The sequence below is a fragment of the Saccostrea cucullata genome, unplaced genomic scaffold, assembly GCF_032062105.1.
Source record: "Saccostrea cucullata isolate Sc308-1 unplaced genomic scaffold, CSIRO_AGI_Scuc_v1 ctg234, whole genome shotgun sequence".
Classification (NCBI taxonomy): Eukaryota; Metazoa; Mollusca; class Bivalvia; order Ostreida; family Ostreidae; genus Saccostrea; species Saccostrea cuccullata.
The window spans coordinates 1-144,179 of NW_026931351.1; the positions used below are offsets into that span (position 1 = coordinate 1).

Consider the following 144,179-nt stretch of genomic DNA (forward strand, 5'->3'; position numbering starts at 1 on the left):
ACACCTGATGGTAGAGGACCAGTATTGCTCTCGGAATGCTGGTTCTCATATGCCAAATTGTGTTCAGCAATAAAATTATTCTACTCAATGGCAAGTCAAGAAGAAATGGTGAAAATACTTCCTTATTTTAATAAACTGAAGAAAAAAAATTAGAAACCCAGATCTTTTAATTCTATACAAATAACAATACATGCCAACAAGACGGAAAACAAGAAAAATAAAGACACTGGTACAAAAATACAAAAAGAACATAATTTATGTTACTGTCACAACCCAAGATTCTTAGTTCATATTGTTACAGGAATGTTTTCAGTAAATATATATAAGAAAATATTTATGAAGAATAAACTAGCAATTAATGTTGACTTTTTGAATTTTTTAAAATTTGTACTTTACAAGATATACTGTCATTTCTAAGTATTCTAAGTGGATTATAAAACCTAGTGCACATATACATCTAACTGTCCTAACATCTAAAAAAAAAAAAATGTCATCATATTATATATATTTTTTAACCTTTTACAAATGGGTTGTCAGAGAGAGAAAAAAAAATCTTAATCAGAAAATACAGTTATTCATGTATTGCACACACTACCTGAATAAATTAATTTAATCAATACATTTCACTTTCTATCAGGATAAACATGAAAATTTTCTTAAAAGAAGAAAAACTTTTTTTTTTGGAATGCAAATTCACAGAAAACACATGTACATGTAAAAAATAAGAAAAGAATGGACTTCACTAACTTAAGGATTTCATATTCAAAATCACAGTCTGACAAAAAACTTAATTTATATCTTAAAATTTATAACAAAAACCAAATTCTCATTGCACTGGTACAAATATTGCATCACATGACATGACAAGTAATTCACAAAGGATTTCTCAGATCACAAAATTTTATTTCTCACGAAAAAATTCAATTTTAATATCTGTTTGTTCTTTTATGATTTCATAAAAAATACATGTAATATTACTTTAAAGTAAGAGGAGTATTTGAGATTCAGTTAAAAAAAATAGTAAATTTGTGCATATTCAATCATCTTTGGTGGGGTAGATCTATGAGCAAGTGGATTTATTGCCAACTTGAAAAGTAAAAATTAAGTTCAGTTACATCCAACTGTAAATGGGAACCATAATAAAGGGAACATTTATTTAAAATTTCATAATACAAAATTGTACTTGTTTTCAATAATACAATTGATTTTGATTGATTCCCATTTGAAACTGAATAGTAGTTATAAACCTTTTTGAACAAATAATTATAACGTAATTTACCAATTCCCAAAGTAATGCCATCTTTTATAGGTACATTCCATTAATTAAATAATCTGCTTCATTGGAATGAAGAGCCCTTCCTTTCCTAATGCGTCTTTTAACGTTCCTCAGCCGACAGCCCACGAAGAATAGGAGTATAACAGTGATGCCGAGCCCCAGGGCCAGGGCCACGATAGGCCCCTGGTGACTGTCTGTAGGGCTCTCCACCACCACGTGGGTCTGAACGGCCTCCTCCAACAATCCCCCACTGTCAGGGGCTTTGGAATCTGTGGAATTTTTCTTGGATGTTTGTATTTTCTCTGTCTTGGTGCCGGATATCTGAGGCTTTTTGTCAGTAGTGCTAGCAGAGTTAGATCCTACATCTGGATTTTTCTTTCCCTTTGTTGGGTCTATGTGTTTTATTTCTGTCATGTCGGGAGCTTCTGTTGATTTCGTTTTCTGTGTTGGTCTTGGTGTGGGTATTGGCGGTGCCTTTGGAGTGGGCGGCAGTTTTTTTCCTAGTATAAAACACATAAAGGTAATTGGTAAAAATATATTTAGAGAAACAGAGAAGGATCATAGTGACATTTCATAGGAGAAAAAGTTTTAGGATGTACATGTATTATTTAAATGCAAAAATCTTTTGAAAATTTGAGAGTGAAACACAGTGCCTCTAATTTTGGCAAATTTCTTTGCATCTTAGGCAACTTTTGGTCCCTGACAAGATACATTGGTTCATTAGTATGCAAGTCCTTGACTCTGAACAACACAATTTTATTTCAAACTTGAAGTTAAAATTCAATTGCCAATTATCAATTTATTATCAATAAAATAACTAACAAAACAAAAATTATATTCTTATCATAAATCCTGGGCCCATCATGCTATAAAATGAAAAGCCATTACCTTTATCATCGTCATTGTCATCAACATCATCCACGTCAGGATTTGATTTGTGGAACCAATCTCTGTCATTATCTACAAGCAGTCCAGAACAGAAAGAATATTAAAAGAATGGTATCGTTTTTTTGTTATGTTTGTAATAATTTTAAAGATCACATTACACTGTAATTTTCTTTGAGCTTAACAATTTGCTGCAATTATATGTAGAACCTTTTACCTTTTCCATCATAATCTTTTTTAAGATGTTATTCAATTACATTTACTATGTAATGAATTCAATAATATATACTGTATAGCAGATTTTTTAGCGAGGATTTAATTTTGGCATTATTAGCAAGGGGGCCAGGATCGCTAAAATTGAATATCGCTAAAAATTAATTGTGTTTTATTTGTAATAGCTTCTTTAGTGAGCATTTTAAAATCACTAAAATTACATTTCGCTAAAAATAAAATACCAGTTTTTAAGACAAATTACTAAATTTGCATCTCCCTAAAATTTCCACTTATACGGTATGTTGAATATTTCAAAATACATTGTAAATGCTATCTGCCTACAAAAAAGACAACAACTATACACATGCACAATATATAAAATGAATGCAAATTTATGTAACAATAATGTTCTACCTCTATGACAAAATGAAAAAGTCACAACAAATACACATAAACTAATGTATAAAATGCCGATATAGAAAGTAGATGTACACCAATTAAAAACAAGAGGCCCATGGGCCACATTGCTCACCTGAGTAACTTGGGTGATGCAGATCTTTACCAGATTCCCCTTCTTGCTATACCTATCATGCCCAACTACCCCCTTCCCTTCTTTATTTTAAAATTTTAGAATCTACACTACCCAAGGATGCTTCCATATAAATTTCAGCTTTCCTGGCCCGGTGGTTCTTGAGAAGAAGATTTTTAAAGATTTGTTCTATATAATTCTATGTAAAACTTGGATTCCCTATTGTGGACCCGCCCTACCCCCCGGGGTCATGATTTTAACAATTTAATATCTACACTACCCAAGGATGTTTCCACATAAGTTTCAGCGTTCCTGGCCCAGTGGTTCTTGAGAAGAAGATTTTTAAAGATTTGTTCTATATATTTCTATGTAAAACTTGGATTCCCTATTGTTACCCCCTGGGGTCATGATTTTAACAATTTAATATCTACACTACCCAAATGCTTCCACATAAGTTTCAGCTTTCCTGGTTCAGTGGTTCTTGAGAAGAAGATTTTTAAAGATTTGTTCTATATATTTCTATGTAAAACTTGGATTCCCTATTGTGGTCCCGCCCTACCCCCGGGGGTCATCATTTTAACAATTTAATATCTACACTACCCAAGGATGCTTACACATAAGTTTCAGCATTCCTGGCCCAGTGGTTCTTGAGAAGAAGATTTTTAAAGATTTGTTCTATATATTTCTATGTAAAACTTGGATTCCCTATTGTGGCCCTGCCCTACCCCCAGGGGTCTTGATTTTAACAATTTAATATCTACACTACCCAAGGATGCTTCCACATAAGTTTCAGCTTTTCTGGCCCAATGGTTCTTGAGAAGAAGATTTTTAAAGATTTGTTCTATATATTTCTATGTAAAACTTGGATTCCCTATTGTGGCCCCGCCCTACCCCCGGGGGTCATCATTTTAACAATTTAATATCTATACTACCCAAGGATGCTTCCACATAAGTTTCAGCTTTCCTGGTTCAGTGGTTCTTGAGAAGAAGATTTTTAAAGATTTGTTCTATATATTTCTATGTAAAACTTGGAATTGTGGTCCCGCCCTACCCCCGGGGGTCATGATTTTAACAATTTAATATCTACACTACCCAAGGATGCTTCCACATAAGTTTCAGCTTTCCTGGTTCAGTGGTTCTTGAGAAGAAGATTTTTTAGTGACCCCACCCTATTTTTGTTTTTTCTTGATTATCTCCCCTTGTAAGGGGATTCGGCCCTTCATTTTTACAATTTAAACTCCCCTTTACCCAAGGATGCTTTGTACCAAGTTTGGTTAAAATTGGCCCATTGGTTCTTGAGAAGAAGTTGAAAATGTGAAAAGTTTACAGACGGACGGACGGACAGACAGACAGCTAGACAGACGGACGGACGACGGACAAAATGTGATCAGAAAAGCTCACTTGAGCCTTCGGCTCAGGTGAGCTAAAAATAATAAAAATAGGTAACAACTAAGACCAATAAAATAAAAAAAATACAAGAATTAAAGAATTAATCATGACACATTTCAGAGAGTTCACTACAAAAATCTTGACAACATCTAGAGACAACAACTCATTTTCTACAATACTCTTGACAAGAAATGGACAGATTGGGCCCCTACAACAGTCTTGACAACATCTAGAGAACACCTACTACCTGAGTCTGTCTGGTCATAAGGAGGGGGGTACTTCTTGTCGGGGTGATCATTGTAGTTGTAATAGTCATAATTCCAGTAGGGGTCTGGACGATACCCATCATAGTACTGATAGCTGTGGGGCTTCTGGCTTTTGTAAGCTGGTTTTCTGTATCCATGCTTTTTGGGTCCAGCAACATTTTGTCCATTTTGTGAAGTCTCTTGAAAATAATTGTCATAGTCTGTGTTCTGTGGCTTGACTTGTTGCTTTGATGTGAAATCTTTGCTGGAATTGTCAGTCAATCTATCTGAAGCATTGTCATTACTTTGTTTTCTGTGGTACCCACCACCCTTCCTTCCCTTTGATCCTCCCCTGGTTCTCCCCTGTTGATGGCTCCCCCCATTTCTAATATCCTGACCCTTATGTCTATTATTTGTTTGACCCATGTCTTTATTCCTTCCAGTCGCCCACTCCTGTTGCTGATGCCACCTATCTGATTTTCCTTGAAATCCACCACTAGTTTTATCCTTGGATCCACCACTTTCTGATTTTCCTTCACTCACCCTTCCTTGGCTCCCACCCCCTTGACTTCCCTTTACCTCTGTCTCAATGCCTGTATTGCCATGGCTATTGTTATCCATATTAGATTCTGTGTGCTGATTCCAGTTCCTTTGCGCACCAGAACCACTTTGTGACACAGGAACATCCTGTTTTTCTGTTTGTATTTTATCAGCAGAACTTCCATCTGTTTGTTGCTTATCATGAGAGGACTTTTGCCAATCCGTCTTATCAGAAGGGGTCTGTTGTTTTAGTGGACCTTTTCCTAAACTGTGGTCTGCATTATCCATGACCTGGTCATATTTAGTACTCTGAGATGAATCCATCACATTTTGCCATTTGTTCTGACTTTCTTGAGCAGATTTCTGTGTTCCTTCATTACTTTTCCAACTTGGAATATCATGATTAATTTGTGTCTTAGAATTCTCAAAATTTCCTCTCCAACCAGTGTTATCTTTGTTTGTCTTGTCCCAATTCGTCTGCTGATTTGAAATCTTCCATGTGTTAAAGCTCCCCCTGGTGGTGACTTGCCTTGTGGTTGGATTTACTGTTGTTGGCATTTGCGTTGTCTTGACTTGGACCTCCTTCTGAAAGTCTGATCCTTTTTTACCACTTCTATTTATATCTAGTGCTCCATCTCTGCCTTGAGAGAGGGGAATAAGCTTTTCATTGGAATGATCCGTTTTTGGACTTCCTGCCCTTCCATTACCTGATCCAGTCTGGGAACTGACACTCTTACTATCAGGAACTGACTTATCATAATATCCTCTGACTGGATCTATGTAACCATTCCCATATTGTCTTCCACTGCTGTCATAGGAGTTGTAAAATCGAGGATCATATGGATACTGAGCTCCAGGCTGGAATCTACCGTACGGATAACTCTGGGATCCATACATCCGGCCGTATCCAGATGGCCAGTAGTAGCCGTTACCATTATATAAATCAGATCCAGTTGGTAACTTGTTCAGATTACCTGGGAAGTACTGGGGTAGTATCTGGTCGTTCACTCCCAGACTGTTAACATTCTGCTGGGAGGGTTTAGTTGTCACCGGTTTAGGAGTTGTTGTTGTTGTCGTTGTTGTTGATGTTGTTTTTGTTGTCAAGGCTAATCATTGTTAGTAAGAAAACATTATCACAAAAAGTGAAAATTAAAGAAATGCAATTTAACATAGAGAATACATGACTTTATATCAAATGTAACGAAATTTCAAAATATTGCACATGTTAAAACCTGTATCTTTACCAAGTACATGTACATGTATGTAATGTATATTGCATGTTAGAGCAGTTGTATCTCCAGATCATTTCATCATATTATATACACAAATTCTACATAAAATTTAATCTGTATTGAAAGTTAATAACATAAAATCTCATGTAATTTTAAAACAATTTCTTCAAACTACCGGTAAAATTTACTTTTACCTGTACTTGGACATTTTTCTTCATCAGAACCATCGGCACACTGGGGTTGGCCATCACATACATGTTCCTTTGAAATGCATTCTGGGACATTAACCCTTTGACCTTTGTTCTCACATTCAAACTCAGAGTCTGGACAATTAGCCCCTATAAGTGAAAGAGAATTCATTTAAAAATTATATATTTTTGACCTGTAATATATATATTTCGTCGGGTCACACCCGATTTTTCAACCCGTAACCCGATTATTTTTTATGACCCGGCGGGTCATGCTTATCACCCGATTTTTGCCGATCAACCCGAAAATCTCCCGATTTTCCGGATTTTGCTCGTAAATTAGGTTGCACTTTTAACTTCCAGTTACAACCCAAGCTTAGATCTACGTAAACAATGCCGATGGATTAATTATCAGTGCAGGTGTAAACAATTATAACTGGGTGTTGTTTTGACAAACAATGTTTGAAGTCAATTAAAATGGCTTCTGATAGAATCAGATCGTTATCAGGACCAACAGGAACAAGTTGAACTAAACACATGTCTCTGATTGAACCAAGAAAAAGAGAAACGATATTTATGTACATATCAAGGAATCTTGGAAAAAAAACTTTCATTCTAGATAAAATAAAGTGATCGATAACAGTATAGGCCTAACTTCACATTTAAAACATATTGCAGTAATTAATTAATTAAGAGAGAGGAAAAATAACTTCAAAACTGAAATTGGTATACTTTCAAATTTAGCAGAAACTGAAAAGGTTTTTTAAAAAATGCACGCTTACTTCAGGTCAATACAAATACATGAAACCTTCAATTTTCATTTTTTTTTTAACATGAAAATTTAAATCAAATTATCCATGGATTTTTTTGTCGTAGTAAATTAAATCCTTTTTCAATAAAAGAATTCTCAATACACACATACTTTGTATATATATGTATAAAATTTAATCATGGTAAATATGTCGTGAATGTCGTTACGCTTTATGACCAGATTTTTTACTTTCCAAATCTGGTCATGACCAGATTTTTACATGCTGGAGGTTGGCAAGTATGCCTGTAATATATATCATTAAAATATATACCTATACCTAGGGGTTCACAAATAGCAGGTTTGCAAATAACCACTCACCCACTTGCAAATGCAAGTTGTTTTGTCCATAGTTGACTAACTTTTGAAGATGTTTTCACCCACATGGCAAAATAGAATTTTATCTGAACTTTTATGTAATCTATGGTTTGAGTCTTCTCAAATATTCAATGCACTTTTTTCATTGTTCCCTAGCTTCTAAACATTTTCTTGACCCTATACATGTATTGTGTCAATTTTATGACTTAGTGATGTCTCAAACATGGAATTTCAAACAATTATTGGTATAAAAAGCAAGACATTGCATGCATGAACAGCAAAGTATATTTTTCGGAAATCTGAGATAATGCTATGAAAAGACAAAGAAATATATTTAAGAAGTGGACAAAAAAATCACAGACCCAATATCAATACATGAGCAGAACTTTTCTTTTTTATTTTTAGGATGAAAGGTATATTTGTTTAAAACCTTTGAACACTCAGGCCCCTGCTTTTTTTTCTTGAATGTATATGTAATGAAGGATTCAAGCAAAATGGCACATATAGTATTGTAGTAACATATATTGTCATACTTACTACAAATTCCATATTTAGCATGAAATCCATATGAACATTTGCATTCCCTGTCTCTACATTCTGCATTTCTATCACTGCATTCATCATTCCAATCAATGTCACATTTTCCATACAGAGGAACTGTAAAGTAAAGAAAAATTAATATTTAAAGCTGGTACACATGTATTCCAGATTTCCAGTACGTTATTTACACCAGTCAGTGGAAATTTTAACAGTAAAGAAACCAACATAATTAGAATTTTTTTTAAAACATAAAACTACCACATGTAATATTATTCCATCAGTTTCAGGTGATGATCATATTTTAGTCTACCTCTTTGATCATCTTGGTAAAATAGTTGCAAATAAAACTCTTTCTAATATATTACATAGAACAATCTTATTGAGTGCCGGAATTCTTATTCTTGAAATCTTTTAAATCCTCAGAATGAAAAGATAATTTTGTTTGTAGCTATTTTTATTGACTTAATAAAGAGAATATACTCACCCTTTCTTTTTGGGACCTGTGTTGTTGGTTTGAGAGTCACCTTAGAATTTAACCCCTCCAATTCATTTTCATGTTGTTGTTGATGTCCATTGAGTGATGTACTTGGTGCAGCATGATTAGGAAAAAACAGTGATGTGTAATTTGCATGTTCAGCAAATAAACATTTACTGGGTGATCCACAGTTAAAAAGATAACAGCTGTGCTCATCCTACAAAAAGAAACAAAATTTAAATACAAGGTTTTGAACAAACTGACTTCCTTAAATCATTTGGTACATCAACTTTCAAAGAACTTTTACTTTTATAAATGTCTGTCAATGAAGAAAAAAATATAAAATAATTTATCATTTGTAATTGAGATTTGACTAATCCTATTATATGAATTTATTGCTGAAAAAAAATCATTGACGAGGGTTGGTCTGGTCTATCTACACAATCAATTAACTAGTCCATAGGACAATATCATTTTAGTACAATTCTCAGTCAACCTTGGACTTTCAGTAGGGCATGACTTTCTCGACACTACATAATTAGCATCTCCCAAATGGCAAATAGATTCTCACTGGTTAAGAAATTAATAACATCTACAACTTTAAATTGCTGTTGACAATGATTTGCTATACGAAATGCTATCATTGGGTCACTGCTACACTTGTTGACATTCGCTCAAATGTATATTTCAACAGTAAATAAAAGGCTCAGGTTTTAAACTTAACTGAAATTTCCACTAGCCATGTGGGGTCTTAACATTTCAAATTTAGGAGCCCACTGCTAAACTTGTTAGCCCACAGTCTCTGTGATTTTTTTAAAAAAAAAAAAAACCTTTTGTAGACACTGGGACAAAAATAGCTAGAAATAAAATACATGTACAAATACATTTGTTTAAGACTGGAGTTCTTACTTTACAAAAATCAAATGCCATATAAATATTTCATCAAAGGAAATAAAATTGAATTCAATCAACACTTTTACTATTCTTTTTTTAACATGGTAATATACATGGCCCCCTTTATACATGTATATACATGTATTTGCTCCTTCAGCAGTCAACTGATGAAGTGACAATGACACATAAATAAGATTTTTTTGGTTAATCATGTGGTACTGTCAAATGGAAAAGAGGAAGGATATTTATGAACAATAGGACCATGCTGCTGTAATTTATTTCATTGGTTGGGAGTTTTAAATCAGGCCTAGAAAAAAATATGTTTGTTTCCGCTTTCAGGCTGAAAAAATATAGGGTAGGTAGGCAATTTTTTTTTTTTTGAAAAATTTTTTTTGCTTCTTTAATCAAAACGTGTATAGAAGTAACATTAATGACAAAAGAAATGGTGTTTTCAAGCGTTACTGTGAATTAACTTATAATAGAAAGGTGACCCAAACTTCTTTCTGTTTTGAGAAGCTTGCAAAGTTGGAGGCTATAATTCCCTGGTTGAAATCTTGCACATCATGGGACAAAAGCATTAAAAAAATATTTAGGGTCGGCACTATAAATTAGGGTCAGTCAGGAAAGCGGAAACAAACATATTTTTTTTCTAGGCCTCAAAAACCTGCGGAAATATCTAGTTTTCAGAAGGGGACTGGGAATGAATTTAGTTCCCTAGAGAATTTGATTTGCCACGTGGGCGAGCAAGTTATAAATTTTATGAGCCCACACCAAATTTTACTCGCAATTTGCCAGTGGCCGAGTGTCAAGTTTAGACCCTGAGGCTGTGTAAATTTCAGATGCTAAAAAGGTATCATGAAGAATACCATGCCTTACTGAAAGTCCAAGGTTTACTGAGAACTGTACTAATGATAAAATGTTCTGTCTAAAATGAGTAAAATGAATTTTGCAACACTTGTCTCATGTAAATGACCAATACATGTATATAATCAAATATTGATACACATAATCATTGCACACCTTGTTTTCATACACAACTAAATTACAGCTTTGTGTATAACAACAAGCATTAACACATTCTTTCTGTGTTCTTCTGTTAAATGACTTCAAGAAGAAAGCACCATTGTTGATTGAAGCTTTGGAACGAATAATCAAGCTTGCATTCGGCCTGTATTGACAGAGGTTTCCTAGCGTGTCTTCCATTAAATCATCCTGCTGTTTTGGTTTCTGGTCATTCTTTGCAACCGAAGTGTCTTCATCAGATTGATCCCTAAATGGATCATACTGATCATTCACTTTCGGCGGAGATTCAGTGACAGGCACTGGGGCCTTCTGTTCTACGTCATTCTTTGAGCCCAGGCGTTTTTCCACAAATTGCCAGAAACTGGGATCTTGAAGATACTGATCTAATCCACTAATGTCCTCTTTTGTAAGCACTAAAACTAATAAAGAGGCGAAATAGAACAGTATTTTCATTGTTTACGTCTACACATTGACAAATGTCCACAGAAAACGGAAATACTTAATACGCAGGTGCAATCATTTTTCCGATTTATATTCTACAGCACGAAAAGAAATTCGCGACCGCGAATATTCCAAATTCTAAATTCTAATTTTATCGCTTCTGTAACAGTAGCAGATACGATAATGGAAAAAAAACGTGCAAGGACGTAACTAGAACAAAACTGATAAAACTGATAAAGGAGTCATGTGACTGTTTAGGGATCCTCAGCCAAAGAAGGGGGGAGTTCTCCTGTTTTATTTTTAATCGGCTTTTTAGATTGCTTATAATCCGATGTAAAAAAAAAAAAAAAAAGATTGGAGATTTAAAAAATCACGGTATGGAACTTCTCTCAAAGGGAACCGAATTTTGTCCTTGATATATAAGTTTTTTTTAAAGAAAATATTATACTACCGGTATTTTATATAAATTTATAATATTAAATTAGATGTATTACATATAAAAATCTAAATATTATACTAGTTCTATATTTTGAAATTACTACAGTCTCGTGTTCAAAATAATAATGATAATGATGATAATAAAAACAACAACAACAACAAATAAAAATAAATGCTTAAAAAAACAACTAGCAATTTACTGTCAAAATAGTGAAATTTGCAGTGCCATATCTTATAAATACAGTAACAAAAAGGGGGCAGCATCTGGAGGAAAATTTTCTTTGGAAAAATACTATTATACCTCTGCAGACCTGTAAAGAACATAATCAATGAAATATGGAAATAACAACCTGTAATCAAGCTCAAATGCCCTTTGAAATAATTCAAATTTAGAGCTGAGCAATTATAACCCTCTAAAATGATCAGAGGTGGAATTAAGTGCCATGGAGGAGACCGGACATCCCCACCGAGTATTCCCCTGACCTCGGTCAATCAACTCAGTGTCCTACTGAAAGATTCACATTCACTCAGAAACTGATTAAAAGTTGATATATGTTTGATTTTGGCACATTTGAATTAGGACGCCGTTTTCAGATCTTCAATTGTGAGATCATGGAGATTGAGATTTGATGGACGGATTTTAACAATTTTGAGAAACTTAATATTTTACTGGTTTAAGTGGTCAGTGTAAGACTTATTCATTCTGTCTATCTGTAAGAATTTTTCTGAAACAAGCGTGTTGCAGTGGTTAGAGTATATGTATTATAATAGTTGATTTTTCCGCCGAGAGTTCGAACCCCACTATAGGACGTCGAGACCGGTCGTTCGGATGAGACCGCGAAAAAACCGAGGCCCCGAGTCGCAGTAGACCTTTGCTGGCACTAAAAAGATCCCTCACTGTTCAATACCCCCCCCCCTTTTTAATTTTACACATGAACGAAAATTGAGTTTCAAATCACATCTTTCCCACAACTTACTATTAATCTGTTTATTGAGGGAAAAATCGTTGCAAATGTATTTGATGTTCGTTTCCATCTATTGCTCATTGGTGTTTTAGTATTTTCGTTTTGGAAAATATAGTCTGAAATATAGAGTGACCTTAAACGTAAACAAAAGAGCACCTGTGGCACATAATATAGTCCATTGTAAATATTTAATTTGCGTCATTATATCTGTATTCTTGGTTTTGGTTTTGATTATTTATCTATAATACATGTATAGAAACCAAACCTATTTAAGAAAAATGTCTGTCATTTCCTCCTTATGATAGCGCGCATGAATATCTTTATTTCAGTTAATGAATGGAGATAGAAGTAAGTGTTAGATATGGCGACGTACACGGAATATAATCAAGCAAGTTCCGTGGATTCTTACAGAAATACTCCGAAACAGAATATTTCTTCTGGACGACCAAACTCTTCAGAGACTCATGTTAGTTTTAATCATAAAAATAAAGAAGAGGAAAAAGACAAGCGTCAGAAATATTTGACAGCTAAGTATGGACAACACCAAATGATGTTGATTCGCAAAAGATTAGCAGTGGAGGACTGGCTTTATGATAAGTTGAGAGAGCTCCACAACTGCCAGGTATGGATAGAACTATTCAAGGCTTTTGATTGAGATAACCCTACGTTTTTTGACTGAACTTTTCCTTATATGATTAGGACAATATGCAAAATTTTAATATGTTACTGTTAATAGTTTCAAAATCGACAAATTCCAAGTATGATACAAGTTTTCATGAGAAAAAAAAGATGCAGCTTTGAAAATTTAACTTAAAAAAAATGGGTACCGGTAAAACATTTATTTATCCAAGGAGAATTTACAGAAAGTTTAAATAATGATTACTTGCAAATATACAGTTTCTAAAGTAAAAGCTAGTATATTTAAACAGGGACTTATATACTTAGTATATAAGTCCCTGATTTAAAAGAGCTAAATAAAATAGGTTTTTCTTAACTAAATCAAAGAAATTTTTAATTGTCATAGAATGGTGCACAAGCATGATAAAAAGCACTTTAAATTTATACTGCAGTGTTACTTAAACAAAAAAGTTTATATAAACATGATAAATATGTATACACAGTGTAACTTGATGCAGCATAATTTCGTTATTCTGTTGATGATACAAAGTGCGTAGTTTTATCCATCTATAATTTTCTGTAGTCATTGAAAACTTATCAGCTTATATTTAAATATCATGAGTTTTTCAGTTATAAAACATCCAAAAAAAAAAAAAACCCACATCACTGCATTCTTTAATCTTAAAGCATGACTAAAGTCTTGCAGCATGACATGTTAAAGAAAAGGTGTGTGCAAACTGAACATATTAAAAGTAAATATTGATTTAATGCATATCTCTACTTATATCATGACCTTGGAGTCAAAATTTTATTTATTTAACACTAATCTGACCCCATTCACAGCTTGTTTACTGATTTTGATATACCAAATAAACTGTTAATTGCTCAATTAGCAGTCAGTTAATATACATGTTTATTTCCTATCGATAAGGGAACACTTGCATTTGACTTTCTTCTCTCATTTCAGATAAATTACAGTAAGTTCTGTGTAAATGTTTCATGTATTTGAATTCAAAAATTAAAAAAAATCAAGTGTTATTATAATCTACAGATAATAAAATGATAAAAGTATCAGATTATCTTTGTATATCTATGAGAGGAAATCTGCCCCATTGTTTGATATTCACACAGCCATTTTCAGAATACTTTTAGTACATACAGACACTATTAACTGAGCAATAATTTTCTTCTCCTGGGAAATTTCCTAAGCCATATGGTAGGGCTATTGATGTGTTTTATGCATGGTGGTGTTTAGGGCAGTTGACTTTATGGCCAGAAGGAATGCATACAAATTTGAACACAATGCTGTGTGCTACTGATTTCACTCCGACCACTGTTTTAACAGATGCCTATTTGGTTATTCATGGCAGGGGAACACACGCAGACCATAAGCATCTATCCAACGGGCTTTTGTTTTTTGGATGCTCAAGTTTGTGGGTCATTCTTCTTAAGTGGTTTTGTAACTAACAAAAGGGTAATAAAAAAAAAGAAAGAAAAAAAAAACCCTTTTTGTTTATGGGTCCATTAACAGGTGTTTGTATATATATGTCACTCTACAGTGAGGGAGGAAAATATTAATTCAGATAATGGATGATAAGTGAAACAAGTATCTTCCTAGTAATACAGACATGTTCTGGGGTGCCACCCAGTTATAGGGGCTGACTTCAATATTCCAGAGTCAAGTACTACAGGGGGTTTGTCCCATAAAGTAGAGCCTCTTGTTTGCCTGATCTTCACTTGTTACAATCCAGGTGTTATTTCTTAATTTTTAGTTTTCTGTATACAAATGCATACCTTTCCTGTTATTTGTTTTCATTCAGATGAATGAAGATGGATTTTTTTTTTGCGGGCTGACGCTGTTGTATGTGTGGGTATTGTTTTACAACATGGCAGAGAATTGTTTTGCGGGATGTGAATTATGCATGGGCTCCAGTGATAAATGTGATGTAATGTGGGAGGTGGTCTCCGATTCAACTGGATAATATTGATTTAGAATGAAAAAAAAGCCACAAACTTAATTTTACTTACATATATATAGATACATACACCTAAATATTTTTTTTAGGTGAAATATCAAAATACAACATGCAAAGGAAATTGTTGAGTCATTCCAAATATGATTTATGCATGTACATGTACATTCATATATGCACATAGCCTCTGATTATCTCTCTATGAGTAACCTTTGGAATACAATAAAATTTACAATGCCCTCTAGAGTTTTTCCTAGGAAGACGTGTTACAACATAGCTACCTGGCATATCTTCCTGATATAGATAAATTACTATTAGTCCAGCATATGTGTTTCGAAATTCTTAATATGACTCTTATTGGATTGTTCAATCAAAGTTAAAAGTCTGGATCTCATAGAATTAATCCGTGAGAGAAGTCACATTAAAATTAATGACAGATTACTGTAAAGAAATATTGTGATTATAGGATTTGAAGTCTATATAATACCACACAATCAATGCGTCTCTAATGCCTTATTTTGTCTGACAATACCAATTTGCTTTCCAACCCCTCCTAAATCCGTAAATGACCATGTGGGTTGTTTGGTTTATATATTTTTGTAACTAACAGCTTTTGTCATTTTCGTACTCTGTTGTCGGGTAGTCCAGCCTTTTGATAAGGTTTGATCTCCTACCCAACCGTTGGTCAAAGTATTGACGGAATTAAAGCCACTCTGAATGCAGTCCTATTGTCCCAGTGCTTTGCCAATCAATAGGGAGGCTTTTTACTTTGATTTGAATTGATCAATGTATTCAGTTTTTAAATCGGTACAGGGCTGCATGTTTACCCTTGATATCTGTGGCAGATGGTCCTGTTTATGGAATGGGTGTCACCTTTGGTGATGAAAGGGGGGAACACAGTCTCTGTAGCCTTTGTACCTTGACCTTGTATAAAGGGTAGAATGCAGCCTAAACAGCTTGTATGCCAAATTAATGGTTTTTTTTTTTCATCAGCAGATTTTACTTTGTGGAGTAAGATTATGCAATTACAAACATGAGGAGAAAAATACCATCTGCTGAATCTAATGGATGAGTGTTGATATATAGGAGTATTGAGCATCTCTGTTATAACTTTGAATGGATTATTGAAAAAGTATAAGAAAACGTATAAGAAACGTACAAATAGCAGAAGCGTGTTTTTCTGCTAAAAAGCTCTAGTCTCATGTCGTGTCAAAAGTTTCATAATGAAACTCGAAGTAAACATTTTCCAGATCAGTTGAGAAACTCTTTCTGTGTAGGTTTTTGTAAAATGTTTATCGGAGAAGAAGTTAGTGCATGAAATTGATGATTAATCCATGTGGTTATGGGCCCAGGAGCAAAAAATGAACTAACTTAGCATAAGGTCTTGGATATGGAGTGACGTTTAGTTAGCTAGAGAATTTTCAGAGGTTACATACAAGACAAATGAGCCAGAGGGAGTGTATATGTTTGTCAAATTGATTAATGCAATTAAAAAAAATAAACAAAGACATTTTCGTCATGGTAAAGGGATTGTAATAAAGTCAGATTAATTAATGCAAAAGCATGTGAAAAATAAAGACACTCGTCATATGACTCAAAAAATGATGACAAAGAATTATCTGATCAAAGAAACGCACACAGCTATTTGACAAGATGTTTGTACACACAAGGACAAACAGATAAATTCTGAAATACTTATATAGATAGATTTTTTTTTATAGATCGAGATATGGGATTGAATTACTTCCATTCTTTCAAATCAAATAATCTCAAGTGTGAGCTTAGGTAAACAGAAAGGTATCAACTGATAAGGGTAGTAATAGCCCAGAAGGAAATAAGGCCCCCCTAATTCATGTCGCCACAGTCTATGACCTAGTCACCTCTACAAGGGAATGCTATGGTCTTCCTGCCCCTAGTAATAGCCAGGGAGGAAATAAGCCCCCCCCCCCCAATTCATGTTACCGAGGAGGAAATAAGGTCCCCCTTAAGTCAAGTCACCACAGTCTGTGGCCTAGTCACCTGTACAAGGGAATGCTATGGTCTTCGTGCCCCTGAGTCAGAGCTGTACAGGTGATAAAAATAGAAAGTATAAGGAGTGGGTCAGTCTTAGCGTACAGCATGTCCAGTAGTGGACGTTTATCTGTAGAGCATATTGGTCCCAGTTTACCTGTCCCCTTAGTGGACATTAATCTCGCCTGTTACATTACAGTTGTCAGGGGTTCATTTAAGAGAGGACAGACACTACATATAATAACAAATAGATAAAAAGAAGTTGTTTGTCTTTATAGTATGGAAAAATCTGTAACATTGCTTTATTCGAAATAAGATAGCTATGATAAACTTGTAATAAATGTGATGATGCCCACAAGGCTCCGCAATGTAAAGGAAAGAGAATATTAATAATATTCATTCAAATGAATACTAGTAATCTGTGCTGTAGGTATGATCATCAATTCATGCACCGCAAGGCATTCAGCAGCAATCTAGAATTGAAGTAATTATTTTATTGCTTTTCATAAGTAGATATGCACGATGTTGCGAAGGATTACATGTCATATCAAATGTCTTCAAATTCTACATGACCAATTGCATGAACATCCTAGCTAGTATTGATTCTATTTAGCTAAAGAAAGTATGGGAATGTGAATTTATGGAATAGCAAAATTATGATATCAACAAAGTGAACACAATACAGACATTGAGCCAATGGTTGGGTGGGTACATGTATATATCACTAACCGCAGTAAGGTCACCGAAGACAAGAGATAATAGAAAACAAACAACTCTTTCAAAAACAGTTTTATCAAGCTTGTAATTGAATTTACATAAAACATTACACCAATAAATTTGTTTACGGAAGAACTAAGGCCCCTATAAAATCCGTTCCTATCAGCTTATACAGGCTGAATAGGGGGAGAAAAAAGGTTTATAATTTTTAAAATCTCTTTCTGAGTGTAATATAAGAGCAATGTTATGCAATTCATATATTTTTATTTCTAAGACATTTTTTTACCCTTGAGATGAAGTGTTTTGATAAAGTGTCTCATAATGACATTTCTTAAGATTTTGAGTGATACAACGGGGGATATAAAGCATGACATGAATAATAATATTTACGTATTTTTCACAGGAGGACAATGAAGACCATGACTGCAACTTAGATCTTGAGGACGTTTTAAATCTTGACACAGACGTAGAAAGAAGGGAATATGCACAGGTATAAAATTACAAAGCACACAGAGAACAATTTTGCACATAAAATACTGAACAAATTCTATTTAAGGCCTATACATGTGCATGTATATGGTGTTTGGGTTTTAAAGTTGAAAGAAAATAACTGGTAGGTTGGCCCTCTTCCTGTTTCTCTTGTTAGCAATGTTCATTAAAATTTTTGTAACAAGTGAAAAAATACCACAGACTTTGAATTTTTACTGATCAGTATAGATATAGATACAGCATATATTTTTTCTTAGAACATAACACATCCATGACCATGATAGCTAGGCTTCAGCTCTCAAAAGTGCAGTTATGTTGCTTTCTTCTTCATAGACAAAGAATTATTGCCTTAATCATTTTAGAATATGATAAGTTCTTCAAAATGTTAAAATTTGCGATAGAGTTTACCAGAAAAGTTCCTTAGAACTCCACGTAAAATTTATACTTGTATATATGTGTGTGTGCCAGTTCCTTATATTGAGTGCAATTCTTTTCTTTTATAGAAAGAGCTGGTCACTGCACGGGTACCCAGGGAGGAAGTAGAGGTAACATTTTACGTAAAAAAAAATTGCGCACTAATATTTCGCTTGATTGACAGAAGGCACATGAAGATTGGTCTTATTGCTTTGTCAATAGTTCCTCGATTTTCTTCAATGCTGCAGACTCAGTCATGTGTAAAGTACAAGTCATCTCTGGCTGTCAAATTTCCGTGTAATGTTCTTTTTTGCGTAAAAAATTTTAAGAAGTCTGGCAGATTAATCAGGCTTTGCCGTAAAGTGGGATTGCTGTTTATCGCAGAGGAAAATTTTGTTCTTTAGCCTACAGCTCTGTACTATTGTCAGCCCTAGCTTCTTAAATATCAACCTGCAGGCTTGAGTAGCATGTTTGATATTTGATTATTTGATGCAGAAATAGGATATTTTATCACAGAAGCATGTATGATATCTGATATGCAGGCTTTTTACTGATACATGTATCGGTGTTTGTGAAAATAATGCATTCAATAGAGTGTGATAATATACTGTGAATAGATACTTAATAAATGGCAGCTAGATTAGTAGTAATGATAAGTTTTCTGAAACATATTATTTTTAAACCCATAAACACAAGGATATACTGGGGGTATGCTTGTACTAAACAGCTGCTAAACAAAACAAAATCTGAAATTCAATACATTTACATGTATATGTATATTTCATGGCTTTTGATAACCAGTAGAAGTTGTACGAATGTATACCATCTCAAACCTGGACCCCCTTCCTTTGCGATCGCTATCAGAAAAACATATGTGGAGAGATAATATCTATCCCAGATTGTGTGTGCATTTGAAATTAATGTCTTTGGAATTTTATATTTTTCAGAGATTTATAGATGAGCTGATAAAGAAGTCAAAAACATTGTAAAGAACTGTACATCTGGTCTCAGTGTGTTAGTGAGTGAATGCAAGGCAGTGGATTTAGTACATGTATCAGGGACTTCATCAAACTTTTTTGCAACAGGGATTTTTTAAGCTGTCCAACTTCTGACAGACACTGTACACAATGTTTTACTTTCAGAAAGAGCCAGCTGATGTCTGACTTTTGACAGACACTGTACACAATTTTTACTCTATTCAGCATGCTTCTAGATGTAGTGTACTGAACTTTTGAATTTAAAAAAAGGTTTTTTATTTATTTTCTGAAGAATTAAGATAAGCCATGTAATGTTTGTTAGTAATTTTTGAAGTAGATACTAAAGCCATCCACAAATAAATGATATCAGTATTAATTAATTGTTACATCATTAATAGACAGTTTAATACTTGAAAAATATACAATCATTTAGATGAATTTGCTTCCCAATGATATAAATTACATTTAAGGTGTTTGTAGAAGATAAGGTACAGAAATTTATTTTTGTGACTTAAATGGAGTTTTCATGAAATTTTCAAAAGGATGCTAGGTACGTGCTACAGCTTTGATGCTTTTTGAATACAAGTTGTTGAGTTAAAAAAAAAATGGGTGTTTAAAAATTAAAATACGTGTGGAAACAGATAAAGGGTTCAGGCCTATAAGTCATGTAATAATTGTTTGCATGTCTGTTGTAGTGACAGAATAATAAGAACAGTGCTGCAGAATAAGGAAGAGATTGTTTACTAGATTGTGTGTGTCAACTAAATTTTAGATTTTTATTTCCTCTAATTATGATGTACATTTTAATTTTTTTTTTCATTGGCATTTAAGATCACTTGTCATGTATATATACCTCAAATTTCATTTGAAATCCCTCCAACTTTTGGACTGATATAAAGCTCTTTCTGTAATTTTTTTGAACACTTATGTTTTGTTCTATGTTTTTAGCTATTGTAAAATGTATGAATTTTTAAGCGTACTTGTACACTTTTATGAATACAATGAGTCCTTTGATTAATGTCCATTTTAATTCATCTCCTCACAAAAAAATTGTCCCTCCCCTTCCCCCATACCCTTTGATTTTATTATCATTTGTATCCGTATGATTTATTAAATAGGGCACGTTTATATTATCCTGTGAACAACCCTGTGATGGTTTATCTTATGTTGATAAAAAGGAATCACCATACATGCACAACACTTTAAAAAAATTAATGATTACTGTGAAAGGGGGGGTAAAATTTGTTAAGTCACATCAGCTTTTTTATTTGTGAACAAATTCCCTTTACAATTCTAATGTAAATGAACCCATAAGTTTGATGTGTAGATTTTGTTTTATTTCATAGACATTTTTAGATTTACTCAACATTTGATGAAATGATGGTGATTCTTGGTATTAACCTAGTTTCTGTGTCCTTGACATAGTTTCTGTAGGTGTCCTTGACCTAGTTTTTGTAGGCATCACCAATGGGTTGTGATTTTTACATGTTGTTACGTAGGACCTTTTTAGTTCATTCCACATTGTTTCCCACCCCTCCCCATTTTGAAATGTGTAGAATTGTATTGTAGGGATTTTGTTTTGTTTTCACTATAGATCAGTGTATCCAGACGTTACATTTTCCGGCCAAATATTTTTGTGACATTATTCTTAGTGAATCTGACAGTGATGTGTTAATTATAATAGCTTGTTTGTACATTTGTTTGTTGTAAATTCGCAAATTTATTGGCCTTTTAACACATAATTACAGCAATAATAATTTTGTGTTTTTGTTATCAGCTATGTGCCAATATACTCATTGTGTACAAAAATGTATTCACTATCTTGCTGTAAATTGGCATGTCATTTTTGGATTTGTATTTGAGATTGATGATTTCAGTATAGTACCACACTAAGTAATTGAATTTTTATTTTTCATGAAAAAAATCTCATTGATTTTGTAAAAAAAATCTTCTCATTGATTTTGTTCACAGATGTATTGTCAATCATGATTTTTTTTTTCCAATCTTCTCTGTAAGAAAGCTTATGTACCAGCTAGGGCTGACATATAAAAAGAAAAAATTGTCGAGGAAATCAGTTGCAGAGAGGCAAGATATTCACTATTTTTCACATTTAACAGTATGATACAAAAGATAAATGCATTTTAAGTTACAGTGCATGTTCTGATGTTTTGAGATGAAAACCTTCATTGCAGTAAATTAGAGATAATGTTAGATCAGGTAATTCTGAAAAATGTATTATATTTAAAGAAAAATATTTTGTTTTCAACACATTTCAAGTCGTTTGGTTTCATTGACTATAAACTGATGATTTCACATGTGGTAGATCAAGTTCCGATTGTTCAAACTTTTGCAAAAGACAGTTATAAAATACTTGGTGTGACAAAAAATAAAATAATCATATTAAAGAAATGCACATCTAGTACCAATTAACATGATGTACTAACACTGAACATATATAAAGGCTAAATAAGTTGTGTTGTTATGATAACATTATCATGTGACCACCATGTCTCCATGTCTAACAGGAAGTGTACACACTGACAGGAAGTGCATACCCTGACAGGAAGTGTACACCCTGACAGGAAGTGCATACTCTGACAGGAAGTGTACACCCTGTTCACAACTAGTCACAGACACATTGTATATTTTCTATACTGCTGAATGGATACTTTTTTTTGCATGTTAATAGGTGATTTTATTACAGCAATAATTTGTTTAAGGTTTAATTGTGTAGAAATTTTGATTTTACAATAAAGAATTTTTTTGAACTCGTAATTTTTTTTTTATGTGTTAATACTTTTGTGGGATCTTTCAAAGGTAAACTTCAATCACTTATTCAAACTTTTGGATCTTGATCAATAGAGCTTATATATTACAAAACAAAAGAGGAGAAAAGGGGTGACACTTGGTCAGCAAGTTTTAGGCTTGGGAAGGCATAATTATATAATATATGTATAGGTCTATAAAATTGTTTGCACCCATTATTACTTGGTTGATATAAATATTTAAATGATAAAAATTTTAAGATTGAATTTAATAGTTAATGGGAATTTATGAATACAGTGAATGAAATAGTACATGTAATACCAACAAAATACTTTATGCTAAATATTTTAAATCTTCATCACCTTAATTCACCTGAGAGCTTACTAAGGCGAAATGGGAATGCTAAATTTTACAGTTAAGGCGAGATGGGAACAAGCCTTTATCACTACTTTCCAATTATGATGTTGCAGGACATTTCACAACACCAAATGAGAAGCAAAATACGTACATTCCTTTCCTTTTTAAAATAGTTAAATGTCAGAAGATTAAACATTCTTACCTTCTTTCAGAATGATAAATCTAAGAAAGGGAAAAGTTACTTTACACAACTACACCAGAGTTGGGGTTCCTTAGTTATAGATTGATTGATTGTATGTTGTTTAACATCCCTCTCAAGAATTTTATACTCATAGGGAGACGCCACAACCAGTCTAATTAAAAACTTGCCATCGCTTTGTGTAGGATAGCTACAAATTTTGCCACAACTTGCCAGTGGATAGCTACAAATTTTGTCCTATGCTCGGCAGTCAGGGTCAATGAGCAGTAAGGGATCTTTTTCATGCCAGCACCTACTGCGACACAGGAATTCAATTTATAAGGTCTCATCCGAAGGACTGGTCTCCACGTCCCACAGTGGGATTCTAACCCACCGTAAGGAGCAACTCCTTACTTTGTGACTCTAGAGCACATGCTCTAACCACTGCGCCACATGGGCGACCCTTAGTTATAGATGCAATGAAAAAGCTGAATCTTTATTAATATAGTGCATTTATTTAAATAAAACCAAAGTTTAAAATAAAGTCATCTTTGATTGTTTTCCTCAAGGAAATGCTACAATAATTATCCAAAATTATTATGCATGAACATAGGTGTGAACCTTACATTGAAATACTAGTAGACTTTAAACAGTGTGTTAAAAATTCCAGATATTGAACAATTTTGAAAATCACAGCTCCAAAAATATGTTTTTTTTTTACCAAGATATGTCATTCTTTCATATTAAAGAATAATAAAAACCATAAAAAAGAAATTGGTCAACTCTAAATATGTGTATTACAGTGTAATACTCTACACCAAGTAAAACATGTAAAACAGTTCAGCTTCAATACTGTGTAAATCAATACCTCACATCACTTGTACCATAGATATGTTTAAGTAAGTGATAAGTCCCAAGCACTTCTATAATTTTCTATAATGTATTTAAACCAAAAAAACTTGATTCCCTTAATATCACATTTTTCTCTCACTCTGCTCCCAGTGAGTTTGGGATAACAAGGTTTAACTGTATTTGTGGTACTTTTAAAGAGTGAAAAGAATATACAGCCAAGTTTAGGATACATGTATGAAATGTTTCTAATACCCTGAACCTATTGACTGACAAAAAATTTGTACTGTGCAGGGTTCTAAAATTTTTAATATAATATTGGCAACTAATAATTTTGATTGGCACCTAAAAATTCTCTTTAAGTTAAATTCTGCCAAACTGGGGACCAGTTAAAATTATGTTGGCAATCATCAAATGCAAAAACTGAAAAATTTTTCAACAATTTTTTTTTTCTGAAGAGGAGAAAAGAATCTTTATGATTAAAATAGACCTCCTCCCCTTCCTAAGACTACTGTATATACTCGCCTATAAGTCGGTTTTTTTGAGAGTCCTGTGTCTGACTTATAGGCGAGCTATAAAAAGAACGGTATTACATGAGGTCAGTCCATCTGAAATATAAGCTTATTAAATACAACCGACTTATAGGCGGACTGACTTATAGGCGAGTATATACGGTAACCTAATGAACTAGTATATCTAGATTGGCCTATGACAAATTTGCCTGGCGACTAAAAATTTGCATTGGCGACAAACTTTTTTTTCATAGGAGTCAGCTAGTGCCTAAATTTTAGAGGTCACTTAGAGGCCTGCTGTGGTATTTACCTTTATCATAAGAATTCATGAATTATACATGCATTCTTTACTTCTAAAGTAGTTATATTCATAAAAAAGTTGCACACCCCATTTGGAAACAGAATATCAAATTACTGTATAGAGGGAAATTTTTGCCGTTTTATTTCCACTCCTTTCGCCCTTACCTCAATTGGGCGAATTTACAATGGGGGGAATTCAAAGAATACAGTATGATTTCTTAAACAAAAGTGTAAGAAGGCGAATTTAAGACAGCTAGGGCAAAATTGTTTGCAAGGTTGAAAGGGCAAAAATAAAGCAGGGCGAAAATAACCCTGTATACAGTAATAAAAATAATTTTTAAGACTGTAATCAAGACTGACAGGAATAGTAATTTGGAAAACCTTCATACAAGTGAAAAAAGTACTTATGAATTATAGCTGGATGTAACTAATCACCTCCAAATTGTGTAAATGTTGCCTCATATATACGTACAGTGTTGTTGTTCCATGAATTATAAAATGTGATATACGAGGGGTGATCAAAAAGTTCGCAAACTAATTGAATAACTTCCATACAAGAAACAATATTTGGTTTTAATGTTGATTATATTTTAAATTAATCCTCTCCGATTTTAATGCACATCAACTACCGTTCTGCGCATGCGCGAATCACGTGATATTGGCAGTCACGTGACCCCCTCCGTAGCGTTCTGTCACAAAAGTTAAAAGATTTTTCTGAGTTTTATATTTCTTTCCTTGTGAGTTAATTTTTATGACAAGAACAGTTAATTTGTCAGAAATATATCGGCAACAGAATGGGTGGATAATAACATCCTTTCCAAAAATAAAAATGGCGACCATTAAAACACAAATCTTCTGTCTCAGGAGAGACCTTTATTCAAGGTGGATAGAGAATGGGTGCATCCTTTTTATCATATCTAATATGTTTAAAATCTAAAGTAAACGATATCTTAGGTATTTAATTCTTTTATCATTGTTCAAATATTCAACTATTTTTCAAAGTGCTAATTGGAGGTCTTTGATAGCAAATTGCTTATTTAAAAATACATATCTTTTCAAACTTGCTTTCACTGGGCAAGATGACAAGTATCATTTTTAACCATCAGCCTTCCTTCACTAAAACGATTAATCCAACCATTAATTGAATTCATAGGAACTCATTTATCTCAATAAACTGTGTACAAATTATTATATGATACTGTAGAGGAATTTCTAAGATATTACAATAAATTGTACAGTCGTTTGTTGAACGAGTCCACTGAGACAACCATTTTTCGTCACAAGTGACCTAAATAGTGACGTCATTTTCACATTGTGACGTCACAAACAAGGAGAGAAACTTTATTCAGCATATGCTATTTATAGACCTTGTGCATGGCTATGTGTGTACCGAATTTCATTCTAATCTGAATTGTGGTTTTGTAGATATAGAGATAGTTTGCAAACTTTTTGATCACCCCTCGTACATTTCATAAACAAGAACTCTTCAATCAAAGAACAATTTGTTCATCAGAAAAGAAAAAAATCTACGAGACAGGGTAAAAAAAGTCAATAAATAAAATTAAATTTGCTCTTAGCTGGGATCTAATCTAATTAAAACCGTATCTTTCAATCTGCTGATGTAGATTACTACACTGAGGATCTACGTGAGCAGATCAAAGTATCTGATTTTAATTAGATTGGCTTAACTCTAGCTTTTGTCAACTAGAGTGAAGAGCACTTTTATAATGATGTGATCTTGCTAAATAGTAACAGTATAGTCCTACAAATATAGATCCTGTTCTAACAGGCCCAAGAATGATTGCTCTGGTTCCATAGGCATGAGGGAACTCAATTAGAGTTAAATAGGACTGAAATAATATTAGAGCAATCATAGGTATATATAGATGTCGTAATCTGTGGGAAAATCGGAGTCTGTTGGCCTCACTGAAGGATTGTGGGTAACCTAGGACGTAGCCAACATGGAACAGCAATGGAATGTTAAAAGTCACCATCTGAAACAAAACGAAAGAAAAAATATAAAAAAAATTACAGGTGTTCTTCTGAATTATTGGCATGAATGTACAGGAAGTCTGGTCCACAACATTATAATTAAGGCTCTTACTTGAAATATTCCATACAAATATGTCAGAAAGTCTGGTAAGGTGGTTCCTTTAACATACAGCCCCCATACAAAGAGCATGCCAGTGTGTCCATCCACTACTTCTGCAACAAACCATGGACCTACAATGGACAAAGAAGAGAATTTCATTTTTTAAAATATCATTCTTAAAATTGCTACACCCCTCTGATCTATCAGTTTCACAGTAGGTCTTTTTGTGATAAAGTTTAACTTCGATATCTCAAGCATGTATATCTTGAATGTCATGGTGCAAAAGTACATGTAATTATAAAGTCCCAATCATATAAACCTTAAAAGTATTTTACCCTCAAAATCTCAAATCCTTGGATATCTCAAAGTTTTTGAGATAACAAGAATTGACTGTAGATAAATTTATGTAGTCATTTTCCAATATTTAAAGAATCATGATCTTGAAATAAGACTGTGATTTAAATTTTTATCAAATTATGTTACCTATTGCCAGGTAAATGGTAAAGCTTATTAAAATCAGAAATATTCTTGTTGTCTTTGAAACCAGCCAGATTCTAAATATCCAAAGATTTATAAATTTTCTTATAAATCTAATTGGCATCATATTTCCTGAAAAATAAAGAGAAATTCTATTCAATTAATTCAATCAAATTCAAGAAACTTGAGGAAACAAACTTCAGTACAGAAAAATTATATCTGCATTTTATTTAGTGCTATACATGCATTAGTAAATCATGCCCAATCTGTTCACAAAATTTCATGAATCTCACTAATAGAAAACATTAGTAACTAGTGCTAATTGTAACGGGAACCGTTACAGATGTTCCCCAAACGCTCCCCAACTCCCTTTTCGTGCCATATTCCCTGTAAGCTTCATTGAATAAGGCAAACTCTATGTATTTAAGACTTTAACAACGCTTTCCCAGAAGTATACCAAGTATATTCAAATTGTACCATAGCATGCGTGCGCATGTGAATGCATGTGCGTAATGACGATATCATCTTGTCTACACTATTTAGAAATCTTGATATATGAAATATTGAAGCATTTAATCCAAAAGCATTAAAAATATGCTCATTTAAGTGTATTTTTAATTTTACTTATTTCACGTGCACGCACGTGCATGCATGTGCATGACCATAACTTCTTGTAGGAGTCTATTATGTCTGTCTATGATCCAAATCCAATCCTGTTTGGTTGAAAAACAAGGGAGTTACAGCCATTTAAAATTTAAGCCAATCAGATTGCGGCGCACGTGATTGCGCATGTATTTATGAAAATTGTTATCTATCAAATTGTAGGATATCTTAATGCATGCCTACCTTTAAAATTTCATAGCATTTCGTCAAAAACCGAAAAAGATATTGAGATTTCTGTTTCAGCCAATCAGAGCAAAGCGCACGTGCATGCATGTGTATGATGACCATACCTTCTTGTAGTAGACCATTATGTCTGTCTATGTTCTAAGTCCCATTTCGTTTGGTTATAAAACAGGGGAGTTATAGCCATTTAAATTTTTAGCCAATCAGATTGCAGTGCACGTGCATGCGCGTGTTTTCATAACAATTGTTATATATCATATTGTAGGACATCCTAAAGTATGCCTATGTTTTAAATTTCATAGCATTTCGTCAAAAAACAGAAAAGATATTGAGGTTTTTGTTTCAGCCAATCAGAGCGAAGCGCACGTGTATGCACGTGCATGCATTAGCATGATGACCATGCCATCTTGTAGGAGTCTATTATATTTGTCTATGTTCTAAATCCCATCCTGTTTACTTGAAAAACAAGGGAGTTATAGCCATTTAAAGTTTAAGCCAATCAGATTGCAGCACATGCGCATGCGCGTGTTTTCATGACAATCTTTATATGTCATATTGTAGGACATCCTAAAGTATGCCTATCTTTTAAATTTCATAGCATTTCGTTAAAAAACAGAAAAGATATTGAGGTTTCTGTTTCAGCCAATCAGAGCTAAGCGTACGTGCATGCGCGTGAGTTCGTGCTAATTTGACAGTGTCACATTATCTACACTATTAATATATCTTTATATAATGAGTTTTAAATCATTTCATTACAAAATGTAAAAGTTATAGCTATATTAAGTATATCAGTCATTTCACTCATATCACGCGCACGCACGTGCATGCGTATGCGCGCAAAATGACCTTCGTTCCGCACACCTACACTACACACCTATTAACCCTAAAAAGGTTTTAGCTCAGTTGGGTGAACAGTTTCTGAGAACACTCCGGACAAAAAAGTACCGGAGAAGAAATAAGAAGAAAAAAGAATAATAATAATAAGAAACAGAGTAAAAACAATACGTTCCCAAACTCCGTTTGGGGAACATAAAAATAATGGATGGCTGTATACTCCAAGTAACAACTGTACCTTCAAGCTGTATGGATTTGACATCATTATATCTCCTCAGTAGGCAGAGAACAACAACGTACACAATAACCAAGAAATAGAACAGAGATTTCCCCTGGAAATAAAAAATGAATTAGTCTGTCAAATAAATTCAATTTCCTCCCTTCCATGGGATAATGCAAAGCAGTTGCAATCTTTACTGAGTTTGAGCCTAAAAAGCCTAGAAAGTTAATCTGTAAATGGTTTATTGTAGTTGTTGATGTTTTTTGGCTGAAAATTTTAAAAATAAATGTTCATGCAATTATTTTTGGTCATTTTTTTTTAATATTCTTAATGTTTCTCAATTAAATTTTACAATAAAATGCACCATAAATGAATAATTTCTTAAACATTCTTAGGGATATTTTCCTCACTTCTTCAAAGATTCAGAAGACAGAATAATAATGTATGTTTTATTACACTTACAAGAAGAGAAAAGTTCAACATGAGAATGAGGCGAGCTCTCAAAGGAAATGGCTCAATGGTGCCATCAAGAGAAAATGGCTGGGTCTTCTCTCGGATAACAAAGTCTTTTTCCTGTAAAAGGAATATGAAAATAGACTTGTAAGTGCAGTCATTATCTTAAGCTTAGAATGGGCTGATATTATGAGATATCTAAGAATAAGAAACAACATGCAAGGTTAAAAACATAAAGAAAAAGTTGTCTAGACTTCCAAATCACTTTGATATATCAATGGTATTTGAGAAATTGGTGTCACAGATAAGACATTTAATAATTATAATTACTGGTAAAACATGTATTATCAAATATCCCTGTAAACTTCATGTACATATATGAGAAATTAAATTCAACAATCAAGGACATCTCAGAAGAGATTGTGTGATTGTCTGGTAGCGGTACAAAACTCAATTAAATTATCAGAAAAAAGTTGTCCATATAGCCCTCCAGTGCATTTTATAATCAACAGATTTCACATTTTGATATTAACCTTTGACCAAATTATGACATCTTCCAGTATCCTCCATACAAGGAAGTCTGATTGATGTGCTGATACTGCATAAGTGGAATATTTAGTGGGATGCAAATTCAGCGATTTGTCCTTAAAAATTGTTATTTTATTATTAGTGAGATGTAATTTTAGTGATTTTAAAAAGCTCACTAAAGAAGCTATTACAAATAGAGCACATTTAATTGTTAGCGATATTCAATTTTAGCGATCTTGGCAACCTTGCTAATAATGCCAAAATTAAATCCTCGCTAAAAATTCTGCTTATACAGTAAATTCTTAAAGTATAGTGAAATAAATTTTATTTTTTGAGTTCATTGTGGGCAAATCAAATTTGACTGGTTCATGAGGATATTATTTTTTGTTTTTTTTTTCTTTGATAATAAATTCAGTTCATAAGTATGTTGACCATATAATCAAGGGTAAGAATGACCCAAAAAATTCACCAGGTTTGCCCTCCCCTGACTAATAAATTAAGATTTCACAGTATTTGACTTTTGTTACAAAGTACCTTCACCACTGCCTTGATTTGGTGCTGACCGTTCTTATAAAGCTCTGGTTTCCATGGTAGCACATAGAGTGGTCCTCTGACTTTTTTGGCCATGCCTATTTTCTGGTTGTCAATGTAAACAGTAATGCTCAAGTCATCTGATGGTGGAAACATCAAGAGTCTAAAACCATAAAACACCAGAGTTACTGGTACTAAAAACTTGCAAAATAAATAAATTAGACAACTTACAGCTTTAACTTTGGATAAATTTGGAATTTTTTTTTCAGAATTACAATTTCTGTTCAATCCTTGAGTAGAAAATATGCAGATTTCTTGTATTTCCCTTGTATACTTTAAAATCCAATGCAGAAAAATGAAAATAAAGTTAACACTAACTCAAATGATAGCTATAATTTCTTTGTTTGTGTACAGGCAGTACCTGATATGAGTAGATGTGACTTTATGTGGAGATGGAAATTTGGCATGTTGTGGATTGGTAAAGATAACAACAGGTTCTTCATGGAAAACTTGATCTGAGAAAGCCATCACATTGTTGTCTATGGCTACAATCCTATACCTGCAAAAACACAAAACTTTAAGAAATATAGTCAAAAATAAAAAGAAGCTGTGAATCCAAATGATATTCATTTTCATTGACATAAGAGACTTTGGCATATGTACAGTTAAACTTGTCTAATCCAGATGTTGTATATTCCGAAACCTTATTAAAAATGGTGCTAAGTTCCTTGTATAATTTAGCCAATTTCTTTGGAACCAGTGGTGACTGGATCAAACAAGTTTCCCTGTACTTACATTCTGTTGTCTTTCCAGTCTGCCAGCTCCAGTTCATAGGTTCCTGTACTGTGTCGGGTGTACATGTCGGGAATCAATCCTGCCCACGTGTGAAGATGTCCACAAAAGTAAACACTAGCATTTCTGAAAAATAAAACATTAATTTAAAAAAAATTCCTATAATGAGCCTGTTCCATTAATGGATTCAATTCATAAAATTCCAGAACTGTCAACATCAGGAAAAAAATGAGTAAGGATAGGGGTTCAGGGGCTTTGGGAAAAAAAATCTCATTATCCTATTTCTTCTATTTCTAGCCTGCACCCTTCAACCCTTCACCTTCCAGACAAAAACTTGGGGGTAATTATGATTTATTCCACAGCTGTTTCAATAATCTGACCCTCCATTAATCTGGACAGTTTGGTCAGGAACACGACGTCCAGATAATAAGCTCTTATGTATCACTCTGACTTTTGACACTATTCTTATATCAACTGAATTTTAAGCATAATACCTCATCAGTTGTTGAACATCAGAATTATCTTCAGTAACAATAAACGATGTGGGGTAGTGTCCAAACCAGAAAGTCATATTACTATTCCTGCTGTCTTTGGAAAGCTTCTTTAACAGTCTCATCTCTTTCTGGAAAAAACAAATGATTTTATATGCATTATACAAATTCAAACTAATCACACAGATATATACATGTATCATGGTTGACTGCAAAGCACCATTTACTAAAATATTACAACATGTAACATAAATTCCTTTCTTTTGTCAATGTTAATTTTGATTATTTTTTCAGTAATATTATGCCTATTAAAGGAATAAATATTGCCTACAATGATATTTTTGCACCGGTACGAATTATCCCAAATACAAGAACAGACAAAAAACAAAGTGGTCCTTGTGTGATAATCATGCCAAGCAGATGACACTGTGACAGTTATCAGATGGGGGGGGGCAAGGGGGGGGGGAGGGGTCATACCTCTCTGAGGGATCCACAGAAGTTAAAAGGCCTCCTTGGTCCAGGGTCTGGTGTAGCATCCAAAGCAATAAAGCTGTAATCCCCAAACTTCATCTTATGTGTGTACAAATAGGATGTGGGATTTATCCCCCCTTGTTCAGAGTATGTTCTAAACAGAATGTAAAACAATTATTTTATAATTTTCTTACTCAATTAATCCAGGAAAAAATTTGAGTCTATAATATACAGCTTCTGTAGTAAACAAACAAGGTATAAATAAACTCCTCAAATTTGCTTTAGTCTTTATTCAAAGAGATGGATCTATTTAAATCATTTGATGAAAACAATAATCATAAGTTTATCAAAGAAAAATTACAGGTAAACTGAATTTTTATAAAATGTAAAACAAATACATGTGCCTTGATCTAACTGAACATTAAAATTGTTTCAATAAAACTAATGGAAGATATCTGTTTTTCTAAATAAGCTAAAAAGGATGATCTATATCCAATAATTACTAATAAGACCTTTCAATGACGTCATGGTTAAGTGGGTAGAGCTGAAATTCTTCAAACATGTAATTATAGAAAAGAATACCCAATATGCTATATAATTTCTTTCTCTAATCTTTAACTAAGTGTTCATATAATTTATCATAAGCAGAAGAATGCATGTTTCATTATTTATATGTAACAGGAGAGGAGAAATTGTATGGGTGGATGGGAATCGAACCACTGAGGTGCTCTACCAACCGAGTTACCCAAGCCAAATCTGACCAATATCCACGACCCAAAGCTTTATATGTAAAACATACCGTATAAGCAGAATTTTTAGCGAGGATTTAATTTTGGCATTATTAGCGAGGGTGCCAAGATCGCTAAAATTTAATATCGCCAAAAATTAATTGCACTTTATTTGTAATAGCTACTTTATTGAGCTTTATAAAATCGCTAAAATTATATCTCGCTAAAAAAAAATACCAATTTTTAAGGACAAATCGCTAAATTTGCGTCTCGCTAAAATTTCCACTTATACGGTAATTCAAATCCTCAAGAGAGGTAAAAAAAATGAAACTTTTTTTTAGAGTGATGCAAATTTGGAATTCCAATTACTTTTTGATACCAGATTATAACTGTTAATTATTTGTGAACAAAACGCTTAGATAAAATACTGACCTAAAAAGATTTTTCCTATCATCCTTGCCTGGTACATTGAAAGCATCTACAAAGAAAATTTTAGTAAATTTTATTCACCAACAGCACAATTACCCAAAATTCTTCCACATTATGCAGATTTCATTAAATAAACCAACAAATAAATAACGAAATAATTTAGGGAATGTGTGCCCCTTGCTTAATGGGAAAATAGGACATTGTGGAAGATCCCTCTAAGCTAAATGTTGCTAGAGGAACAAATATAAAACTGATGTTGACCTTTACAGTACAATGCATATTAACATCTGACCTTGTGGCCCTACCCCTGGGGTCATTATTTGAACAAATTTAAATCTACACTATCCCTGAGGATGCTTCCATATAAATATGACCAATCATAGCAAAGCCTAAATAAGAACTGAATTCATCATGAGGAAACCAATTTATGCAAGATACTGTATACAGGGAAAATTTTACCCACGTTTTATTTTAACCCCTTTCGCCCTAACCTCATTTTGGCGAATTAAAAAAGGGGCGAATTCAAAGTATACAATACAGTATAATTTTTAAAACAAAACTGTGACTAGGCTAATTTAAAATGGGGCAAAATGGTTTGCAAGTGTGAAAGGGTGAATATAAACTGGGGCAAAAAGCCTGGATACAGTATTAAATTCTGACCTTGACCTTTTCACCTCAAAAAACAAAGGGGTCTTCCTTATGCTATTGAGATATTTATACTGAATATCAGCACTTAAAGGCTTTGTAAGTTATTGTTTGGAATCTAATTAATGGGTAATACACAGAATGAATGATAGGCAGACTTAATTAATAATCCCCCTTTCAGAGAAAATCAGTGGACCAAAAAAATGATAAAGGGGAAATACGTGTACATGTACTGGTAATTTAAAGGGTATATTCTGATATAACTTACCATGATTTCCTCTTAAATCAAGCCACTTAACGTCATTATTATGCTTCTGACATAGAGTCACCACTTCATCATAACCTTTCCATTCTTCTATAAACTGGGCTGAACCTCTTTCATTTCTATACTTGGCATCTGTAAGATCTCCTACAATGGTTAACCATCCAAAATCACAAGAAAATTACATACGTCATTAGAAATTACAAGGTTTCAGTGAATAAGATAACTTTTCACAGATTGATAAAATTCATTGACAGAATTTCTAGACTTCCCTTTTACCTGTAACAATAATCAACTCGGGAGTTATTCTTGGTAGATGATGACGACAGAATTTGATTAAGTCTTCAGGTCTTTTAGGATCTTTGAACTTACTGACATGGATATCTGTTAGCTTAAAATAAAATTAAACAAATAAATTGTTTACTTTTTGCATTTACAGCAAAACTTGGATATAACGAAGTCACTGGGACCTATAAAATTACTTCACGTCTATATCCGTAATTCGTTATGATCGTATAAGAAAATCATTCAATTAGTATAACTGGGGATCCAAGCTGACTTCGCTATATCCGGGAATTCACAATATCCGTTTTCGTACTAAAAGAGTTTTACTGTATTTATATTTTTACAACATAAGTACTAGAAGAAGCTTGTTTAGCATTATATATATAAATTTATATCCTTGAGTATAAATGAACTTTGTTTTACCTACAAGATCCTCATGGATATCATTCAGGTTTTTCAATTGATTTGATATATACCGGTAATGAGGATGACATATTTGATATATGCAATCAATATATATTTAGAAGGTAATGCATACTGTAAAGACACAGTTTAAGAAGTCTAAGGTGAAACAATATGCTTCCATAATGATACAAAATACAATACAGTAATTTTTTACGCAACTATATTGATTGAAGGAAACAAATTCAAAGAAGTTGTAGCAGGCAGTAAATCTACATGCTGTACTGTCAACACCTGACTAACTCTGATTAATGTTTTTTCATTGATTTGCTCCCATTCACTTTATAGATTCAAGTTAAACTTTTTTATAGGCATATTAATGCTTAAGCATATTGAACCTAATTCACAAATACATAAAAATATGGGAAAAAAATTACAAATGGTGTCTTTTGGGGGCTAAATAAAGCCGTTTTATGAATAAGTATTTGTCAAGGATTCTGAATTTATAACACAGGACTAGATTTTATCACTTGGAATGGACAGATGACATAATCATATTCATAGCGAGCGCAGTGAGCATCGCGAAGCGACGCTTGTCACTGCGAGCTCTTAAAGCAACGCCTGTGAGAAGAGAAAATTTGGACTACTGCACATTCATTCGATAAAATTTTTTGATGCAGTAATTTGGACCTACAATGCTTCACTTGTTAAAGCTACGTTCTCACGAGAATAAGCAGCAAAAGTTCAACTAAAAGTAAACATGCCCTGATTTAATGGATAAATATTGAAGATAATTGATAAATAGTAAACGAAATGTTCATCATTTATTTTCAGCACTGTTCAGGCTTCTTTTTTGGAAATGTAACTTACGACGTCATGTGATGACAAAGTCTAGATGCACCAAATGTCACATGCAGTTTGACAAGCCCAATCTAAATCATAACAAAATAAATATCTGCGCTTGCCATAACGGTCGCACCGTCAACATATTACATATATATAGTGTTGTTGATAAATTTCTATATCAGAAAAATGCCATATGATAGGAAAGCATTTAAAATAAGATAGATAAGGCATTTTAACCTTTTAGCCACATGACGATTTTCTACCACAACTTGGTGATGTCATAATGTACTCCGTTGCATCATCATCATTGCAAATAACTGAACAAGGTAAAATCCTAAAAATACAATGTTTAAAAACATCCCTTTCGGCGGCCTTCCCAAAAAATGTTACGTTGGTGTAAAAAAGATAATGCAAATATAAATTTGCCGCAATGTATTTGCCTCTTGGTTGTTTAACTTTCAAGCTACATATACAAAGCGATTTGATTTAACCCAAATTTAGACATTACCTGAACAAACCACCATAGCTTTGAGTCATCTTCATTAAAATGAATTTGGCTAATTTCGTTTGGATTTCGAGTGTTATCCACATGTTCTGTATTAACTATAATTTCTATAAACCCAATAAAAATACAGAAACTCGCAACAAACATCAAACTGACAGCAAACAGTTTCATTGCAGAAATCGGAACTGTCTGTTCACCGACAAAACGCAACAGGAAGTGAAGACTTTTCTTAACTTCTGTGCTGAAGAGTTCTAAAGAAAATGAAAGTGGAAAAGGGAAAAAATGTAGCTTAGCCTTAGCTAGAAAGAATTGTTATTAAACAATGACAGATTTGAGTGCAAAAGGTAAGTGTTTTTTATTTACAGGCTAGACCTATATGCAATCGGTTTGGATTGATTAAAACCGTAAGATTGCAATCTGTTTTCTTTATCAAAACATCAACTCCCAATGTTGTTCAAACCACAAAATTATACAACTGATGTATACCACATATATGTTTCAAGAAAATGTAATTCATTTAAACTTGTTTTCATAATTTTTTCCATAAGTTGTGTTTTGTGTACATGTTTAGTGTAGAGAACATATTAATAATGCATATAATTATCTTGAATGTGTTTCTATAAATTAACAAGATATATCCATTAAGTAAAGGCAGTAAACTTTTTGTTGAACATTTGCCGATCTTGCTAACAAGTGATGCATTGTGGGTCAAAAAAATATGTACAATTTTATCGCACAGGCGTTGCAATATATGCGAGCGGCGCTTCGCGCCGCCTCGCTGCGCTCGCTATTAATAATGCATATAATTATCTTGAATGTGTTTCTATAAATTAACACTAAACAGGTACTTGGATCTTGCCATGTAAATATGTACAGTATGGTGCAATATATCAGGGACCTATATAGGTCCCTGGTTTTTTTCAATGAAAATTTAATGAGAAGAGTCTGCTTAGTGAAAAGTATCGAAAAAAATGTAACATAGGAGGACTAGCTCTCTCGAGGATTTATTAGGCAAATGGATAAACGAATACTTGGCAAAATATTTCACCAGGATTTCTTTCTTATCTGTCCTTATAAATTCCACAATGATAGATCTTGCATTGTATAATAGCAAATTGCCCCCATCCAACAGACATTTCCTACCTCCATTGCGAAAGGATTTTGCTAAGTTAAGTAAACATGATATCAAGTATTAATTTCAACATAAATGAGAAAGGATATTTGGAAATTATTTGAGCACTGGTTAAAGTTAAATTACAGATGATGAACTAAGTTATGGCCTACAGGGCAAGCAGAATTTTTTCAAGAACTGATTCAGATCTAGTTATCAAAATTATAAGCCTTGATTCAGAAGAAAGTTTTGGTCTTTTTTAATCTATTTAGATTAAATATGTATATATTTTACTTACAGTAGAAAGATGCCCAGGACTTTATTGTGGGAGAATTCCCCTAGGCAATAATAACTACAGTGAGTGTGGGGTAAGTGCAATAAGAAAGATTTATAACACTAAGAGATCACGGCATTGCTCCTGTATAGGAGAGCAACACTAAGAGATCATTGTGATAGCTTCTGTATTTAGGAGCAATTCTAAGAAATCAATGGCATAACTTCTGTATAGGTGAGCAACACTGAGATCATTAGCATAGCTTCTGTATAAGAGAGCAATTCTAAGAGATCACTGGCATAGCTATTGAATAGGAGAACAACACTAAGAGATCATTAGCCTAGTTTCTGTATAGGAGAAAACACTAAGAGATCATTAGCATAGTTTCTGTATAGGAGGACAACACACTAAGAGATCATTAGCATAGTTTCTCTATAGGAGAAAACACTGAAAGATTATAAGCATAGTTTCTGTATAACAACACCAAGAAATCACTGGCATAGTTCTGTATAGGAAAACAACACTAAGAGATCATTGATTCTGCTTCTGTATAGGAGAGCAACTCTGAGAGATCACTGCAATATCTTCTGATTAGGAGAGGAACATTAAGAGATGATTAGCGTATATTCTGTATAGGAGAAAACGCTAAGAGATCATAAGCATAGGATAACAACACTAAGAAATCACCTCCATAGTTTCTGAATAGAAGAACAATGCCAAGAGATCATTAGCATAGTTTCTATATAAGAGATCATAAGCATAGTTTCTGTATAAGATAACAACACTAAGAGATCACTGCCATAGTTTCTGCATATGAGAACAATGATAAGAGATCATTAGCATAGTTTCTGTATAGGAAAACAACACTAAGAGATCATTGGTTTAGTTTCTGTATAGGAGAAAACACTAAGAGATCAACAGTGTAGATTCTGTATAGGGGAACAAAACACTAAGAGATCACTGCCATAGCTTCTGAATAGGAGTGGATATTTAGGAGATCATTAGCTTAGCTTCTGTGTAAGACAACAGTACTACAAGATCATTGGCATGGCTACCATGTGTGCTTATGAATATCATTTTGCAAAAATAAATATAAAACAAAAAAAATCATAAGAAAATTTTAAAATATTGAAAATGATGAAAGGTATAAGCATGTAAGTACATATAGTACTTATATACCATATAAGTTAAATTTTCAAATATTTTAAAAAAATATATAAGGTTTAATTTGAAACTCTTTAGTAGTTGAGAAGTTTCTGATACATGTAGTACCTTTAGTATGTATGCCACTGTTAGCTGCAGATCTGTAGCTCTCTGAAAAAATAATTTGACAGGCCGGAGAGCTACAGTGCCACCCATTGAAAAAACTGTATATTTATTGCACACAAAAAAGTGCGCTGTTTATCAATTTATTTCTCCATGTTTTTGAAACTATAATCTCAAAATATTACTAACCGTGTATCCCTAACACAATCTTTCACTGTTTCCACAACAAAACATACCTTATAGTTGTTGTTTATAGCCCTCCTGGCCCTGAAATCGAGATCATCGACAATTTTGTCTGTTTATACTGCCATTTTGGTTGTAAGATAATTTGGCCCAACGCGCCTAGTGTAGATGTCAACTACGAAAGTACTTATTAGAAGAGTACGAAATTTTTTTGAAATCTAATTTTTGTGCAATTTGGAAGAATTAATCCATACACAAGCGCAACTTTTTGTGAGCAATAAATATACAGTTTTTTCAATGAGTGGCACTGTAGCTCTCCGGTCTATCAATATATATTTTTCTGAGAGCTACAGTTCTCTGCAGCTATGCCACTGTGGGATATGGAGACCGGTCCCTTCGGATGAAACTGTATACTAAACCCAGGTCTTGTGTCGCAGTAGGTGCTGGCACGAAAAAAAAATCCCTCACTGCTCAATCCTTGCTCAATGGCCCTAAGACAATGCTGAGTTCAGGTCAAAATTTGCAGCTCTCCAACAGCAGGGATGTTAAACAACAAACAAACAAATCCCACCATTTGGTTGACTGCAAAAGTCAGGTGATGATCCTTATGTAGTGGATTCGAACCCCATTGCAGAACATGGAGACTGATGTTTCAGATGGAACTGTATATAATGAAGTCCCATGAAGGAGTAGGTGCTGGCACAAAAAGATCCCTCACTGTGCCAAATATAGATCTTCTTGAAATGTAGGTTGCAAAACTGGGCAGCGGATATTTCTTGCGTGTGGATAAAAGCTGGTTTACAGTATTAAAGTTCTGATTTTATATTTTAAAATCCAAATGTTTAGTACAATAAAAAAAGTGTCTGAAATTTTGCTTTTCATATTCTTTTACTATATTTCCAGACATATGTATTGATATTATATGTATTTACCTCACACAAAATCAATAGTTCTGTACTATATTTCAATAAATTGTCTCTTCTTCTCTTTAACAGTTTACAATGATTTTATTAACTGATCAAAGAGCTAATAGAGAAATACTGAATTTTAAAATTGTGCATCACTTATGGAATATATTATTTCTTAAAAGATGATTTTTTTTAAAAGTTGCATGAGCATTATTAAAAATAAAAACACATTATTTTCTAGGCATGTCCCAGAGGCTACCAGCCAAATGAAGAAAGCATATGTTTGGCTTGTGATTCAGAGCCAACATTTTATGATTGGATGTACCTGGCTTTTATGGCTCTCCTGTCTCTTGTTCTCCACTGGTTTTTTATTGATTATACCAATAGAAAGAAGACAACAAAGTGAGTATAGTAATTGGTTGGGATTTTTTCCCACATAGACTGTTGATAATAATCTTCTGCTTTGAAGCAGATCTAAGAAATACCTGACAGCATTTACAATAGTTATAGTGCATATCAACAGCTTAACATGCAGCTTGATTGAAACTTCAATTAAAAATGCTTCTTATGCAGGAAGTTTCACTTTCATTATCCTCATTTAAAAATTAGAATGATCAGAGAAATCATGTCAGTGATTACCTGTGCACATCTTGAAGTTCTAACAAAACAGGTTTTTAACAAAAAAGACATCAATTGTATAAAAAAAAAGTGTTATGTTTATTATAATCAGATGGCAAAAACTTTTGTTATACAGAAGCACACTCAAGAAAAAAGTGTCACAGCGGAGAGCTAAAATCTTGAATGATATACCATATACAGTGGTATATGCAGAAACTTTAGCAAGCTTTAGATTTAATTTTGGCATTATTAGTGAAAAAAGTGTCACAGCAGAGAGCTAAAATCTTGACTGATATACCATATACAGTGGTATATGTAGAAATTTTAGCAAGCATAGGATTTAATTTTGGCATTATTAGTGAGGGTGTTGAGATCACTTGAATTAAACTTTGCTAAAAATTAATTGCATTTTTTGTAATAACTTCTTTAATGAGCTTTTTAAGATGGCGAAAATTACATCTCACTAAAAATAAAATACCAATTTTTAAGGACAAATCGCTAAATTTACCTTTCGCTGAAATTTCCACTTATACGGTACTAGACTAAGCAGTATTGGGTAGGGACAAGAAGCAAAAATGTGTTCAATAAACCTAGATATTTAGCCTGGCAGTTAGGCTAAGTGCTACAATCTAGAATACAACCCATAGCTCAAAATATTTCATTTTTTTGCTACAGATCCCTCATCTCACTCCACATATCAGCTCTACTGGAGAGCATCATTGCGGCCATTTTGACGCTGTTGCTGGTTGAACCATATGGATCTTTAACAGTCCGCTCCTGTCCCGTTAGTAAGCTCTCGGACTGGTACTCCATGCTGCTTAATCCACAACCCAACTATACCAAAACTCTGTACTGTACACAGGAGATTGTGTACCCACTGTAAGTTAATATTGGTAGATTTTATAGCAATTTTATTGAAATTGAACATTTGCTTGTATAGTTTACAAGATAATGTTACACAGTTTATGACATTACATTGTATACAGAAAATTGTACAGAACAATATCATAAAACTTGTTTAACCTGGAATCTAGTCTACTGAATTCATAAGAATTTGTTAGATTATACAGGTATATAATTTTGAAAATGTATTAAAGAACAGAATTTACTGAAGGGATATAAGTTTTTCAAGATTTTAACATCCATGTGGGACAGATTTTCTGTATACCAAGTAAAGTAGATACATTTTTACCAAATTTGCGTGTACATTGCTTTCCCAAAAATATTATTCTTAAAAATTCACTAATAACAAAAAATGTTTTAAAAAATTTCACTAACAGTTGTCGTCTTTCTTAACCCAGTCAACAGTTGTTTGTAAGCAGTGGTCATTTAAAGAAACCTATTTATATTATAATGTACAAGCTAATTACTCTGTAATAATTCATTTGTGGAAATGCATTTGTTATTGAAAGTTGGCATTGTTAAATATTTTATGTGAATGTGTAATGATTGGTGCTAGTACACAGTTCAGATTACAGCTACTTTTTTGTTTGTTTTGATCAGCAAGATTAAAAAAATAAGCCATTGAATGTCATAGCTAACAGTAGTATTCACGTCAGAGTCGGATCAAAACAAACGTAATTCATTCATCTCACGAGAAAAATATATCCCAGTTGTAAACATTCCATGTTTACCTTTTTTACTGTCACACGTCCTGCATGTTTGCGGACGGCAGCAAAGTAACTGACGTAGATTAACAGTTTTCCAGCGCTGGCGAAGGGCTTTGTCACATGAAGCTGTATGAACGCGTTTTATTATCTAACTAGACAGGATCATAATTACCCGTTAAAAAAAAAATTCTACCGTGAGACCGAAGGTGTGTCTATCACAATTTGATATGTGTAGACATGTTAGTATAATAATGTTTATCTTTTTTTTCCAGGTACACAATAGTTATGATATATTATGCCTTCTCACTTCTCCTAATGATGTTGGTGCGGCCTGTCATATCGTACAAGTTTACGGAAAAGAAAGGGACCAAGTCCATTTATGCCGCACTATACTTTCACCCAGTTTTAATTGTCTTACAAGCCATGCTAAGTGGCCTTCTTTGTAAGTGATGCCAATTTTTTTTTTCTGTTTATGATTTTTTTTTTTTAATGATGACTTATACGCTAAGTACGTGCATCCTTAAAATAATCATAATTAATATTAGAAGCATGTCTTGAACATAATGAGAATGACCTGCATGCAAAAGTTTTCCTGTTAATTTAAGGCATTATTTAAATATAGCAAAGCTGGAAAAAATGTGGAAGAATATTCCATAAAATAATTTTTTTGGCGAATAATTCTGTCATTGCATAATTGCATTCATTTTCAGAATCAATGTTCAGCAAATCCTCTGAAAAGCTGGATCGCTTTAGTATTCTTTTACAAATTATTGATTTGTTAATGTTATATCCATAAAATAATGAACTAGTAGCTAGAGTACAATTCTTAATCTTATTCAGCATTTATTTTCACAATACTATCTTGAGAATTGCCGGTAAAATTTCAGTCCATCCCTTGATTTCATATTCATTGATTTGTACACTTTCTAAATGAAAGAAAGTTGCTGAGGCAACAATTTTCTCCTAATTATATTCCCCATTCACTGGAACAGCATGAAATTGTCATTTTCTGTACCTGCTTAACACCTTGCCTGTCATTAAATATAATCAATTGATAAATCATTTTCATTTACCAGCAGTACATGTAGTCTAAACACATCAGCATTTCTTAAAATTTTTATGTTTGGTCCCTTATCCCTTATGAAGCAATACAATCAAAACCAAATTCAGCATGTTTCTCCTTTAAAGTGCACATTTTTAAAAAAAAAATATTTTTGATTTAAGAAGTAAGAATTTTCACATAATTTTATATAGAAGAGAGACTGTGATAGTAAAACTTTTGATAGATCCCTTATCCCATAATGAAATCTAGAATTGAGACCATATTTTACCTGTTTTTTCCTCCATTAAAACACATTTTTTTTTTCCATTTTCATTTTTTTTAGGGGGGGGGGGGGTAGGTAACAAGCTGAAAATTTTCCCATAATCTCATTTAGCAGACATACTGTAATAGTAAATTATACATTACCAGTACCATCGATCCTTTATATTCACAAATATAATTTAAAAAAAAAAACCAACATAATAACAAATTACTTTAATTCAGAATACCCATAAATTATCATTGATTTTTTTTTTGTGTGTGCCATATCATTTTTTTCCCCTGTCAAGGGATCAGGTGCAATTATATGACAGGTTACATAAAAAAACTGCTGACAAACTGTAGATAGTCAATCTCTGTCTAAAGTTAATTAAAGATTTCTTGTTTTTGCAGACTACTCATTCTCGTACTTGGTCATAGCTGCCTCTTTGATCACTGGCGTTATTCATTTATCTGGATGTGATTTGGTAAGTTCATTAGAAAGAAATCACGGGTACGTAAAACGTATGACGTCAACCAGCTGACAAACATCTGGTCGCAGGTACATTAAACAGGTTTATGAGGACACTAATGAGTTCTAGTAATTCACGTTTTGATCTGGGGGGGCTCAAGTTTTTGAAGTGTTTATTGATCATTTATATCCATATAGTATAGGGTTTTTTCCTCTGTGCATCTAGGGTTTTATATTTTGTTGCAAGTAATTAATTTGGCACTTATTGAAAAATCTCCTCAATGGAATTATTCTCTAAATTAAAATAAGCACTCAACATACCATAAATTGCAAATTTATCCATCAAACAGTACTTAGATTTTTTTTTCTTAAATACAGGATAAAAATAGAGTATTTTAAAAGAATATTACCCAAGAGTAGGATAGCTAGTTGGCTCTCATCTTGAATAAATGATTGAATGATGCCCTAAACCTACCTGTTTTGATCATTTCTTGAACTTCCTAGGGGGATTCAAATATTCAACTTTAGAAATTTCCTGACAAGTAGGAAACTGTTTTTCTACTGGTTTAAAAAATTGTATGAAATCATCTGTATGATATTGCCAGTAACTGGAGAAAAGGTTTATATAAGACTTATGAAATTATGTTTTTACTTTTCATATTGATATTTATCAGTGTGAATGATTTGGTAATTCTTTTAACAGATATGTTGAAATACCGTATATCCGTTTTTTTTCGCGATGGTCTATTTTTCGTTTTTTCTGCAATCATTTTTAATTCACAAAATATAATACATGCAGAAATTATGTTAGTTATAATGTGACATAAAAATATTACCATTTTTAGATAAAAATCTTTAATCCTAAAAATAACTTATGCAAAATAAAAACTGTACAAATCTATCCCTTTTTTGCAAAATTTCGAATACGCGAAAAAAACGGATATACGGTATGTATACATCTAGGTACATGCACACTTAGTATTAGGAAGGTAACCCTATGTAAACTTAATCTCAATTAAACCAATAATCACAAGTTTTGTTATTGTTGGAGGAATACTAGTAGCATTTTTGAAAAAAATATGTTAACATTAAAAAAAATGGATGGAAGCAGTCTCTTAATTGGCGAAGTCTTTAATTAGAGCTAATTAAAACTATGGTTCTCTTTAGACTTCAAAATTATATCATACTGTTTAGTAACTTGAAGTTGTATGTATCAAATCTTACTTAAATAATTAATAAAATTGAAATGTTAGCATTTTTTTTCATTTACATAGAATTTTTTTCCAGTCATCTTACTCTTCAGTGACCAAAGACATTTTCCTGAATGGCCGGAATCTGACAATTCTTGTGGGGCATTGGTTCCTTCACGCGTTTGGCATCATCTCACTAACTCAGCTTACACAACTCGAGATCCACCTCCCGATTTTGGCCCTGGTTCCGTTTCCTACCATATTCTTTATTCTCACAATCCAGTTTTCTCACCCTTCTCACCTTGAGGATGTTAACTGAGAAACACAGTCCCGGGGTAAAATAACTGGATAAAGATGCCAGCGTGTCCATTTCATCCAATTTGGATTGATTTCAGTTCATCCCATTTGGATTAAGATTTCAATTCATCCAATTGGATAAAGATTTTATTTCATCCATATGGATAAAGATTTCAATTCATCCATTTGGATAAAGATTTTTCAGTTCATCCAATTTGGATAAAGATGCCAGCATGTCCAACTAGATAAAAGATGTCAGCTTATTCAATTATTTGGAAGAAAGTACTGTGTTCCCTAAACTCCCTTTAGGATTACAAATGTTGTGTAGATATGGAGAACATTTGGTATTATTCATGATCGCCTTTGAATAACATTTGAATGAGTGGATATGGATTTTTTTCTACAAGTGAATACATCCAGGGGTAATCCACTAAGTATGCAGACTAAAATATGAATCATTTATATTAAATGAAAAAAGAAATTTGAAAATGAATGTGTGAGAAATTTGCGTTTGATTATGATGATCCATGTCTTTGCTTGGAATGTTCTCTACTCACCAAAGGTCATCTCTAAAATGAATGCAGTCATGATTGCTTTGTGCTATGTACAGCTGTGATAATTGTTTGTGGCAGATATACATGTACATGTAGCACTATTTTTAGCTCACAATAGATCCAGCTTATTTTCACCCAATCAGTGATTCTTTATTTAGAGCATGTATCCCTAATTATAGTACAAGTATATTATCCTAAAGAAAGAAAAATATAGATTTTCTAGACACAACCTAGGCTAAATAGAGGCAAAGAACAAACAATAGCTGTAGGCTTTTCCATAAATATAAGCCTAAATATAGATTTTGTGGCTACTTATATTTGTATTCATGAATACCTTATTTAACATTATTCTTCTGAAGACATGTTTATGTAAGAGATTAACCTCTTTTTGGTTTGATTCATTTCTATTTTCAAGCTAATGTTTCACTGCAGTTTTTATTTATTAAAAATAATTAAAAGCATTTTAGGTTATTTATTTTCATACAATCACAAACCCTTTGAAATAAATTGATGTTACTTTTTCATTCTGCAGTTGCTTAATGAATTTAATAAATTAGAAAAAAAAATCATAAATGTGTATATTTTGTATACTAGTATTTTTAGAGATTTAAAAGTAGTTCAAAATTCCAACCATTATTTTCTCATAGTTATATTTGTGAAGCTGATTTATGTAAACTACAATTCATGTGCAGTAAGCTTTGCAAATTTTTTTATTTAAAATAAAGAAATAATTATCAAAGATCAATTTATAAATTTGGGATATTTAATCCTCATAGGCATCTGATCCCAACTCTGAGATTCTGGAGGTTCGTTATCCTTATCACAAACTGTAAACCAACTTTTATTCGTGTGCGAGAAATTTTCACGAGGTTAGCGAGAGTCTCTTCATCGCAAATATTTTTCGCCGCGAACGGGTCCTTAAAGTCTTTGTGTCTGTCAACAACTGATTCAAAAAGGCTTGATCACGAAAATTAATCGTCACGAACTAGTAAACCCTTGGTAAATTGCGAAATAAAGTCGTCGCAAGTTATTTACAATAGTTGGTTTACAATATTTGTATATTTTGTAGATTTTTTAAAAAAGATTAATCACTTTTCATAATTTTTATTTTTTTTTAAATTACAATTAACAATCTACAAATTGAGCTTTATTTGTGCACTTTTAAGGATTTATTAAGTTGGAATATTGAACTCTTCGACTTTTCATATACCTTGATCTGAAGTTTCATCATTTTGTCTTCACTTCTGGAGGACCTCTTATTACTGGCATTCTTTCATCTTGATTTGAATTGTGCCCGCAAAAGTTTTATTTGTTCCATTTGTGCGATTTTGACATTAAAAGATTTTGGATACAGTTGAAAGTATATATTGGATGTGTTCATTTATAATTGAGAAAGTGTTGGAAACATGAAATTCAGCGGGATGTTACCGAAAACCTCAAAAAATTTGTTAAGTAAGGTGACAGCAATTGAATGTACTTTTCATACCCAAATACTGTAATGGAGTCTTCAAAATACTGTAATTTTGGTGAAAATACTGTACACTGTTTATAAAAAAAAACCGTTCAAATAGAAGGGACACAAGCATGCGTTTTTAATCAACAAAATGTTTTATTCATTTAACAGACCTGTTTACTCTTAGATTTCGCCGTATTTTGTACGGATTTTTAGTCTAGAATACGTCTCACGTTTTGCCATTATGAAAATACGGAAATCAAAAATACGTTCATCTGGAATTTAACAGTAAGTTTTTGTGTTTTGATCTGTCTTAGTTTCACGCTTTTTATTGCTAAAAAAGAGAGAGATTTCAAACTCATAAGCGATGTCAGGTTGCCAAAACGCTGTTGTATTATAAAATGACAAAAACCATGTTGTTAAACCATGTTTTTGTAATCAGATATGCAGTTGTTCACTATTAATATATGTAAAATTGATGGAAGGTGAAATCTTTAATCAACAAACTAATCAAAAATTTATGGGTTCTGATTTAATCAAACGTTTTCATTGTGTAGGTACTAATGGAATAATGAAAAGTATCTCCTGAAAAAATATGGACAATAGTAGAAACCGGTGAACAAATTTATACAAGGTCAAGGACAGAAGTCAAAAAAAAAATCGTAACAAAACGTGAATTTTTGCTTGGATATGCTAAAACTGAATAAGAAGTCCTTAGTGTACGTTTTTTTTTTTTTTTTTGATAAATAAGAAGTGCATAAATGGCAACCTTAATACGAAAAGTAGGTATTAATTATCAAGCTATACCAATGTATATCATCTCTCATCAGTCAATAAAAACATAAAAACATAGTTTTGTTCTTTAGGATGGTTATAAAATGTTACGTCTTTTGAGCGTGGGCACCGGTATTTGCTAGGTAATATTATCTAGTCCTTTTTACCAAAATTACGCGAATTGCACTGTTTCAATGGAACTACTGAGTAGTTATCATCACAGACTATTCACTGTGGTGGATAAGTAAAAACGCTAGTACATGTAAATCGTTTCCAAGACTTGCATATGACGTCATGAAACAATGGATTCCTCGTCAGAAGTAGACATAATATCAGCTAAATCGACATCTTGAAAGCCAATAGACGAATCAGAGAGAAATGACTCGTCATCCACATCCGTCAGCGTCGTATCACTACAGTAGACCTCGTTTTCGTTTGGGGGCCACTTCACGTAGACTGGTTTTGCTGTGGATGCCCCCTCACTTCTATCCGGAAACAAAACATAAATGGTTTCCTGGTCCAACGACTCTCTTCGGTCAATGGGTTTTGTGGCCGGACTTACCTCAACAACGCTGTCTTCGGACGATTCCGTAGACGAAGAACTTTCGGAAGTGTAGTCTGTGAACAGTCCTCCCTTGGCGAAGGTTTGCCGTTTTGTACTAGTACTTGTAGGTTCCAAGAAATTATCGAAAGTTGGCGGTTTTAGTTTCGAGTCATCCATGTTGCTTGGTACCTTTTGCTTTCTGTTTCTTGGAGACTGAGAGATTAATTTGAGCGTTACCTGGACACAGTAGTCGGTGTTATTGCCAGAATACAACAAAGCTTCTTTGAATCCATTGACCAACAGTTCGGGGGAGATCGGTCGTGATGAAGAAGAAACATGCTTCAGCTCTGAATTGAAATAATACCCACTTTTTGATATTGGCGGAAGAGCATCGGATCGGAGAAAGTTATTGGTGCTGAGGTCTTCATATGAGTTTGCAGGCGACTGCTGCTTAATGCCTTGTTGGAGTAAGATTTTCTCGGTGAAGTCGCCAGAGACGTGATTAGGAAGTTTAAGTCCCGGCTCCTTGACAAATACAACAGGTATCCCTTGCTCTTGAGCGTAACTGAGCGCCTGAAGATATGAAACATTGTGAAGACTGGAAGTTGTCATAAAGAAAACGATCCCATCAACACTTTCTATGTCTAAGGTCATGTCTTTGTTGCTCTTGAAACAGTTCACAAAAACTTCAGATGATAAACTGCACACAAGAGGAGACCATTTCAAAGTTTCTGAGTGTTCAGACGGCATCCCTATGATTCCGATATGAAATTTTTCATGTCGAGCACAAGATGGACACTGCGGAGCAGACGACAACTCTGATGACACGGATATTGTCGGCATGTTGAATGGTTCTGAACGCTCTTGTGGTGTATGACAACTAGAGAGTGGTCTCTTAGGCAAAGGTTTTGTTCCAAGAGACAAAATCTCCCAGATTTTTCCCGTGGAACGGTGATCAGCGAGTGTAGGATATCTTCTAATTAGTTCCAATACTTTGGCGAAGGTTCCTTCGTTTTTTGTCAAATATTCCAGACTTGATTTGTAGGTCATATGAGAGGTAAGGGGGGATTTTTTCCTGTTCACGGTTTCTACAGACAAACTCGGCAGTTGTCGTCGGCGAACTTGAGTGCCTGGGGAGTTATGCGATGCCATAACTTGTTGAAAAAAGCGTCATACTGCAACAGAAAATGATGAATTCATGACAGACGAGTTACTTGTATTGAAATATATCTGGTTTCGATTAATGGAAAAGTATACACAATCTTAGAATTGATCGTGAGAGTTCAGAAAAAAACTGAATAAAGCGTTTTCTTTAAATACATGTACCGTAAAAAGTAGAAAGAAGAGAAAATCATCTTTAGGAAAACTTCAGCCGAGTTGTTTCTTTCCTTATCCCCATATTCAATTCTATATATACAATTCTTAAGACAATTTTTGAAGCTTGACTGAACCTAAAGCTTAAACGAGTCACTGTCTAGTTAGAAGAGTATGTCAGGGCATCAACGATAGTTGGAAACACATGATAATTTGCATAACGGATGAAGCACATACTCTCTTATCTCTAAAGGCAAACTTGGTTAATAGTAAGTTACCAGTAAGACTCACTATACTGAATTATTCAAATTATCAAAACCATGGACTTCATTTGCTATCAATTAGACGGAGAGGAATAAGAGGAAACATCTTTCCTGTACATACTCAAGAGGGGGGGGGGTGTTACTAAGGTGAGCGTTAAAGTCCGTAAGCCTTTGCTTATTTATGCTGTTTGAACGATCAGTAACCGTATTGATTAAACACAGATTTTTTCATTTAATCAAACGCTGCCATTAGTCTAAAACGTTTCAAAATCGATTTTGAATCTATAGTAAATTGTCATAGATAGCATTAAAATTATTTAGATAATTTTTCTTTAAATCTTCCTACCTTACTTGCTACTGTGGCTTGCCTTTAGCAAAGAGACGATGTGTGCAAAGTAAACAGAACCACTATGGTCCATCTCCATTCTAATGAGCTTGTCAGTTACACAGCGTTTTTATGGTGGTTTCAGGGTTAGCTTTTTCCATGACAACGGAGGAAATGAAATGGGCATCGATCCGACATAGGTTAATATATAAACATTGGCATGCAGGTTGAGACAATAACCTTTTACGTTCACACAGAACTTTATGACGTGTGTTAAATCCAAGAGCATATTCATTTTCAGTAATATTGACGCTAAACAAAGTACATGTATAGTTTTTCACTGCCATTTGAGATTTAGAAAAACTATAATAATAGTATTTCACCATGGGATATAATTATTACCCTCTACCTTCTTTGAATACAGAATTTCGAACGCACACTGAGAGATATATATTATGCAATTTATTATTTAAATCCAGAAAAACATTCCAAGGAAGACTCTAAAATTCGAAACCATAATTTTGATGTACGATCATACTTTGATATGTCAATTAACATTTTCTTCTCCTTTGAAAGATTTCAAGGGCCCAAAATATCAAAAATATTATACATGTATGTATTCTCCCTAATATCATTTGACGTATGAAGCATTTCTTCTGATCAAGTTTGATTATAATGATAATTCAAAATTTGGTAGATATGAGTATATAAAACAAAATATGTATATTACTTTACACCGAAAAAAAAAACAAAACAATTACACTTTCGTATAATTTCCTTTTATATTCCAAATTAAAAAAAAAATATGCGGAATTAAAAAAAATATGTCAATACCAAATACTGTGAAATCACTAATTTTCGTACGCGTTTATTTTCGTGTTTTTTCGAGGTAGGAAGAGACCCACGGATTTATGTCCACTGCGAAGTGTAATTTTTCACAAATATAACACAACTCAACAATTCTTAATCCTCAAAATTAAATTCCTACGAACTCGTAATTTTTCCTCAAACCACTAGTACTAAAATTTAACACACGAAAATATGTAATTTTACAGTATGTCCAACTACAAGCGATCCTTCGGCTTGTGGAAGTTTTAAATACTAGTATTACAGAAAAAAAAATATTTAATTTTTACTTTTTGACAGAAATGAAAACAGATCGATTTCATCAATGCAAAGCTTCTCAAAGTTCAATAAAGTAATGAAAAAATGTAACGAACCAGTACCGTGAAACCTGTCTAATCCGACATGCTCTGGGAGACGAATTTTGTGTCGGAAGAGATAGGTTGTCGGATTGCATAGTGTTAAAAAGATGGAAATTAAAAATATGGGAAAGAAATTTAACGTCGGAATTCACAGCGTCGGATTGTTCAGGTGTCGGATAAGACAGTTTTTACTGTATATAGATTTATAAGATTTGGTTTTTTTTTAAATATATACCGATCCATGGTCCATTTTTTGTTTAAAGTTGCATTGACACTCTAGATATCAGACAATACAAGTCAGCAGATTTCTGTACGGTAAAACATAACACAAGTAAATTTATAAATCGTAATGAAAATAAAACTAAGCTGGACACGGTACTTCAAATGATGGGAGGTCAAAGAAGTACAAATCAGTACTACATTAGAGATGTTTCACGTAAAGATGCCCTTTTTTAACTTTCTTAAATTACGGTAGATTGAAAATTTTGAGGCTCAAAGAAAAAAAAAGCGATTCTATATCATTTTAATACTCATAATTCACCACAAGAAAATCGAACGTAAAAAATTCCGTCACTGACCACCGATGAGGTCAATTATTTCTTCTTTTTGACGTCATTCGAGCAGCACCCGTTGATTATTTGAAAGGTGAGGTGCCATCATACGAAAAATTATGCGTTATAATTAATGTATTTTAACACATATTTATCTCCTTATCACGTCACAATGTTGACAGAAAATTAAACAATTATTGAAGTTTCATATCTAGGATCTGCAATAAAAGTTAGAAAGCGATATATTACATGTATTTGTACTAAGAATCTAAAGACACAGGTACCTAACGAAAGGATAATCCTCCCTCCCCGCACCCTCTGAGAATTTTTTAACACGCTAATTTATCCAAAATACACGAAATACCACACCCATATTTTGATTTCTGATATAAAAAAGCAGTGATGTTTCCACCAATGTCCATCATTAATGCCTAGGTCACATTTAAGCCGGCTGGGGTTTAACACATACTCTAAGGATCGGTCGATGTATGTCCGAGCATCGTCCCGTGTTTGTTGAATCTGAGGTCATTGTAAGGGAGGAGGCAGACATCGGCCGATCTTCGGTCGTACATTGCATGGGCGTAACGCGTAAAATCCCAGTCACATTTTCAAAAACGACCGACGGCCGACGGTTTTTGAAGCAAAAATGGGATTCTTTGGGTGACTGAGGGCAGTTCATCTGTCGTTTTGACCTCTTTTTTTTCGACCGACCAATTTTGTGTCCATCGGTTTAGTTATATTTTTTTTGTATCGGTGGCCCATTTCATCATTTGAAGCAATCCAACGACCATGCAACCTTCGATCATCGTCCGACCATTGGCGATCTGTTTATAAAGTTCGCGTTCGGCAATACGGGTTTCCAAAATTTCGGCCGACGGTTAAAATCGAACTGTAATTTATCAGTTACATTATCCAGCGATGGGGTATACGATAAGAAGCCGATGAGTTTTTTTTTAAATGGCTTGGTTGCCGGCCGGACACCTACAGTAATCGGACAGTAACTGAGGCCATTTGGCTAATCGCTGGGGGTCATCGGTAGAAAATAAGTTGTAGTTAAAAATCAGTCTCCACCGATGCTCCACATCGTCCTCATCGGCAACCCATCATTAAAACATCTCTCAAAAATTGGCCGATCATCGTCAAGTGTCCGTTGAATCTAAGGTCATCGGGGGGCTGAGTGATGGTCAGCAGACATCGGCTGATCATCGGCCGATGTTCGACCAAACATTGCCCATAGTCGACCAACGTACGAACGATGTTCACCAATGTGTGAGCGATGTAATATACATTGGCCGATTAAGTACCCTAAAACATCGTTTTATGTTTAGCAATGCATCGCTGGCCAGCCGGCAAACACGCCATTTTTATTTAAAAAAAACGCATTGGTTGCCCATCGTATACCCCATCGTTGGATATCTTAACTGATACTTTAAGGACTATTAGGCTGATATGGACCGATGTTGGGGCATCGCTCACACCACCACGGATTACCACCGGTCTATGACCATCGCCCGGGAAATGTGACTAGAGCATAAGTCAGAGCCCGATGATCGGGCAACGAGTGTCCGACTTATGAATAATTAACTTATTAAGGATAAATGACACAAAAAGAATTTCGATGCATGATTTGATTTATAATTTTTGAATGGAAATGACACAAAAATAAATCCGTAAAATATAAAGAAATCTTAGTTATCTTTGCTGCTTATATATGCACCTTTTGTCGTTCTATACAAAACTTTGCACACATCTTTAACAATTTGTCACATGTTTACAAATTCTGCCACTCTGCCTTGCAAACATTTGAAAATATTGCGGATTTCTAAAGAAAAAAGAGATTTTTTTGTGATTTATCCAAGTAATAGGTATTCCTGGGAATTAATGTGACTGCTCCTTGACCGATGAGGACCGTTGGGGCATCGCTCACACCACCGATTACCACCGGCCTGGAAATCTTAATGTAATGCCTAAAGTATAAGTCACATTATCCAACGATGGGGTATACAATGAGAAACCGATGCGTTTTTTGATGAAAATGGCGTGGTTGCCGGCCGGGCACCACTAGTGATCGGACGGTGACTGAGTCTTTTTTTGCGAATCGGTGGGGTCATCGGTAGGAAATAATTCGTAGTTAAAATTCAGCGATGTCTCCAACGATGCCTCACATCGCTCCTCATCGGCAACCCATCATTAACACCGCCATTTGGCACCGATGTGGACCGATGTGGGGCATCGTTAACACCACAGATTACCACCAATTACCACCGGTCTATGGCTACCGGCCGGGAAATGTGACCTAGGCATTAGTCACATCTTTCGGGCGGTGGCCGTAGACCGATGGTAATCCGTGGTGTGAGCGATTCTCCAACATCGGTCCACATCCTCCTAGTAGTCCTTAAAGAATCAGTCACATTATCCAGCGATGGAGAATACGATGGGCAACCAAAGCGTTTTTGATAAAAACGGCGTGGTTGCCGGACGGACTTACAAAGGACCAACGATGCATCATAAAACGACGTTTCAGGGTAATCGGCCAATGAATATTACATCGCTCATACATTGGTGAACATCGTTCGTACGTCGGTAGACTAGAGGCCAATGTGTGGTCGAACATCGACCGATGATCAGCCGATGTCTGCTGACCACCACTCAACCCCCTGGTGACCTCAGATTCAACGGATACTTGACGATGCTCGGCCATACATCGGCCAGTCCTTGAGAGGTGTGTTAATGATGGGTTGCCAATGAGGAGCGATGTGGGGCATCGGTAAAGACATGAGCTGATTTTTAACCACAACTTATTTTCTACCGATGACCCCCATCAATTCGCCAAATGGCCTCAGTCACCGTCCGATCGCTGTAGGTGTCCGGCCGACAACCACGCCATTTTTATGAAAAAAAAAAACTCATCGGTTTCTCATCGTATACCCCATCGACGTCGGCCGATCATCGGTCGATGTTCGACCAAACATTGGCCCATAGTCGACTGACGTATTAACGATGTTCACCAATGTATGAGCGATGTAATATTCATTGGCCGATTACCCTGAAACGTCATGATTAGCAATGCATCGTTGGGCCTTTGTAGGTCCATCCGGCAAACACGCCATTTTTATCAAAAACCGGTGGTTGTCCATCGTATCCCCATCGCTGGATAATGTGAATGATGCTTCAAGACTATTAGACCGATGTTGATCGATGTTGGGACATCGTTCACACCACGGATTACCACCGATTACCACTGGTCTACGGCCACCGACCGGGAAATGTGACTAAGGCATAAGGCATTAACGTGCCAACGCCTGCTGACACACAGGACCTCGTTTTAAAGGTCTCATTCAATGGATCCATAACTTTGCCTTCAAAGTGCCAGCATGGCGCAGTGGTTAGAGCGTCTGCTCTAGGAGTCAATCCTTACATCCTTCGAATGAATCCGTATAAACTGAGACCCTGAGTCGCAGTAGGTGCTGGCACGAAAAAGATCCCTCACTGTTCTAGGACCCTGAGTGCCGAGTAGAGTACAAAGTTTGTAGCTCTCCACCGGAATGTGGTGGCGTCTCCATATGAGTTGAAAATTCTCATACAATCAACCAAATTGTCAAGTGCTGGTGAAGTAACAACTCATAACTATTTTTGTCAACTTAGGACAGTCGCGGTCTGAGTTCGAATCCACAACCTTCCGAGCACTGAGTGAGCGCCCTACTGACTGGGCTACTGTGATAGTCTGTTGTAGAGGTAAGAAATCCAATAAAAGAAGATTCTAAAATGATAAAAGCATTTGAAATGAAGACACAAGGCACAAACAGTCGGTTAGAATGGGGAAGTATGCGTCAGGTGAAGGGAATGATGTTTTGAAGGTGGAATAATACACATTCAATCTAAGTTGAATTTAATTTAAGAAATCAATGTTTTCCCACCAAAACTAATCTTGTAACATGGAGAAAGACAGATGATAAAAAATGTGTCCTCTTTAGTAAACCAACAAACTAAAAGCACATATCATCTTATGCTCAGAAGATGCGAAAGACGGATAATGCCCTTGGAGACATGATAGAAGTCTAGCCAATATAGCTCACGCCTTGGAGTAAAGCGGGCAGACCTTTCGGACATATAAGAATTTTCACCAGAGATAGTAAATACAAACAAGAGGCCTAATAAAGTTATATGTATCTGGCCAGTTGTAATAAGAGACAACTCTTATGAAAGCAACAGTTCCATAGTAAGACAGAGGGAGCGGAAAATTCAAAGGTACAAAGATCTTGATAAGGATTCTCAACTAAATAGATGGAATGTCTGTTTTTAGCAGTAAAAGTGTGATGTAGAGAATTGGAGCCGTTAGCATAATTGAAGCAGAGACGGGACAAAGTGCCAAGATCAGTGATAACAAAAATGACAATTGTAGAACCAACTGTGGAACCAACAGTATCATTAGAAACAGAATGAAGGAGCGGAAAATCCGAAGATGCAAAGATCCAGTGAAGGGTTGTCAACTGAGATATAAGGTCTGGGTGGGGTTTTTTTCGCAATAAAAGTGAAATGTAGAGAATTTTTGGTGCAGTGTTTGTGGAGAGAAATAAAGCCGTTGGCATAATTGGAGCAGAGCTAGACGGGATTGATAGAAAGTCTGTGTAAGGAGACAAAAGTCAGAATCAATCTGGCAGCGGAAAAAGGCAGAGAAGTAGAAAGACAATTAATAATGTAACAGTATAGATGTGGATAGCTAAATTAAAAAAAAGCAGTGAAGTTAACCCAAGTTGGTTCAGGATAAGATCCCAGTCGGTGCACCTCTGGAGGCTGTTGTGGCAGCACCGATCCAGTCGACTCATGAGGATTCAACTGGAGATTGAATCACGCATCTTTTCATAAGGATATGGAAAACCAGTGACATTCATGAAAGACACATGGATGACAACAGAGAAAAGTTCAGTGACAACCTAAAGTGACAAAACGATAATCACAAGAGACTGGGAGCAGGGGTTTGGAGGCTTGATAGGCAAGAGCACAACTTCCGTGAGGAAGAACCCATTTAATCATGTTTTGTACAAATTTATAGTTTGACTTCCAAGGCGCGAGATTGGGAAAGAATAAACGCGACATGCACGGACAGACATTCAACGATAAAGACATTAATATGAAGAATGAAAATATGTGCAGTTGAACTGGATGTAAATTGTTGATGCAATTTTGAATACAACATTCGCGGACATTATTGACAGGAAAATATAAGCTATGACATCAGTTATATACCATGTAGACCTCGAAAGATTTGGCGCAGAAAAAATGGAAAAGTCACTAAAAGAGAGAAAAAGAACAGAAGAGATTGAAAAGGTGAAATAGCAAAGACGAGACAAGACCTGCAGTAGCTTTACAAGTGATATATGAAGGCAGCAGAGGTGAAACTCTATCACAGTTAAGAGAGAACATCAGGGATCATCTGAATAGACATCCATCTAATAAGAAGAGCGGCAGAAAGAGAGAGAGAGAGAGAGAGAGAGAGAGAGAGAGAGAGAGAGAGCAGGCGAACAAGGAGTATGTATACAGCCAGATCGAGCAAGATTATTTCAGATTCATTCCAGTTTACGTAAAGATTGCTAGGGTAAAAGATCCGGATCATAGAGATCTGCAAAGGAAGATGTGGAGAGGTACTTGTATTTGATGGAGATGCCGCCTCGCTTGTTGAAGGTACCAGAAAAAGGTTTCAACAGAATTGGTTTACATGTACGTGTATATACGAGTTTACCTCTTTTATTAAATCCATTACCGAAAAATTCAAGATGGCAAAAGTGCATCAACACTTAATGTTACAGTATAATTTACAAAAGGTCCATGACTGACATGTGAGAAAGTACGAACAGAAAGATTAGAAATTAGAACGGGGACGAATTAAGTAGTCAGTCATGAAAGCTATAAATGAAGAAGAATCCTTCTTGAGAGACAATAATAGAGTTGGAAAATTAGGGAAAGTAAAGCACGGGCTTGATGTCACACCAACATCAATGGAGTGCAGAGAGAAGCGCGTACAGTGAAAGAAGGATCTAGAAGGACTGGGAAAAATACTCATCAAATGAAGTTGTGATGGAATGATATCCGCATCCATAAAAAAGACCATCCAGACCATAGACGTCGGAAGCAAATCGAAAGAGAAAGGGGAGGGGGCTACACCAACAAAAAAGATAAGCCCCAATTTTTAATGCCCAAAGCCCCCCACAGTTCCGACGCCTATGCAAATTTCAAAACTTCAAATTGAGCCGAAATACGATGTTCCTCCCAGTCCAACGAATCTTGTAATATGGGGAACAAAATATGATCCAAAGTTTGCTTTCATGCGTGGTTCTAGTGTGTGTGTTTGTGGGGGAGGGGGTGTCCGGACCTCCCCTCTGGAAAATCTGCATAGTATTTTTGAGTTACTAGTATGTCCAAGACACATGTAGTTACGATATCGTCAGATTACTTTTTTTTTTATAGTTTGCTGTAATACTTCTCTACCTTTGTGTGTTTATTAGAATATTAGAATACTTTCTGTTATAGGAAGTTTTCCTTACCTATGATATTTATCTATGATATCGTACCGATATCGAATGGTTGTTCAAAGGATTATGGTTTCCATCCCTTTTATTGTATTTTTCGACATGTTTGTTACTTGAAAACTATAACCTATAAAACTTTCCCGATATCGCTTCGATTTCGAATCATGTTTACACAACCCTTGGTAAGTACCATCCCTGTTACTAATAATGTGTGTGTAAGTTTATATACTTACCTTTACGAAGATTGTACTTGCCATCGATATCGACGACATCGACGATATCGTATCGATATCGAATCATGATTGTTAAACACAAATTGTTCTACCAACTTTCACCCTAAAACAAAACCTTACTTCTAACCTAACCAAGACAATAACTAGAACTGTGTGCTTAATGAAATACGTGTGTATATGTACTTTCTGATTAATAAGTTGACCCTAACGATCGGTATCGTTGATATCGACGATATCGTATCGATATCGAATTATGATTGCTAAAACTTATTTCTCAATTTTCACCCTATCCCAACATCTTACTCTAAACCTATTCCAAGACAATAACAACTCCTAACCCTTTGTTTATCATCCTAATTTATTTTCATATTCATGCAAATGATAAATCAATATCGACAACACTTGTGGTCTTGTAAAATTACGTTATACCTCATTGTGAAAATGAATTTTATAAATAGGATCGATATCGATTCAATATCGTCATGGTATTGTCGATATCGACGACATCGACACAGCACCAAGCCTCATATATGTATCAATTATTTCCAAATAATAATGCTGATGAGGATCGATATCGATATGATATCGACATTACATTGTCGATATCGTCAATATCGACGTCGAACATGAATATTATTTTTACGTGTAACTTTATACTAAACCAAGAAAACGTGACCTTGGAACCCCCCCTCCCTCCTTAGAATGTGAAATTATTAATTATTAAAAATCATTGTATCAAGCTTTAAAAGTCAGCGATTAAAAATTCACCCCTCTCCCACTTGAAATGGTTTTCTTACGTTTGAGAAATGAGTTTCTGTTATTTTTTCTCGGTTGGAATTTTTTCTTTCTTTTTTGAATGTATTAGAGCCCCCCCCCCTTCCGAAAAAAAAATCTTTGATCTACGCCTGTCTTTTATAGTAATCCAGTAAACTCACATATTATCAGTATGCTCAGAAGCTTTATATTTATTACCTTTTTTTTAAAAAAAAAAAAAAGATAAAAGAACCTTAGTTTTCCGGAACATGCCGATTCTAAAAGTAAGCAACTACGACCGAAATATTGATGACGTAAACAACGCCTGTGGTCAAAGGAGAAACGATGTCCAATTTTTCTGTTACAACTGGTAGAGATGGCAGTCGTTCATTTGGTGGTATTGACCTTTTATGTGTAAAATAGTAATTTCTCTAAATGAAACTGATAAAGGCATTCATAAGAGCGCTCACTTTCATCTGCGCATGTGAAATTACTGGCATGTACCATACACATAGGGTGGCAAGATCACATATGTTGTATAAACTATAAAATTACATCATGATCTTGTAGCCACATATGATTTAAGATATAGTATAGATTCTGATGTGTGTATACTGATCAATAAATAGAAATAACCCCCAAAGATATAGACCCAAAGGATAACGGGAATGTGCCCTTTTTGTGTAAAGGTTTATATAAAAAAATATATTTTTTATTGTTAATAACTGCAGAACTGTAGCTCACTGCTTGAGAAAATTTGGACAGATAAAGCAGAGAGCTATAGATCCAAGCATTGTAACAAACCTTCGATGTATGCTGACGATTATTTGTCGCTCACTATGGGTATTTTTCGTGTATTTGATACTTTCCCCAGTTATGAAAATAATTTTAAATGGTATTTGATAATTAATCATATGTTCAACTTCGATTCCTGATCATTTACTTACCTCTCAACGCTAGCAAATGGCTGTTTGTGGTTACAGACGTTGAAATGGAACTCTTATAAACCGACATTACAAATCTGTATACATGCAGGACTGTTTTGGACGGTTAAAACGTAAAGAAAGTATCAAGTATAAGAGTTAAAAATATGAATTATTATAGGATACCATTCTAAAATCCAGAGAAAGCTTAAACTACACGAAATAAATACCTAAAGTAGCGACCAAAAAAAAAAAACGGCGTAAATTGAAGGTTTTTACAATGCTTGGATCTGTAGCTCTTTGCTTTATCTGTCTGAATTTTCTCAAGCAGATGTACAGTTCTGCAGTTATATTGTGAAGTACTGATACCTTTATATAAAGGGAAAAGACAATTTGTTCCCTTTTTTATGTTCTTCTCTGTATCATAATTATTAATGCAGAACATGACGACAGATGGTCAGATTCCGGGGGCAGTCGAGGTGGAGGAAAACAGAGATATCGTGGCAGAGGAAGCAGGGGTTACGGAGGTTACGGTGGGGGACGAGGGGGAAGTTACAACCGCGGGGGATTCCAGAAGAGAGGTATGTTGTATTTATTTTACAGTAATGCTATGCTATCTAACTTCTCATTGTAAATTTACAGAAATAAAGAATCTTGAGTTGTTTGAAATGTAATATTCCATGCAGAGACATAAATAATGGAGATTGCATGCAACTCAGTTGTCATACATGCCAACTTTCATGATTTTTCTGGAGTCTACTGATTTTGAACCCTGTCTACTGCTTATCTACAGATTTATTTTTATACCCCCCGCTTGAAAAGTGGGAGGGTATATAGTAATTGGGATTTCCGTCCGTCCGTCTGTCCGTCCATCTGTTACGCTTTATCTCTTATCCGCAACTCCTCTTATACTACTGACTGAAATTTAATGAAACTTTCACAGAATCTTTATTACATATTTCCATTGTGCACCTCCTATTTTACTTTTTTATTCGACACGTATTTTAGGTTTCCCATAGCAAAACATGGACATTGCCATTATATGTTTACCTATGACATCACATATAGAAGCTTCTGGATAACATTTGAAAGGACGAGTTATTCCTCTTTACACATTACCGTAAAACAATATATAGAAACACATGGAAATTATGGGAGGCAGGGGGTATCATTTAGTGAGCTCATTGCTCACAGTACCTCTAGTTTTCCTCAATATCTACCGATTTTTCGAAAATCGGATTTTTTACCGATTCACTTTGAACAATACAGTATTTCTGTGTGCAGAAAACATGGCTGTATGAGCATGAACATTCGATTTCTGGTCAATTCGAACCCTGCTTCATTTGGACCAGGACATAAGGCTCTATACTCACATGTATTTGTGTTAAGACTATTTTTTAAAAATTTCAAATGATACTGTATTTATTCTTTTGTTAAAGTTGATAGATAGGAAAACACTTTTTGAAGTAGTGATATTACTGTGTGTGATACAAGGTATTAGATTGATCGATTTTTTAAAAAAAACCTTCAAATAGTTATTTTTCACGACAAAATGCCGAGAATACAATCTCCTTCAAGAAAATTTTCAAAAGTTGGTGTGTATGAGTTGTTAATATCTTTATTTGTTAGAATATGTTACTGTTCAGGGATGATTTTTCAAATTACACTCTAAAGCGTTAATTTTGTGAAAAATCTAGATGTAAAATACTATTTGTAAACGTTAGATTATATAAAGTTAAAAAGACTTAATATGGGTAAAACATTACTGTTCTTTTGTTTTAAGGTGGTGGTGGTGGTGGCGGTGGCGGTTACAGTAGGCCGAGAGGGAGAGGAAGAGGTGGACCTAACCCACGGAGTCGACTAGACACCGATGGCGACTTCAGTATGGATGATGAAGCAGTTGGCACCTCAACTAGGGAAAGATTGTAAGCAAAAGATTGATTGACTATTATTGTTTAATGCCACGTCAGCAATATCCAAACAATTTTTCAGCTGTGTAAGCAAAAGTCGTTATGTTTGATGAATTTTGACAAATGAAAGCTATATTGATGAGCATTACAAATCGTAAAAACGTCAAATCTAAAAGAAAACAAAAAGAAAAACCAAAAAACGATAAAACATGAACAGCTAAATTAAATGTACTTGGACTCTAGATATGTGCATGTTTTGTGCTGCAAAAAAGATTAAGATGGTTAATATGCACATTCCATTTATCTTCATAAATTGATTTATCTTTTGTAGCTCACCTTATGGTGTACCAAGTAGAAATTATTCAGGAAGAGGAAGAAATAAAAATAGTAAGTCTCATAAACTATAACAACATGTTATCAAACTGAACAAGTTATACTGTTATAGATTTCTAGATATATGTACAGTATATACATGTAATTAAAAAAAAAAAATCTTGTTAAAATTAAAAAAAAAAATATCTTATCACAGGTGATAACTATGGAAAGATGCAAAGAATGGGAATTCCAATCACAGATGCAGATGGACCCGTATGGCATAAAGTGGTTGTAAGTTTAGCTTGTAGTAGTTATAATTGAAAAAAAGATATATTACAGTGGAGCCTAATTTATCTGGACGCATTGGTTCCTAGTCAATTTGTTCAGATATGTGAAGATATATTGTCCGGATATCTGAATTACCAGTTAAACAAGACAAAATAACGTTAAAAAATTCCATTCGGATGAAAAATCGCCGGGATACTGAAGCATCAGGATATCTGGTGTCCAGATATCTGAAGGTCCACTGTATACTTAAAGAAAAGGAAAACTGCTATTAATATAAATTTTCACTTTCACTTTTAGATACCATATGGCAAAAAGGGTGGAAAAGACTTCATACTGAAATCTTTGTCAGAAAGGCTGCATACACCCTTCAACCCAGTCAATGTAAGCTAAGCTCATGATCTTATCTTTAAGAATTCTATTAATATTTCTGGTTTAGAAGAGATTTGTATTCATCACATGTTTCTTGTTCATCAATCTTTACTTTGTCATCTTTCAAGAACAAGAGGGCCATTTTTGTAGAAATTGACCATGATCTGTCTTGGGTAAAGGAATTTGTGTTAACTTAAACAGCTTAATTACATGTACATGTATGTGGTAATTTTAGAAATCCTTTCAAGAAATGATGTATCAGATATGATCAAAAACCATGGAAATGTATATCTTGTCATATAACTAGGATATGATCACAACATGGACTCAAAATTCTATATTGTGAAAACAGAGAACAATGTTGAAAACTTCTCATGAGCAAAACTACAATGTATCAAATTATTGTCCAGTCAGAGAATAATTTTTGTGGGTAAAATGAATTTGAATTTCCTCTAGTGTGCCATGTAATATTTCAGATGTAACATAAAATGGTGTGTCAATATACCGGCACTATTATTTATACATGCATAAAGTCTAACATTTCTTTGAAATAGTTCCACTTTGAGCAAGAGAAAGCAGTATTTTATGTGCAAGAAAAACATGAAGCCAATGCGATAAAAAGTCAAGACAAGAAAATACAATTACCCAATGGTTTTAAGGTAATATTTGTTTGTACATGTAAGTGTGTATTATTATTGAACATGTTTTGTAAAAATTTTTTTTACTTGAGCTAAATTTTTCATTGAGGAATGTACAGTGTATATATCTACATATGTGATACGGTTAAGGTATCCCTTTATGTCATAGCAAAAATATTTTGTTTTGACAGCAAAAGTTTGTCTTGTTTCAGATGATTCTGATTGTGAAACCCAGTGCCCCACCGGTTACAGAGATCAGTAGTGAAGCAGTGGAGAAACTGAAAGTAGGTCTCCCACCTTAAAGGTTTTACTTGTTATGCATATACATGTACATGTACAACATTTGCAAAATGAAAGTAATGAGCAAAAGGAAAGTAATATGCAAAATGGAAGTAAACCTACTTTTGAGGACAGTTACACATTTGTTAAATAAAAATTCCCATCTTTTACAGGTGTGCATGAGTTCTAGATTTGACCCGTCCACTAAATCGCTCAACCTCAGTTGCTTGGCCAAGGACCAATGTAATTTCTCACAGATTGTTTTACTGATAAATTATAGAGTAATTGAAATATATCATTTCTTTATGAACTTAAGTTTTCTTAAAACTCTATAAAAGTCTTAATTTAATAGCTAGGAAATACAGTTTGTTTCTAGCATGCTGCTAAATATAATTAATTTTTTGATTACTTGGTAGCATTAGCAGCTGAAAATATATTCATGGCACTAAGCAGAAGAAGTGTAATGAATAGTGTTGTAAAGGTCATAGAGGAAAACATTCCAGAAGTAAGAACTTGTATTGTTTATTGAATGTGACTTGTTCATTGTTTTGAATTCTTTCATGACAATTTGAAAAGAAGTGGAAATTTTTGGATCATTTCCATCATTTACAGTACATTTCTTTTTGATAGTTGGAAGAACTAGACCTCAGTGACAATAGGTTGATATCCCTGGAGGCCATGAGAGAATTACCAAAGAAGGCACCCAATGTCAAAAAATTAAATCTGGGGAAAAACAAGGTGAGTTCTGAAAATAGAAATGTTTATTTAAATGCCAGGGGTTACCTTTTTAGCTCACCTGAGCCAAAGGCGTGAGCTTTTCTGATCACAATTTGTCCGTTGTCTGTCGTCGTCATTGTCGTCGTCGTTGTAAACTTTTCACATTTTCTACTTCTTCTCAAGAACCGCTGGGCCAATTTCAACCAAACTTGCCACAAAGCATCCTTGGGTAAAGAGGATTCAAGTTTGTTCAAATGAACAAGCCCTTTTCCAAGGGGAAATAATTATGAATTAGAGAAAAATTAATGGCATCTTGAAAAAATCTTCTTCTCAAGAACCACTGGGCCAGGAAAGATGAAACTCATGTGGAATCATCCTCAGGTAGTGTATATTCAAATTTGTTCAAATCATGACCCCCAGGGCTAGGGTGGGGCCAAAATGGCCGACCAAAGTTTTACATAAGAATATATAGGAAAAATCTTTAAAAATCTTCTTCTCAAGAACCACTGGGCCAGGAAAGATGAAACTCATGTGGAACCATCCTCAGGTAGTGTAGATTCAAGTTTGTTCAAATCATGACCCCCGGGGCTAGGGTGGGGCCAAAATGGCCGACCCAAGTTTTACATAGGAATATATAGGAAAAATCTTTAAAAATCTTCTTCTCAAGAACCACTGGGCCAGGAAAGATGAAACTCATGTGGAATCATCCTCAGGTAATGTAGATTCAAGTTTGTTCAAATCATGACCCCCGGGGCTAGGGTGGGGCCAAAATGGCCGACCCAAGTTTTACATAGGAATATATAGGAAAAATCTTTAAAAATCTTCTTCTCAAGAACCACTGGGCCAGGAAAGATGAAACTCATGTGGAATCATCCTCAGGTAGTGTAGATTCAAGTTTGTTCAAATCATGACCCCTGGGGCTAGGGTGGGGCCAAAATGGCCGACCCAAGTTTTACATAGGAATATATAGGAAAAATCTTTAAAAATCTTCTTCTCAAGAACCACTGGGCCAGGAAAGATGAAACTCATGTGGAATCATCCTCAGGTAATGTAGATTCAAGTTTGTTCAAATCATGACCCCCGGGGCAAGGGTGGGGCCAAAATGGCTGACCCAAGTTTTACATAGGAATATATAGGAAAAATCTTTAAAAATCTTCTTCTCCAGAACCACTGGGCCAGGAAAGATGAAACTCATGTGGAATAATCCTCAGGTAGTGTAGATTCAAGTTTGTTCAAATCATGACCCCTGGGGCTAGGGTGGGGCCAAAATGGCCGACCCAAGTTTTACATAGGAATGTATAGGAAAAATCTTTAAAAATCTTCTTCTCAAGAACCACTGGGCCAGGAAAGATGAAACTCATGTGGAATCATCGTCAGATTGTGTAGATTCAAGTTTGTTCAAATCATGACCCCCGGGGCTAGGGTGGAGCCAAAATGGCTGACCCAAGTTTTACATAGGGATTTATAGGGAAACCTTTTAAAATTGTCTTTTTAAGTACTTCAAAGCTATGATTAGTGATATTAATATGGAATCATCTTCAGGTAGTGTAGATTCTAGTTTGTTCAAATCATGAACCCCTGGGGGGTTAAAAATCAAGCCCCCCCCCCCCCCCCCCCAGTAAACTTTCAGTTCTGATCTGATATGTGCTTTTTCTTAGCCAATGTGCTCAGGTGAGCGCTGTGGCCCCTGGGCCTCTTGTTGGTTTTACTTGCCAACTGAAAAGAAACGGACACTTCGTGTCAGAGTATGTCATGGTTAACAGCATAAAAAATTCTATTAAAGGTTGATTGATTGATCCTTTCAAATTTACCTGTACAGGTCCTTTGGCAATCAGAAAAAATGATCATCTTTCCTTGATTTCTGTTCTGCCTTAATTTAATATTTTATTGTCATCTTGCATTCAGTTGGTCCACTCAGATGAACTGAGGAAGATACAAGACTGGAAGCTTGAACACCTGATACTGGAAGGAAATGACCTATGTGATAAGTTCAAAGATCAAACTTCCTACATTAGGTAATGAGGGTAAACGAGGTCTTCTCCTCCAGGGAAGACTGAAGCTGATTGTGTGGAGTAATGGAAGCTTCTTATCTTCCATCTGATCAGCAATGTCTGTACTGGAAGATTTCCTCCACCATTGTGTGCTGCTTTCATTAATTGATTGGAGCATGAGGGTGATAAGGAATTCAAGATGGGGAAAAATTATCATATTGGGGAAAATCTGCCATACTGGTTTTAATTAGATGACTATGATCAGAATGACTTGCCATACTTATCATTTTCAGAAAAATGGGCATTGAATGAGGGAATGAGATTGATTTTTACAAAGCTTTCTGTCATTTGATATTTAATCAATAACTTCTCAAAATTGTTCAAAGAAATATGACTGTTTGATATTATGGATCAATGTTTTCCTCCAAATGTTATGCTAGAGACCAATACCATGAACACTGTATGACAGAATGCCTGAAATCACTATAGCACCAAGATCAATGCACTATACATATAGCTAGTGCTACAGTATTTAAAGATTGTGTGCATTTGCTTGTAGTCTAATGATGATGCCTCCATGTTGATAGAGCCTGCTTTCGCTGAGCTCTGGTCACGAGGCAGAATTCTGTCACGGACATCTGGAAAGAGAAGTGACGCAGTCTGTTCCCAAGGACGGGTACGATCCCCCTCGCCTTTAGGGGGGACTACCTAAAACAGGGGCAACTGGCACTTCTGATTGTGATGAGACGCTATGATTGATCATTGCATGAAATGTTGTTCATCAAATGCTTTCAACTGTTGTGGTGACCCAATATATAGCTGTTGTGAAAACATTCATAGAAATTCAACAGTATGTGATTGTCTGAAAAAGAGAAAAAATTTTGAAAAAAGTTTTATTCTTGACTCTTACCATTACATTGGTTTCTCTTTTTCCCACAGAAAATTAAATTACATTGAAAGAATTCATGAATATAGCAAAAAATCTGAATATGTTATTTAAAAAAATATGAAATAGTGTGTCAATTAGGTGCATGTTTGAAGCATTTTAATACAAAAAAAAACATATTAAAAACCTAAAATTTGAGGAAAAAAATACCAGAAAATGAAACTGGACAAAAAAAAAGCCACTATATCCAGATCTCAAAAGTGTGAGATAAAATAAAGCCTTATTATAAGGAAAGATGTCGAGTCCAATAAGCCTCATTAGAAAGATAGATGTCATGTATTGGACATGTTTTGTTATAGTTGTTTAATTTCCAATTTAATTCAATGTCAATGACAAAGAAAAAAATAGCATTTAACATCCACATCTCACCCCCTCCACCCTAACAGTAACCCCCTAAAAAGAAAAGAAAATGGGGGGGGGGGCTGAGAAGCTTATGTTTAAATGAAAAAAAATGTGGCATTGGTTTAAAGTAGCAATGGAAGTTTTTCTGTGAAGAAAACCAAACATTTTATCAAATATCAGATAGTTTTGTAATTTAAATTTGAAAGGGGTTAAGATGAATTTAAAATTGAAGGAACTCTTTGATTGTTCAAAGTATGGCAAGTCATGTGATATAAATTTAAACTGAACTGAAAAAATCTTTTTAAATGCATGGTACCTAATTTAACCAGTTTTTACTAGTTACATACATATACCATAACAATAAAAAGGTAGATATTAAGTAAAATAATCCAGCTTTGACAAATTGTGAAGACAAGATCTGTATCAAATTTATTCATTTTAGTGCCATAAGAAAGAAGTTTCCAAAAGTTTTGACACTGGTAAGTGCAGTCATATACATATGACTGATATCTCATGTATCATTTTGAAATAATAGATAAGAAATCTTAAATGCATTTTAAATGGCTTTAAAATTTTTTTTTTTATCTCTATGAATCACAAAATGGTAGTTTAATCTTTGATCACTGTTGTAGGATGGCCACACACTGCCACCACCTATTGTCTTTGACCTTGAGACCAGCTCAGAACTCCCCGAAGTGAAGGTCAGTTTGTGAAACATACACACTATCAATGTACACATAATTTATAATCTTTTCAATGATGAAAGGCATGCTTTTAACATGTAATGTAGTAGGTAACATGAAGTAAATCAGAACCTGTACCTCAATATATAGCTACAAAAGCTAACATCTTTATTTCGAATAATTATTGAAATTTTCTGAATTTTAGGGAAGCTTTTTCATCAATGATGAGATACAGACCTCCACAGTAAATTTCCTGAAGGCTTTCTTTACAATTTACGATTCAGACAACAGACAACCATTAATGGAAGCTTATCATGATGAGGTTCCTATCTTTATAATAATTTCTGGAAATTCCATTTGTTACTTGTATTCCCATATAAATCATGCCAAGAATTTTACTTATAGAACCTAGGGGACAAAAATTCTTACCTAAAAAAAAAACCTGTGAAAAAAATAATTTTATGAAATGTTTCATTGCAGGCACTCTTTTCCTTGTCTGCGTCCAAGAATCCAAATATAGAGTATTCGTAAGTTATATCAATTACTGTTTAAGAAGGTAAATCATGTAAAAATGCAACTGTTTTAAATCTTTTAATTTGAAGATTAATGTTATCAACTTGATCCACATAGACTTGATGGCATTATAATTTTCAACAAAAAAAAATTATGCATCATGAAATAGAGTTTTTAAGACCAAGACCTAAGGCCTAAGTAAACTGGTATTTTAACTGGTGCCTGTAGTCAGTATATTTTTTTTTCAGACAACCAAACATTAATAATTATCTTCAAGAAAGCAGAAACTTTACAAAGATGAGCAAAGATAGTCAAGGTGAGAGTTACTAGACTTCTGAAAATCAATACTTAAATAATGGAATCATGTATATTTTAAGAGGCAAATTGTTAGTGTTTGATTGAAATTAAGAAAAAAAAATCCCTTAATATAATTATTTGAAAAACAAACAATAAGTGGAAGGTATGCTTTCTTATTAACCTATGTTGTTCTACACCTGAGCTGCATAGAATTGAATATTCTGATTTTTTTCATTAATTTCATACAGTATCTACATGTACATACTGTTATAACCTTTATAATCTTATAATCTTATAATGTTATAATCTTTTTTTCAGCAAGGAGAAGAGTATTAAAGAGAGGGAAGATTAATGTTGTGGCTCAGTTGTGTGATCTCCCCTCTACAACTCATGACTACAACTCCTTTATTGTGGATGTGGATCACTCCTCTGTAAGTCTTAGTCCTAGTGTAGATATAACTCCATCCTGATTCATTTCGACAGTTTAAGAGCTCCACATACATGTTATTTGTTAAGGTTATTATTTTAAATTTTAAACACATTGGAAACAAGTGTTAAAGGAAATGTATGTATATTCAGGGTTCATCAGAAATGCTTGTACATTTTCAATGCCTTAACACATCTTATTAAGTTCTTGTAAGCAAGTGTAGAAGGAAACTATACTTCAAATCACTACTTAAATGTGGAATGTTATCATTTCAGGCAAACCTCAGAAGTTTTGTCGTAGAAGGAGTGTTCAAAGAGAGTAAGTTGTCATGTCATGATGTGTTGAAGATAAAATGCTTTTAATTAAACTGAAATTAGAATTTAAAAAAAAAATGCAATTTAGTTCCTGTTAATTAACAGATGAGAAATTAGATTTGAAAAATTGAAATTGGATTCTAGTTTTGTTTTCTTTTAGCTGAAAGCAAGTCGGATAGACCTCCCATTAGAGCATTTAGTCGTCGGTTTATTACAGTTCCACAGGGGGCAGGGTATGTATAATCATACTGAAAACAGATGAGAATGAAACAATTGTTGAAACCAAACATATAGGTACATATTTGTGGGAACAGTCACTGGAATTGTACATATTTTAGTAGGAGTCATATTTCAGCAATCAATAGAAAGCACTTCTACAGCTGTATATAGGAATACATTTTGAAGTTTCATTTTAAAACTTACGTTGTTAAGAGTATTTGTTTTAAAACATCCAAAACAGGTGGAAAGGTCTAAGACTATTGAAATGAACATACTTTAGGGTGCTATAGGAATTTGATACTTCTATAGTTATTAAACTGTTCTCACATTTTTTTTTTCTCTCAGAATGAATATCATCAATGACATGCTGACAATAACAAATGCCTCCAGAGATCAAATACAGGTATTAGTCATTTAACTTTTAGGACACATGTAATACATGTTCATCAGAATTCATAAATGAACATAATGTATATTTGAAACAATAAATACACACAAGTTCATAGGATGTAAAATGTAAAACAACACAGTGAATAAACAGTACAAGATTTAAACAGTTGTTTAATAAATTCTGCATTTTTACTTTGATTTTGTTTGTCTGTGTTTGTAGAAAGCCTTTAAGCACCCTGCCCCTACCCCCTCTTCTAGCCCTGTCCCTGAGGCATCACCCCCAGCCCCGTTCACACAGGCTGGCCCCTCCACATACACAGCCGAGCAGCAGCAGATGATTCAACAGTTTGCTGCTCAGTCAGGCATGAACCACGAATGGTCCATCAAGTAAGTTGTTTATGTCCTAATCAATAAAATTTGTAAGGAACCTCTCGGAAGTGCCAAAAATACTACCTATTTTCTTTTTTTTGTTCTTTGAAAATTTCCATTTATTTTTACTGCAATTAGGATTTTGTTTATTGAGCATCAAGCTTATTATTCAGTTGTTAGGACTATTTCCCAAAACTTTTTATATACATGTATGTTACATCAGTATATTACAAAACAAAATTTTATTGTCATTTTTTTTTCTTTGCAGATGCCTCGAACAAAATGGTTGGAATTATGAGAAATCTGGAGAAATATTCCTGGAATTGCAGGTACAATAACAACACAATATTTGTGCCTAATCACACCAATTAAGTTTGTAGTCAATTTTGATTCCCACATGCTGAATTTATCTTGTTTGGAAAATAGTGCATATATTACCATGTTTATGAATAAGCAAACATTTAGCAGCACAAAAGATTTTAAAGTAAGATTACTGCTAAAATAAGTGAGTTTACAGTATATCTACATATGTACAATGTATTTATGGGTTTTTGGATTGTAAAGGTGTTTCATTTCCCCTTTTCAGAAACAAAACAAGATTCCTCCAGATGCATTTGCAAAATGATATTCCGAGTTTCATGCAAATGGACCCAATAATACTGAATTCTCAAAATCATTTGGAATAGGCTCAGGATAAGCCAGTTTTTAAGTGCATTGATCCAATGGTGATTCCTCCAAGTGTTGACAGGGAATTGACCTCGAGACTGTGTGGAAGCCTGAGTTTTAAAAATTTTATTCTATTTTGAAGAAACACTTTCGGGCATTGACAAGTGGACTGATTATAAATCCTTGTTTTTTTTAATGTACGAGTTCAAAGTGGAGAATTTGAGAAGGATTAAAAATCCTCTTTTACATTTTTTTACTGTGAAATAACATTGTTTATTTGCACTTGTTAATCGTAGAAGTAAAATATTGTGAAATGAAAAGTGCTCATTCATATTTGATTTGTCACCAATTTTATTTCTATTGCAATTTGACATTCTGTACAAAGAATACTTTTTATAAAAATGTATTTTTTAATTTTTATTGAAAATTTCATCATTGTTAATAAAAATGAAAGTATTGTCATCTTCTCTTTTCATGAAGCAAAGGCTTGGTGTCTTAAGGGGGGACCTATGTCCGAAAAGTCTTTGTGTGAAATTTTCAAAACTTTGATATTTCTTTCCTGACCACATGCTCTTAATTTTTAGCTATTAAAAACAATACCTTTATATGCTTATTTTTACACAGGAGCACGTGCAAAAACAGTGTGAAATGCTAAAAATAGATTATTTTCAGACATTATCAGTTATGTAATATTTGTTATAATTCTACGCAAAATATGCGCTAAAAAGAGCCAAAAAATGTCAAATCATATCAAAATCAACAGGTATTTAATTTATATGACTTGTTTCTTTAAAATGAAGTCAAATTCTTGTAATTCATCTAGTATGAAAAATTATAATGGAGCACAATGTAAGTATCACCCCGTTTTTCTTGTCGTATTTTTTACAATTCCGACATGCATAACAGGTAATATCTTAAAAAGTCTTTGTGTGAAAATGTTGTAATTCATATTTTTTGAAAGAAATGATTCATCTCTTTATTTTAACAAAGAAAACAGTATACCTTTATGATAAAACAAACGAGAAATGTGACGTTTTCTTTTATTTTCGTACTCTTGTGCCATAAATATTGACCTTTCTGCACTAAAAAAGGGCAAGTAAGCACTGACAAACATCTTAATATGAAAATATTTTGCGAAAAACGAGTATTTTGTTTTGATTAGAAACAATTTAAACAGATTAATTCTTTTTTTTTTCATTCCAATCATTATCCCCCCCCCTCATTATCCCGTAAACATCCAACACCTATTAGAACATAGGAATGACTTTATACAGTGAAATCTACATTCACTATAAATCAATAAGCAAATATAGGTATAAGTACATTTTTTTATTTTTCTTAGTTTTATCCAGAAAATACAATTAATGGTAAACATAAAATTAAACATATTTCCATGATTTAAGCCGCTTTTTTTGCTGATTTTTTTCTTATCTTTTGCACTTATATATCAGCATATCATCGAAGTATTTCTTCACAACTGAAATGGCTATGAATTATCAACCAAAGGAAGAGAATTCTAATATTAACAAATTTCATAAATCAAATAAAATTGGTATTAATAATGAATAAATTTTCTTTTTGTAAATGGTGTACGTTATTGATTATTATTACAATGGTATGCCTATATCACAGCTGCAAAAGTCAACAGGTAAAAGAAACGTCGCTATTGTGACGTCACATAACGCTGTTTTGACGTAGAACGACATAGGTCCCCCCTTAAGAAAACTGTTTTTGTGACAATTGAGTTTTACTTCAAATTATTATACATGTCAATTATGAAAAAAATCCTATAAATTATAACCAGGCATATAATGAAAGCACACTTCTGCAAAGTGGAAATATTTGAAAATCCATGAATTGTCATAATTAAAATCCAGGAATATTGTTTAATATACAGAACATTTAACATTACATTGGTAGAGTAGTTCTGAGAAATGGAAGTAATTGGGGGATATCAATATAAAACTTTTAAAGTTACATACACACAAAATATGAAATGTTTATGCACTATAGATGAGTGACTGTTCCGACCAAAAAGGCGAAGACATGCTAGTTAAGCACAAAATCAGATGATGGTTAGATATACAATGAAAGCTCTTCCAGTCTTAAAGATAACATTTTATTACCTGTTATTTGAATCCTGTGTGCACTTAATATACTGCCTCTGGGAAAGATTGAAAAAAAGAGGTACTAAACACTTGGCTCACAATACCTGCTCTGACTTAGATGTGTATAATTGGCAAAGTCCCTTTTTTGCTGTGGGAAACCTAATACTAGTAAATGTCACAACAGAACATAAGACAGGAAAAGAAGAATGGTACTCTGTATGTAATAAAGATTCTGTGAAAGTCTCATTTAATTTTGTTCATTATTATAGGAATTGAGTATGAGATAGGTACTCCCTAGTGTTAAAGACAAAAGGACAAACCATATTGCTGGTACCCAACCCACTTTTTAAGCGAGGGGATGGGGGTATATAAGATACACATTGTCCTGCATAAATTCCTTAAACATACTTTTTACATGTGGGTTTATATAACAGGGAGTAGCTGGGAGATCTGTGCTTTTTCAAAATGAAGTTTCCAGTATTTGTTACTGGTACAGTATTTTTTTCACATCATAACATACTCTACACTAAACTTGAAGGTCTACACTCTACAAGTCAAAAAATACTCAATGGTAGATAAGTTTATACATATAAAAGATAAGCCTTCAATCTGTTTTCATGTTTTTATTGACAGTTGTTGAATCTAACAAAGATAAAATGATGCAATGTACAAGTGTAAATGTCATTATTTACTGTCAGAGCCAATAAAATCATGATGCAATGTAATGTAATGATTTAGTGAGCCAATAAATCACAGACTGCTCAAGGGATGTTTACTGTCTGTAGTTGACCTCCTTCATATATTTTATCTGCATTCGAAGTCTAGGAAATGCACATAATATTCTCCCAGATTCACGTTTGACTTGGTTTAATGATGGAATTTCTGAAAATAAGCAATGAAAAGAACTCGACAACAGTACTCACTTCAGGTTTTTAGTATTTAAGATTGAAGGCAAAAATCTTGATTGAAAATAAAACAAGGGGCAAAAAGAATTTGAAATTACATCTACTGGTAAATCAGAATTTATCCATGTAAAAAAAAACCAACGCAAATATCTTGTTGAAAACTAGCTAGCCCTGGTATGAATTTTTCAAAATTGATACAAAATTTACTCATTCATTTATTTCATTTGCAATTTTGAATCCCCCTTTTTACTATGTAAAATTTGTCTGTAAATGTATAGAATGTTATTAAATATGAACAAATTACAAATCAAAAGAGTAAATCTTTCCTTTGAAAAGATACATGTACTTACGATGAGAAACCTTTGGAGCCAGACAGGACAATGTAAGGTGACTTCTCTGTTCTCTGCTTATCCTTAAGCATGTTCAGTGTACCAAGGGGCGTGTCTGTGGAACTCATCTGCTTCATCAACTGTAAACCCAGATAAAAAGAAATTTCAATAACAGCAGACATTCAGTATTTTGAATGTTTTATGTATTTTAAACACTAGGGATTTGCCGAAGAGTCCTACTTGAACCTATTAATTTTGGGTCAACTTAAGAACTTCAGACGAATGAACAAATCTCTCAAAGTTCTCCCCAACAATCTATTCATATTCAAGATAATGAAGTTTGAAAGTATTAGTCCTTTTTGCAAAATGTTTTTCCGAAATAGAAGATAGATGTACGATTTAGTCACTCTGGTAGAATCATGCTTCTTGTGAGCATATCCAACTAAAATTTGTATGAACATGTAAAATTTATATGAACACGTACATATATATGTATACCACCTAATTATAAAAATTCCTACAACCATAGGAAATTACCTGTTCCTCCTGTAGTTTTTTAGTTCGTTTTTCTGTTTTCTTTTTGCCGGAGCCTTTCCCGTGGAACCTGTGAGACAGCTGTCTGAAGGCCTCCTTCTGATTTAGCAGATGCCCCCCGTCATCCACGTATTCCAGTTTGACGTCCGGTTTATATCCCTCTTTCTCCTTGAAGTCCTGTGTCAGCCCTCCCCCTCCACTGTATCGGTCCCTCTTTCTGCTGTATTTCTCGTCTAAGTCACTGAAAAAAAAGTAGTTGATCTAGAGATCAGTGGGGGTTCAGGGAGGGAAATTTTAAACTTGCATTCTTTCAGGACTACACTGTACTTATCTTATCTTCATTTTATCATTTTATATGACATTTTTCATTTTCCAAAGAACTATTTTTTGAAATGGTCACTATTCTTCACAAATGGAAATACATATACGTGTACAAATCTTCACAGGTACATATTTCATACAAAGCTATCCTTAAAAGTCAGCCATGAATCAGTTTCCTCTATTAGTTGATTTACATGGACAGAACAAGTTATTTTTTTCTTTAATACAATACACGTAGAACCATTTACAGAAAACATGATACATGTACACCAGGCTGAAGCTAGCAGCCAATAACAGCAGCCACTAAGCGCGTAGAAGCTAGCAGCCAATAAGGAAATTCATCAAAGAACTGAGAGTACTCAGACGCAGTACTGTTTTTAATATGTTATTTTAGATAATTAATGGTTAATGATTAGAAAATTAATGCAACAATTAATTACATAATAAATCAGATACTCAGAGGCAGTGAGGCTCACCTGAACAATTTTTTTTTCATTTTTAAAACCGAAAAATAAGAAATAAATTACTTTATAATTTTTATCCAATTGAACAAACAAGCACTAGGAAATGGTTAACTCCTTCAGGAAGAATTCCTTTTCAACTCCTTCAGGGACCACAAGAATATGACAGGGCCAATAAGCTAACCTGAAATTTGATTAATATATAACGATTGTAAACAGAAATATGGCACAAGTGTAAACTAGGTTGAAGTATGTTTTGAACATTATTACTGGGACAACTTAATGAATCTATAAGACTGTAAATTACCACTATCAGTAATAAGTGGTGGTGGTGCCAGCAAGTGGTTCCAAAAGCATTTTCTATATTACAGGCAGGTATTATACCCATGATTTATAAAATGATCAACATTACTAGGGCAAGATAGAAAGGCCCAAGAATGATTATTTCCTGCTATCAGAAGGGGCTTTAGTGATACCACCAGGTGGTGCCAAGTGCATTGGTCATCTTCCAAGCAATTATTCGTCATCAATTATTGGTGATTAAGTTATGGGTCTTAGGGAGAATCCCTTGTCAACGCTTCAAAAGGTCCCAGTGACCGGAAAGGGCCAGTTATCTACTCTGAACTTTGGCTGTTTTGCATTTTATCCCAAAAACGCCATTAAAGATCAGCTATTACACGCCTAATCTTTGAAGTGTTCACCAAATAACTAATGGGGCAAGGTAGAGGGGGCCTAGGACTATCATTTGCCACTCTCAGAATGGGGCTGTAGTGGCACCACCAAGTGGTGCCAAGTGCGTGGGGCATATTTCCAGCATTCATATTTTATTCATTGTCGGCCTCCTGAGCAAACTAACACTGGGGGTAGTTAGGGGGCCTTAGGGGGTATCCCTTGACAGATTTCTGCAGGGTCCTAGGGACTGGAAGGGTCCAGTTAGCTAACCTGAACTTTGAGGTTTTTCATCATTGTACATTGGGAAACGGGAAAAGGGCAACTATTATACGCCTTATCCTTGAAGTGTTCATCAAATGATTATTGGGGCAAGGTAGAGGGGGCCTAGGACTATCATTTGCCACTCTCAGAATGGGGCTGTAGTGGCACCACCAAGTGGTGCCAAGTGCGTGGGGCATATTTCCAGCATTCATATTTTATTCATTGTCGGCCTCCTGAGCAAACTAACACTGGGGGTAGTTAGGGGGCCTTAGGGGGTATCCCTTGACAGATTTCTGCAGGGTCCTAGGGACTGGAAGGGTCCAGTTAGCTAACCTGAACTTTGAGGTTTTTCATCATTGTACATTGGGAAACGGGAAAAGGGCAACGATTATACGCCTTATCCTTGAAGTGTTCATCAAATGACTATTGGGGCAAGGTAGAGGGGGCCTAGGACTATCATTTGCCACTCTCAGAATGGGGCTGTAGTGGCACCACCAAGTGGTGCCAAGTGCGTGGGGCATATTTCCAGCATTCATATTTTATTCATTGTCGGCCTCCTGAGCAAACTAACACTGGGGGTAGTTAGGGGGCCTTAGGGGGTATCCCTTGACAGATTTCTGCAGGGTCCTAGGGACTGGAAGGGTCCAGTTAGCTAACCTGAACTTTGAGGTTTTTCATCATTGTACATTGGGAAACGGGAAAAGGGCAACTATTATACGCCTTATCCTTGAAGTGTTCATCAAATAATTATTGGGGCAAGGTAGAGGGGGCCTAGGACTATCATTTGCCACTCTCAGAATGGGGCTGTAGTGGCACCACCAAGTGGTGCCAAGTGCGTGGGGCATATTTCCAGCATTCATATTTTATTCATTGTCGGCCTCCTGAGCAAACTAACACTGGGGGTAGTTAGGGGGCCTTAGGGGGTATCCCTTGACAGATTTCTGCAGGGTCCTAGGGACTGGAAGGGTCCAGTTAGCTAACCTGAACTTTGAGGTTTTTCATCATTGTACATTGGGAAACGGGAAAAGGGCAACGATTATACGCCTTATCCTTGAAGTGTTCATCAAATGATTATTGGGGCAAGGTAGAGGGGGCCTAGGACTATCATTTGCCACTCTCAGAATGGGGCTGTAGTGGCACCACCAAGTGGTGCCAAGTGCGTGGGGCATATTTCCAGCATTCATATTTTATTCATTGTCGGCCTCCTGAGCAAACTAACACTGGGGGTAGTTAGGGGGCCTTAGGGGGTATCCCTTGACAGATTTCTGCAGGGTCCTAGGGACTGGAAGGGTCCAGTTAGCTAACCTGAACTTTGAGGTTTTTCATCATTGTACATTGGGAAACGGGAAAAGGGCAACGATTATACGCCTTATCCTTGAAGTGTTCACCAAATAACTAATGGGGCAAGGTAGAGGGGGCCTAGGACTATCATTTGCCACTCTCAGAATGGGGCTGTAGTGGCACCACCAAGTGGTGCCAAGTGCGTGGGGCATATTTCCAGCATTCATATTTTATTCATTGTCGGCCTCCTGAGCAAACTAACACTGGGGGTAGTTAGGGGGCCTTAGGGGGTATCCCTTGACAGATTTCTGCAGGGTCCTAGGGACTGGAAGGGTCCAGTTAGCTAACCTGAACTTTGAGGTTTTTCATCATTGTACATTGGGAAACGGGAAAAGGGCAACTATTATACGCCTTATCCTTGAAGTGTTCATCAAATGATTATTGGGGCAAGGTAGAGGGGGCCTAGGACTATCATTTGCCACTCTCAGAATGGGGCTGTAGTGGCACCACCAAGTGGTGCCAAGTGCGTGGGGCATATTTCCAGCATTCATATTTTATTCATTGTCGGCCTCCTGAGCAAACTAACACTGGGGGTAGTTAGGGGGCCTTAGGGGGTATCCCTTGACAGATTTCTGCAGGGTCCTAGGGACTGGAAGGGTCCAGTTAGCTAACCTGAACTTTGAGGTTTTTCATCATTGTACATTGGGAAACGGGAAAAGGGCAACTATTATACGCCTTATCCTTGAAGTGTTCATCAAATGATTATTGGGGCAAGGTAGAGGGGGCCTAGGACTATCATTTGCCACTCTCAGAATGGGGCTGTAGTGGCACCACCAAGTGGTGCCAAGTGCGTGGGGCATATTTCCAGCATTCATATTTTATTCATTGTCGGCCTCCTGAGCAAACTAACACTGGGGGTAGTTAGGGGGCCTTAGGGGGTATCCCTTGACAGATTTCTGCAGGGTCCTAGGGCTGGAAGGGTCCAGTTAGCTAACCTGAACTTTGAGGTTTTTCATCATTCTAGATTGGGAAACGGGAAAAGGGCAGCTATTATACGCCTTATCCTTGAAGTGTTCATCGAATGATTATTGGGGCAAGGTAGAGGGGGCCTAGGACTATCATTTGCCACTCTCAGAATGGGGCTGTAGTGGCACCACCAAGTGGTGCCAAGTGCGTGGGGCATATTTCCAGCATTCATATTTTATTCATTGTCGGCCTCCTGAGCAAACTAACACTGGGGGTAGTTAGGGGGCCTTAGGGGGTATCCCTTGACAGATTTCTGCAGGGTCCTAGGGACTGGAAGGGTCCAGTTAGCTAACCTGAACTTTGAGGTTTTTCATCATTGTACATTGGGAAACGGGAAAAGGGCAACTATTATACGCCTTATCCTTGAAGTGTTCATCAAATGATTATTGGGGCAAGGTAGAGGGGGCCTAGGACTATCATTTGCCACTCTCAGAATGGGGCTGTAGTGGCACCACCAAGTGGTGCCAAGTGCGTGGGGCATATTTCCAGCATTCATATTTTATTCATTGTCGGCCTCCTGAGCAAACTAACACTGGGGGTAGTTAGGGGGCCTTAGGGGGTATCCCTTGACAGATTTCTGCAGGGTCCTAGGGACTGGAAGGGTCCAGTTAGCTAACCTGAACTTTGAGGTTTTTCATCATTGTACATTGGGAAACGGGAAAAGGGCAACTATTATACGCCTTATCCTTGAAGTGTTCATCAAATGATTATTGGGGCAAGGTAGAGGGGGCCTAGGACTATCATTTGCCACTCTCAGAATGGGGCTGTAGTGGCACCACCAAGTGGTGCCAAGTGCGTGGGGCATATTTCCAGCATTCATATTTTATTCATTGTCGGCCTCCTGAGCAAACTAACACTGGGGGTAGTTAGGGGGCCTTAGGGGGTATCCCTTGACAGATTTCTGCAGGGTCCTAGGGACTGGAAGGGTCCAGTTAGCTAACCTGAACTTTGAGGTTTTTCATCATTGTACATTGGGAAACGGGAAAAGGGCAACTATTATACGCCTTATCCTTGAAGTGTTCATCAAATGATTATTGGGGCAAGGTAGAGGGGGCCTAGGACTATCATTTGCCACTCTCAGAATGGGGCTGTAGTGGCACCACCAAGTGGTGCCAAGTGCGTGGGGCATATTTCCAGCATTCATATTTTATTCATTGTCGGCCTCCTGAGCAAACTAACACTGGGGGTAGTTAGGGGGCCTTAGGGGGTATCCCTTGACAGATTTCTGCAGGGTCCTAGGGACTGGAAGGGTCCAGTTAGCTAACCTGAACTTTGAGGTTTTTCATCATTGTACATTGGGAAACGGGAAAAGGGCAACTATTATACGCCTTATCCTTGAAGTGTTCATCAAATGATTATTGGGGCAAGGTAGAGGGGGCCTAGGACTATCATTTGCCACTCTCAGAATGGGGCTGTAGTGGCACCACCAAGTGGTGCCAAGTGCGTGGGGCATATTTCCAGCATTCATATTTTATTCATTGTCGGCCTCCTGAGCAAACTAACACTGGGGGTAGTTAGGGGGCCTTAGGGGGTATCCCTTGACAGATTTCTGCAGGGTCCTAGGGACTGGAAGGGTCCAGTTAGCTAACCTGAACTTTGAGGTTTTTCATCATTGTACATTGGGAAACGGGAAAAGGGCAACTATTATACGCCTTATCCTTGAAGTGTTCATCAAATGATTATTGGGGCAAGGTAGAGGGGGCCTAGGACTATCATTTGCCACTCTCAGAATGGGGCTGTAGTGGCACCACCAAGTGGTGCCAAGTGCGTGGGGCATATTTCCAGCATTCATATTTTATTCATTGTCGGCCTCCTGAGCAAACTAACACTGGGGGTAGTTAGGGGGCCTTAGGGGGTATCCCTTGACAGATTTCTGCAGGGTCCTAGGGACTGGAAGGGTCCAGTTAGCTAACCTGAACTTTGAGGTTTTTCATCATTGTACATTGGGAAACGGGAAAAGGGCAACTATTATACGCCTTATCCTTGAAGTGTTCATCAAATGATTATTGGGGCAAGGTAGAGGGGGCCTAGGACTATCATTTGCCACTCTCAGAATGGGGCTGTAGTGGCACCACCAAGTGGTGCCAAGTGCGTGGGGCATATTTCCAGCATTCATATTTTATTCATTGTCGGCCTCCTGAGCAAACTAACACTGGGGGTAGTTAGGGGGCCTTAGGGGGTATCCCTTGACAGATTTCTGCAGGGTCCTAGGGACTGGAAGGGTCCAGTTAGCTAACCTGAACTTTGAGGTTTTTCATCATTGTACATTGGGAAACGGGAAAAGGGCAACTATTATACGCCTTATCCTTGAAGTGTTCATCAAATGATTATTGGGGCAAGGTAGAGGGGGCCTAGGACTATCATTTGCCACTCTCAGAATGGGGCTGTAGTGGCACCACCAAGTGGTGCCAAGTGCGTGGGGCATATTTCCAGCATTCATATTTTATTCATTGTCGGCCTCCTGAGCAAACTAACACTGGGGGTAGTTAGGGGGCCTTAGGGGGTATCCCTTGACAGATTTCTGCAGGGTCCTAGGGACTGGAAGGGTCCAGTTAGCTAACCTGAACTTTGAGGTTTTTCATCATTGTACATTGGGAAACGGGAAAAGGGCAACTATTATACGCCTTATCCTTGAAGTGTTCATCAAATGATTATTGGGGCAAGGTAGAGGGGGCCTAGGACTATCATTTGCCACTCTCAGAATGGGGCTGTAGTGGCACCACCAAGTGGTGCCAAGTGCGTGGGGCATATTTCCAGCATTCATATTTTATTCATTGTCGGCCTCCTGAGCAAACTAACACTGGGGGTAGTTAGGGGGCCTTAGGGGGTATCCCTTGACAGATTTCTGCAGGGTCCTAGGGACTGGAAGGGTCCAGTTAGCTAACCTGAACTTTGAGGTTTTTCATCACTGCATATTGTGAAACGGAAAAAGGTCAGCTATTGTAGGCTTATGCATGTCTAATGTCACCTATCTGCATAATCTGTCAAACTGAACGCGACATTTGTTGTAAATTTGTAAACAAAGTGTAGACACTTCAGTTCTATTTCATCCTAGGTTTTCAATTATTAACTCGATTTTTTCAAAGTTTTAACAAATCGAAATAATTTGTTTTTGCAGAAAATCTGCAATTTTATTATACACCAATCATATTTCTCAAAACTATTTAGTACGGATTACTGTCTTGTTCAACCCGGAAGTTGGAACTCTTGACGTAGTGTTTAGAACGAATCCCTTACAAGCAAATAGTCGTTGGTTCGATACCGGCTGGGTGCATTTTTTATTATGGATTTTTTTTTATATTTTTTATTTTTTTCTTATTTCTTTAACCCAAGTGATTTTTTAAAGTTGGAAAAGACACAGGAACAATAAGATTAAAAGCATTTTCTTTTTTATGCATAAGAATTTTTTTTTTATTTTAATGGGAAACATTTGCTTTTGTATAAATATTATATTAAATATTATAAACAAGTTTACATAATGATTACATAATGATTACTAGTATTCTCTTTTATTTTTGCATAAGATTTTTTTCACTTTAATGGAAAATATTTTAACATGTATACATTTTATATTACATACCGGTAATATTATTCATTGGCGTCGGAAGCAAATTGAAAGGGAGGGGGGGGGCTAAGTGTAAAAAAAAAAGTTTTTTGTACCTCCAAAAAAACCTGACAATATTAAAAAATTATAAACAAACACACAAACAAAAAAAAAGCAAATGTTTATTTCCCAACACGAAAATCAAATCCTATTTCATTGGCGTCGGAAGCAAATTGAAAGTGGGGGGGGGGGGGGGGAATCAAATCCTATTTCGGGGGGGGGGGGGGGGGGGGGGGTTAAGGTTCGAACTCCATTACAAAAAAATTCTTCCAAACACCACAAATTTCCGCATTTGTAACCTAAACTAAGACGTATCAGTGGAAATCGGGGGGGGGGGGGTAAACTTACGAAGATATGTTCAATGTAAGTATAAGTATATATTTGGAAAAAAAAGTGGGGGGGGGGGCTAAGCCCTCCTAGCCCCCCCCCCCCCCCCCCGGTTCCGACGCCTATGTTATTTAAAAATTCACATCATAAGTTTAACGTTTGAAAAATCTTATTACCTCTAAAAAGTGCAAAGTTTCGATGTTAAAAATATGAGTCCATCACAGAATCTTTATTATATATTGTCAGTTTGCACCTCATTATGCCCCCATAAACTAAGTTTTTGGGGTATATAGTCTTTATCGTGTCCGTCCGTTTGCATCTCTGTCTGTTTGGTCATGAAAACTTTAATCTTGTCCTTAACTTTTGATTTAATGGGGCTATGACTTTCATATTTCACGTGTGTACTCCGTGTAACAAGACTTTTTCTTTTTGAACCACAAAATTTGACCTTTTGACCTTGGAGTTTGACCTACTTTTAAATTTTTTTAGCCTTGTCCATAACTGTTAAACGGTAAAGGCTAAAACTTCCATCCTTTACATACTCAGTATGTATTCTACGTGACAAGATCATATATTGGATACTAGTTACCTTGACCTTTGGACCTTGACCATGGAGATTTTTTATACTCATGAACAAGAAGCGTTTTTTGAAACACTTTGTGCCCAGCGGCAACAAAGTTAAAAAACATATTTCTAGTATATAGGTCACAGTCAAGGTCACAAAGAACTTGAATAGTGAAGCATGCATACTAAATATGATTTTTTTTATTTCTCACGGTTCCAAACGAGTTGTTTTTAGCATATAGGACACAGTCAAGGTCACAAGGTCATTGGCCTTGGTGGCATGTGAATGTGCTTCATTAGTGAAGTATATATTCCGAATATTGTCTCTATCTTTCTTCGTTCAAAAGTTATGGCGAAGGTTAAAATTGCCGAAAAAAACTGTATTTAGCGTATACACTGTAGGTCACAGTCAAGGTCACAAGGTCATTGGCCATGGTGGCATTTAAAAGAGCTTAACCAGTGGTGTATGCATACCAAATATAAAGTCTTTATCTCTTATGGTTCAAAATTTATGGCGAATGTAAAAGTTTGCAGAAAAAAATATTTTTAGCATATAGGTCACAGTCAAGGTCACAAGACTTTTGAACACTAAAGGCTAGTGATATCATACTTCACTTATGTAATCCTTCATTGGATACTATGAACTTTGACTCTTTGACCTTGCAGTTTGACCTACTTTTAAAAAGTAAACCTTAACCATTACTTTTGAAAGGTTAGACCAAGTGCTTTCATACTTTACATATTTAATTCTTGTGACAGGACCTTTCATTTGATAGCAAGACCTTTGACTTTGGAGTTTGACCTACTTTTTAACATCTTTAACCTTCGCCATAACATCTAAAAGATAAGGTCTAAGGCTTTCATAATTTACATATGTTTTTTTGTGGCAAGACCTTTCATTGGATATCAATGACCTTGGCCTTGAAGTATTCCCTACTTGTGAAAAACTTCAATCTTGGCCTACTTTAATATTTTACAATTGTATTTTAGTGAGAATACCGTTCTTTTGGTACAAATATATTAAATTTGCACTTAAGAAAAGTTAAATCTTTTCTATGTTGCCATACAGGGGTATCAGTGTTCACAAAAACATCTTGTTTAACTTTGTGATCCTACAAATATTTTAGGTTTCCCATAGCAAAGTATTGACTTTGCCACTATATTTTTATTGGAGGCGGGGGTATCATTTAACGAACTCATTGCTCACAGAACCTCTTGTTAATTACAGTTATCAATAGCATATCTTTGCTTTGATAATGTCACTACAAAGAGGTTCCTATAATTGGAGCTAGTGCTTTCCTTTGGGTCATACTCAAGTATATCGTGCCTTAATTATACCCCACCTCCACCCCACCTCCACCCCACCCACCCACACATATAAAAGCGGGACGGTACGTTTTTAAAGGTAAGATAAACCCCGTGGTCAAGGTCAAAAGGTCATGGTTATTGGTTTTTGAACAAGGCCATGTCTCAAAGATTACATTTGGGATGTATGAATGCATTGGTCCTTACCGTTCAAAAGTTATGGCCAAGGTTAAAGTTTGTAAAAAGTAGGTCGAACTCAAATGTCAAAAGGTCAAACGACTTGATATCCAATGAAAGGGCTTGTCACAAGGATTACATATGTGAAGTATGAAATCCCTAGCACTTACTTTTCAAACGTTTTAGCCAAGGTAAAAGTTATTTCACAAGTACAGAAATCTCCAAGGCCAAAGGGTCAAGGTTATTGGTATCCAATGAAAGGTCTTTCAACAAAAAATGCATTTGTGAAGTATACACATTTAAATGTCCTGGTATCTACTGTTTAAAAGATATGATCAAAGTAAAAAATTAATTTTTTTTTGTTAAAGTGTGTTTAACTCGAAGGTCAAGGTCAAAAGGATAGATTTGGTGTACACAAAGAAAAGATTTTTCAGAGGTGATGAGATTTTTCAAACGTTAAACTTGATGTGAACCTATAATTAATATCATACAGTAAAACTAGTTTAGTACAAATACGGATATAACGAATTCATGAATATAGCATAGTTTTTCTGGGTCCCCAGCAAAATTCTTAACAAATCTTTGTAAAATTTTACGGTTATAGCGAACTCTGATATAAAATTTAGCGAATGATATAGCGAACTGATTTTGAGTCCAGTTGAGGTACGTTAAATATAATGAAATTTACATCTTTTATAACGAACTTCAAAGATCGCAAAATTTGATAAATTGAGCAGAGCAATATATCAAATTCAATTCATAATAAAACCTTTGCTGTCGAAGGTACATATATTTTGTAATATTTGCTTCCCAAACGTATTTGGTAGTATTACTTGAAGGAAAACATGCATATGGCAAATTCGATATGTATGGTTATATGAATTTGTTGATACTTGAAGGAGAACATGCATATAGCAAATTCGATATGCATGGTTATATGAGTTTGTTATACGGATATAGCGATATAAATTCACAGGCTACAAGGACTTCGCTATAACCGAGTTTTACTGTATAACATAAAATGTATACATATGCAAATATCTAACATTAAAGTGCAAAAAAATGTGATTATGAAACACTGATGCCCCCGTATGGCAACATAGTGAAGATTAAACTTTTCTGAGATAAAAAGTTAATATATTGATACCTCAAGTAGTGCCTTCTAACTGGACATACAATTGCAAAACATGAAAGTCCGATCACCATTTGTTCCAAAGTTTTGGTCAGGCTTAAGTTTTTTCATAAGTACAAAAATCTTCAAGATCAAGGTCATAAGATCAAGTTTATTGGTATCCAATGAAAGGTCTTTCCACAAAGATAACATATTCGAAGGATGGAAGGTTAAAAAGATTTTTTTATACGTTAAACTCCAAGATCAAGGTCAGAAGGTCAAGGTTATTGGTATTGAATAAAAGATTTTGTAACAAGAATTACATATGTGAAGGTTGAAAACCCTAGCCCTTCCTCTTCGAAAGTTATTTCCAAGGTTGACGTTTTTTCATAAGTCCGCGGAAATCTCTAAGGTCAAGGTCAAAATTCTTGGTTTTAATGAAAGGTCTTGCCAAAAAGATGTCATATTTTAAAAATGAAATTCCTAATATCTACCAATTAAAACTGAGGGCCAAAAGTAAAAATATGCAATTTTTGTGTAAAAGTGGGTCTAACTTCAAGGTCAAGATCAAAATTTCAAGGTTTTTGGTATCAAATGAGAGGTCTTTTTACAAGAATAAAACATGTGAAAAATAAAAGTCTAGTACTAACCCTTCAAAAATTATGGTCAAAGTTGTATTTTTAAAGTAGGTCAAACTCCAAGGTCAAGGCCAAAGGGTCAAGGTTCTTGGTATCCAAAGAAGCGTCTTCTCACAAGAATTATATTTTTGAAGTATGAAAACCCTAGCACTATCTGTTCAAAAGTTATAGCCAAGTTTAAAGTTTTTTCATAAGTACGTAAAAATGAATGCAAAATATGACAAATCTCCAAGGTCCAGGTAAAAAAGTCAAGGTTTGTGGTATATAATGAAAGGCCGTGCCACAAAAAATACATACGTGAAGTATAAATGTCCTGGTAGATACTGTTCAAAAGATATGTCCAAAGTAAATATTCAAAATTTGTGTGTAAAAGTGGGTTAAACCTCAAGATCAAGGTCAAAAGGTCAAATTTGGTGGTACCCAAAAGAAGTTTTTGCGGACAAACAGACTAAATCAAAAGAGAGACAGAAAGACAGACAGAAGGACACGACAAAAACTATATACCCCCGAAACTTCGTTTCCTCACAACTCTTTGCTTGAAAGGCAAACATTCTAGACACTACGTCACGAGTTCCAACTTCTGGTTGAACAAAACAGTAATCCGTACTAAATAGTTTTGAGAAATACGATTGGTGTATAATAAAATTGCAGATTTTCTGTAAAAACAAATTATGTCGATTGGTTTCGACTTTGAACGATCGAGTTAATAAATGAAAGGCTAGGATACAATAGAACTGCCCTGTCTATACTTTGTTTGCAAATTTGCGACAAATGTCACGTTCAGTTTGACAGATAATGTTAAAGTTATAGGTGACATTAGATAAGCATAAACCTATAATAAATGACCTTTTTCAGTTTCACAATATACAATGATGAAAAACATCAAAGTTCAGGTTAGCTAACCGGCCTTTTCGAGCCCCTGGGGCCCTTTGAAACTTTGACAGGGGATACCCCCTAACGACCATAAGCCCATCCTCGGTAAAAGTTGGTTTAGGTGCCCAATAAAGCAAGACAAATGAATGCTGTATATATTCCCCACGCACTTTGCACCACCAAGTGGTGCCACAACAGCCCCAATTCCCAGAAATGGAGGACAAATGAATTGCTTGAAATATGTCCCACGCACCTGGCGCCACTTGGTGGTGCCACTACAGCCCCATTCTGAAGGTGGGAAATGATAGCCCTAGGACCCCTCTACCTTGCCCCAATAATCATTTGATGAACACTTCAAAGATAAGGCGTATAATAGCTGGCCTTTTCCCGTTTCAAAATATACAATGATGAAAAAACATCAAAGTTCAGGTTAGCTAACCGGCCTTTGAAAAAACATCCAGCCCCTGGGGCCCTTTGAAACTTTGACAGGGGATATCCCCTAAGACCCTTAACCCATCCCCAGTGAAAGATGGTTCAGGTTCCCAGAAATGGAGGACAAATGAATGCTTGAAATATGCCCCACGCACTTGGCACCACTTGGTGGTGCCACTACAGCCCCATTTTGAAGGTGGGAAATGATAGCCCTAGGACCCCTCTACCTTGCCCCAATAATCATTTGATGAACACTTCAAAGATAAGGCGTATAATAGCTGGCCTTTTCCCGTTTCAAAATATTCAATGATGAAAAAACTTCAAAGTTCAGGTTAGCTAACCGGTCTTTTTTAGCCCCTGGGGCCCTTTGAAACTTTGACAGGGGATACCCCCTAAGACCCTTAACCCATCCCCAGTGAAAGATGGTTCAGGTTCCCAGAAATGGAGGACAAATGAATGCTTGAAATATGCCCCACGCACTTGGCACCACTTGGTGGTGCCACTACAGCCCCATTTTGAAGGTGGGAAATGATAGCCCTAGGACCCCTCTACCTTGCCCCAATAATCATTTGATGAACACTTCAAAGATAAGGCGTATAATAGCTGGCCTTTTCCCGTTTCACAATATACAATGATGAAAAAACATCAAAGTTCAGGCTAGCTAACCGGCCTTTCCCAGCCCCTGGGGCCCTTTGAAACTTTGACAGGGGATACCCCCTAAGACCCTTAACCCATCCCCAGTGAAAGATGGTTCAGGTTCCCAGAAATGGAGGACAAATGAATGCTTGAAATATGCCCCACGCACTTGGCACCACTTGGTGGTGCCACTACAGCCCCATTTTGAAGGTGGGAAATGATAGCCCTAGGACCCCTCTACCTTGCCCCAATAATCATTTGATGAACACTTCAAAGATTAGGCCTATAATAGCTAACCTTTTCCCGTTTCACAATATACAATGATGAAAAAACATCAAAGTTCAGGCTAGCTAACCGGCCTTTCCCAGCCCCTGGGGCCCTTTGAAACTTTGACAGGGGATACCCCCTAAGACCCTTAACCCATCCCCAGTGAAAGATGGTTCAGGTTCCCAGAAATGGAGGACAAATGAATGCTTGAAATATGCCCCACGCACTTGGCACCACTTGGTGGTGCCACTACAGCCCCATTTTGAAGGTGGGAAATGATAGCCCTAGGACCCCTCTACCTTGCCCCAATAATCATTTGATGAACACTTCAAAGATTAGGCCTATAATAGCTAACCTTTTCCCGTTTCACAATATACAATGATGAAAAAACATCAAAGTTCAGGCTAGCTAACCGGCCTTTCCCAGCCCCTGGGGCCCTTTGAAACTTTGACAGGGGATACCCCCTAAGACCCTTAACCCATCCCCAGTGAAAGATGGTTCAGGTTCCCAGAAATGGAGGACAAATGAATGCTTGAAATATGCCCCACGCACTTGGCACCACTTGGTGGTGCCACTACAGCCCCATTTTGAAGGTGGGAAATGATAGCCCTAGGACCCCTCTACCTTGCCCCAATAATCATTTGATGAACACTTCAAAGATAAGGCGTATAATAGCTGGCCTTTTCCCGTTTCACAATATACAATGATGAAAAAACATCAAAGTTCAGGCTAGCTAACCGGCCTTTCCCAGCCCCTGGGGCCCTTTGAAACTTTGACAGGGGATACCCCCTAAGACCCTTAACCCATCCCCAGTGAAAGATGGTTCAGGTTCCCAGAAATGGAGGACAAATGAATGCTTGAAATATGCCCCACGCACTTGGCACCACTTGGTGGTGCCACTACAGCCCCATTTTGAAGGTGGGAAATGATAGCCCTAGGACCCCTCTACCTTGCCCCAATAATCATTTGATGAACACTTCAAAGATTAGGCCTATAATAGCTTACCTTTTCCCGTTTCACAATATACAATGATGAAAAAACATCAAAGTTCAGGCTAGCTTACCGGCCTTTCCCAGCCCCTGGGGCCCTTTGAAACTTTGACAGGGGATACCCCCTAAGACCCTTAACCCATCCCCAGTGAAAGATGGTTCAGGTTCCCAGAAATGGAGGACAAATGAATGCTTGAAATATGCCCCACGCACTTGGCACCACTTGGTGGTGCCACTACAGCCCCATTTTGAAGGTGGGAAATGATAGCCCTAGGACCCCTCTACCTTGCCCCAATAATCATTTGATGAACACTTCAAAGATAAGGCGTATAATAGCTGGCCTTTTCCCGTTTCAACAATATACAATGATGAAAAAACATCAAAGTTCAGGTTAGCTAACCGGCCTTTCCCAGCCCCTGGGGCCCTTTGAAACTTTGACAGGGGATACCCCCTAAGACCCTTAACCCATCCCCAGTGAAAGATGGTTCAGGTTCCCAGAAATGGAGGACAAATGAATGCTTGAAATATGCCCCACGCACTTGGCACCACTTGGTGGTGCCACTACAGCCCCATTTTGAAGGTGGGAAATGATAGCCCTAGGACCCCTCTACCTTGCCCCAATAATCATTTGATGAACACTTCAAAGATAAGGCGTATAATAGCTGGCCTTTTCCCGTTTCACAATATACAATGATGAAAAAACATCAAAGAACAGGTTAGCTAACCGGCCTTTCCCAGCCCCTGGGGCCCTTTGAAACTTTGACAGGGGATACCCCCTAAGACCCTTAACCCATCCCCAGTGAAAGATGGTTCAGGTTCCCAGAAATGGAGGACAAATGAATGCTTGAAATATGCCCCACGCACTTGGCACCACTTGGTGGTGCCACTACAGCCCCATTTTGAAGGTGGGAAATGATAGCCCTAGGACCCCTCTACCTTGCCCCAAGAATCATTTGATGAACACTTCAAAGATAAGGCGTATAATAGCTGGCCTTTTCCCGTTTCACGGTATACAATGATGAAAAAACATCAAAGTTCAGGTTAGCTAACCGGCCTTTCCCAGCCCCTGGGGCCCTTTGAAACTTTGACAGGGGATACCCCCTAAGACCCTTAACCCATCCCCAGTGAAAGATGGTTCAGGTTCCCAGAAATGGAGGACAAATGAATGCTTGAAATATGCCCCACGCACTTGGCACCACTTGGTGGTGCCACTACAGCCCCATTTTGAAGGTGGGAAATGATAGCCCTAGGACCCCTCTACCTTGCCCCAATAATCATTTGATGAACACTTCAAAGATTAGGCCTATAATAGCTGACCTTTTCCCGTTTCACAATATACAATGATGAAAAAACATCAAAGTTCAGGCTAGCTTACCGGCCTTTCCCAGCCCCTGGGGCCCTTTGAAACTTTGACAGGGGATACCCCCTAAGACCCTTAACCCATCCCCAGTGAAAGATGGTTCAGGTTCCCAGAAATGGAGGACAAATGAATGCTTGAAATATGCCCCACGCACTTGGCACCACTTGGTGGTGCCACTACAGCCCCATTTTGAAGGTGGGAAATGATAGCCCTAGGACCCCTCTACCTTGCCCCAATAATCATTTGATGAACACTTCAAAGATAAGGCGTATAATAGCTGGCCTTTTCCCCTTTCACGGTATACAATGATGAAAAAACATCAAAGTTCAGGTTAGCTAACCGGCCTTTCCAAGCCCCTGGGGCCCTTTGAAACTTTGACAGGGGATACCCCCTAAGACCCTTAACCCATCCCCAGTAAAAGATGGTTCAGGTTCCCAGAAATGGAGGACAAATGAATGCTTGAAATATGCCCCACGCACTTGGCACCACTTGGTGGTGCCACTACAGCCCCATTTTGAAGGTGGGAAATGATAGCCCTAGGACCCCTCTACCTTGCCCCAATAATCATTTGATGAACACTTCAAAGATAAGGCGTATAATAGCTGGCCTTTTCCCGTTTCAAAATATTCAATGATGAAAAAACATCAAAGTTCAGGTTAGCTAACCGGCCTTTTCCAGCCCCTGGGGCCCTTTGAAACTTTGACAGGGGATACCCCCTAAGACCCTTAACCCATCCCCAGTGAAAGATGGTTCAGGTTCCCAGAAATGGAGGACAAATGAATGCTTGAAATATGCCCCACGCACTTGGCACCACTTGGTGGTGCCACTACAGCCCCATTTTGAAGGTGGGAAATGATAGCCCTAGGACCCCTCTACCTTGCCCCAATAATCATTTGATGAACACTTCAAAGATAAGGCGTATAATAGCTGGCCTTTTCCCGTTTCACAATTACAATGATGAAAAAACATCAAAGTTCAGGTTAGCTAACCGGCCTTTTCGAGCCCCTGGGGCCCTTTGAAACTTTGACAGGGGATACCCCCTAAGACCCTTAACCCATCCCCAGTGAAAGATGGTTCAGGTTCCCAGAAATGGAGGACAAATGAATGCTTCAAATATGCCCCACGCACTTGGCACCACATGGTTGTGCCACTACAGCCCCACTTTGAAGGTGGGAAATGATAGCCCTAGGACCCCTCTACCTTGTCCCAATAATCATTTGGTGGACACTTCAAACAATAGCTGTTCTCTAATGTTTTTTCTAGATATTATGTAAAACCCAACGTCAAGGTTCGCCTACTAGTCCTTTGCTGTCCCTGGGACCCTTTGTAAGGTTGACAAGGGATACTTCCTAAGGCCCTTAATCCATCTCCAGTGATTAGTTTGTTCAAGTGGCCAATAATTGATGACAATTAATTGCTTGAAATATACTCTACACTCTTGGCACCACCTAGTGGCATCACTACAGTCCCGTTCTGATAGCACTAACAAAAGTCCTGGGGCCCTTCTACCTTGCCCTAGTTAAGATATTGTGGGCACTTTATAAATCATGGGTATAATACCTGCCTGTAATATTAAAAATGCTCTTGGAACCACTTGGTGGCACCACCACCACTTATTACTGATAACGGTTATTGATAGTCTTATAGACCCATAAAGTTGCCCGGGTAATAATGTTCGAAACATACTTCAACGTAGTTTACACTTGTGTAATATTTCAGTTTACAATCGATAGAGTAACCAATTTTCAGGTTAGCTTATTGGCCCTGTCATATTCTTGATGTCCCTGAAAGAGTTGAAAAGGTATTCTTCTTGAAGTAGTTAACCATTCCTCAGTGCTTGTTTGATCAAATGGACTAAGATGATTGTGTAATTTATTTCTATTTTTTTCATTTTCAAAAAAGAATATTTTTCTTCAGGTGAGCCTTACTGCCCCCGAGTGTTTAATTTATTATGTAATTAATTTTCGCATTAATTATCCAATCATTAACCCTTAATTATCTAAAATAAAGTATAAAACCAGCATTGCGTCTGAGTACTCTCAGTTCTTTGATGAATTTCCTTATTGGCTGCTAGCTTCTACGGGCTTAGTGGCTGCTGTTATTGGCTGCTAGCTTATTGGCTGCTAGCTTCAGCCTGGCAGGTTCACGGATGTGTCGCAGATGTCGTACAGCTGTATATAAAGAGCTCTTTCTTTGTGGTTTTGGCAATGCCCTTGACATAGAATTCGGTTCTACGATTGATTACCTATGACCGAAAATTGTACGTCCGTTCAAAAAACACCAACCATTTCTTGGAATGGGTAATATAACGATACGTAAAATACTGTTGGCTCACCACGGATGTGTCGCAGATGTCGCAGTATATAAAGAGCTCTTTCTTTGTGGTTTTGGCAATGCCCTTGACATAGAATTCGCTTAGTTCTACAATCCATTGGTCCGTAAACACCAACCATTTCGGTAATATAACCGTAAAATCGTATGGTTGGTTGCCGGGGAACACGTCTTTGCTTTCGGAAGATCTGAGAATGTATGTTGTTGCCATCCTCTGCAGTAATGAAAAGATTTGCGAGTACAGAGGTATTTTATGCTATAACCAAAAAAACCCACAAATTAAAACCAGTCTGCGCAATTCGATCTTAAAATTTACGATTTATCATCTAGAATAGTTCCGGAGTCCGCGGGTTCCGGAGTCCATGGTTTCCGGTAGCTTCGGTCTCCGGAGTCCACGGGTTCCGGTCGGCGGCGGCGGTGCGCGCGATCAATCTCCACATTTCTTTTTATGACAAAGTGTTAGAGTACTTGTTGCCATTCTCTTGCTCTCCCTCCCAACTTTGACATTTAAATACCCGTGTTCCTTCATTCGTGTAAGTGCTCCTGTATCCTATTTCATCATTTAAATACCCGTGCTCATTCACAGTAACCAATACGGTCAGGGTCATATCGTAAACTAGATCTCGGTCAGGGTCACTTCATTGTTCTCCCCCATTGTTCTCCTATTGTTCTCCAACACAATAGACCCCCATTGTTAGGGGGGGGGGGTAAACGTCCGTACATACTACTTCCGTATTTTACATGTACGAGGGGTTATCAAAAAGTTCGTGGACTGAGGCGATAAAATTAGTACTATGTAGTCCGTGCTTTCAAAATTTATAAGGAAAATACAATGAAGCGCATTGAAGTGGTAAAATTTTCCGTTTGGACGAAACGTTCTGAGTCATGTTTTGAACGTCAATTACAACATAATGACACGCCCATATTTTTAGAAACGAGAAAGAAATATTCGTCGTAATGTTTTAGGACACCCCAATCTTCGCGACAAGCAATATGAGTTATACTGAAATGGAGCTTGAAAAAAATAAGAAGAGAGAGTTAGAGACTCCCCGCTTCTGTAAAACATAAATTGTAACGAATATGTACATATCTTTGAACTTATCATGTCTATTGAAGTTACGACAACACATGTTTCGGTCGAACACGTGTTTACTCGGTGTTTATTTATACCGTCAATTTGATTGGCTATTATATTTATAGAAAACCTGTTCTACAGGTATTCGAATAAACAAATTGACCGTTTTATCCATTTGTAAAGAAATGGGCGTGTCATAAGATGACAATAAATGTTCTAAAGATAGCTCAAAACGTTCCATTCGAACGGAAAATTTTACCACTTCAATGCGCTTCATTGTAAAACAATCGAAAATAAAGAAATGTTGAAAATTTTAGCTTGATACGTTCATTATTTGTCAGTTATTATAAAATAAAAACGACATTATATGATCACCTGACGTCCAACAACGTCCTTGTTTTTCAATGTCCGTGTCTTCTACCTCATACACTTATCTTGATGAGATCCTCTGGAGCTGAGAAATTGGGCTTAACTAAGGTAGGATTCTTCTCACATTTCTTGTAAAAATTGATGAAATCTTCACAGAATCAAGAGGAAAATATACTAAGTGATGGTATCAGTGAGATTAAATTTGACCGTTTAATATGGCAAGGTCAGGTCAAGGTCATTACCTTTTTCCTGGACATTAAGGTTTCAGATAACAAAAAGGAAATTTTATAAAATATAATATGTTAAATCAAAAATTGTTCTAAATGGATAAAATAAGCAAGTTTTAAATCGAAATCAATTTAAAAATTTAATATTTTGTTATCTAAAGAAAATATACAGGTACAAAGTCAATGTATGGTAAAACAGAGGAAATTCGGACTAAATTTTTAATTTTTCATTTTTGTCAAAAATTTTGATTTCTTTCAATAATAATCACGAAGTAAAGGTTAAATGTATTTTTAAACATCATTTTGCAAATATTATATGTATTAAAGCTCATAAATTATTTCATATAATTGAATGCTACGAAATAAAGAAATTCAAAAATATGTACAAAAACCATTCCAGACAATATATCTCAATAATTTGATCATTGACCCCATATAATATTAATACCATGAGAATTAGGGCATTAAAAGTAATCTGAGGCTATAGATAGTTTAGAGTTCTTATCAGTCAGATTTTTGTAATATTCGATTTAAAATGGGGGAAAAATATAAATATGACAGAGGAAATTCGGACTGTTATAATTATCACATTTCTGGCCCAAACTCCAATCATTTCTTTATATGAAGCAACGCTGTTCCATTGCTATAATATTTCATTATTTAAAGAGTTTAGTTGCTTGTAATATTTTGTGTGTATAGAAAAAATTGGTCATAATGTGAAAAATTGAGGTATTTCCCGAGAAATACTCAGGGGCCACTAGCATGAAAAGTAGGTCATTGACCTAGTTATTAGAAATTGAAATTTAACAAAAGAATCATTGGTGTACAATGTGCAATAGGTGGTTTTTCGTTCTTATCAGTGGAATTTTTGGTCATCTGAGTAAAGTACCTGAGTATCTGAGTACCTTAAGAATAAAAAATTACTGTTTGTAATTCAAAAGATTGAATGTTTATGTTTTCTTTTTGAATAAAAAGATACTACCATATAAGGCCTGTAAGATGATATACTACCAAATTGACATGGATAATTTAAATAAAATGGATATTTGCTTATCCGAATTTCCTCTAATTTTCTTAAATTTTTAGGATTTATTAGTTATTTTTATATGCTTCCTATATTTAACTTTTTCCAATTTTCACATATAGTAAAGTTGTCACATTAAGGTACAAAATGATACAAAAACTTAAAGTTTTGATCGTTTACTAAGAGAGAAATAACACTTTTTACGGATTTTTGGCTCAAATCTGTACTTAGATTTGAAGCATTTAAAAGCCAACATATTTCTAGTATGTGTGAAAAATCTTATTTATTTGATATATTTTGAAACTTTAGTCCCATTATTATTAATTTAACTTACATTTGAAAATTTCGTCTAGTCCTTAATTGCGTAAAAATTATAACTAAATTCAATGTTCTATAATAATTTTGAGAGGAAGAAAAGAAGATATTTTCATACGCCACCATTCCGCCAAAAATAAACTAGTAGTCCCTGCTAGTTTTCAAACGCAGTTTACCAATTTCTATTTAAAGTTGTATAATTGTGATGAGGAAAGAAAAAATATTTACATCTAAATATATAAGACATATCAACAAATGTACATTGAATATTCCATCTAGTCAGAAACCAGAGAAGAATCCTACCTTAAGCCCGTCTTGTAAATATGACTTTACAATGCCATGAACAGCTTAATACCCGGTACTGCAAATGGATTTATACATTGGGAGAGATCCTCGCTTGATTATGCCAACATGTTATTATTTTTTGGGTTCAATATCTACCACATATGATCATGATGATCAACGCCAGTTTTTGACGTAATTGACTTTTCACATCTTGACTACAAATCGACATTAACTGTTCAAACTTTTTCTCTTTGAATCTATTTTGGCATTAAAAAACAAGTTCTCTGGATGCATTTTATTTCTCTGTAGCCAGTTTAAACATTTCTTAGCTCTATACTAGTTTTTTAGAAGCAACACTTTATAGAATATTTGAAAATAACCCCCTCCCCCTTTTTGACGTCATTTTCAAGCCCTTGGTGACAACATGTCATAGAACTTACAGAATGAAGTAAAAATTGCATATTTTACGGAACAATAGTGCCCCATCACATACCTGAATTAACGGATGTCAACTGTTCATTACAAAAGAGTTTTTCTCATTATTACTTAGGTCGAATAAACGTCATGTTTGAGGTTGATAATTTATTAAAAAATTAAATTCAGGATTTGTGTTTTATTCATTAGATAGAAAAAATGATGCTAACTAAATATATGGCACGCCAAATTCACAAAAATGAGCAAAACATAGTTTCACAGTCGATAAACTAGGTTTATCGGTTGTAAACTATAGTTTACAAACCGTAAACTATAGTTAACAACGTTAATCTATATTTTACATCTGTAAACTATAGTTAACGCGATAATCTATGTTTCACAACCGTAAACTATACTTAACACTGAAAACAATCATTTGCGATTGCAAAACAGATTATCTGATAAATACAGTTTCACGATTTGTAAACTATAGTATACAAACCGTTAACTATAGTTAACGATCTGATAAATATAGTTTCACGAGTTGTAAAACTATAAACAACTCTTAACTATAGTTTACGATTGTAAACTATAGTTTACAAATGTGAATTTATGTTTATCAACAAAATCTATTGTTAACGCTTATTACAGACAGATAAACTTAGATTATCGTTCGTAAATTATAGTTAACAACCGTTAAATATAGTTTTACAGATGAAAACTATACTTAACGAATCGTTAACTATAGTTTACGGTTTGTAAACTATAGTTTACAGTCGATAAACCTAGTTTATCAATTGTGAAACTAGGTTTATCTCATTTTTGTGAATTTGGCGTGCCATATAAATATTTTAAGATTCATTGATGTACCTAAAGCGGTTTTAGTTCACGAACTTTTTGATATATACCCCCTCGTATGTCGTATTCACAGATTTGTATATATTTTTTACATCAACAACTGTACATGTTCGAATGAATGAATATTTTCAAAGAACAGAAAAAAGTTTTTGTTTCAAATCAAAGAGGTTTATTTTTCGTGTTAGAGACCGGACGACTTAAGAATTTTATAAAAATGTTTAAAAGTAACCACTCTGACTATGTCTGTATTTCAAAAAGTTTTTGAATTTGTTCAGTAAATTTTCATTTTTAATATTCCGTGAACTAATTTTTATCTAATCTCTGAATGTAAGAAAGCTCTGAATGTAATAATAAATATTTTGGCCACAGAAAGATTTATTTGTCAAGTTAAAAAAAAGGACGACCAGAAATACATAATAGGCTAATTTGAACAAGTCAAGTCTTCATTGTTATCATATATACTCTTTCAATCTTAAAATCGGTTAACACACTGTTATTATGTTTCCATCAAATAATTCTGTTCAGAACACTTAATCTATTATCACCACAATCCAATATTCTCATCAAAATGTTTTAAATACTAAAAGAATTGATCACGATTTACTCCATTTTTGCCCTTTCAGTGTCCTACTTTTCAAGAACGGAAAATCCGACGGACATTTTACACAACTTGTTTGTCCATTTACAAAATGTAAGAAATAGAAGTCATTCCCTTTTCCCCAGATGCGTAGGAAATGAGACAGATTGAATTATTCTCCTTACATGTTAATGATCAATTTCCTATAACGTCTGGAAAACATGGAATAATACAGAGAATATTAATATCTTGTACGACTAATTGCTAAATGTCTATCGCCAATCCAAAACATGAACTTCATGAAAACTGAGTCCTCTTTCTTGGACAGGGTTACACCAGGGGAAGAAAGGGCACGGGGGAGGGGGCCTCAGGGGGGCATAATTTTGCCGATGAATAGACTACTGTGTAAATCAAAGGTACTATATGCTTGTGCCCCTTTGATAAAAACGGTAGTTGATAGTCTCTCAGGACAACTGAAATGTATGCCCCCCCCCCCAACTGAAATCATTGTTTTTTACGGGTCTGTCATTAAACCCCCCGCTTGAAAAATGGGAGGGTATACTGTAATCGGTATGTCCGTCCGTCCGTCCGTCAGTCTGTTACGCTTTAGGGTACCCATCTCTTATCCACAACTCCTCTTATACTACTAAGTGAAATTTAACAAAACTTTCACAGAATCTTTATTACATATTGCATATTACATATTGCCATTGTGCACCTCCTATTTTATTTTTTGATCCGACACATATTTTGGGTTTCTCGGCCACAGCAAAACATGGACTTTGTCATCAGTTATAACCATATGGGAGGCGAGGGGTATCATTTAGTGAGCTCATTGCTCACAGTACCTCTAGTTTTAGATAGTGTGTTCATTACATCATTACAAGTTCCTTTAAAGGAACTTTAAAAGAATTTTAAAATCACAAAACCTGACTAAAATCAATTTAAAAACATGTATATTTTCAACATTTGATATTTTATTAAAAAAGACTTGAATGGTTACAGTGTATCTAACAACAAAACATGATAAATATGACTTCAACTTTTCTATCGTCGACTTCCCCTATTTTTTTTTTTTTTAGGAATATAGTCCTAGCACCAGTTTAAGGAGTTATCTTCAAGTTGATTCGATAAGCAAGTGCATATTCTACCATGGACAAAGGAATCGATATATAAAGCACAATAGAAAACATACCTACTACATGTACATATGCTTGCCCCCCCCCCCCCCCCCCCCCCCCCCCCCCCCCCGATGAAAACATCTAGTGCCTTTTTTCTTGCTTCTTACAGGCCTGTCTACGTACGACCAATTCCTAAAAAGAAGGCAAGCAATTGACAAACAAGTTGAAGAAACAAGGATATCAACAGAATAGTTAAAACTCGTCTTTTTTAAAGTTCTTTGGTCGATACAATGACCCTTCCAGCAAAATTAATTATCATGAAGTGGAAAGCTGACTGACCTTATTCATAGTTAGTGTTTGGCCTTTAATTATGTCGCTCCGAACGACGCATGTTTTTGTTATCCAGGCTGTTTCTCGGAGATGGATGGGACAATATACCTGAAACTTTCCTCAAAGTACGACCACTGGTTGTAGTTGTGTTGTATGGTCAATCAGTTTCAAAATGGCTACCGTTGCCATGGAAACCTGCAAAGAGCGACGAATTTTGTCCGCGAGTGTTCTCTCTGGTCCCTTGAACATTCGTCATGAAACTTTTTTTATTTTACTAATTAGTAATTGTAGTTGTGCAATTCTTATTTAAAATTTTCAAATAATCCATTATTGCCATGGAAACCAGGGGAAAGTGAAAAATCTTTAACTTTGTTTTAAATCAAAGTACTGAAAGGACTGATAAATTGATGGCTGTCTAAGCTTAGTTAATGGATATTGTTTTAGTGATACAAAAAATGAAAGTCTTGTCCAGTTCGGGGCAATATACGCTATTGCTTGCAATAGCAGACTTTCTAGTTTTTACTCTGTTTCTTACTATTATTATGTCGCCCCGAACGATCGAAGTCGGGACGGCATATTGCGATTGTACGCATGTTTTTGTTATCCAGACTGTTTCTCGGAGATGGCTGGGACAATATTCCTGAAACTTTTCTTTAAAGGACGATCACTGGTTGTAGTTATGTTGTGTGGTCATTCAGTTTCAAAATGGCTACCGTTGCCATGGAAACCTGCAAAAAGCGACGAATTTTGTCCGCGAGTGATCTCTCTGGTCCCTTGAACATTCGTCATGAAACTTTTTATTTTAGTGATTAGACCCTAATTATTGTAGTTGTGCGATTCACATTTAAAGTTTTCAAATAATTGATTATTGCCATGGAAACCAGGGGAAAGTGAAAATTCTTTACCTTTGATTTTTAAATCAAAGTACTGAAAGGACTGATACGAATTGAAGGTTGTCCAAGCTTAGCTAATGGGTATTATTTTAGTGATACAAAATATGAAAGTCTTGTCCAGTTCGGGGCGACATACGCTATTGCTTGCAATAGCAGACTTCCTAGTTTTATTTTGTTTTTGTTTGCCTCATCGTACAAGAAGCACATAGTGGGTATAAATTGTCGACAGCGGATGCTTACACCTACATGGCACCTGATCCAACCTCTAATGTTACTAAGCTCCGTGTTTGTTCTGCTTCCAAGTTGTATTATTTATATGGACTTTTGAACTTGATTACTGTTCGTTATCTCCATATGTCGTCTATAATAGGGGGCATTTTAATTATAAGATATCGATTTAATCAATTAATCGGGAAATTAGTTCAAAATCATTCTAAAAATATAACCTGTGCTAGAAATGAAATTTCTGTTGATCTCACTGCTACACTAGTATCATTAGAATTTAGTGCGCAGTGAAGATACTGCACGACTGGGAAAAATAGAGGTTTTTATGACGAGAGCCTGACCATATGCATCACGGTAAAGGTAGAACGTTATTGCGTAATATTTTACTGCTATGACGATTAAGCAGCAATTTAGACTTCGCAGATTTTGGGTTTAATTGTGGATGTCCATGTATACCATAGATATTGGACCCTTATTACAAAGTAATGCTTCAGATCATCATTTAATTTACCTATATATATCTGTATTAGCAGACAATAGGCCCAGGGGACTTTATAGTCACCTTATTGTAATACAACCCCTTCTTGAAGAAAATTTTAATAGTAGTAAAGTGTCAGCTTAATGGAGCAAAATTATTTTAGCTCTCCTGAGCTGAAAGCTCATGACCTTTTCTGATCACAGCTTGTCTGATGTTCATGAAGCTGTTTTCATTTTCTTTTCTCGGTAGCTATATATATAATAGAATGATGTGCATGAACACTTTTTCATTACAGAAGTTTTAGATTTAACGGGCCCAAGTTTTATCTGAAAAGATTTGATTTCAGTTGATTGATATACATTTTTAACTGTATCTATTATTCACTACCTGGGTATCCCAACTGAGTTTTATTAGTAAGGCCATCTTTAAACAAGAGGCCCAAGGCCACATCGCTCACCTGAGTACATCTACTAGGAAAAAGCACATATCAGATCAAAACTGAAAGTTTACCGGGGGGGGGGGGGAGGGGGGGGGGCTTGAATTTTAACCCTCCTGGGCGTCATGATTCGAACAATGTACAATCTACACTATTTGAGGATGATTCCATATAAATAGAAAAATATCACTAATTATGGCTTTGAAGTACATGAAAAGAAGTTTTTAAAAGGTTTCCCTATATATCCTTATGTACAACTTTGGTCAGCCATTTTGGGCCCAAAACTAGCCCAATAGGTCATGATTTGAACAAGCTTGAATCTTCACTAACTGAGGATGATTCCACTAAGTTTTTCCTATATATTCCTATGTAAAACTTTGGTCAGTCATTTCGGCCCCACCCTAGCCCCAGGGGTCATGATTTGAACAAACTTGAATCTACACTACCTGAGGATAATTTCATCTAAGTTTCATATTTCCTTTCTCAATGATTCTTAAGAAGAATATTTTTAAAAGATTTTTCCTATATATTCCTATGTACAACTTTGGTCAGCCATTTTGGCCCCGCCCTAGCCCCGGGGGTCATGATTTGAACAAACTTGAATCCACGCTACCTGAGGATGATTCCACATGAGTTTCATCTTTCCTGACCCAGTGGTTCTTAAGAAGAAGATTTTTAAAGATTTTTCCTATATATTCCTATGTAAAACTTTGGTCGGCCATTTTGGCCCCACCCTAGCCCCGGAGGTCATGATTTGAACAAACTTGAATCTACACTACCTGAGGATGATTCCACATGAGTTTCATCTTTCCTGGCCCAGTGGTTCTTAAAAAGAAGATTTTTAAAGATTTTTCCTATATATTCCTATGTAAAACTTTGGTCGGCCATTTTGGCCCCGCCCTAGCCCCGGGGGTCATGATTTGAAGAAACTTGAATCTACACTACCTGAAGATGATTCCACATGAGTTTCATCTTTCCTGGCCCAGTGGTTCTTAAGAAGAAGATTTTTAAAGATTTTTCCTATATATTCCTATGTAAAACTTTGGTCGGCAATTTTGGCCCCGCCCTAGCCCCGGGGGTCATGATTTGAACAAACTTGAATCTACACTACCTGAGGATGATTCCACATGAGTTTCATCTTTCCTGGCCCAGTGGTTCTTAAGAAGAAGATTTTAAAAGATTTTTCCTATATATTCCTATGTAAAACTTTGGTCGGCCATTTTGGCCCCGCCCTAGCCCCGGGGGTCATGATTTGAACAAACTTGAATCTACACTACCTGAAGATGATTCCACATGAGTTTCATCTTTCCTGGCCCAGTGGTTCTTGAGAAGAAGATTTTTTAACAAGAGGCCCATGGGCCACATCGCTCACCTGAGAAGCTTTGACCATTCTGTTCTTTACCAGATTTCCCCCTTGTTATACATAATGCATCCCCACCCTACCCCACTGATCATAATTTAGACATTTTGAAATCTACACTAACCCATGATCCTTCCATGGGCACATATGTTTCAGCTTTTTTGGCCCAGTGGTTCCTGAGAAGAAGATTTTCAAAGATTTTTCCTATATATTTCTATGTAAAACTTTGATTCCATATAATGGCCCCGCCCTTCCCCCGGGGGTTATGATTCCTAAAATTTAGAATTAACACTACCCCAGAATGCTTCCACATAAGCTTCACTTTTTCTGGCCCAGTGGTTCTTGAGAAGAAGATTTTCAAAGATTTTTCCTATATATTTCTATATAAAACTTTGATTCCCCATTGTGGCCCCGCCCTTCCCCCGGGGGTCATTATTTGAACAATTTAGAATCTACACTATACCAGGATGCTTCCACATAAGTTTCAGCTTTTCTGGCCCAGTGGTTCTTGAGAAGAAGATTTTTCAAAGATTTTTCCTATATATTTCTATATAAAACTTTGATTCCCCATTGTGGCCCAGCCCTTCCCCCAGGGGTCATTATTTGAACAATTTAGAATCTGCATTATACCAGGATGCTTCCACATAAGTTTCAGCTTTTCTGGCCCAGTGGTTCTTGAGAAGAAGATTTTCAAAGATTTTTCCAAAATTTATATTTAAAACTTTGATTCCCCATTGTGGCCCTGCCCTTCCCCCCGGGGTCATGATGTGAACAATTTAGAATCTACACTATACCAGGATGCTTCCACATAAGTTTCAGCTTTTCTGGCCCAGTGGTTCTTGAGAAGAAGATTTTCAAAGATTTTTCCTATATATTTCTATATAAAACTTTGATTCCCCATTGTGGCCCCGCCCTTTCCCCGGGGGTCATGATTTGAACAATTTAGAATCTACACTACCCCAGGATGCTTCCACATAAGTTTCAGCTTTACTGGCCCAGTGGTTCTGGAAAAGACGATTTTTTAATAAACCAACTCTATTTTTGTCTTTTCTTGATTATCTCCCCTTGCGAGGGGATATGTCCCTTCATTTTAACAATTTAAATTCCCCTTCACCCAAGGATGCTTTGTACCAAGTTTGGTCAAAATTGGCCCAGTGGTTCTTGAGAAGAAGTCGAAAATGTGAAAAGTTTACAGACGGACAGACGGACAGACAGACGGACAGACGGACGGACGACGGACAAAATGTGATCAGAAAAGCTCACTTGAGCCTTCGGCTCAGGTGAGCTAAAAATGCTATTAATTTTTCACTAAATCATAATTATCTCCCCTTGGAAGAGGGCGTGGCCCTTCATTTGTACAATCTTGAATCCCCTTCACCCAAGGATACTTTGTGCCAAGTTTGGTTGAAATTGGCCCAGTGGTTCTTGAGAAGATGAAAATGTGAAAAGTTTACGACAACGACAACGCCAACGCCAACAACGCCAACGACAACGACAGACGACGGACAAATTTTGATCAGAAAAGCTCACTTGAGCCTTCGGCTCAGGTGAGCTAAAAATTGTTTGGTTGCCCTCTCCCCACTAACTGACTAAAAATGGCTGGACTTAAAACTTTTCAGGGCACAATATATTTTTTTCTTTTTATTCCTCTTATCCCGTTACACAATATGTAGAAATTTTCTGGAAAAAAGATTTTCCCATCTTTCAACCGACCCAGTAATTTTGCCCTGAGTCCAGAGAGGGCAAGCAAACATCATTTTAAAGATGGCCTAACCACAAATATAATTCTCCTTCCTTTCCTCAGATTTGTATGCTGCACTCTGACAATTGAAATGAGTTTGCTTTTTCAAAATAGTATTATTCAAAAGCAAAATTCATTTTAAAGTATTACATGTATTATTAAAGAAAAAAAAAACCTAGGAAAGATGATACACATTTATTCATCAGAATGTGTAAACAAATATCCATTAAGAAGTCTTATAATGTTTTACATCAGTAACACACATTGTGTGTAATTTCCACATTGACAATAAGATTACTAACAATTATTCCCACACTTCTGCACAAGTCCATGAATTGTTAAATCACTGCAGAAAGATGGTTTCATCCTTGCGTTTTTTCTGTACCACGGTGCCAGGTTTATTCTGGGCATCTGGGTGATTAGCCAGCTCTGGGGGGCAGGAGGACACGGGGCTGGCCAGGATGGTCTGTTTAAGGTCGTATAGGACGGCAGAGTCCTGCTCAGGGGTCACGAAGGTTATAGCCACCCCAGTCTTCCCAGCTCGACCCGTACGCCCAATACGATGTGTGTAATCTGGAAAATAAGAAAGAAAATATTTAAACAGACTTGTCCTTTCTTTCATGACCAAGTACATGCAGTATATAGAACACTGTATTTGGCTACATTTGACATGCGAGGTATTTCTAATGTTATTTCAAATTATGTCTGGGTAAGTATTTCAGAAAGTGTGAAATGCAGGTAAAATATATCTTGTGCATGTTAATTGAAAGTATTAATTCAATACTGTAACAAATGGTCAAATAAATGTAAAAGTAGCATACTGTAAACCAACTATTATTTGTGTGCAAGAACGAGAAGTCCGCAAGAACCCCGTCATCGCAAATATTTCTCACTGTGATCCGTTCTTTAAAGTCTATGTGCCTCATAACAACAGATCCAAAATAGGCTTGTTTGCGAAAATTAATTGGCGCAAACTAATTTACCACGGTAAATCACGAAATAATGTTGTCGCAAATAAAAGTTGGTTTACAGTATGTTTAAAAATATATTCCTCAGGAAGATTCTGTAAAATTCTATGTACACAGAACAGTATAAGCATCAAAATCCAACACAAACCTTCGATGGATTTAGCCATGTCGTAATTGATAACCAGTGAGACGTCCTTGATATCGATACCACGACCTGCCACATCGGTGGCGACCAGGATATCTTTGGTTCCTCCCTTAAGGCTGGCCAGGGCAAACTCTCTCTGTTCTTGTCCCTTACCACCGTGTAATGTACAGGCATTGTACTGAAAAAGACGTATAGGCATAATATTGAAGCAAATATACAGACATTGCATCTGGCAAAATAATGAGAATGAAAATTTAGTCTTGAATATGTAAAATTGAACAAACTTTTCTAGTTTGTGCACTGTACACATTGATGGTTGCATTGTAAACATAATTTTAATTATTTTTTTTCATAACTTACACCCATTTTTTCCAGAGATTTGGCCAGCACATCTGCTCCTTTCTTCTGGTTCACAAAGATAATGATTGGTGGATCGATGCCTTGTTCCAGAATCTGAACCAATTTCTTCCTATAATTCACCAATTATAATTTGAAATACGTTAAATAAGCCAATGAAAATGTTTTTATCAATGAAATAAAAATTATTTGAATTTCTTCAGATAACTTTTTTCAAAATTTGGGTCTACAGGTTCCAAATAAACAATCTTTTCTAATGATTAGTTAGAAAATCTAATGAAAGAATTATGATCATTTACTACCATTATGGAAACTAGTGTCTTTAATAAAGAAAATATAATATCTGCTTCTGACAGAAAATTATACAAGCTTTTGACCCTTGACCTCTGACTGACCTTTTCTCTGCGGATGACACCATGTAGACGATTTGTTCCGTTCTCTCAGTGGGTTTGCCTACAGAACCTATGTACACCACTGCTGGTCTACGGAGATAGGATCTGGCCAGCCTCTCCACAGCGGGGGGCATAGTAGCTGTGAACATGACCGTCTGGAAAAAATATGAACGACTGTGTTGATAATGAAACCAATAATGTAACTAAAAGAATCTTTTGCTATAAGATTTCATGTATTTTTTAACATCATGTTTTAAATTTTCAATTAAACATGCAATTAAAACTTACAACTGTTAAAAGAATGGCTCATTTCAAATAATTTTGAACATATTCATAAGAATGATGGCTTATTTCTCTACACCGTCTTAAAAAAGAAAGATTGTAGAAATCCTTACAAGTATTTGCAGCAACTTTGTTTCATTACATGAGGGCATGTGACCTACCTGGCGGTACTTTTTCTTGGAGGTGTAATTCTGTAACATTTTCTCCACCTCCTCCGCGTCTTCAGTGTCCGGTTTCTGGTTGGAGACAGGTAAATATTCCAGAATCTTCTGTACATCCGGTTCGAAACCCATGTCAATCATTCTGTCAGCTTCGTCCATGACGACGTATGTGCACTGGGCCAGAACCAGGTACCGATTCTCCAGCACGTCAATCAGTCGACCAGGCGTGGCAATGACAATCTGTAACAGGTAAAAACACAGGTAAAATAACTTATCGTTAAAATATTAGGAATGAAGTATCATCAAAGATTGACCATTCAAATGTTATGAATGCATGGACTCCCATCAAAGAAACTCCTATTCAAAAACATAAACATATTACATTTGGTAGTGAATTCTAGAAAGCAGCTTCTTCTAGGTCAACTCTTTCAAAGAAACTGATACATTCCATGAACTTTTGGATCAACCCTCGTATATTGTTAACCTTCCCTATGGTAATTTTACTTAACTGACCTCGCATCCCTGTCGTAATTTGAACCCCTGTTCCTCTCGCGAGATTCCTCCAATAATGGCGACTGTCTTCAAGTTCAGATGTTTGGCAAACTTGATGGTTTCCTCCTCTATCTGCTGAGCCAACTCACGCGTCGGAGCCAAAATAATGGCGTACGGACCCTGGTCATAGTCGTCAAACCTAAACGATAACCAAAGATCTCTTGTAAAATTAAAACTTATTTTTCAAAAAAATTTTTTTTTTGAAAATCGAAACTTGTGTACAATGTTCATATAAAAAATATTTCAAGACAGTAACTGCCACCTATGCATGGGCCCACTCGATTGAGACCCTTCTAGAAGCAGAGGGGAATGTTGGAAGGGTTGGAATATGTATGTCTAAATCAAGTGTTCAGAAGGATATTGAATAGGATGGAATATTATCTGCGATGTTTTGACATTACTGCAGTTGTTGAATTTCAAGAATTTGAATCCGTTTTTTTTAAAGCATTAAATGTTAGATTATAAAGGGAAACTTGAGATAATTAAGAGTGGAAAAATTAATTTAATATAATAGTATTGGGAATTTTTTTTTATATATGTAAAGAAAGATTTAAAACATCAAGTGTCTGAGACACATTGCTATCAGAGAGCATGTAAAAAAAAAATAAAACAATTATGGTAAATTGAGGGACCTATTTTGGCTCAAATCTGCACCCCATATTACATGGTAAATTATGAAACTGTGTTCAATGGTTGATTTTACTGCAATTACATAACAGAAAAAAATGCTTCTTAACAGAAGTACCCTTCATACATGATAAAAATACATTTTGCAACTGTATTGTGTTTTAAGTTTGGTTTATTTACAATAATGAAAATCCCCCAAGTTTTCACCAACCCGTCGGATGCCATATTAGAATGCTATCCTTTAGCTATCCTTCCATCTCTGACGTGGAAGGCTGAGAAGGCCTTCAAAGAATACCCTACCAAACCAATCGAGCAGACAGAATGGTTATTCTGGAATAAGAAGGATCCCAATCGAGTGGGCCCATGTAAATTTTCTATATATGTTTGATCTAAAGAGAGTTAATTGTTTATACATTACAAAAAAAAAAATCAATGTATTGCATCTCCACGTAAATATTCAATAGAGTCATTATAATACAGTAAAACACACAAGGAAGAGCTAGGGACAGACAATTTTGCTTTGTTATAAGTGTTATTTGTTATATCCGTTAAGATTATAATACACTTTAAAGTCACAGGGAATAAAAATCACTTCGTTCTAAGCATCAATTCATTGTAAGCGTGGTCGCTATAGCTGTATTTTACTGTATTTCGTACAGATTCTACATTTTAATTATTCCACATTGCTATCAGAGAGGTGATGATAAAAGATATTAAATTGACCTTTCTATTTTGGGAAGAGAGGTAATCCATTTGAGTAAGGGTAGTAAGAAGGCGGCTGTTTTTCCACTTCCTGTTTCGGCTACGCCTATGATGTCTCTGTTCTGTAGACCTATAGGTATAGCCTGTCTCTGAATGGGTGTCGGCTCCTACAAAAAATTAAGCAACTGGATTTAAAAATTTTACTCAATATATTCAAGAGGAATTGTAGAAAGTGAGTCAAACTAGTCTACTATATTTTTTATTAGATGTAGAATATTGTAACACTGTGCAATAGAATGAATTACAAAATATGATGTACATTCTGTTATTTCTTTTACTTAATATACATGTAAAAGGTTGTGAAAAAGAAAACATCTAATTTGAGAATTTACTTAATATGAACTCTGTTTTTTCATTGCAATATGTATACACAGATTTTTCTTTTTACTTATGCAGATTTTAAAAGGGCCCTCTCTACACCAGTGCAAAATTCTTTTTGGACATTGAGAAAAATATATTGTATAAAGGAGTTAATACTAAGCTTATTTATCTAATTTTCACTGTATGGTGCGTGGCATTTACCCCCAGGAAAAATGTTCAAAGCAACACAGTATCGGTGAATAGAAATCACTGTTAATTACTTCATTAGAGAAAATACATGTGAATAACACGTTCAGTTAATTTGTCTTGGCCTTTTAAAATGTTAAAAATACTTTAATTAATTAAAATTTGAGTAATACATTGTAAATATACATGTATATTTTTTAGAATTTAGATCTAAGGGCAGATCACTCTAACTGCAGAAAAATACCTTAGAATCAGAACTCTTTAGTGTGCAGTGTAGAGAGGTTTCTTAAGCATATAGTAGGTAATTGCCAAAATCTCTCTCTCTCTCGATACATGTTCTTCTCTTCTCTCTCTCTCTCTCTCTTCTCTCTCTCCTTGTAGCCATCTAAGTCACCATATCTTGTAGTGGACTTGTTCTCTCTCTCTCTCTCTCTCTCTCTCTCTCTCTCTCTCTCTCTCTCTCTCTCTCTCTCTCTAATATCTCTCTAGCAAACTTGTTCAAAAAACCTTGTAGCTGACTTGTTCAATACACCTTTCAGCAAACTTTTTCAACAATCCTTGGAGCCAACTTGTTCAACAAACCTTGGACTAGCCAACCTGTTACCTTGTACCCAACTTGTTCAACAGATCTTGTTGCCAACTGTTCAATAAACCTTGTACCCAATTTGCTGAACCAAATTTGTGGTCAATTTGTTCAGTAAACCTTGTATAAGACTTGTTCAACAAACCTTGTTGCCAATTTGTTCAATTTGCCTATAGCTAATAGCCAACTTGTTCAACAAACCTCATAACAGACATGTACCTAATAGCCAACTTGTTCAATAAATCTTGTAGCCAATTTGTTCAATAAACCTTGTAGCAGGCTTGTTCAGCAAACTTTGTAGCAAATTTGTTCAATAAACCTTTTAGAAGACTCCTTCAACAAACCTTGTAGCCGACTTGTTCAATGACGTCCAGAATCTCCTTATCCAGGAGTCCGGACTCCTTCCAGTTCCTCATGGGGTTATCTATCTCCCCCCTTTACAGGAAATGTTGTAATCCTCCTTAAAGATTCGCCAGTCTCTCTCCGTCATCTCGGCCATCTTCTATTTCTCCACCCAGTGACGGTCGTCCCACTTCTGCTTGGCTTCTTTCTTGGCAATGATTTTCTGATGTTTCCTGTAAAATTTCTAAAATATCACTTTGTCTCCCTTTGGCACCTAGTTATAAGCTACTGTAGATCATTAAATTTTCGTGACACCTTATTTTCGCGAGATAGTCATTGACTCTTGATTAGCGAGGCATAATTTTCACGAATTGTGGTTATTGCTCTACATAACCTTAAGGAACACGATTATGCGCGAGAATTAAATTTTTGCGAGCACACTATCTCGCGTAATTACGCGAAAATAAAGTTCTCGCGAATAAAAAGTGATTTACAGTATGAACCCTGTCTCTATCTATCTATCTATCTATCTATCTATCTACACCAAGCTATAAGCTATGAACTCTGTCAAATCTACATACACCTAGCTACATGTATTAGCTATGATCCCTGTCTCTATCTCTTTATCTAAACCTAGCTATTATGAACCTTGAATCTATCTATCTATCTAAAACCTAGCTAATAGCTATGAACCCTGAATCAGAGTGAATCTATTTATCTTCACCTAGCTACAAGTATTAGCTTTGAACCCTGTCTCAATCTATTTATCTAAACCTACCTATAAGCTATGCACCCTGTCATATCTATCTAAACCTAGCTATTAGCTATGAACTCTGTCTCTGTCTACTTATCAAAACCTAGCTATTATGAACCCTGAATCTATCTATCTATCTATCTAAAACCTAGCTAATAGCTATGAACCCTGTCTCAATCTATTTATCTTAACCCAGCTTTTAGCTATAAACCCTGCCTCTTTCTATTTATCTAAACTTAGCTATTAGCTATGAACCCTGTTTTATTTATCTAAACCTAGCTGTAAGCTATGAACCCTGTCATATCTATCTACACGTAGCTATTAGCTATGAACTCTGTCTCTGTCTATTTATCTAAACCTAGCTATTAGCTATGAACTCTGTCTCTATCTTTATTAAACCTCTACTGTAATTACTCTATATAAAATTAATACCATTCAAATGTCTATTTCCCCGAGAAGAGACTACTACCCTCAACTGAAGACTACTCCCTGGAAAATCAGAGCTACTCCCTGGGACTACTCCCTCATGAATATTAATTAGTAATTTTAACCAAGCAAAGTGTTCAGTAGGCATAGCGTTCATGGAATCTCGAGTCTGTGGCGTAATGTTATTAGCAATGTAACTATGACGTCAAAACATTTTGACATGCGATGCCAAAATCATACTTGAATTTTAGCAAAATGAAGACAACGATAATTCTTCGAAATGTCAGTGAAAATACTTTTTAAAAATAATTCAATTGTCTGAGGACACGATGCATTACTTATCATACAATGTGTTAAACCGCATGCATTTGTAATAATGCCTCTACTTTTGTTTTTTTTTAAATGTCGGAATATCTGGTAAAAAAAATTAATTCGCCTAATATGATTGTTTAGGTATAATAAAACAGTTATGGAATGGGAACTCGGGAAATAGCAAATTTATGGTTCCCCTCGGCAGGAAACTATTTCCCTCAGCGGCTTCGCCGCCTCAGGAAATAGTTTCCTCCCTTGGGGAACCATAAATTTGCTATTTCCCTCGTACCCATTCCATAACTGTATAATATAAACCTAGCTATTTGCTATGAACCCTGTCCTATCTTTCCACACCTAGCTACATGTATTAACTATAAACACTGTCTCTATCTATTTATCAAAACCTAGCTATTTCTCTATGAACCCTGCCTCTTTCTATTTATCTTAACCTAGCTATTAGCTATGAACCCTGCTTCTTTCTATTTATATAAAACTAGCTATTAGCTATGAACCCTGCCTCTTTCTATTTATATAAAATGAAAGAAAAAGTGAGCAAGCTCACATACCCCATGCTCCCCCAAAACTCAAAGTGCTGAAAATCCCGGGAAAAAAATGAAAGAATCGGAATTACCCGGTAATATGCACATCTACAAATTGTGTCCAAAATATATGCAAAGTTTGATGAAATTCTGTGCAGCGGTTTACAAAATTTTCACTGAATTGTGTTATGCACTATATTCTTAAGATATCCCCAAAAATCTAATTTGAAAAGTGCCGTAATTATGAAAAATCTTGGAATAAAAAGTGATTTCCTGGTAATATGCACATCTACACATTGTGTCCTAAATACCTGCAAAGTTTGACGAAATTCTATGCAGCGGTTTATGAGGAATTGCGCTGACAAAATGTTCATCTCTATATTCAAGGTATGGCCAAAAATCTAAGTTGAAAAGTGTGGAAATTCTAAGAAAAAATAAAGGAATCGGAATTTCCTGGTAATATGCACATCTACACACTGTGTCCTAAATACCTGCAAAGTTTGACGAAATTCTGTGCAGCGGTTTATGAGGATTTGCGCTGACAAACTGTTCATCTCTATTTTCAACGTATGGGCAAATGCCTAAGTTAAAAAGTGTGGAAATTCCTGGAAAAAATAAAGGAATCGGAATTTCCTGGTAATATGCACATCTACACATTGTGTCCTAAATACCTGCAAAGTTTGACGAAATTCTGTGCAGCGGTTTATGAGGAGTTGCGCTGACAAACTGTTCATCTCTATATTCAAGGTATGGCCAAATGCCTAAGTTAAAAAGTGTGGAAATTCCTGGAAAAAATAATGGAATCGGAATTTCCTGGTAATATGCACATCTACACATTGTGTCCTAAATACCTGCAAAGTTTGACAAAATTCTGTGCAGCGGTTTATGAGGAGTTGCGCTGACAAAAAAAAAGGACTGACTGACTGACTGATTGATTGACTGACACTCTGACGGACAGGTCAAAAACATTATACCTCCCGCAACTTGTTGCGTGGGGTATAACTAGCTATTAGCTATGAACCCTGCCTCTTTCTATTTATATAAAACTAGCTATTAGCTAAGAACCCTACCTCTTTCTATTTATCTAAACCTAGCTAATAGCTATGAACCCTGCCTCTATCTATTTATATAAAACTAGCTAATAGCTTTGAAACCTGCCTCTTTCTATTTATTTAAACCTAGCTATTAGCTATGAACCCTGCCTCTTTCTATTTATCTAAACCTAGCTAATAGCTATGAACCCTGCCTCTTTCTATTTATATAAAACTAGCTATTAGCTATGAACCCTGCCTCTTTCTATTTATATAAAACTAGCTATTACTGTACAGCAGGAAATTAACTCGCGGAGTTAATATTCGCTATATTCGCCGGAAAAGAAATTCCGCGTAAAACATACAGTGAATAATTCTTTAAAGATTTATAAGGATAAATTGAAATTTTGTTATTATCTGCGATTAGATTCTTAAAATCTATTTCAAATTGTCTTTCCGTACACACAAAGGCAGTAATTTCCGAGATGTAGACTATCTTTATAATTTTGCGGGTGTATGGATCAATTACAAACACATAGTTGTTGATGTTTTTTTTAAAGTTTGTTAATTATTAAATTAATTTCTATAGCCAACGATTAATTTTGCCATCTAGTAGACGTTTGATGTAATTATTTATCAAAACATACTTGTTTAAATACACCCGTGCGTGTCACTCAGTCATTAACTTTAATCAAGGTCATTTACAGGGAAAAGACTTTAATCAATTATATGATTAAAAGTTCAACATTTTGACTATGATACAATTTTTTTTTTCTGATTTGGACCTGGAAATAAATAAAAATCTTAATGCTATAACATTGTTTTGACTTCAAATCGGGATCAGTCCAATGTTTCGTTGTTATTCAATCGGGCTCAAAATCGACCAAGTATGTAAACTTTACTTTCCTATCTGATATATATACGGGATATACAAGTACAAATTTTGTAACATAGAGACGGGAAATATCAGTTCACACATTATATACCCAAAGAAAAAGGCTTGCAAGTACTTTTAAAAAATGTATAATTTTTCCTTTCCGCGAATTCAAACGACCGCGATTTGCTGAAATTGATGTACCAAATCGCATCTTTTACTTTGCCAAAGCGATTTTAACCTTCTATATGGTAGCTAAGAACCCTACCTCTTTCTATTTATCTAAACCTAGCTAATAGCTATGAACCTGCCTCTATCTATTTATCTAAACCTAGCTAATAGCTATGAACCCTGCCTCTATCTATTTATATAAAACTAGCTATTAGCTATGAACCCTGCCTCTTTCTATTTATTTAAACCTAGCTATTAGCTATGAACCCTGCCTCTTTCTATTTATCTAAACCTAGCTATTAGCTATGAACCCTGTCCTCTCTATCTACACCTAGCTACATGTATTAGCTATGAACCCTGCCCCTTTCTATTTATCTACACCAGTTCCTTACTTTTCCTGTTCTTTCTCCTCATTGGTTCTCCTCTTTTCTAACAGTTCTCCGTAAAACATGGACTGATCTTTCTTCTGAGCCTGTTAACAAATTAAATCATAATTAAACCACAGGATTAGTCAACAAACCATTACATATCATCTTTCTATCCAGAAAGTCATTGGAACTTATTTTCGAGAACTTTATTTTCCATAATTACACAAGTCTGTTTGCATCTGTTCGCATCAAGGGCTTGGCTAAACCTTAAGTTGTTTAACTTAAATTTACAGATATCACTCCTCTAAGAGAGGCACCTATCTAAAGCAAAGAGATTTGAATTTTTTAAAGAAAAAAATTTGTATTATTTTTCGTCAAAAGTTACATATTTCAATTTTGTGACCTATACAAAAGAACTGAACTGCAGATCTTTCCTTGTGCTCAAGTTACCTTACTAGTTACAAATTCAATTTTGTTTTTAAAAAAAAAAAATAAAATGAAAATTACCTTCTAAAGTGTATCAATTACGGTAAAACTTGGTTATAATGAAATCACAGGGACCTGTAAAATAACTTTGCTATATCCATGATTTCATTATATCCATATAAGGAATTCGTTAAAATTTATCTAGCTGGGGATCCCAGAGAACTTTGCTATATCCATGAATTTGTAATATCTGTGTGCAATCATAACGAGTTTTACTGTACTTATCAATAGTAGATAAAAGAAATATATATATTTTCAAGCTCTAGCACATGCAAGAACAGACTTTTCTGTTTGTAAACCACTAAAAAATATATGATATACAATTTTTCAAAAAGTACATTCAAATTAAAACTCATTCAAAATGACAAAAACAATGAAATCATTACGTACACTTTAACTTTTTGCTAATAACATATTTATTGAATTGTCATGAATATTTTTCGCTATGCTCAAACTTTCAATTTGTAAATTTTATTCAAGAATATTGAAAAAAGTCTTATTAACTTTTTAAAATCAATATATTTCAAAGAAAATCAGAAGTCTCTGATGAGAGTGTAGCTTTACAGGTTATTGGTATAAAAAGGAGGGAAAAAAGTAGCACTTGTACTTGAAACTTTTGGAACATAATGAATAAATAATAGTCTTTGCTTTAGTCTCTTTTTGGTGGCAAAATTTATTGCAATCAGATTAAAACTACATGAGAAGTAGCCAATCGAAATAATTTTACAAATTTTCTAATTTTTGATAACCATGAAATTGTCAACATCATTCCAAAAAAATATTTTAAAAAATTAGGTATCTTAATGTTATCTACTAAGTTATTAGTAATTTCAGTTAAGTGTGAAGTTTTGCATTACGTCACAACCTATGATGACAGCTGCGCTCAAGGTAAATAGTACACGCCTCCTAACTGCAAGCTTTAAGACTGGAAGTTTCTTCTAATCCCTGATTGGTTGCTCATGCAGCAGACTATTTCCGTGTCAATGTTGATAATATGAGTTGACCAATCACACAACACGGGCGTGAATTGTTTACGCTGGATGCATCTGACGAAAAAAGATCGTGACGTAATGCAACTTCACTCCTAACTGAAATTACTAATGTAATGAAATCAGATCAAAACCGTAGAGGGAGGAGGAGCGTTTTGAAACAATGTTAACAGACAACGGACACCTTACTTTCACATAAGCTCTTCTGGTCTCTGACCAGTAGAGCTTAAAGAAACTGTCTTTGTAATTATCTTGATATCCAAATATAGTTTTGAATTCATTTCTTTGTAATCACCTTAATGGCTATGACAAATGAATCATTTTGATATCTTTATAGTTACCTTTATAAATATGTATCATTTTGTCGATATTTTTGTTGTGACTTTGATGTGTATGTGTCATTTTGATATCTTTTGAGTCACCTTGATATTAATGTATCAGTTTAAAATCTTTGTAGTGACCTTTATTATGTCTATGTATCATTTTGATATCTTTTTAGTCACCTTGATAAATATGTATCATTTTGATATCTTTGTAGTAACCTTTGTATCAATGTATCATTTTGATATCTGTGTAGCCACGTAAATGTCTATGTATCATTTTGATATCTGTGTAGCCACCTTGATGTCTATGTATCATTTTGATATCTTTGTAGTCACTTTGATATTAATGTATCAATTTGATATCTTTGAAGTCACCCTGATATTAAAACTGAAAACGACTCGTATATAGGCCATTTTCCATATCACTATCTACGATAATGTTTCATATCATTTTGATATCTTTGAAGTCACTTCGATATTAATGTATCATTTTCATATCTTCATAGTCACTTTGATATTGTTTCATTTTGATATCTTTGTAGTCACCCGATTTATATGCATCATTTTGATATCTTTGTATTTACCTTGATAGAAATGTATCATTTTGATATCTTTGTAGACACCTTGATTTACATGTATCATTTTGATATCTTTGAAGACACCTTGATTTATGTGTATCATTTTGATATCTTTGTAGACACCTTGATTTATATGTATCATTTTGATATCTTTGAAGACACCTTGATTTATGTGTATCATTTTGATATCTCTGTCCTCACCTTGATATATATGTATCATTTGATATCTTCGTAGTCACTTTGATATTAATGTATCATTTTGATATCTTTGTAGTTACCTTGATGTCTATGTATCATTTTGATATCTCCGTACTCGCCTTGATATAAATGTATCACTTTGATATATTGTAGTGACCTATAATGTCTATATATAATTGTGATATCTTTTTAGTCACCTTGAAATACATGTATCATTTTGATATGTTTTTAGTGACCATTATGTATCATTTTAGATACCTATATATCATTTTGATATTTTTGTAGTAAACTAGATATCTATGTATCATTTTGCTATGTTTGTAGCTACCTTAATGTGTATGTATCACTTAGATATATGACAAGGGGCACACGGCGGGTGTGACCGGTCGGCAGGGGATGCTCTCTCCTCCATGGCACCTGATCCTGCTTCCGATGTTTTGGAGGTCCGTGTTTGCTCTGATCCTATTTTGTATTGTTTAATGGACTTTTGATCTTGAATTGATATTGCTGTAGTCAACTTTGATATTAATACAATATCACCAGCCCGAAGGGCTTCATAGTACTTCGAAGATGGCTAAATCAATGTATCATTTTGCAATAATTCTTTTATTATATGATTCACTGATAAAATGATACAGCTCATTACTTGTTTGCATTTTATTAAGTCCTAGCCAAATACAAGAGATAGCAAAATTAAAATGTTAATAAACCTTACCTCGTATCAATTTGAAATATTTTATAAATCAATTTTAATTGCCATGAAAGAAATATATAATGTCAGTCTTTTTTATAGGATAGATTTTGAAAGGAAGTGAGTATTATGGGAAAACTGACTGCCAAAAAGTAAAAAAAAAAATTGTTGTTCAGTAAAAGTGTTGGAGGGGGCGGGGGGTCCCTGCATCCCCTCAACCACCCTCACCCTAAAATATATATTCGTTTATGTTTTGTTCACATGAAAATAAAAATCATAGTTTTAAATATTAAAACAATTTGTATCAATTTGGAATTTGAATCTACTTAGATCAATGTAGAGGAAATAAATCCTTGTATTGACCTGATCATGCAGGTCCAATACAACGTAATATTTTTCTATCATAGTTGGATCTCAGCCAATCAGAGAGATGGAAATTTTTCAATCATATAATAATGTTCATTATCTTCATTTGTTTCATTCATAGTCACATTGATATCTTTGTTATCTTTATAGTTACTTTGATATCTGCACAATTACCTTGATATCTATGCCTGCAATATGACCCCTTCCAAAGAATTGGACTGCGTGTCTCTCTTTGTATAGAGCGTTATAATCCTGTGAGGTATCGTCACCCGCATCCCAGTCGAACACAAACTTTCGATCATTTAGCCGTCGAATTCGACGTTTCTTTTTCATTATTCCCAGATACCGCTCCTACAATCAAACCAAGTAATATACAAGTTTTATGAGACTAAAGAAAATCTAAACTTAAAATGTCAAGTCAAAGCATTTAACTTAAGAATAATTAATTTAAAAAAATGAAACATTTTTTATGACACTAAAGAAAATCTAAACTTATAATTACCTGAAATTCTAGACAAATTGACATGAATTTTTAAAAGTAATTGGGCATTAACCCAGTATAAGAAATAATAACTTTATTTACGTTCATCAGATTTTAAGTGCAAATTCGCAATCTATGGAAATGTCAAGTCTAGGCAATATACTTTGGAATTATTCATTTAAAAAAAAATTAATCATAAGATTTTTTCTTTTATTTCTATGTTCACCATCAATTAAAGCAGAAAATCTTACTCAATGTACGCTTATTATTAATTGTAGAACTGTAGCTCTTCAAAAAAGTGTAGATTTATTTCACACAAAAAGTCTACTGTTTCGCAATTTATTTTCCCTGTTTTTCAAACTGCCACCTCAAAATACTATTTACTGTGTGCTTCTTATTCTTTTAATATTTCCACAACAAAACAATTCCTTATAACCATTGTTAATAGCCCTCCTGGACCTGAAATTGAGACCATCAAAAATTTTTGCCTATTTACCCTGCAAATTTGGGGGCAAGATAATTTTTTCGAATGATCTTTGTTCAAATCAAATATGAAAGTAGTTGATAGAGGTCAAAGGAATATTTTAAAAATCAAGCTTTAATTTGTACAGTTCAGGTAAGAATTTGGAGAAATTTATCCAAAACCAAGCACAACTCAGTCTAATTAAAATTAGATCTTTGATCCGCTCCAGTTTGATCGCTACACGATCAAACTGGAGCGGATCAAAGATCTAATTTTAATTAGATTGAGCACAACTCTTTGTACACAATAAATATTACTCTTTTCAGTGGGTGGCATTGTAGCTCTCTGGTCAAAAATCCTAATTTTTGTCAGACCCAAGAGCTACATGTACAGACCCCGGCGCCATGAAACTCAGATCAGCTCACTTTTGATCTCAGTCTCACCTTTATCAAAGGAATTAAAAGTGGAAAAGTGAGACTGAGTTCAAAAAGGAACTCATCCAAGTTTTAAGACCAGAGAGCTACAGATCTGTGGCTAGCTCATTATCGTCTTCATTCTCTACATTTGTACAGTACCTTAATGGCAGCCTGCTCTTTCTCCTTGTCTTTAGATTCTATGATGCTGTTTTTCTCTCCCTCCTCCCTTTCTCTCTCTCTCCTCTCTCTATCCCGGCGATCCCTGTCTCGTCTATCCCTGTGTCTATCATCTAAAACATTACACAAGTACATAGTAAATGTACGAAATCTGCTACAAGAGATGTTTGTAAAACACTAATGCCTCCCCCCTCCCCCCAAATTGGAATTTTTCCAAGTCCAAAAGGGCATAACTCTGTCAAAAATGGCGCATTTGTACCCAAAACAGAACTTGACCTAGATATTTATCTGATAAATCTGTATAGTTACCAAATTTCATTTCAGTATATGCAACCTCTGCAAAAAAAATGAAAGGAAACTGCAATTAATTGGAATTTTTTCTAAGTAGTGTATGTGCAATGGTTGTGAAGAAAATGAACGGAAACTAAGTACTAAGTGGACCAACAGACCGACTGACAGATAGCAGCAAAGCAATATACCCTCCCTTCTTCGAAGGGGGGCATAATAAAACATGTACAATATACAAATTACAATGTATCTTGTCTTTATATTAAATGAATGGTTTCCTACCCTCTCTGCCTTGATTAAAGAACTCTTTAAAAGTGCTTTATTCATCCTTCCTTCTATAAGCCCCCTCTCTTGAGCCAAATCTTAATTGCTTTTCCAACTCTCCCTGCTTTGATTGACACAGAACTCCCTAATTGTTTTATTCATACCTCTATCTGTTAGCCCCCCCCCCCCCCCCCCCCCCCCCCGAGCCAAATTTTCAGACTTCCTCTACTTTGATTGACACAGAATTCTGTTTTATTCATACCATAATCCACACAACCCCCTACCATCCCCCCAACTAAATCTCTTTCTTTCTTACCCTCTATGCCTTGGTTGAGAAACTGTATCTGTATGCATCCTTACCCCCCCCCCCCCCCACCCCACCCCTCTGAACTAAATCTCTTCTGTTACCCTCTCTGCCTTGGTTGAGGAACTCTAGCTGCTTCTTCCTCTCTTCTTCTGTCTTCTTCTTCTGTTCTGCCACAGCTTCCTGTCTCCTCTTCAGGGCCTCTGCAGCTCTCTCTTCTTTGGTCAAAAACTTGGGCTGAAATGATAGAGACAGCGATAGAAAATCAAACTAACTGTGTGAGCACAAAATCAATTACCGTATAAGTGGAAATTTTAGCGAGACGCAAATTTAGCAATTCCTAACTAAAATCTAGTATTTTATTTTAGCGAGAAGTAATTTTAGCGATTTTAAAGTGCTTACTAAAGAAGCTATTACAAACAATACGCAATTAATTCATAGCGATATTCAATTTTAGCGATGTCAGCACCCTCACTAATAATGCCAAAATTAAATCCTCGCTAAAAATTCTACTTATACGGTATTACTGTGCAGAAAATGTAGATCAGATCTAGCATTCAAAGCAGGTCTGTTGGTATTCACTTTGATGCCTCATCAAAATATGTTTGGTCTAAGCAGGCCCTTTAGTTACTGTAGATTCCTTAATAAATGCAAATTAATTATCATGTAATTGCACAAGGAGCACTTCTTGCAAAATAGAATAACTGGCTTTATTTTTATGATGCTGAACTCCATGTAAAATTTATTGACAGCTAATTAATATACTCAAGATTTGACATGTAAAAGTCATTTTGCCATAAAAGGAACTCATGAAAAATAAGGAATTTACATTACCTGGGAATGAATATACTTCAAAGAATCCTTCCATTAATTTCCTTCTCTTTCTATACTAGTATATATTACGACTACATAAGATCCACTCCCTTCTTACCTCACTTTGTCACACCTCCATAAGATCCACTCTCTTCTTACCTCACTTTGTAACACCTCCATAAGATCCACTCCTTTCTTTCCTCACTTTGTCACACCTCCATAAGATCCACTCCTTTCTTTCCTTACTTTGTCACACCTCCATAAGATCCACTCCTTTCTTACCTCACTTTGTCACACCTCCATAAGATCCACTCCCTTCTTTCCTCACTTTGTCACACCTCCATAAGGTCCACCCCTTTCTTTCCTCACTTTGTCACACCTCCATAAGATCCACTCCTTTCTTTCTTCACTTTGTCACACCTCCATAAGATCCACTCCTTTCTTTCCTCACTTTGTCACACCTCTATAAGATCCACCCCTTCTTTCCTAACTTTGTCACTCCCATAAGATCCACTCCTTCTCTCCTCACTTTGTCACATCTCCATAAGATCCACTCCTTCTTACCTTGCTCAGTTCCTCCTCTTCTGCCTTTTTCTTGGCCAGTAATTCCTCCAGGGACAGTGGAACTTTTTTCACTTCTTTCTTCTCTTCCTTTTCCTTCTTTACTCTGAAAAAACATCGCAGATTGGGTTACATCAGTTAATACATAGTTTCCTCACATGATTTCCAATAAAATTTATTTGTATTTCAAAACTTCTGAATGACATGTAAAATCTCCTGTAAAACAGTCCACAAGCACATTCAGTTAGCAGGATTTGATGCTTTCTCGCCCTTTCTCTTATTCACTAGGTGACCTGTCTCTATAAGGAATAGTAACTCACCCTTTCTCTGATTTACTTGGGGACCTGTCCCTGTGTTTTTTCTTGTGTCTGTCTCGGCTTCTACTGCGATTTCTCTCTCGACTGCGACTTCTATGCCTGTGTCTCTCACGGCTTCTTGAGCGATGTCTGTTAAAAAGATTTTGTAAACAATAATTAAACAAGAGGCCCAGGGGCCACATCGCTCACCTGAGCAATTGGCTAGAAAAAAGCACATATCAGATCAGAACTGAAAGTTTACTGAGGGGGGGGGGGCTTGAATTTTAACCCCCAGGGGTCATGATTTGAACAAACTAGATTCTACACTACCTGAGGATGATTCCCTATAAATATCACTATAAGCATGGCTTTGAAGTACTTGAAAAGAATATTTTAAAAGGATTCCCTATATATTCCTATGTAAAACTTTTATCAGCCATTTGGCCCCACCCTACCCCCGGGGGTCATGATTTGAATAAACTTGAATCTACACTACCTGAGGATGATTCCACATGAATTTCATCTTTCCTGGCCCAGTGGTTCTCAAGAAGAAGATTTTTAAAGATTTTTCCTACATAGTCCTATGTAAAACTTTTATCAGCCATTTGGCCCCACCCTACCCCCAGGGGTCATGATTTGAACAAACTTGAATCTACACTACCTGAGGATGATTCCACAAGAGTTTCATCTTTTCTGGCCCAGTGGTTCTCAAGAAGAAGATTTTTAAAGATTTTTCCTAAATATTCCTATGTAAAACTTTGATCGGTCATTCTGGCCCCATCCTACCCCCCGGGGTCATGAATTGAACAAACTTGAATCTACACTACCTGAGGATGATTCCACATGAGTTTCATCTTTCCTGGCCCAGTGGTTCTCAAGAAGAAGATTTTTAAAGATTTTTCCTACATAGTCCTATGTAAAACTTTGATCGGCCATTTTGGCCCCACCCTACCCCCGTGGGTCCTGATTTGAACAAACTTAAATCTACACTACCTGAGGATGATTCCACATGAGTTTCATCTTTCCTGGCCCAGTGGTTCTTGAGAAGAAGATTTTTAAAGATTTTTCCTATATATTCCTATGTAAAAATTTGATTGGCCATTTTGGCCCCATCCTACCCCCGGGGGTCATGATTTGAACAAACTTGAATCTACACTACCTGAGGATGATTCCACATGAGTTTCATCTTTCCTGGCCCAGTGGTTCTTGAGAAGAAGATTTTAAAAAAACGCCATTAATTTTTCACTAATTCATAATTATCTTCCCTTGGAAAAGGGCATGGCCCTTCATTTGAATAAACTTGAATCCCCTTCACCTAAGGATACTTTGTGGCAAGTTTGGTTGAAACTGGCCCAGTGGTTCTTGAGAAGAAGATGAAAATGTAAAAAGTTTACGACGACGACAACGCCAACGACAACAACGGACAAATTTTGATCAGAAAACTCACTTGAGCCTTCGGCTCAGGTGAGCTAAAAAGACAATTGAAAAGCTAATTTAATTAATGAAATATTATACATGTTCCTTTTGTGTTTTCCTACGTTTTTTGAGTCATAAATATATAATACACACTCAAAAAAACAAACAAGCCAACAACTCTCATTTCATACATTCATAAGCTGATAAACGTACAAGTGAATGCCTAAACGTATTGAAGAATCTAATAATAACTTTATCATCTCATATTGTGCATCATTAGATAGAGAGAGAAAGAGAGAGATATGATATTTTTTCATGTTTTAATTATGTGTATCAAGACAGCATCACTTATTCTTCTCACCTCTCCCTGCTGCGAGACCTGTGGCGTTTTCGTTTTCTATCTCGTGACCTTGACCTCTCCCTCTTTCTATCCACTTCATGATTTTTCCCCTCTTCTACTTCCATGGCAAACAGAATTCTGAAAATAAAACACCATGCAAATAGAGTGATGAGCTTTTAAATATATATTGTTGTGACCGTCACTAATAAGTGATGATGGCACAAATTGCAGATAATATTAATACAGAAAGTAGGTAAAAAAAGCTACTTTGGGTAGGTTTAAATACCTATGCAGCTATTAATAGCTACGAAGGTAGAAATAGTCTTTGGACTGGACCTGATTTTTAATCGAGCTGGAGTTATTAACACTCTGTATAGAGTTCAACTCCCTACCGGAAGAAGAAGAAGAAGAAGAGAAGAAGTGTCGATACAGTGACTAAGTAAGCAGAGCCTGTTTTCTTTTTGCCACGGTCCCTGAATAGATTACTTGATTTTCTTACCCTATCTATTGAATTCTGTGCACTGAATATGTTCTTTCTGCTATTTCTTACCTTTATTTTTTGCTGTTCTTTCTAAATAATGTTTCCCCAATATACCTGAAATCTACGAATCAATTTCGTTGCATGGGCGCCGCCATATTTAAAATCTTGTTAATCCGTACTTAGAAAAGTCGATGCATCGTAAAAAATTTTCCTGCAGCAATTTTGTTGTCTTGATATGCTTGATTTTCCAAAGTACCTGATCCACCCTGTTTTTAAAATATCTTTTCATCAATTCTTATTATATTGATTTTTACAAGAAGAGTATAAAGTCTTGAAGTCCTAATAAGAGGAGCTTCCAGGTGTTCCGCGCATCGCCTAACCTGGGCCCGCATGGGGATATCATGATGTCGATTCACACTGGACCCACTGACGGTCTCATACCTGCCTAATTACCCCACCCCTAACTTCAAATCCCGTCTTTATCCACTCCTGTTAGATTTTAGTTAGGAAAAAATCGTGATTTTTTAAAAACAACATATGGAAATTTAAAGTTATAATTCTCAAAAGTCCCTTAAACCATAGCATAGAATATATTAGCACAGTCAACAGGGATCACTGAAAAAAAGATGTGGGATTAGGTGCCATGGCGGAGTAAGTATCCCAGTCACACCCGCCGAGTGCTCTTTGAACGGAACATACCTTGAAAAAACAAACTAAAAAACATCCTGCTGGCGTTTTCATAAAGCTTGGAAAAAAAGACCTCAAAGTTATCATTTTAAAAATCCCTATATATACAGGGAGTCCCAACCTTTCAATTGGCAACAGAGCTAATTAATTTATTAATTAATTAATAAATTATTTCTGAAAATCTTATTTTATCGAAGATTATGCCAGACGTTGGGCTAATCATGCAAAGGAAGATCTGAACACTGATTGTTTAAGACATATACATGTACTATTAACCTTTAAAGAAATTTAAAAGACAAAATGCGAACATGAAATAATTTTTTCATTTTCTTTAAATCGGAAGTTAATTATCAAAGACTTAAGCCTACATGTATAATCAATGAGTTTTGGTACCAGCCGACACAGCGTGTAACAATATCGTCTTGGCTCACAAGGTTCATTATTATTTATAACTGCATTTTAAACTGAAGAAGTTGATTTTAATGGTTTTTTTTTTGGTTTTTTTTTGAAAATGCAACTTATACTCACAGTTCACTTTCTAGGGATGAAATTCTTCAAAATCATATTTCAGTATTTAAAACTTTCAACATTAATTCCAGTATACGTACCATGCTGAGCTTGATCCTCCCCACCTCTGTTTGATTCCTAAATTAACTTCATAAATATTTCTTACAAACAATAATACATGTACACTGCAGAGTCAGACAATTACTCCACTGAGCCTCTATCCTTACTCTTTGCAAGAAAAAAAAAAAAAAAAAAAAAAAAAAAAAAAATACAGATGTTGCGCTACAGCATATCCTAGAAGTGGTGTAGATCGGAGGTGGATTCTCAAAAACCCCAATAACTTTAAGAAAGTAAAAAAAAATCTCCCAAATTTTCAAAACCAGTAACATAAAAAACTAAAAGTACAATTAATCTTCACTTTATGCAATCATTCTTCACAATAAATTAAAACATAGTCTTTTGGATGTCAAAGACAACTTCATCTTCAACATAAAAAAATGAAAATTTGAAAAAACGAGAAGGTAATCAATAGAAATACTTTGTTAAAAATCACACGTCAAGTACTCTAGTTCTTACTGAAGTTTATATGAAAAAGATGCAGGTGCAGGTGTCACGACAAAAATTGACCCCCGTAGAATATTGACCAGGGGGCCATTTTTTTACGTGGGAAAATGACCCAGGGTCATTTTGACGACAAGAAGGGTCATTTTTCGACCGTAGAAAACCATTCCAGACCAGTAATTCTACGACTCCACACACGTTGAAAAATGACCTCCACAGAAATTTGACCCCTTACATTTTTCAACAATAAAACCTTATGGGTGTGTCTCCTGATATTTTTTTTATACTTTCAAATGTAAGGAGGGGGGATGTACTTAATTTACTCCTTTCCAACATATATTTGATTGCATATCTTAATAGTAACATCACAATCAATGTATCTGGTATGGATTTTATTTTGGCATGCAGAATCCCAATGAATATTGATTTATTGAGGAGCATAAATTATTTTCGGTTGTTTTTTTCTCATTCAAAGGGTTTGTTCCGAAAATGGCATGGTGTGTTTCTGATAACCATAAACTTGTAGGGAAGCCCCCGAAATAAGCACTTTTGTTACCCGCAACCATTTGAATTCATGTTTGTAAATTTTTACAAGTCCGAAAACATATGCATCTAAGCAAGAAAAGCAACGTAATATTTAACTATATAAATTCAATTCCCATAATGTAGCTTTGTATAGTTTGTATCTGTATATGCATTCTGCTTTGAAATACATACGTTTTAACTATATACGGGAAATACTATATATATATAAGGGGTGTTAAGAAATAGAGTTGGATATTGCGAGTGAAAACTATATTGCGATATATTGCAATATTTTACTTTGAATATTGCAATATATTGCAATATATTGTAGGTTAATTATCATTGATAAGTTGGAGCAGAATCTTTAAATTGCTGTCAAGTTCAAAGACTATTTGAATCTTTAAAAAAGTTTTAAAGGGGGAGGAGGGATAAGAAATTAATTGCACACATAATAACATAACTTTTAATCAAATTCAAATACCTAATAATATAATAAAACAAAATTAACTCTCTTGGAAAATTTTCAAATTGAAAAAAAAATTATATACATAAGATATAATCTTTATTATTATCAATATTTTTTTTGGGGGGGGGGTCTCAATGAAGTAGCATAAAATGTTATTACAGATTAAAACATTACATACTAGATGAAAATAATTTCATTATCGTGGTTTCAGAATAGAATTAAAGCCAGAGAGAAATTGTGACCTGTTTTGGTGCGTTTTGGTGTTTTAGTCTAACCCGACCTAATTTCACATTATGACATACGATCAGGAAATGGCCTATATCTACTGTTTTAATATACATGCTCCTGGTATAGGATGAAGGTGGCTAAAATGGCATGAAAGTCATTAAAAATAAATTAAAGCAATACTTCTACAAGTGAAAACAGGGATGATCATTTACTTGTATTATGAACATATATATATATAACTATATCAGTCCAGTCCAATACGAAAATTCGTAATATTACAAGTTTTCGTAATATAAAACTTATATTACGATTTTTCGTTATGTAGTTAAATTACGAATACACGTAATATAGTAGATTGTAAGAAACTATATTACGAGTTTTCGTAATCCAAAACAAATTCAAGCATTGCAAGAAATTGAGTGGTGGGTAGCAAAGTATGACGTCAGTAATATATCAGATTCCACGGCTAATGATAGCATGCGGTCAGATTGGTCAGTTACGCCTATCAGAAAGCATGGAAATTCAAGAAGAAAGTATCACCAGCTATTGGTGAGTGGACAATTTCTTTTATTATTCTTTTATAGGAATTTTCCCACGGATAAGACCAATTTTCCAGTAAATTTCAATATTCTCTCAAGCATGTAGCATTGGTCTATATCACCCGAACTCCCTACTTTTCTTCCGAAGTCTACCCTAAAAATCACACCCTCGTTTCATTATTCAACTGTTCGTGAATTTCAAGTCTCAGTAAGCGTCGTACAAGTTATCGCCCGTGACATCTTTTATTAAATGCCATACTTTGCTACCCGCCACTCAATTTCTTGCAATGCTTGAATTTGTCTTGGATTACGAAAACTCGTAATATAGTCTATTACATCTGCTATATTACGCATATTCGTAATTTAACTACATTACGAAAAATCGTAATATAAGTTTTATATTACGATAACTTGTAATATTACGCTTTCTCGTAATCTTACGTTTTTTCGTAAAATTACGAATTTTCGTATTGGACTGGACTGTATATTGAACATCGATCGTGTACATTCCATGTAAGATTTCGAGAACCACAGTAAACATGGTATTCACCCTGTAGAAATGTTTTATATATATTTTCTTTCTTATTAATTTTATTTTTAAGTTTTAACATTAATTATTGATTTTATTTTAAACATATTTAAAATTGCAACAGTGAATTTAAAGCTTCCTCTCTCTCTCTCTCTCGGCAAGCGGTAAATCTCTCTCTCTCTCTCTCTCTCTCTCTCTCTCTCTCTCTCTCTCTCTCTCTCTCTCTCTCTCTCTCCCGAACGAAGTTGACGAAGTATTCTTTCAACGAGACTGAAAAAACCTTTAGGATGTTACAAGTATTATTTCAGCAGTTTCTACAATAAAGGAGGTTTTTATATATTGTTATAGATATCGTGAAATACCGGTATCTGATTTTCATATCGCGATATATTATCGTGGTGATTAATACCGCAATATACCGATATACCGGTAATATTGCACACCCCTATTAAGAAAGTTCGTTCCATGATGAAATATTTCCAAAAAATTCAAAATAGTGCTTAACTAAAGGGATGAATTTTCAAGTCTGACAAAATCACAAGAGTGTGCTTTAGATTTATAGCAATTCATTTCTAGCAGGAAGTTATAGGATTTTTCTTCCATATGAAAATATATGTGATATCTTTAAAGCACTCTAATAATAGAAATGCTGGTCATTTTGAGTGAAAATAAGGATAAATTACTTTTGTTTCTTTATTTCTTATCTTGCATCAGACAAGCTGATGAGCATTGGTATAAGAACGATAGATCACTTTTCAAAAGAATAGGCTTGTCATGTTGATTTTTTTTTTTTTTTTTTTTACAAAATTGATAATATTTGCATAGTATTTGAAAGAATGTTTTGACCTGTGTGCTTAATATATGTCACAAATGAACGTCATCCCTAATTTTTCTAAACAGACATCACTGTTTTATTACCTACCCTCCCCTTATTGATTTAACAAAGACAGTTAAAACCTTATCAGAAGCAAGAATGAAGTCTGTAAACATGAAATATCACAAATTGTAAATATCTTCTCATCATATTTCTTTTCGAAAATAAAAGGAAAATGTGGAATGAACTTTCTTAACACCCTTTATATACACATCGAGAACGTTCTTATGATTATATTTACACCCCCCCCCCCCCCCCCAACGGGCAAAAATTTACATCTGAGTGAATGGTTCAACCTTCACAGATATCTATAAATTCATTAAAAAACTTCCTTTTTCAACACTTTTTAGCCCACAGGCACCTGACAAGTGGTTACTGTAAGCTGTAACCTCCCTATTTCTGCTGAGATTTTCGTAGACACTACATTTTGTAACTTTGCAAATTTTATACAAATGAACTCTTAGTCTAGATATCATGCCATTACTTTTCCACAGAGCTTATTGATTGACTGATTGTATACTGTTTAACGTCCCTCTCCAGAATATTTCACTGATATGGAGACGTCACCATTGCCGGTGAAGGGCTGCATCGGCACTTACGGCCTTTGAGCAGGGAGGGATCTTTATCGTGCCACACCTGCTGTGAAACGGGGCCTCGGTTTATACGGTCTCATCTGAAGCACCGCCCCATTTAGTCGCCTTTTACGACAAGCAAGGGGGTACTGAGGACCTATTCTAACCCTGATCCCCACGGGGCCACAGAGCTTATTATATATTAATGGAGAGACGTTTACGGAAGTGCTTTCTTGCGCGCGCATCTTGAGGATGATGATCAGGCTACGGCAATTGTTGTTGCGCATGTCAACAAAGGGGAAATTCGATATCTAATGTCATGTTTTCCATTTCTGTTAATTTGTTAAGTTTCAGAAATACGAAAGCCCATTGAACTCATTTTCGCAGGTTAGAAAAATAAAATTTTCGCGTTATAACGCGAAGCTTTCGCGAAGAAACGCGTAACTTTCGCGATATAACGCGAAACTTTCGCGAATAAACGCGTATTACAACTATAACGCGACACTTTCGCGAATAAACGATTAATTACATATATATGCATTATAAATATATAGTTTTGTTTTTCAGGAACCTTGATCTTCACTGACAGATTAGAACATGAACACTGACAGGAACTTCCATGAATTTATCAATAAAATATCATTTCCTAAATAGCTATGTTTTTCAGGAAACTTGATCTTCATAGATCACTGACAGATCTATAAGAACATGATCGAACGCTGAAAAGAACTTTCATGAACTTATCAATAAAATATCATTTCCTAAATAGAAGATGTCCTAGAGAAATAATGCGTGAATAGGATAGATAAGTCATTCGATTTTTTTTAAATTTCAAAACCCTACCATATTCGCAGCACAGTTAAGGTTATGTACAATAAGGAGGCGGGGCCCAATTTATAGGGAAATGTTTATTATGACGTCACACAAAATACAGCACCTTCAAAATACCATAAAATGAAATTATTTGCAATTGTAAACTGCTGGATATCTCTAGACTCTATAATTTATAAACTTACTATTGCATGCAGTTTTGTAGTTTGTTAAATCCCATACAACAAAATATAAACGATTCATTGATCGCAATGCATTTGTCAATGTGACGTCATATCGCAAAAATGACGCAGTTTGTACACAGTGAGGGGCTGATCAAGTCACATTTTGTACAATAAAAATATCTTTTGTTCTCAAATAAAATATTTTTTGCAGTTATGAAAAAGGCCATTAACTTGGATGCGATGTTTATCTTACTTTTTTATTTGTATGTACATGTACTGTCCGTATATTCTCTAGACAAGTGATACTATTGTGTGTTTCTATGTAGATTTATTAAAGGGGAAAAAGAAGGGCCCTATTGCCCTAATAAATCGATTTTTTTGCAAGGGCATACTATACCCTCAATGTATCTTGCCAAGTTTTTACACATGAATTCAAGAATTGTCAGAAAAGTGCTATACGAGCCTCATGAAATCTTGCAAATAAATTAATTATAGCTATATTTAAGGTAGTTGACCAGCAAAATATTCAACATGCCGTATAAAAAACTGAATAAATTTTAGCAATTAAATAGTGGAATCTATATAGGTTCGCAGCACTTTTTTTTTACAAACTACATACAGTGTTGAAAAGAATTATAAATCTAACTAAGATTTTTAACTTGGTTATGTCCTTGCAATATTGGAATTCATAGATGACTTCTAAACTGCAAGTATATTTGCTGAAATCATGTGACTTCAACCTCACGTGACAAGTCTAACTAAAAAATCTATATGCACTCGACGTGTAGATTTGATCCACATTACATTTTTTTCATATCAGTAAAGTCTGAAAAAGAATCGCCCATCTTTAAAAAGTATGTATTTTTTATCTTTAAAAAAATTGCTGATATTTGTATTTGTAACCTACGGAAGCCCATTTAGGACCTATCGAAAAATATTTTTGAATCCGATATAACGAATTGTCGAATTTGTTATAACGAATTGAATTCGTTACAACAATTTCTTTGAATTCGTTATAATGAATTTAATGTGTTATTACAAATTTGTTGATTTCGTTATAACGAATTCAAAAAATTGTTAATACGAATTAAACTCGTTTTAACGGATTCTAAAACTTGTTATAGCGAATTAAATTTAATTAAAGAAATTCCATATTTGTTATAACGAATTAAATTCGTTAAAACGAATTCGAGAAATCGTAATATCGAATTCATATATATTTTTCTATAGACACAGATTATTGAATTCGATCAAACGAATCTAATTCGTTATAACAAACTTTGGAATTTGTTTTAACGAATTTAATTTGTTATAACAAACTTAAGAATTTGTTTAAACGAATTTAATTTGTTTTAACAAATTCTTAAATTCGTTTTAACGAATTTAATTCGTTATAACAAATTAAAGAATTCGTTATAATGATTTCAACAAATTTGATATAAGAGATTAAAATCGTTATAACAATTCGTTATATCGGATTCAATAATATTTTTCGATAGGTCCTAAATGGGCTTCCGTAGTAACCTAACTGTACTGCGTTAATATTGAATTTTACGGAAGCGTTTAATTAGTACGGTAGCCCATTTAGGACCTATCAAAAATATTTTTGAATTCGGTATAACGATTTTTAGAATTCGTTATAACGAATCTAATTTGTTATAACAGATTTTCAGAATTCATTATAACGAATCTAATTTGTTATAACAGATTTATTGAATTCGTTATAACGAATTTAATTTGTTATAACAGATTCATTGAATTCGTTATAACGAATTTAATTTGTTATTACAGATTTGTTGAATTCGTTATAACGAATTTAATCTGTTATTACAGATTTGTTGAATTCGTTATAATCAATTCAAGAATTTGGTTATAACGAATTCAACAAATCTGTAATAACAGATTAAGGGGGACCTATGTCGTTCTACGTCAAAGCAGCGTTATGTGACGTCACAATAGCGGCGTTAGTTTTTACCTGTTGACTTTTGCAACTGTGATATAGGCATAACATAGTTATTTTTAAAGAAATAAGGTAACATTTTTTGAGTGTTATTGGGATGTAAAACGGGTTGGTCACGTGATCAAATCTCATAAAGCCCAGATTTGATCATGTGCCAACCCGTTTTACATCCCAATAACACTCAAAAAATGATACCTTATTACTTATATTTACATTTGTGACTTAATCATACTTTAAATTTGCCTGATCGTGACTTTTAACGTGTGAAATGCATTATTTTTCAAACCCAACGGCATGTATGTAATCCACTGAACGCGCGTCGACCCTTTATGACGTCACTGAGAAATAACGTCGAACGTTTATCCATACGAACATCTATGACCTCTTGACCCCGTACCTGTATTTATACAGTTATAAAAACGCTTGCTTCCAGTAGTGTTATATAAAGGAAAACATTTGCAAATGTAAATATTAACCAATAACGTATACAATTTACAAAAAGAAAATTTATTCATCATTTATAACAGCTTTATTTGATTTATAGAGTTTGTTACTAATAGAATTCTCTTCCTTTGCTTGATAATTCATAGCAATTTCACTTGTGAAGAAATACCTCGATGATATGCTGATATATACGGAAGCCCATTTAGGACCTATCAAAAAATATTTTTGAATTCGTAATAACGATTTTTAGAATTCGTTATAACGAATTTAATTTGTTATAACAGATTTTTAGAATTCGTTATAACGAATTTAATTTTTTATAACAGATTCATTGAATTCGTTATAACGAATTTAATTTGTTATAACAGATTCATTGAATTTGTTATAACGAATTTAATTTGTTATAACAGATTTGTTTAATTCGTTATAACGAATTTAATTTGTTATTACAGATTTATTGAATTCGTTATAACGAATTTAATCTGTTATTACAGATTTGTTGAATTCGTTATAACCAATTCAAGAATTTGGTTATATCGAATTTTTTTGTTATAACAAATTTGTTGAATTCGTTATAACGATTTGAAAAAATTGTAATAACAGATTAAATTTGTTAACAAGAATTCTAAAATTTGTAATAACGAATTGAATTCGTTTAAACAAAGTCTAAAATTTGTTATAACGAATTAAAATCATTTCATCGAATTCGACTATTGGGGCCTATAGAAAAGTATTTATGAATTTGTTACAACCAATTCAACAAATCTTTCATAACAAATTTAATTTGTTATAACGAATTCAAAATTTGTAATAACGAATTTGATTGGTTATAACAAATTTTAGAATCCGTTTGAACGAAATTAATTCGTTATTACAATTTTTTGAATTCGTTATAACGAATTTAAGATATCTGTTATAACAGATTTAATTCGTTATAACGAATTCTTGGAAATTGTTATAACCAATTAAATTCGTTTTAACAATTTCGACAATTCGTTATATCGAATTCAAAAATATCTTTTGATAGGTCCTAAATGGGCTTCCGTAAAAAAGATACTGCTGCGGCCCTAATAATTAAACGCTTCCGTAAAATTCAATATTAACGCAGTACAGTTAGGTTACTCGGAAGCCCATTTATACGGAAGCCCATTTAGGACCTATCAAAAATATTTTTGAATTCGTTATAATGATTTTAAAAATTCGTTATAACGGATTTAATTTGTTATAACAGATTTATTGAATTCGTTATAACGAATTCAATTTGTTATAACAGATTCACTGAATTCGTTATAACGAATTTAATTTGTTATAACAGATTCATTGAATTCGTTATAACGAATTTGATTTGTTATTACAGATTTATCGAATTCGTTATAACGAATTTAATCTGTTATTACAGATTTATTGAATTCATTATAACGAATTTAAGGGGGGACCTATGTCCGAAAAGTCTTTGTGTGAAATTTTCAAAACTTTGACATTTTTTTCCTAACTACTTGCTCTTAGTTTTTAAGTATTAAAAATAGTACCTTTATATGCTTATTTTTACACAGGAGCACGTGCAAAAACAGTGTGAAATGCTAAAAATAGATTATTTTCAGACATTATTGTTCTACCCAAAATATGCGCTAAAAAGAAACAAAAATGTCAAATCACATTCAAAATCAACAGGTATTTAATTTATATGACTTGTATCTTTAAAATGAAGGCAAATTCATTGTCATTCATCTCGCATGAAAAATTATAATGGAGCACAATGTAAGTATCACCCCGTTTTTCTTGTCGTATTTTTTACAATTCCGACATGCATAACAGGTAATATCTTAAAAAGTCTTTGTGTGAAAATGTTGAAATACATATTTTTGGAAAGAAATGATCAATCTCTTTATTTTAACAAAGAAAAAAGTATACCTTTATGATAAAATAAAAGAGAAATATGACGTTTTCTTTTATTTTAGTGCTCTTGTGTCATAAATATTGACCTTTCTGCACTAAAAAAAAGGAAAGTAAGCACTGACAAACATCTGAATATATAACTATTTTGCGAAAAACGAGTATTTTGTTTTGATAAGAAACAATTTAAACAGATTAATTCTTTTTTTCTTCATTCCAATCATTCTGTTTCTCCCCCCCCTCCCATTTCCCCGTCATAACCAATTCTACACCTATTAGAACCTAGGAATGACTTTATTAAATCTACATGTACTATAAATTAATAGGCAAATTTAGGAATAATACGGAAGCCCATTTAGGACCTATCAAAAAATATTTTTGAATTCGTTATAACGATTTTTAGAATTTGTTATAACGAATTTAATTTGTTATAACAGATTTATTGAATTCGTTATAACGAATTTAATTTGTTATAACAGATTCATTGAATTCGTTATAACGAATTTAATTCGTTAAAACAGATTCATTGAATTCGTAATAACGAATTTAATTTGTTAAAACAGATTCATTAAATTTGTGATAACGAATTTAATTTGTTATAACAGATTCACTAATTTGTTATAACGAATTGAATTTGTTATTACAGATTTATTGAATTTGTTATAACGAATTAAATCTGTTATAACAAACAAATTCTTGAATTGGTTATAACGAATTCAACAAATCTGTAATAACAGATTTAATTCGATATAACGAATTCAATAAATCTGTAATAACAAATTAAATTCGTTATAACAAATTAGTGAATCTGTTATAACAAATTAAATTCATTATAACAAATTTAATGAATCTGTTTTAACAAATTAAATTCGTTATAACGAATTCAATGAATCTGTTATAACAAATTAAATTCGTTATAACGAATTCAATGAATCTGTTATAACAAATTAAATTCGTTATAACAATTTCAATGAATCTGTTATATCAAATTGAATTCGTTATAACGAATTCAATAAATCTGTTATAACAAATTAAATTCGTTATAACGAACTCAATAAATCTGTAATAACAAATTAAATTCGTAATAACGAATTCAATGAATCTGTACATATGTGTAATAAAAAATTAAATTCGTTATAACGAATTCTAAAAATCTGTTATATCAAATTGAATTCGTTATAACGAATTCAATAAATCTGTTATAACAAATTAAATTCGTTATAACGAATTCTAAAAATCGTTATAACGAATTCAAAAATATTTGTTGATAGGTCCTAAATGGGCTTCCGTAGAATAAGTACTAGTACATTTCTTTATTTTTTTCTTAGTTTTATCCAGAAAATACAATTAATGGTAAACATAAAATTATACACATTTCCCTGATCTAAGCCGCTTTCTTTGCTGAATTTTATCGTATCATTTTGGACTTATATATATCTACGGAAGCCCATTTAGGACCTATCAAAAAATATTTTTGAATTCGTTATAACGATTTTTAGAATTCGTTATAACAAATTTAATTTGTTATAACAGATTTTTAGAATTCGTTATAACGAATTTAATTTGTTATAACAGATTTTTAGAATTCGTTATAACGAATTTAATTTTTTATTACACATATGTACAGATTCATTGAATTCGTTATTACGAATTTAATTTGTTATTACAGATTTATTGAGTTCGTTATAACGAATTTAATCTGTTATCACAGATTTGTTGAATTCGTTATTACCAATTCAAGAATTTGCACATGTACATGATTTCTTCAACGGGGAATCAAGCAAACATTCACTGTTTGTTTGTACTCTTCACAGACCTCGAAATATTTAATATAAAACGGATGCTATATAATCAAAATTAAGTATTCCAAACCTTTTAAGCTTTTAGTCAACTCTTTTAAAATTCGTGTGAACGTTATGGTCGTTATAACGACCTTGTTAGTAAGTATAACTTAATAATTACGCAGTGTTAGACCTTTGTTTTTATACTGAATTTGACTCCGGATTGTTCTGTCTACCTAGTCATACTGAGGGCTTACGGTACATGTAAGTGTAACTAAACCCCTACTGGACTTTTGCGAGGAGCGCTGACTTCTACAGTTGACGGCTTACTTTTTGACAAGAACAATGTACGGAAGCTCTTTTACGATAGAGATATTTAGTACAGCATTTAATTAAACAAAAATAACGTGTTCTTTCAAAGCACATGTAAGTTGCCTATAAGAAAATGACAACCACCCTTACCCTCAACTCCCGGTCTTCACATATTGTTGCCCTAACACCATACCTATGATCACTAGAAAGATTTTCTTATCTATTATTAATTCTGTACCTCCGTACATATGATACAGGTTTAAATCAATCGCATCATCTCGGGTCTTTCCGTCAAAGGTTGGAAAAACAACCTCGAATGTATTAAGATCACCGGATGTTAAAAATTTATACATTTCCTGTTTATTCAAATATAGGATACAAGGAGTTAGAAGTCCCGTCTTTAGTATATTTTAAGTAATATCATTACATTGAATAAAGTTCAACTCCATATTCCACAGAGAAAAGGTCCCCATGCATATATTTCAAAGATCGTGAAAAGGGAGGGTTGTCATGGCGTCTACCATATACATTCGAGGTCGTTTTTCCGCTAGTCGGAAAGGCCCGAGAAGTTGCGATTGAGGTTTAAATGTCAAAGATAACCGTCATCTGTAAAAGTCAGTGCTTCTCGCAGAAGTCCACTCTTCGCTAGCCTAGGGTTTCTGATACGCTACTAGATCCTCATGAACCCTTGGCATACGGTGAAGTCAAAAGACGGGATTGTTTTCAGCACGTGATCTCGAATCTAGCAGGTACGCACAGCTTTCGTCATCGACAGAAATAAAGACGCATCTTTAAAAAAATTAAATCCAAGTTTTTTCAAGAATAATTAAGAAGCAATAATTGAGTTATGTTGATTTATTATTTATAGTACAAATCTGAAGCTTCAATATAGATTCTTAATCACACATTTAGAAGATATCAATTTGGATGACGCCATAGCTATTAATAGAATTGCATGTTATCTTACTTGCGTTTTTCATTTTCGAGATTAAAGAGAGTCAAGAAGTATCCCGAACACAAATATCGTCACTTACAAAAAAAAAACAATTGCTGATTGGTCGACCGAACTCGAGAAAAAAACCCAAATTCTATTGACACCATATGCCAAGGGATTATGAGGAGAGTAGCGTATCAGAAACCCTTGGCTAGCGAAGATGAAATCCACTAGGCACGGGCATTTTCATCTTTATACACTTTATAAGAACGATAACTGAGAGATAGAAAATAAATTTTGTATAATATTGAATCGATATAAGATTATTGAAGAATATGTCAACAACCTTTGGAAAATATTTGATGAGAACATTAAATTTTAGCTATGTTACAAAGAATTAAGAGCAACAAAACTGGTTTGATACAGAGAAAGGAGTGGGCAGGTATGGATTATATCTGGTTAATTAATTGTTCATTAATGCATGTAGTTAACTTAATAATGACAATCAATAATAAAAGAGGAATATAATGGATATTAAGGGTTAATCCTACATCCTTTATACTTTTATGTCGTCGACCTGGCACGGATATTTTGCCATCATGTAACAAGGGACCTCAAGCAGACAAGGCGATGTTGCATAACATACAGGATTAAAAATTAAAGCGGATGAGACAAAAGTAATGAAGATCAACGGGGTGTAAAATAATGGCATCCGTCTTAATTGTGTAGAAATTAATTTTGTTATACCCTTAAACATACCTTTCTATATATCTATAACTAATAAAAAGTCAAACAAAAGATCTGAAGTGTTTATCCTTCGAACATTGGAAATTAACATTTAATTTACGCACAGTCAGAAGTTCTTTTCAATCTGTTGACAAAGTACAGTTATTTGACCAGTTCGGAGTAAGAAACTTATTCGTCGCTGCTATAAATATACAAGGCATTATTTTAAAATCTAAGTTTTTTGTCAAGGTAGTTCAATGACTTGTGGAATTAAAGTTTGTTTCAAAAAAGTTCAGCCGTCCCCACAAAAAAATTATTTCGCAAGTCAACATAGGTATTCATTTTACCAGTTACGAATAAGCCGACGGGTTCCGAATGCCCTAGCAGTTCCAATTCAATTCAAACCTAAATTAAAAAAAATAAATGTCCTGCACATTATCCATTGTAATGCCTATGAAAGGTTAAATTGATTAGTTACCAGTAAGGTATTTGTACGTATTTCCAAGGGATAAAGAGAAAATAGAATACTGTGAGCACTGAGCTCACTTTAATGATACCTCACGCCTCGTATTCACCGAGGTCCCGTGTCGCAGTAGGTGCTGGCACGAAAAACATCTCTCCCTGCTCAATGGCCCTATAAGTGCCGAGCACAGGACAAAATTTGCAGCTCCCCACCGGCAGGTGGTGGCGTCTCCATATAAGTGAAAAAATTCTCGAGAGGGACGTTCAACAACATACAATTAATCAATCAATCCTATTTCATTATTATTATGACAAAGTCCATGTTTTGCTCTAGGAGACCCGAAAAAAGTGTCATTTCAAAAAGTAAAATAAGAGGCCACGATGACACAATGTAATAAAGAATCTGTGAAAGTATCATTAAATCTTATTCAGTGGTATAGGTGAAATTGCGGATAAGAGGTAGATATACCCTTCAATATTAGAATGAATGACAGTATCAATGTTTTGCTAAGGGAGCCCAAATTATGTGCAAGATAAAAAAAATAGAAGGTTTACTTTGGCACTATTTAACAAAGATTCTGTAAATTATTTAATCTGTGAAGCCTCGTTAAATTTCATTCAGTGATAGAGGAGGAGTTGTGGATAAGAAATGGGTACCCCTAAGCATATCAGACGGACGGACGTACAGACAGGTAGTCGGACGTACAGACGGACGAATGGACAAACATCCCATTACTATATACCCCCCCCCCCCCTGCTTTACAAGCGGGGGCATAATAAGTCACATTTACAATGAAGAAAACAACACAACGAAGAATGAATGTATAGTAGTATTTATGAGTATTCAGAACTAGAAAAACGACAACACGAAAATATTCTAAAAAATATTTTCGAAAATGTTCTAAATACATGTATTTGTTTAAGACAAGTTTCAAGTATTTGTTAGAGTACATATTAAACTTACATTTGATACCTGGAATGCTGTTTTATGTGAAAAATTGATGTCTCTACAAAAGTTTTTTTCTGGAGACTGGAGATTTGTTGCATTGTAAAGGTATGTCGAATGTTTCAAGTACGATAACAAAGCCGAACTGACGGCAAACAAATCAAAACTTCACATAATTCAAACACTCAAAAATAAGCCGCCTTACCATAGGTATCAATTTATTTTTTACACCTTTGAATTTATTGATTATCAGCTCTTAAATTAATAATTACTTGGAACTGGTCAAAATTCGGAACTGGCCAAACGACTGTATGAAAGTCGACATAGTGCAGTTGAAACACGAAGATACTTCAATAAAACAATCTTTTATCTACATGTATATTGCTATATCTGTGATTACTTATTTGGAATGTACACTTAAACCTTATGACTAGGTCACATTTAAGCCGATGGTCGGGCGACTAAATTTTTCTGGTCTTGTCGGCTGAAAGAACAGGATCGGCCGACACAGTATCGGGCGACACGGAGAAGTCACATTATTTCCAGGGACACCGATGACTTGGAAAATAACACAAAAAATCTTTTTTCTTTAGAAATCAGCAATATTTTTTCATGGATCTATATTCAGATAGGTGACGTGAGTAATGATTGCAAGGCAAAGTGGCAGAATCTTATAAAATTGTGACTCAGTGTTGAAAATGTGTGCAAAATTTGTATGGAATTGCATAAAAACGACAAATGATGCATATCTCAGCCAGCAAAGAATACTTAAAATTTCTTTATTTAAATAATTTCACCTCAACTTCACTGAAAAAACAGAATAGATTCTTATGTAATTTTCACCTCAAAATTCTACTTTAAAGACTCCAATGCTCTTATTATATAGTCGTAGTGTAACAAATACAATGTATGTTAGAATTATATCTGATCCAATATGAATAAATGTAATTAAAAAAAATGACGAGTAGATTGTGTCTGGTTGTTCACTGTGTAAAATATACTATAAAATGTACAATTCTTAATAGATTATTTAGCTAGTTTCAAAAGGGAATTAATCCAGATATATAGATAAAATACTTTTATGATTTTTAATTATAAAGTATGTGACTATATATACGAGGGGTGATCAAAAAGTTCGCGAACTAATTGAATAACTTCCATAAAAGAAACAAAATTAGGTTTCTGTTTTCATTATTT

General features: G+C 35.0%; 7 protein-coding genes, 1 long non-coding RNA gene and 1 pseudogene across 8 annotated transcripts; 4 read left to right on the top strand and 5 right to left on the bottom strand.

The window, feature by feature from the left end:
• Window positions 1-149: 149 nt before the first annotated feature.
• LOC134232301 (uncharacterized) lies at window positions 150-11,079 on the bottom strand. Its single transcript, XM_062714254.1, has 7 exons — window positions 10,553-11,079; window positions 8,648-8,855; window positions 8,161-8,280; window positions 6,504-6,647; window positions 4,540-6,183; window positions 2,165-2,236; window positions 150-1,776 (listed from the first exon to the last, which is right to left on the bottom strand). Exons 1-7 carry the CDS (start codon window positions 11,006-11,008, stop codon window positions 1,304-1,306), a joined length of 3,117 nt encoding a protein of 1,038 aa, XP_062570238.1. The 5' UTR covers window positions 11,009-11,079; the 3' UTR covers window positions 150-1,303.
• Window positions 4,002-23,698, top strand: LOC134232302 (uncharacterized). The gene is made up of 2 exons (XR_009984743.1): window positions 4,002-4,321; window positions 23,648-23,698. It is a non-coding gene; the product is annotated as an uncharacterized LOC134232302 (long non-coding RNA).
• Window positions 12,729-20,758, top strand: LOC134232300 (uncharacterized). The gene is made up of 4 exons (XM_062714253.1): window positions 12,729-13,021; window positions 18,121-18,207; window positions 18,710-18,751; window positions 19,568-20,758. The coding sequence occupies exons 1-4, from the start codon at window positions 12,761-12,763 to the stop codon at window positions 19,607-19,609; spliced, it is 432 nt and encodes a 143-aa protein (XP_062570237.1). The 5' UTR covers window positions 12,729-12,760; the 3' UTR covers window positions 19,610-20,758.
• Window positions 23,699-26,027: 2,329 nt separating the features above from the next.
• Window positions 26,028-36,594, bottom strand: LOC134232303 (transmembrane protein 62-like). Its single transcript, XM_062714255.1, has 14 exons — window positions 36,400-36,594; window positions 34,638-34,749; window positions 34,365-34,505; window positions 33,455-33,500; window positions 32,301-32,448; window positions 31,827-31,954; window positions 31,336-31,458; window positions 30,962-31,099; window positions 30,544-30,703; window positions 29,491-29,601; window positions 29,047-29,140; window positions 27,135-27,260; window positions 26,664-26,782; window positions 26,028-26,553 (listed from the first exon to the last, which is right to left on the bottom strand). The coding sequence occupies exons 1-14, from the start codon at window positions 36,565-36,567 to the stop codon at window positions 26,260-26,262; spliced, it is 1,908 nt and encodes a 635-aa protein (XP_062570239.1). The 5' UTR covers window positions 36,568-36,594; the 3' UTR covers window positions 26,028-26,259.
• A 60-nt stretch (window positions 36,595-36,654) lies between these two features.
• LOC134232304 (JNK1/MAPK8-associated membrane protein-like) lies at window positions 36,655-46,674 on the top strand. Its single transcript, XM_062714257.1, has 7 exons — window positions 36,655-36,740; window positions 37,808-37,875; window positions 40,380-40,540; window positions 41,432-41,635; window positions 42,639-42,808; window positions 44,081-44,154; window positions 45,426-46,674. The coding sequence occupies exons 1-7, from the start codon at window positions 36,719-36,721 to the stop codon at window positions 45,645-45,647; spliced, it is 921 nt and encodes a 306-aa protein (XP_062570241.1). The 5' UTR covers window positions 36,655-36,718; the 3' UTR covers window positions 45,648-46,674.
• Window positions 46,675-48,682: 2,008 nt separating this feature from the next.
• On the bottom strand, window positions 48,683-50,974 carry LOC134232314 (uncharacterized). The gene is made up of 2 exons (XM_062714268.1): window positions 50,874-50,974; window positions 48,683-50,125 (listed from the first exon to the last, which is right to left on the bottom strand). The coding sequence occupies exon 2, from the start codon at window positions 50,100-50,102 to the stop codon at window positions 48,699-48,701; it is 1,404 nt and encodes a 467-aa protein (XP_062570252.1). The 5' UTR covers window positions 50,103-50,125; window positions 50,874-50,974; the 3' UTR covers window positions 48,683-48,698.
• Window positions 50,975-60,405: 9,431 nt separating this feature from the next.
• Window positions 60,406-73,174, top strand: LOC134232305 (nuclear RNA export factor 1-like). The gene is made up of 24 exons (XM_062714258.1): window positions 60,406-60,518; window positions 61,485-61,625; window positions 62,828-62,969; window positions 63,286-63,341; window positions 63,484-63,560; window positions 63,855-63,938; window positions 64,481-64,585; window positions 64,777-64,848; window positions 65,017-65,086; window positions 65,260-65,348; window positions 65,474-65,581; window positions 67,466-67,575; window positions 69,282-69,318; window positions 69,472-69,540; window positions 69,728-69,844; window positions 70,003-70,049; window positions 70,284-70,351; window positions 70,651-70,763; window positions 71,035-71,077; window positions 71,234-71,306; window positions 71,638-71,695; window positions 71,903-72,069; window positions 72,320-72,380; window positions 72,638-73,174. The coding sequence occupies exons 1-24, from the start codon at window positions 60,467-60,469 to the stop codon at window positions 72,674-72,676; spliced, it is 1,998 nt and encodes a 665-aa protein (XP_062570242.1). The 5' UTR covers window positions 60,406-60,466; the 3' UTR covers window positions 72,677-73,174.
• A 2,259-nt stretch (window positions 73,175-75,433) lies between these two features.
• Window positions 75,434-77,763, bottom strand: LOC134232313 (U4/U6.U5 tri-snRNP-associated protein 1-like). Its single transcript, XM_062714267.1, has 4 exons — window positions 77,683-77,763; window positions 76,597-76,854; window positions 76,081-76,199; window positions 75,434-75,707 (listed from the first exon to the last, which is right to left on the bottom strand). Exons 1-4 carry the CDS (start codon window positions 77,761-77,763, stop codon window positions 75,677-75,679), a joined length of 489 nt encoding a protein of 162 aa, XP_062570251.1. The 3' UTR covers window positions 75,434-75,676.
• A 29,374-nt stretch (window positions 77,764-107,137) lies between these two features.
• LOC134232306 (probable ATP-dependent RNA helicase DDX23) lies at window positions 107,138-127,163 on the bottom strand (annotated as a pseudogene).
• Window positions 127,164-144,179: the final 17,016 nt, after the last annotated feature.

Excerpts from the sequence above, each read along its gene's own strand:
- LOC134232304 (XM_062714257.1), top strand. The coding sequence starts at position 36,719 with ATGACAGATTTGAGTGCAAAAG. Across the intron at positions 37,876-40,379 it reads ATAACTACAGTGAGTGTGGG|GCATGTCCCAGAGGCTACCA; the intron begins GTAAGTGCAATA and ends ATTATTTTCTAG. Across the intron at positions 41,636-42,638 it reads CAGGAGATTGTGTACCCACT|GTACACAATAGTTATGATAT; the intron begins GTAAGTTAATAT and ends TTTTTTTTCCAG.
- LOC134232314 (XM_062714268.1), bottom strand. The coding sequence starts at position 50,102 with ATGGCATCGCATAACTCCCCAGGCACTCAAGTTCGCCGACGACAACTG.
- LOC134232305 (XM_062714258.1), top strand. The coding sequence starts at position 60,467 with ATGTCCAATTTTTCTGTTACAACTGGTAGAGATGGCAGTCGTTCATTT. Across the intron at positions 60,519-61,484 it reads TGGCAGTCGTTCATTTGGTG|AACATGACGACAGATGGTCA; the intron begins GTATTGACCTTT and ends TTATTAATGCAG. Across the intron at positions 72,070-72,319 it reads AACCACGAATGGTCCATCAA|ATGCCTCGAACAAAATGGTT; the intron begins GTAAGTTGTTTA and ends TTTTCTTTGCAG.
- LOC134232300 (XM_062714253.1), top strand. The coding sequence starts at position 12,761 with ATGGCGACGTACACGGAATATAATCAAGCAAGTTCCGTGGATTCTTAC. Across the intron at positions 18,208-18,709 it reads AAAGAAGGGAATATGCACAG|AAAGAGCTGGTCACTGCACG; the intron begins GTATAAAATTAC and ends TTTCTTTTATAG. Across the intron at positions 18,752-19,567 it reads TACCCAGGGAGGAAGTAGAG|AGATTTATAGATGAGCTGAT; the intron begins GTAACATTTTAC and ends TATATTTTTCAG.
- LOC134232301 (XM_062714254.1), bottom strand. The coding sequence starts at position 11,008 with ATGAAAATACTGTTCTATTTCGCCTCTTTATTAGTTTTAGTGCTTACA. Across the intron at positions 6,648-8,160 it reads TGCTAAATATGGAATTTGTA|GGGCTAATTGTCCAGACTCT; the intron begins GTAAGTATGACA and ends TTTCACTTATAG. Across the intron at positions 2,237-4,539 it reads TTATGACCAGACAGACTCAG|ATAATGACAGAGATTGGTTC; the intron begins GTAGTAGGTGTT and ends GACTGCTTGTAG.
- LOC134232303 (XM_062714255.1), bottom strand. The coding sequence starts at position 36,567 with ATGAAACTGTTTGCTGTCAGTTTGATGTTTGTTGCGAGTTTCTGTATT. Across the intron at positions 34,506-34,637 it reads CGAGTTGATTATTGTTACAG|GAGATCTTACAGATGCCAAG; the intron begins GTAAAAGGGAAG and ends TAACCATTGTAG. Across the intron at positions 31,459-31,826 it reads GATGTTCAACAACTGATGAG|AAATGCTAGTGTTTACTTTT; the intron begins GTATTATGCTTA and ends TTTATTTTTCAG.
- LOC134232313 (XM_062714267.1), bottom strand. The coding sequence starts at position 77,763 with ATGGGTATAATACCTGCCTGTAATATAGAAAATGCTTTTGGAACCACT. Across the intron at positions 76,855-77,682 it reads ACCACTTATTACTGATAGTG|ATCAACTACTTTTTTTTCAG; the intron begins GTAATTTACAGT and ends ACTGATCTCTAG. Across the intron at positions 75,708-76,080 it reads GGCTCCAAAGGTTTCTCATC|AAATTCCATCATTAAACCAA; the intron begins GTAAGTACATGT and ends GCTTATTTTCAG.